The sequence below is a fragment of the Hippocampus guttulatus genome, chromosome 7 (assembly GCF_054856545.1).
Source record: "Hippocampus guttulatus isolate MCC_2025c chromosome 7, RoL_Hgut_1.0, whole genome shotgun sequence".
Taxonomy (NCBI): domain Eukaryota; kingdom Metazoa; phylum Chordata; class Actinopteri; order Syngnathiformes; family Syngnathidae; genus Hippocampus; species Hippocampus guttulatus.
In genome coordinates, this window is record NC_141267.1 from 17151056 (window position 1) to 17282091 (window position 131036).

Genomic DNA, 131036 nt, shown 5'->3' on the forward strand with positions numbered 1-131036 from the left:
TTAACATTAGAAAAGATTTTTAAAAACGAATGTAACATTATTACCGGTCCCCGATTTCAAAAGTAGTCTTTCCTTAGATTTGTTGTTGTTGTTGTGTTGTTGTTTGTAATCTGAGACAACCATACGTATATTTGGCTTCACACTGTGAACTTCAGTCACAATTGGCCCTCCGAAGGAAACCCTAACCGCGATGTGGCCAACGACAAAAATGAGTTTGACACCCCTGCTCTAAAGGTCTCATATTGAGCGTCCAGCCGACGCCCGGATTCTTGTCAAATGACTTATTTTCATTCTTGTTTGCTGCACTCAATTCTCTCTTGGTCCGTCACTGTATCTGTAATGGAAGTTCCATAATCTTTTTTGGTATTTTCGATTTGCCCTTTCAGTTGAAAAAGTTGAGCTGTTCTTTGCAAGTGCATTTCAATGCCTTTTGACATGTGCACCTGAAGAGCCTCCCCAAGGCCACCGGGCTCAACACAAAAGCGCAGAGCCGCACGTCTTCAAGGGAGTCATGACAATGGAGTCGAATAATGTCTCATCCTGCACAAACACGCGTGAGTTTTGAGTTGCAGGCGCTCCCCAAACAGCGCGGCTTAGAGGAAGGGGGTGGGGGGGGGGTACGCTATCATCTGCCTTGCCTCCCAACGCACTTGCGTTGCAAGCATTGGACAGCGTCTCCTGTTGGGCTGCCTTGTGTTATCCCAAAGATCAGTGCCGCCGGGGCACGTTTGAAAGGCTCTGAACAGCGTCTTTTGGATCGATGGGGGCTCACCTTGACTTCGGCGACTTTTTTTAGGGGGGCGGGGGGCCGGATCGATCAACCTTGCCGATCGAGAAAGCACGGCCACGCTCGTGCTACCTTTCACTATTGTGAAGCCAACCTTTTTTTTTTTCCTGCAAAGAATAGCATTGTGTTGAGGTCATTATTGTACGATAATCGCCTGCTTTGTCACTGTTCACTATTAGCTAGTAATTAGCGTCTAGATAACAGGTTGAAGTAATGCAATTCAACCGAGAGACTAAAATATTTGCCTGAGAAGCTAAGTTTAGCCTGGGTTGTTAGTGGAAGTTATGTCCAGTTGAATGCTTTTGGTCTCTTTATTCAGCCTTTGTCATCTTTGGGTTACTTATTAGGTAAGGTAGTCTGCTTAAATGAGCTTGATAAGATGTCAATCATACGTCGTTTAAAATTCCCATTGACGGCAGTGAAACACCTCAAATTGAGTGCCGTTCAAAAAAAGGTTCAAAAAGTGCAAGCCTAACATATGTGACCCAAACTACAATAGATGTAATATTGTTTATCGTATTACAGATTAATGTATTTCTTATGTGTGATACATTGGATGAGGACCTTGAAAAATGATTGCGTATTAAATCGCATGACTCAGATTAATTTTTCAAATCGTTTAACCCACAACGAGTAGCAGTTCACCAAATAGTCACCAAGTCCACCAAAAAAAAAAAACAAGTTTCAGCTTTTTATTGGCAGTCACGGTAATCTTTCTGCCAAACAAAGAGAATTACGTATTGTTTATTCACAACAGCAGCAGCTTCCCTTCATGCTAGCAAACAGTGCTAACACGGCCTTGGCGTGACAAAAGTTGTGGTTTTCGAAGCAACGGATAGAAAGACCTGTTGACAGCTGATATAGCAATATTCTTTGTCCTCTGCAAAGAACCACTCATGTCACTGCATCTTACGGAGTTCCTTAACCGCTTTCATGCACCCTGTAACCTGATAACATGATAAGATGTCCACTGCAGTAACCGCTGTCCCTGAAAAGGTTAAAGTATTTTCATTGGAAAAAAAAAATCAGACTATATTGCACGTATGTACACCGATTTGGCAAACTGAGACTTTGACGAGAGGTACGAATAATCCTTCAGTCGGGTGCAAAGATTGACTCGGTTGAGCAGAGGTGCTTTGGAACAACTTCCTCGCCCTGCTCTTGTTGAAATCAATGGCTCTGCGGCTCCTTCCAAATAAGCCTTCACCTTGGACCCTGCAAAGCCCCCAAGCCCCCACCCCCACCCCGCCCCACAGCTTCCCAGATGTAACCGATGAGGGAGGTGTGAGGAGAAACCAGGGGCCTGCCACATTATATGCTTTAACATGACTGGCAAATCCAGCACGGTTAAACAAACTTAACCTTCATTTGTGAAACGCTGCAAATCAAAGGGCGACAAACGACTTGTGCAAGTAATTACCAGCAGGGAGGGCGGATGAAGAAGAAGACGGGACTTGGTTGGCGGGGAGGGGGGGGTGAGAGGGTTGGTTTCTCGAACAGGTTGAATGGAAGGAAATGAGAATCATTTAAGGGTGAGGGGCATTTTTAATGAGTTTGCCCAGAAATTGATTTTTCCACTGTAATCTTTTATTTATATGCGGCAGGCGGCGCGTCCCCAGCAGAGTGAGGGTCAAAGCTCGAGAGCAGCCTGTCAAGGCCTCCAGCCGCTCAAACAACAGCTCCAAAGCTCAGGGAAAATGGTATTGTAGCGAAGGCAAATATTGTCCCGTCTCGGCTTATGGGGCGGAAAGGCTGTTTGTTCGGGGAGGGGGAAAAAAAAAAAGGAAAAGAAAAAAAATCTTCAGGCTTGCTCTTACTCCACCGCTCAATGTGCAGATTAATTCAATTATTTTCCCCTCTCTGCTTACTCCCGCCGCCAGATGAACATGAAGGAGGTAGTTCCAGTCAAATGGAAACGACGTCATTTGAGGCTGTTGAATTCCTGGAGGTCACAATAATATCCAGATTCATGATTTACACTTTGTTTCTATTTTGTCTTATCATTTCATAATATACTGTTATATTATTACTATTATTAAACTAACCGAATTGTCATGCCATTAGAAAAGCAAAAGCGGTTTCATCTCATTCTAAAAGCAGTCATGAGCTTCTGGTATGACAAGCGCCTCAAGGAAGGTTCTTTGTTTTTTCATCATCTTTTGACAATTAACCATTTTGAACAGGAATGAGGAATTTCAAAGTGAACTTTTTTTTTAATGGGGGGTGGGGGGAGGGGGTTAAATCTAAGAAGTCAAAAATGAAGTCAAACTTTTTCCACTTAGGAATGTAAATAACTACAATTTGAGATCTTAATAAAAAAAAATGACAACATACTTTAATGTCACTGGTCAACAATTTTTGGCTAAATTCTTTAACCAGAGATAATACTAAACTTTCTTGATATATATTTTTTGCACTGATTAATCTGCTCCCACTTTTTTCATAATAACAATAATATGTAATATATTTATGAATGGATGGTTAAGTTTACAAATGGCTGAAATAATTTTCTGGAACTCCACACAGCTGTAAATTACATTGCAGGGTGTAATACTTATTGGCACGCTTTCATAGGTCAAACTTAAAATACAAGAAAACCCCCCGAAAATATCTCATCGGACTGATATGGCAGAAAAAAAAAAAGTAAAGACATTTTTAAAATCAGCGCCAAGAATAGGTTTCGAGACACAGAAAGCCATCTCTTGCTGTTGACCATGCAGTGTTTTGGGTCTTTTGTCCTCAAGCAGTGCATTTAAAAATATCTGAATAAAAATTGCATTAAAAACATCACTTTTAGCTTTAGATTTCTTAACATTATATATACTCTGTATATTTATTTCAAACTGATTCGGCCCATTTGTCCCCAAACGACATATAACATACAAATTCTTCAGAATCTGCATGTGAATGCTAAAACGGTATTGTTGCTAGGCAGATTTCATGATTGCCCCCATAATCCTACTCTTTCGTTAATTCGTTCAAAATGACCATAAATATTATCCCTTATAGTTTACATTTTGTCAGACTCACAGTTGGACACAAACTCAACTAACATTTAAGAGCAGCCACGATTTTATGAGCTCCTTCAAATGAAAAGATAATTATGCTGTGATTGAGGCTTAGAATTGTGGTTCCAATGGCATAATATCTTTAACTTTTTTCTAATGTCAGTGTTATTTCATTACACAGGAGGGGTGAAAATATTTGACCGAATGCAACCGCAAAAATAAATATGGAGCTGTATTCTCTTTTCACTAGCTAAATGATTGATGTAACAATGTAAACACAGCTCAAAGAAATACTGTACAATTCAGGAAAACTTGCATTTCACCTTCAACAAAATATTGGCAAGCATGAAAAACACATTCTATAACACCATGTTATGATATTATAATAAAAAATGTTATGTGTGCCCAGTCCAACATCTGCAAATCTTATTTTAAAATAAACATATTAAAAAAAAATACATATATTTTATTAATAATGGCGCATCGCCAACGGTTTGCTGGTCAAAGTGTGTCGAATTTGCGTAAAAATATTATTACCTTACTGGACAGAACCACAACCGGGGTGGGTGGGGGGGGGGGGGGGTCCTCGTTTTACGACGGAGCGCCGTTATTGAGACGTAAACTTAACCCGTTCGTAAGCGCGAACTGTGCTGTTGTCAATCGACGCTCCGTGTTTGGCTGTTTTCCGTCTCCAAAAGGAGCTGAAATTGTCGTGTGGCAATGGCGCCCCTCAGTGTCGAAAATACAAAGTGCAGCCTCTGAACCGATTCAAACTCGCGCCAGGCCTCGATTTCAAACGGGGAAATGTCAAATATGTGTTTTAATTTGCTTTGAATACATTTTTGTTGTTGTTTTTAGACACTTTTGATTGTAGGTATTGGTGACATCAATTAGCGATTCTTTGTTTTATTTCCAATCCAAACAGCAACTTGCTATATTTGCATTTTTGTCTGTGAGCCAGCAAACGGCAGTCTGGGCTTCTGCAAAAGCCGAAAATATTTCTTAAAACTACTGAAATTTACGATGCTGATGCTCAGTTTTGATGAGCGATGGCTGAAAAGCATTCATGTAGTGCCGTATTTACTATTGTCACATCTGCCTCAGAGTGCTGAAGTTTGGCATCCAAATCGTGTTTTGCATGTACTCTTCTATGCTTGTGTGGGTTTTCTTTTACTCCACATGTATCAAACTCAAGGCGCGGAGGACGGATATGGCCCGTCACATCATCTCAAGTGGCCCTCAAAAGCAAATCAAAGATGACAACTTCCATGATGCCTGCTAAAATCTGTACCAAAATTTCAAATTTTCATATGTGATCAATCAGTGGCATATTGTAAGCATTTTCTTGTTACGAAACCCCCCATAAAAATTACTAAAACAATATATGAATACAACTTTATTCTTGACTCCTCCATACAGTTTCAGTCATCACGGCCCTCCAAGGGAAACAGTCATTGTAATTGACATCCCTGTTTTACTCCAACTTGCATTTCAAAACATGCACCTTAAGCGTCATGACAGGATTTTTTCCCCTTATATTAAAATCAAACCATAGCTATATAAATTGCTTTTCAACTCTTTATTTGACCTTTAAGGAAATGTTTAACTGCAATTGTGACCCACTCACTCATTCAACATTTCAGTAGCAATGCACAAAACGCTTCTTGGCACGGGCAGTCAAAGGTGAGAAATTTGCTGCAAGCCTTAAATGCGTGGAAGCAGCGCCATCTGGCGAACACTTGAAATTGAACGTTCGCAGTCCAAATTGTAATTGAGAAGTTAACTTTATTTTTGTATGGCACTCCGGCCGCTGTAACATAGCATTTTAGAGAACATTCGTGGATTATCGCATTTCAGATATATGTATGTGACCTATATTTATTCACCATAGTCAAAAAGACTGAATAGCACAAAATGTCTAGGATGTCTCAAGGATGAACTTTTTTCAACTTAAATTGTTACTCGGAGAATATATAAACACTACAATTTTTATTTTTATTTTTTTGCACATCCCAGCAATTATGTAAGACATTTTGTACACCACAAAGTACACCACCAAAATCAACTGGTCTCCAACAACATAAGGATGAAAAGCAAAAGAAAACTCCGGTCACATGATCAGCTTTCATGAATACTTTATTTCCTATGTAGTTTATTTTTTTAAAAAGCAAGAAAATATACTCTTTTTATTTCAGCAATAATAAATATACAATATTTATTTATGGACAAAATGCACAATTTACACAAGTCTTGAGCGCCTCCCCACCGCGGCGCTTTTTGACCGTTTCATCTCACAGAGTTGTTAGGATCTATTCTCGAGATCCATATTAGTCCATGATGATGATTCAGCATTTTTAAATGTAGTTCTCCACCGTTTTTGTCTCCATTTTTTTTTAACAAGGGAGACATTTTCCTACAGGCCACCTCATAATTCTAACATCCGTTAAACGTAACTACCACACGCACTCTTAAATGGCACAGAAATGAAAGGTGGCTATTATTTTTGAGAAAAATACAATGTAATATAAATTCATATTTTTGGGGATAAAAAGCTTTTAATCTTACATGCAACACATATTGTTCCAAGATAGTCATAATGTCACAGTAAAATCAACGTTTTAAAAGGGACCAAAGTCATATCCTTAATAAAAAAATAAACGAAACTTTTTTGTTTCAGTTCAGTGGACATTGTGCTGCTCCTTCTAGATGCGCCATGGCCATCTGGGGGCCAAATAATGCCGATATACCAACATAGTGTTCATGCAGAAATCTCAGCTTCTCAATAAACTGCGCTTATACTATGGTCATCATTCTTTGCAGATGATAAACAAAACATGTATGAGCATTGTTACCTTATTTGTCTAATTGTTGCTGCCCATTTTGTGTTTAAATATTTGTTATTTAAGAGGTAATAAGTCAGACATAACCTATTAATTGGCTTGCTTGTTTTTTTTTTTGTTTGTTTTTTTTGCCAAAATGAACTATTTTAAAATTGGCCCCAAAAAAATCCTTGTCGTTCAGGCCGTAGCAACATTGGGTGACTGATGCTTTTCATTACATTGTTTGCATCAAGCTAGCAGGCTTAAAGACACATTTGTGTGGTTGTTGTAATATACAAGGTGCACTTCTCTGTTTGATGTTAACTTTGACTGTAAACTTCAACCAGGTGTGGCAGTCACCACCTTAAAGCTCTTTTTTTCTTCTTTTTACGATCTGGAACTCAAGTTAGGTCACTCGTATCTCTTTCGTTTTATGTGCTAATACGGCACAATCATATCAGTACGTTTATCTGTCCCGAAACTGAAGTAGGCAGGAGTACCCGGTTTATGTTTTATTGGCACCGGTCCCCCTTAGGCACTTTGTTTAAAATAATAAAACACAATTGATATCAAATCATTTTGCGGACCCCCAAACTGTGGCTCCCGGATCCTAGTTTGAGATCCACTGATGTAATGGTCACCACATGCGACCGCACCAACTGCAAATAGGCGAGTTCTCCGGTGAGTTTTCTTCCCTGTGGTGTGAAGGCCTTTGGACCCTTGCAGTCCACTCACTGTGTGACCCCCACATGTGCAACCCACATGCCTGGCAGCTTTTTGAGGGGCTTGGCAGCATCACCCAGACCATTCCTGCCTCTCTGTTGAGCGCGTTGCGGTAGTCTTTTTTTTTATTATTTTTTTTACAATGGCAGATTACACCCCTGCTCATCTCCGCTCCCGGCGGTCAGGAGCTGAGCAGCACGTACGACAGCAGCCAGGCGAACGCGCACGTCAGTGACGGTGTGTTGTGGATCCACGAGGGCGGCTGCGCCGAGGTGGGGCCGGACGGCGTGGAGGAAGGCGGAGCCGTGACGCGGTCCTCCGGGCGGGTCAGCAGGGGCGCTACTGTCACATAACCATTGATGATCCTCACGTTAGGGGGCAAGGCGGTGCTGCAAGACAGGAAACGCAAAGGCTTAGTAGATTTTGGGTTTATTTTACAGTGGATACGTGGCAATTTGTGGTTTGCTGTTGACAAATTAATTCAAGGTTGTGTTTTGTGTTTTTAAGTTATTTTCTGAGCTTTCTGTAATACCCACAAATCCTTGGCTAAAAAGCAAGTTTAACTGTACCTTCTGCGATCTTGGGGCAGAGCAGTTATTTGTTCTTTTTGTCAATGTACAATGCAAGCATGCATTGCATTCTGTAGGCGTAAAATGCAGGATTTGATTTGCAACAAAAATTAGGTTGTGCTGAAAAACAGGACTTCTCAAGCTAAATACGTGTTTCACCATCTAGTGGTTCAAAGTGAAATTGCACCCGATAAAAATGAGAGTTAGACCAACAAAAGAGTTGATTGACCTTCGTGAGGATAAGCGGCTCGAATAATCAGCAAAAGAGCGGAACCGCGAACCTTTAGGCCACAATAGGGTTTACTGCACACTTTTTCAAACTAAAACAAATTTAAAATTCAAACCAGTCAGGTGGAACTGGATAAATTCCCACGGCACACTTATTAGCTATCACTGACTGTGCAAGTGCAATCCTCACCCGTCCCCAAAGCGAACCCAGAGGTCACTGAAGAGGCGGGGCCTCCCATGGCCTCGGTGAACTTTTCGACCACGCTTGTGCCGTCCGAACTCCTCCAGCTGGCTCAGGCTGTCCGGCTGCAGGATGTGAGTCAGCTCCTCTTCCTCCTCCTCCTCCTCGCCAATGCCAGGCATGCTACTCGGCTCGTCTAGTGCCGCCTCGCCCGAACTGGTCGGCAGACTGGTGGGAGGAGCCATGCTCGTGCCCCCGGTTGGCTCGCTGTCTGGTTGACTGTTGAATAGACACCTAACTTTGTTTATTGAACTCAATTATTTCCATTATTTGTTCTGGGAAAATGGTGAACAATCGACCAGCATCCCGAAACAGGTGATGTTCAAACTGTGAGTTTCCTCTGAATCGCAGGAATGATTTTTGCAATCCGAACTGAATATCTCGACTTCCAGCCATTACTTGTATTTATTTTCTTTCCTCTTCTTTCCAATACGCATTGCACATGAAGCTCCTCAAAACACACAACCTTTGATTCATTTAACAGCAGACCGAGAAGGTCAAGATAATGCAGTAACACATGCAAAATAATCCGCGCTCCTTCTATTGTGTCTGAAAAGCCACTCGAGTTTACGTGATGCTCATCTTGGGATTTCCTGCAGCCCTTCCCGCCCGTGTCATAAAGTTGAAATGTCTTCAACAAGCTGTTTTTCTACTTTTACGGCCTCTAAAAAGCTTCCATGCGGCATTTTTGATGGCTTGGTCGGTCGGGGTGATGATAGCTCCAGGTTTGTGGCCTGGCTTCCCCGCAAGCCTGTAAGCCAGCGCGGCGATGCTGGCCCTGTCCGTCACAGCATCCCTCACCATTGAGGAGAGCGACACTCGTAAACAGCTCTCCTGCGTCGTGTCTTGTTGCCTCGTCGCGGCACCTTGCATTGTGCCTTTTTCGCCGGCTATGCGGTTGTGTGAGCGCGTGACCACGGTCAACAGTACACTTGTCAGCCCACATCTGTACACAGCAGATGGTAGGAGTTCTGTTTCTGGTTGGAATTTGCAATGGAGTTCAGAATCGCCTAAATCAGGGGTGGGCAAACTACGGCCCGCGGGCCGGATCCGGTCCGTTGGTCTTTTTAATCCGGCCCGCCGAAGATTGGTGCACAATTAAGGTTTGATTGCATTAATTTCGTTTGGACTTGTAATGACAGGTATTTCAACACCAGGTGGCGCAGTTACTTCAAGTTGCAGAGCACAGGGAGGGAGGGGAAGACGAAGAAAGAGGGAGAGAGTAATGACCATGGAAGGGAAGGTGATATGTATCTGATTAAACAAAGCGGGTAACAAAGTACGAAACATTCAGGAGACGCCTGGAGTCGGAAAGACTCAAATCTACGAGACTTTGAAAAACAAGAAAGCGATTCTTACTCAGTCCGATTCTGGCAATTTCCATGCTCAGAGTGAATTGCTTGTGGCTCGAGTAAATGAACATTTCCTAGAATGGTTTGATTGTTATCATGTTAAAAACTTTCCGCAAACTGGACCGCTAATAAGAGTCTGAGAGCAGTCAAATGTATAGAGCGTGAACAACAGGGGGCTCAGTACACATCCTCGAGGAGAACCGGTGCTGAGTGTGATGGTGGAGGAGAATGTTACATTATTACTGGCATACAAAGACATTGTGCTATCTTCTTTATTTTCTATTTCTATTTCTAACTTTTGGCCCGGCCCTCCACAATATTTTCTGCTTCTCATTTGGCCCCCCCGGGAAAATAATTGCCCACCCCTGGCCTAAATGGATGGATCCATGTGGAGGACTGACACTATTTTTGAGTTAAATTTGACCCCTTTTTATTTTAACAGTAATAGAAATAGATACTCACAGTCCGGTACACGAAGCTTCATGTGTATACTGTGTATGTACAATATGATGGCCAGGGGGCGTGTGTGTCTGTGTGTTTGTATATATATCATCGTGAAAACATAGACTGAACAAGCACTGGGACTCTGCGTTGCTTTTTGGCGCCCCTCCGCCGTGTTCACTTTCATACACGCGTATGCACGGGACTGTTTGTATCACGGTACCAGTGGCTGCCGAGCACAGCCATGCGAGGCTGGCAGCACGCCACCGAGGAGACGGGAGGGAAGGGAGGGAGTGACTCGCTGAAGTATCAAAGGATTCCCGAGCGTTGTTTAGTTTTGAAACCTCCATTTGGACATTGTTTGCACTGCACTTCAATACATTTTACTGTTAACGTTGAGAGACACCAGGCACATTCCGCTTTATTTTTTTTCCCCGGGTTTCAATTACCATTGCTAAGTCTTTTTGCAGAACCAAATGGGTCATTTTTTTCCCTCTTCAACTGCATACTCACAATGTCACAGGCTGCTGGTCATCAGGCGTCACGTGATCGATCACGTAGCCGTCTTTTCGGAGGATGTCCAGCACGCTGTGGTTCCCCAGGAAATGACCTGAATGAAAATGGGCCGAGCCAGGACAGAGTCAGGACTAGACCAAGTATAAGAAAGGCATTTTTAGTCGTTTGTTTACAGTGAGGCTCATACAAAACTTACCACTACCACACATAAATCAATCTAAAAGAAGAATACTTTTTAAAATTAGCATTATTATTTCTTATTTTTAATTGATGAAATTTTTTCTGGTATAAAAATATTTTATACTCATTAGAACTTTGTCCCGTGATATATTTTGTTCCCCCCGAAAGATTGGATGTTATTTATTTATGTATTTATTTGTTGTTTTATTTATTTTAATATGCAGCCCCCTCCCCTCAAATATTTACGAATTCATTTTTGTAAGATTACACTAGTTTCCACAAATATGCCATTATTTTCATCTTGGGGAAAAAAAAAGTGATTCTTGTTTTTATCCCCCTCAAAAATAGAGTCCCCCTATGAAAAATTCCACTTATAGTAAAATACCACTTTTAAAAAAATAATTTCTTACTTTTTCTTACTAATTTTCTTACTATTTCCTACTTTTTAAACAATTTTCTAATCTTGACTTTTTCCCTTAAACGTGACTTTTTCCTGAAGCAAACCCCCCGCCCCAAAATACCACAATTTTCTCAACATCCCCCCCCCCAAATGTCCCACTTTTCTTGACTGAAGTATGATTTTTTTTTTTAAATTCAAAGTAGCTTGGCCTTGATAGTATTTTCTTTTTTTTTTTTAGATTTGTGCTTCTTTGTCCAGATTAATACTGGCTCATGTACTCATGCTCCCTTTCGGAACATAGCAAAGCCAGATCAAGTGCAAACCTGCTTCCAAACAATGCTAGTTGTTGACACTCGACCTGTTGTCTCTCCTGCCATCAGCCCCCGCCACCCCATGCTCCCCTGCCCCCTCATATGATTCCATCACCCGCACATCCAATATGTCGGCCTCCGCCCCCAAGCGGATCAAAAGCGTCTTATCAATCAGATCATCTGTGTGACCTCACTTCGCCAAACAACACACCTCTTGTTTGTTCAACCCCACACTCAATCACCTTTAAAAAAAAAAAAAATCAGAGCTTCACCCTGGCATTTTAGTCAACACCTCCTCCCCTGCGCCATAGTCATCAGTCCGCTGTTCCTGACCAAGTCAAAGAAAAAGACGTTGCGTGTTGCTCTTGGCAGGATAAAAATTAGAAAGTGCTTGGTAGGGAGAGGAGGCGAGATCTGATAAGATCTTTCTCATGGGGATTTCGTTTGTGACCCCAGCCCTAAGTGACATTCACAAGAAGAGGCCAGAAACTGAAAATTGGGATCATGTTGAAGTTGGATCTAACATGTCATAGTCCGTCGAGTCATTGTGGATATCCGATGTGAATGTGAGATTCTACCGATGAGTTAAGCAAAAAGTGAACCTCAGCATATTCACGGTTCAGCAGTTGCTAAGTTGCAGATTTGCTGAAAATCTTGTTTACTCACTTTTTTTTTTGTGTGGGTGTGTCAGCGCAAAGCAATAAAGTATGACATTGGTACCATTGAATGGAGTCTTGTTGTTTGGTTGAATTCATTGAAAGTGGGTTTTTTTCTGCGTATGAAACGGACGTCCTGTTTTGTTGGCTGTTCTTCAATGCGCTTCTTGTGCAGTCATAGATGAAAGTGTTTCCGCTCGTCTCCCGATTCAGCTACCAATAGCCCGAGGAGTCGACTTTCCTGTTCGAATTTTACGAGCAAAAATTGTTGTGTGTAGTTGCCAAAACGTGAGTTTTATGTCTTAATACTGTTTATCTAAAGTGCTAGTTAAGTTGTGCTAGCTTAATTGTCAGGCTAGTACGCTAGCTTATAATATGGATGAGCCTCGCGTGAAGGTGGTTTGTTAAAGATGAATCATCATGAAGCGACCGAATGACGTCCATGTAACGGGTTCATGATTGTGTACATGTGAGATGCTTGGTGCTGATGGTTTATGATCGTCTCCATTTTAAATGCTTTGTGGTCCACAATTACAGTAAAGTGGATGGAACAATGAATTGAAAGATCCCATCACCAGTGAATGACTTTTAATCAAATATGTAATCGAACATGACAGCTATCAATTTATTTAATCCATGAGTATTTTGTGCCATCGTTGGGTGGCACTGTGTAGGATATGGAAAAATAACACCACTTTTTAATGTTGTCTGCGAGAATGAATACAACTCTGGCAGTGTCAATCACAACTTCACGTCTCATTTTGAAATCCAACTCATGATCTTGTGGAGGTGTGACGTTGTGGTCAGCGTGCGTTGACGTATGTATGTCGGCTTATTTTTCAGAGACTCCCCGAAGCTCCCCACATATCCCCGGAGGCATGTTTTTCATCACGCAGCAGAACACAATGATCCCAGAAGCCTCTCAGATTGTTTCAATTCATCTGCAACGTGCGGTGAGTGAAAAAACAGTCGCTGACCTCAAATGGAAGCGTCTGCATGGGTTTCTCCTTCCACGCGGTCATTTTTTTCCCCGCCCTCACCGTCTCGCCCCGGTGATGTACGCGTACTCTTTTGCCTGTGCCTCAAAGATTTCAACCTGGCCATCGTGGGCGCACCTTGCTGTGAATCTAGCGCTACCCTTTGACCACCTTTTATAAATCACTTTTCGCTCGATGGAGCGGTGCCAGACTACCCGCGGTGCTTCAGATTAAAATGGTAAATTCCACCTTTCAGTCCTGCTAGGAGAATCTGGATCACTTCTCCTCAGGACCCCCCCCACCCCCCGCGCTCATTCCTCATCTCCATAATGACTTCACTTCCTATGAATGCAGCACATCGTCCGTCTGACTGTCTCTGTTGCACCGATGCTAAGGGACTCGTGAGTGACGGCTGCTCACATTCGGTTTCTGTTTTATGTTCCGGCCACTTGCGAGGCCCTGAAAGATTATATGAGAGGCCGGCCTGGTTCAACGGGATTTAAAGCGGACATCAAACTGTGGGGGGAATTCAAATTAAAATCACAACTTTTAATTTTGCTTGAGTTAGCCAACACTCTAAAATCATTTAGCAACATTTGTAGTTGGTTAATCGTGTGAAAAATAGCAGATGACAAGGGGATAGACCAAGAATATTTGAAAACAGAAGGAAATTGACCATATTTGGACACGCATGGTTTCCCAGCTCAACATCAACAAAAGACTTGAATGCCTGCCCGCGCATCAAGTGCGAATTTAGACAACCAAGTTAGCCACCTGCTGGGCGACCCATTTCTAAAAATGCGTGTGAACGAGCCGTTTGGAACATTCAGAAAAAGTTAGAAGAGCCAGAGAGTGAGCACAGATTTGCATCTTCTGCATAAAAAATGCTTGGCTAAATTGTCATAGTGTGGGGTGGGGGGGGGGGGGGGTGGATGTGTTCATGGATCTGCCTCACAAAATAAAAGTTTCCTTCTGCAGTTTGGTGACAAAGTGGAAAAGTCACTAAGTGGGCAACGCTTGAGTAGCTTTTGCGTTGCCGTAGCTCCGCCCTCAATCGTGGCGGTGCCGAAAGCCATACTGCGCATTTGCCTGAAATCAAAATGTGCTTCGATTCTTTATCCTTTGTGTGTTTTCGCAGACGAAAGTCAAACTTTTTATTCAGACACTTGGGGAGCAATTTTAGCTTGTAAAAAAATAAAAATAAAATCCACATGTCTCCTTGAAATACTCCATTTTGTTGCTGCTGCAGAATGTAATCATCTCCCACGAGAGGAAAGCCGATAACGTTTAGCGCCATGATTGAAGAAAAACAAAACACGCCCCCGTTGTTTGCTTTTTTTTTCTTTTCTATTTTATTTTTCCTCTCAGCCGCAGTATTTCCCTGTTGGGACGAAAAGAGTATGAGGAACAGCTGTTTGACTCTTTGACGAACACACGCACGCACACACACACGCACACACTGCCGCACTTGCTAATGAAAGTTGCAGTTTATTAGTCATGGAAGTTCCAAATGATTCTCTTATTTCCCTTAATGAAAGCCTCGCCGGCAGTTTATTTCTGTTTTGTTTTTGTTTTTTTCCCCTCAACAGCAGTTTTGTATTGCTGCGTGTGTGTGTGTGTGTGTGTCTGTGTTTGTCGCAAGGCTACCAAGCATGAGATAAAAGCATGCAGGTATGTAAGCGTGCGGTTGTGTACCGTGGCCACGAACGTTGATTTCATGTCTGTATTTTCGTAATCATTTTCTTCTGTTTGAATCGAGGCCAAGAATCTTGAAGCAGGCAAGGCATGGAGCATTTCTTTGCGGGACCCGAGCGAACACATGATGCACTTTTAGTGCTAATCGCTTGCACATGTGAGCGCGCGAAGGAGCTGCATTGATTTGATTTAATAACAATAAATTTGGGATTAGCAACTGCCCTTCACCCATTGAACATTAAAAAGCCGAGCTGCAAAATTCAGTTGTGAGCCAAAACCGCAGCACCTGCATGGCATGCAAACAGTCCCTGAGATGAATTTGAATGCCGAGTCTCCCGTCTAGTGTCAAAGCTGACTTCTACACACACAGGTTGCAGTCGGCGCTATAACGTGCAATTAAAAATAAAAAACGAGCCATTGAAATGAATTCACACCCTGAATGAAGACGTTCAAACTCCCGATGGCAACATTTGAGAGATCATTTGAAAACAACACACTTGTCTGCTTACAGCGATAAAATCGATGACAAGATGAAACCACAAATTACCCTTGTTGGTTTTGAACGGTGGCCAAAGGGAGGGGAACGCTTGAAAGGAGAAAAGTGGCTTCGAATCGTGACGCCACTCGCATGAACGCACAATTACCGCGTGAAAAAGCAAAACATGATCTTGCTCGGGGAAGAGAATGAGAAGAAGAACCTCACCAATAACAGCATTCCTTCTGTTAGGTACGCTTACAAGGTGTGTCCGTGATTACATAACGTTTTTGGAAAGTTTCAGACAAGTCGGTGATGTTATCGGTTTCGTAAAAGTCAACATGGCGACACTCATGTCATGTCCGCACACGAGTTCTGTCATTGACAAGTAATAATAATCATAATATTACATTTTATTTATAAGTACCTTTGAAGTGGCGATACAAAAAAAAAAAGGAATATTTATACTACACTTCTGAAAACGTTCCCAGAATTCTCTTTTTGCATGTAGCCTGTAACCTGATAACATGAGAAGCCGTCCACTGTCGTAACCGCCGTCCCCGGAAGGGTTAAGGTCAGGTTGTATGGCGCCACCTGCTGCTACATGCTCTTGGGAGCCTGCAAACGTATTCTAATGTAAGCAGAGTTTAGGATGTAGGCAGAGATTTATCTCCCCCCAACCCCCCGCCAAGTGTAGACTTTCTATTTGATTTGATTTGATCATCTCTTTAGCCGCTGAAAGCAGCGAGACGCGGAAGTGAGGAATGAAAGATGAACTCGGAGCGGAGAAAGAAAGGCAAACAGACGTGGAGAGAGGCTGAGAAAAGCAAACGCGCTCGCACTAAAGCATGACAAAGACGAGTGGCATGCGTGCCCGCATGAGAGCGTGTTCCCATGATGATTTTGTACGTAAAGTGATGCGAAAAGGGATATTTTGATGTCAAGACAAACATTAAAAATATATATATTATTGACATGTGCGCCTCAATGAATTGCGATATGGTAAAAAAAATGTGTTTCAGTAGTTGAAGTCAAAAAGTGAACATTGATTGGTGGGAAAAAAATATGACACTGATCAAATCTGAACATGGGTTTTTGACACAACGCTAGCTTTATTTAACCTTTCTTAAAAATGCTTCGTTTGGGATTTTTGTTAGCTGTATAATATAATTATGGACATTTTTGGAAATGGAATCCAGATTTTTTTTTCTTCACTGTGTGTGTAGTGAATTTTGATTTTTTTTTTTGATTCAACTGCTGAAATCAACGTTTTCCATGATATTCAAACTTATTGTGGTGCTCCTGGAGTATCAATATGTATTAATAGTCCATCCATCCATTCATTTTCCGATCCGCTTTATCCTCACAAGGGTCGCGGGGCATGCTGGAGCCTATCCCAGCCGTCTTCGGGCAGTAGGCGGGGGACACCCTGAACCGGTTGCCAGCCAGTCGCAGGGCACTCAGAGACGAACAACCATCCACACTGACACTCACACCAAGGGACGAGTGTTCCATTAACCTGCCATGCATGTTTTTGGAATGTGGGAAGAAACCGCAGTACCCAGAGAAAACCCACGCAGGCAAGCTTGCAAACAACTTTAGTGATGCACACCCGCCAGTAGATGGAAGCAACGCCCCACACACATGAGATCAGCACATTTTTAAAAACCGTCTTGGTTCTACAGCTGATTATAAAAGCACAGAAAAAGGCAGAAGAGTGAAATAGAGGATTGTTTATTTTGGTAGATTCAGTGTCAGTGTAATCATTGAACACAAAATGCTCTGAAATGGCCGTCAGTGGTTTTTAACCCTTTCATGCACCCTGTAACCTGATCACATGATAAGCTGTCCACTGTAGTAACTGCTGTCCCAGAAAGGGTTTAAGAAAAAAAAATTTAATGAATTAGTAAAAAAACAAAAACAAAACATATCTGCGTATTAATCTATTCACGGGCGAACGGGACCGGGCCAGCTCATGATGAATTAGCAAATCCATTGCTAATTGACGTCCTTTATAAGCACCCTCATGATGGTCCCCCTGCAAGTCAGCATGGCAGAGCTTTGACTCCAAAAATCAGCTCTTAGGAAGGGAAATGAAAGTGGCTCAAACAAACAAACCTACATGTGTATTTTGGAGAGCGCCAACTCTTCCTGGCAATGCGCGCGCATCACATGACCGGCCTCGCCGGCATACACGTACGGCGACTGTGCGGAGCGGCGTCTCGGCTTGCGGCCGCGTCAGGAAATTCCACGGGATGTTTTCAATAAGGCGGCAGCCTGAGAGCTGGCAAACGAGGTCCTGCTGCACGCCACAAAGAACAAGACGCTGCTTATCCAAACGCAATTTTGTGCTAGTGCATGAGAGACAACGTAAGGAAGAAGGCAGGAAGTGAAAGTGGAAAGTGTGCTTCTTTCCTGTTTGGCCCTGGTGGTGTGAGAGGACATTCACACGTCTTTCCATGCCTTTCGTTGGTCACCATTAAATAATGATGACAGTGGAAATAGCGCATAGACAAGGAGAAGCCAGCAATCAAATCCTTCTTTTCCACTGCGCGGTTCTTACTTGGCTACTCGCTATGGAGGATTATTATTATTATTTTTTCCATTGGCAGAAACAACAAAGTAACATGCTAAATTGCTAGCACATCCATTTTGCATTGTTTGTTGCCAAACAAAACAGACTTTCCAGAGGCAATGTGTGGTTGTTTTAAATCGACAAATTGTAATTCTCTTTGTTTTATGTTTAGTTTGACATGAAACTGACACAAGCAGTTGTATAAACCGGCTTGAAGCTGATTTTTTGGGCGGGGGACAAATTGTTTTCTTTCAACTAAATGGCTGATGATTTTGTGTGAGCTGCCAAATAGTACTAAAAAAAAATCGCTCATACCATAAGGCAGGGGTGTCAAACTCATTTCTGTCGCGGGCCACTTTGGAATTACGTCTTCCATCGGAGGGCCGTTATGACATCATCTCATCGTGTTATTACTTGTAACACAATAAATTGATGGATTACTAGTTTTGAAAGCAGTCAACTACAATAGTTTGTTCAATTATCGCTCAAGTGAGTGCAAACGGTCACAAAATTATTGTATAAAATAAATACAGTATATATTATTTTTTTTTAATATATATTATATAAAATCTCAATATTATTTATTTATATGTGACAATTTGACATTTTATACAGATTTTAGCAAGGATTATGGAAGTTGACACACATGATTTGCTTTGGCGGACCACATAAAATGACATAGCGGGCCGGATCTGGGCTTTGGGCCTTGATTTTGACACTTGTGCCATAAGGCATCGCAGGATTATTGTTTTTTTTCCCTGTGCTTGCTTTTTTAAAATTAATTTTAAAAATAATTTAACAGTGCAAGCAACCCCCGTTCCCTGCATTATTTGTGTTTTGCCTGATCCGTTCAATACGTTCTCAGATTCGTCTGTTATTGAGGTGAGCCAGCACGTAATGATAAAGTGTAAATTAAGCACTGTAAAGAAGTACCATCTGAATGTTGTTGACGACACGAAGTGACAAGTCTTTCCAATATTATGGCCGACTAACTTGCAAAACATAAGAATCTGTAAAAAAATAAATAAAATAAAATTACAGCTACACAAATCATGTCTGAGGGCTTGGCAGGAAACTAAAATTGGTGCCGCCCGAGCTGAGTAACCACCGCCTACGCATGTTTTTAAAATGTTTTTTTTTTTCCAGAACAATAACTGCAAGGGGAGAACAACATCCTGTAGTACCAGCGACAGCCTCAAGAGACGAGCGACGCTTGGCAGCTGCACAATTGAGTGCGATGGACACTGTCAGAAAGGTATTCCTTTAAAAATACGATCGCGGCCAGTTCAAATCAGTCTGCAGTTAGCTCTCTTCCCGTAGGCTCATATGTTGCTCATCAAGTTGTGTGTGTATGGAACGTAGATAAGCATTAAATGTTGATGAGCGCTGTCATATTTACATACACAGCCAGCCCTGCATGTGTATTTTGCGGTCAAACTCTTAGAACGCGTGATGATTCAATGTGACAAAGGCGGTATTTAGTGCCAAAACGAAATATGAATTGAAATTCATCAAATTATGATTGTCTGTAAATTGTCATTTATTCTGAAACAATTCTAGCAACTTTCTTTCTTATTAAGTCACATTAGATATATTTTTTAATATGTCCCCCACTAGTCTAAACACAGTATGATTCATATCCTGTTTGTGGAATGACAATTAAGCCCAAAAAAAAAAAATCGCTTTTTTTTGTGTGTGTGTGTCTTGTATTGCCACCTGCTGCTCGACTGAAACTGACCTAACAGTGCCCACGGCCTCAGATTGCAGACCAATCCCCGACCCTCCCCCAAAAAAACAGGTGAGAATCCGATTAAGCATCCGGTTGGTAAAGCATGTACAATATGCGGAGGTATCCGGTCGAGAAACAGCCTTCTCAAGCTTGCACTTTGCACACAAAGGCACTTCCAGTCAGGAAGGTGTAGGTGTGCAGACCCAGGCAGGGTAAAGATGGATATCCAATCCGAGCCACTTTATGCACGCGTCGTCACATGGTGCAAAAACTCCCGGATGGAACTTTCGACTGCTGTAAATGGAGGCGGTTGTTACCCGAGTGCTGCCTTGATTCTTTCCAGTCAATTTTACTTTGCCGGACCGGTTTCACACCGAAACGGCAATGAGGCCTAAGTATTGGTACTGTCCATGTGCAGCGGGGCACAGTCATGCTGGAACAGTAAAGGGCCTTCCCCAAAACTATTTCCACATTGTTGGAACCGACACTGTACCCAAGGTGACTATAAAAATGAAGAAACCTTAGTGCACCCTGGCTGTTTTATATTCTTGAGCATGTCTGGTTAAGCCCTCAATTCTTACGACACTTCTTTTAATTCCCCCTTCAAAACCGCCAAAGTTGTCTTGCGGTTCATGCAATAAAGTCACTTAAGTACCAACAGACGGGATTTCACTACTTCTAATGTCGTTTGTCAATGGGTGCTTTCATGGTATCAAATGGATGATAAAACTTCATTGCTAGTTAGAAACACAAACGGCGGGGACTTGTGCTGGACCGTAAAGAGATGAGCCAATGAATACGAGACAGGAAGTATTCTGATTTGGGCCTGAGAAAGACACATTTAAAAACATTTATTGGGTCCTATTTCTTATCACTGGAGCAGGGGTACGGGGAGGGGTCATCAACGTGCTGCCCGCGGACGCCACGTAGCCGGAACAACATGGGCGAGTCTGTTTGAAAAGTCGCTGACCCGTGATGGGACATTGTGATTTTCTGGGAATGTTGTCAAAGGGATCATTTGAATATGTAAACACTGGCCGGAGATTAACCATTTGAGTGACAGTTTATCATGTGATCAGGTTACCGGGTGCATGAAAGGGTTAATAGTGTCATATATGCGCAACTGGCCATTTCCGTCGTTAGTAAATCAAAAAATGGCAGATTTCCTCATTGCGCCTTTGTCCATGTCTCTGAACGTGTTCAACAAAGAGTGGCGCGTTGGAAAGAATAATTGGCCTTCCTGTGTGGAGTTTGCATGTTATCTCCGTGCCTGCGTGGCTTTTCTCCGGGTACTCCGGTTTCCTCCCACACTCCCAAAACAAACATGGCATGTTAATCGAACACTCAAAATTGGCCCTTGGTGTCAGCGCGGATGGTTTTTCGTCTCTGTGTGCCCTGCGTTTGGCTGGCGACCAGTTCAGGTGGTTCCCCGCCAAATACCCGAACACAGCTGGGATAGGCTCCAGCACCCCCCTCCCACCCCCCGCGACCCTTGTGAGGATAAAGCGGATCAGAAAATGGATGGATGGATGATGTTTGTGTCTGAACGCCCATATGTTGTCATCACTTGACCATTATTTAACATCTAGTAGCACCAAAATGCCCACTTTTTAGTAGTTTTGCTTTACCTGTAGCATCTAGCTGTTCTCCTGGTATGCCAAAGGTGCCCTACTGCTGCACAGAACTGTCACAAAATAATGCTTGAAGTGCTCGTAGTTGTTCTGCTCATGCGCTGAATTGCCATACAAGTGAGAGACATTAGCTGGATATCAAATAAATGCTCAAACGGTTTTCCATACAGCGCCGTCAAAAGCATTTCACCACCTGCTTGTGGAAACACAAATGTTTATGAAACGCACACACACACACACACACACACGCACGTGCGCGTACGCGCATTCCCCAGGACAAACACAACTCGGGGAATGTTAGCAGCATTAGCTAGGAATGCTAATTGAAACAAACAGCAGTTTCTTCAGTCCTGAGGTTGGAATTGGCTGCAATTTAGACGTCTGACTGTACGCGTGTGTACCAGAAGTCTGGGAGCCATTGTCTGCTATTACCATCATCCTTTTTTTTTTCTCGTTCTGGTTTTAAACACTGTTCAACATCAACACACATTAGGACAGAGAGATTCTGTTTAAAAGGAAAGGAAACCAAAGCGCCTTTCTGGGGTTGGTTGATTATTTCTCCATGCCGATCATCTCACCTGCGCCGAAGGCGAAAAAGTAGGTCTGGTTGGGGTTCCTCTGCAGCAGGGCGGATACGCGGCGAGCCATGCGCTCGTTCCGCTTGTAGATGAGCTCCTGGCGGAAGTAGCTGTCGATCTGCTGCGCCGTGGTGCGCTCGTAAGCTGGCAGAGAGCTGTTGATGAAGTGGGGCAGCTGGTTGAGAAGAAAAAGGAAGGAAAGGGAAAAGGGTATCTCATGGGTGAGGCATTCAAAGTGGGCATTTTGAAAAGGCACTTAAAGGACATGCACGAATTTTCTCAGTCCATTCACCAAATTGTAAATGTTGGTGCCTTTCAGTTTTTTTTTTTCCTGAATCACTAACGTGCCACAACATGCTGCCAAAATCAAATTGGGAAGTAGCACAATAATGTGGCGCCAAAATATATATATTTTTAAGTTTTATTATTATTATTTTTTAATTTAAACGAAATTCACACATGAGAAACACAGTGGTGCTTTTTATTCACCAACCTAATCCATATTGTGCGTTTACGCAGCCGCTGAGGCTGCGCGCCTTCAGATAATGCGTAGCGATGACAGCGACATCGTCTGGGACAACAAAAATTGCTTTCGACACAAAAGGGGAGTGGCCGATGAGTCTGGGATTTTCAACTTGACACGGCGCTCGCGGTCTACGCTCACAACATGACACTTTATGATGTTGTTTAAGAGCAGTGAATCACCCAGGCGAGCGCAGTGTAGAGTTCCCACAATGCCTGAGGAAGACAAATGAAATGCGAAAGAGTTGCCGGTGAGAGACGGACAACATTTGGCGCGAGTGCAGATGTGTTTCATGTATTTGGGTTTGACACTGTTAGCGATTTACTGAACCACGCGTGAGCACGTTCCTGCTCGCTCGCGTCCATCTTTGAGCCGACATCTTCCTGACTTCACGCCGACAGTATATTAACCACCTCCGAACAGAGGAGAGGCTCACACCTTCCTCGACACAAAAAGCCGTTGTTTCGTCATGTATGTTCGACACACTAATGCCGGGAAGGCGCGCGCATCTGTTAAACTGCTTTTGCTCACTGACACCTCCGCTGTTTCACACAAGTCGTTGTAAACTGCTGCCGCTTTCGATTTCAACCCCATATCGGGTTGGTGGATTCAGAAAAGCAGAAAATGCCGCCAGGTTCTTTTTTTTTTTTTTCCCACAAATCGCGTCTGTTTTGTCAAAAATGGATCACACGGTGCTAAAGGAACTGGTCAGCCATGAAGGTAAATTTGTTTGTAGGTTCATTGTGATTGCACTGCCTTAGTGAGTTGCTTGTAACATTTTGGTAAAAGAGTTTGGGTAGATGATGTAACCACAGTTGTTTGCCTTTTTGTCTGGCCTGAAGAGAGCTGGGATAGGCTCCAGCACCCCCCGCGACCCTTGTGAGGATAAGCGGATCGGAAAATGGATGGATGGATCTATAAAATATACACACATACCGTATTGGCCCAAATATAAGACGGCCCTGATAACAATATATTTGAGAGAAAGACCATGTTATTTTGCCTCATTCTATTCTAAAGTGCAATCACATTCGTAAATGAATGGCTTCTGGTTTTTGAAATGTAAATTACATCATAACTTCTCTTCAGCTGCCGGTTAACCTGGCCGATCTTCGCCCCACTTTTCTCCAGATTGTCACTACGTTTCTCCAATTTCTGTTATCTCTTCTATTATTTTGTTCTCTTTTCCTTCTTACCGCTATTTTTTATTTTTCTTCTTCGTGGTACCTCTATTTTTATTTTTATTCTTCGTGGCAGGGGTTTACTTTGGCCTGGGGAGTCAAGTTCAGCATTCGCTTCAATGATATCTGGCGCCATCTAGCGTCGTGAATGGTTATAATGTCTAGACCTCGAATATAAGACGACCCCCACTTTTTCAGTCTTATTTCAATGCAAAAAACACCGTCTTATATTTGGGCCAATACGGTACATACAGCACTTTAAAAAATGTGTCCAATTGCAGCTATCACCTTTCAGTGTACCAGTACATAAAATTTGTGCGGGCAAAGCGTGTGCAATACGAGCTGACCTGTTTTTAACACGAGCGGCTATGTTGGAGGTCTCCAATTTGGATCCAATCAGTCGCACACCTGCAGTTCTTCACGTGAACTCTCTCTCTCTCTCTCTCTCTCTCTCTCTCTCTCTCTCTCTCTCTCTCTCTCTCACACTCACACACACACACACACACACACACACACACACACACACACACACACACACACACACACACACACACACACATAAACACACACGTGCTTAGAGCTCCAGGCGTCTGATAGCTCTAACATGTGCTGCAAAACTCCAGTACATGTCATTTCATTATGGCCCAATTGCTCTGATTTAAAGGGCAGGAGGCCGCCGGTGGGCCACTCAAGTAAAAGGAGCGCTGCAACAAGCTCCTGGGGGCCGACTGAGTTAGTAAGACGAATGGACGCAGACTACAAAAGTGACACGAGGGGGGCCAGAGAGATTTTATTTTTTTTCTTTCTCGGACTTTCACACTTTCCTGCGGGTCTCCGGCGAGAATAAATTGTAAAGCTAAGGTTACATATTGTGTGTTGGGTTTAATGTGTCTAGTAAAACCTGACTTATGGTGAGTTTGGGAGTGTTTTCGAGATCTGTTGACAACATTTTGTGTGTGTTGTGTGCTTGCATATTTTCAAAGCTGTAAGTTACAATCGTGTCTTGTAAAATGCTGTCAGCTACTTTGTTCACTGTCAACAATTTCTTGGCAAAGGGCTTCCTTATTCATGTCCCTTGAGTCTTTTATTAATAGCTTATATGTCAGTGTTACGGTCGTACAAGTTTAGCATCCCCCACTAAAGAAAGCAAAGTTTATTTTGACATTAAGATGCTTCACAGATGGACATGACATTTGCATTCATTTTGAATTAGAGATGCGTGGTGAGCGAACATAGATCCTGGTTGCCTTGGAAGGGGGAAAAAAATACTCACGTTGTTTTTCTGTGTGGTGAGCTTCTGCTTGTGTTTAAAATAAGCAAAAAAAAAAAAAATACATTTTCAGCAGACTGTGTGTGTGGGTGTCCAGGCACCAGCACAGCCATTATCCGGCTTTGTTCTGACACGGAGGTCAACATGATTGTTTTGCAGTTATTTTTGTTTTTGCATTGAAAAGAAACATGAGGACATGATTTATCCATTTCACATCAGAGCTAGTTAACTAAAACAACAATCTTACGCAAAAATCAGCTCCAGCTCTAACTTGGCACATGCTAACAATATGATGACAGTGAACAAAAAAAATATATAAAAGTGACACATCATCACAGTGTTTGTCGAACAAAAACAACTTTTTCCCCACTTTTATGACAACAGTAAAAGTACTTATTTGTCTGTCAGAACATTAGTATGATAGCTGCTACTTTGCTCTTCAAACTGACGATGCTAGCTAGTTATCCGCCTCAGTAGCCGGTCTACAGTATGTCTTTCACCAAATGTAGACAATCTAAGTCTTATTTTGTTGTGAAACTTCAATTTAAGCCATCGGTGTTTAGACAGCGCTGTATAAAAAATTGTTTTGATTTTACGGCTCCAACACGGCCTTGTCGTGTAAACAAACCCGCCATAGCTACAGTTTGTATCCATTGCCAGATACAAAGTGGCCCCACAGAACATGGGTGAGAATGAGTCGAGCATGCAGACCTGCGAGTTGTCATGGTTGAAGATGATGGAGCTGAGGTCCCCGCAGTTGTAATGTGTGATGAGGTCCTCGGTGGTGTAGGCGCCCTGCAGACTGCCCGCTCGGACACCCTCGTGTTGCAGCAGCGTTTGGTTCAAGGCGAATAGCACCTGTGGGGAGGTAGCATGCAAAAAGATGAAGAACATTTTTTTTTTTTTTCAACCGCTGAAATCTGAAGCATTGTTATTATTGAGTTCTTGACGCTAACATTAGCTAGCTTAACATTAAAAATAACTGAAACTAGAAAAATAAAAGATTATAAACTTAAACTACATATAGTACGTTACTCAATAAAAGGAATGAAATGAAATTTTTGCATGAACTCGTTCAAGTCAATTATTTATAGCAAAAATTTCATATATGAGGTTTCGGAGTTGATTTTAAATGTATTTATGTCAGCTCGGCCGGTGTTACAACAGCTGTACTTTATGGCCATGTGGGATATTTGGTTGCGTTTTTTTTTTCTTCAATTATCTTTTGTTGAGTGTTTATTGCACAACACCTTTTTTAATCTTGGGGGAGAAAGAGAGAGCAAGAGAGAGAGAGATCTATTCATCACTGAGGCAAAACACAAAATGGCTCATTGGAAAGAAGTTTTTGAGTTTTTTTTTAAATTAATACACTTTGTCAAGAGGAAACTTTGGGTTAATTTGTCCAAAATTACTATTTGGCCTTAGCTGTGTTCTCTGTCATACATAAAGGCGAACCAATTGTGGATCGCGCACCAACGTTGCTGTGCAAAAGAGGCTAATGCCATTAGCAATTTGTAATGTCATTTCTTTTGATGTCGACTGCAGGTAAAGTCCATCGCAAAATGCACACCAATGTTTGTTTGTTTGTTTGTTTATTGAACATAAAACATATATACAGTAATAATTTGACAGAAAATAAGGTAGATAAAAAAAGAAAGAAATCAATCTTCATACAACAGTTATTATGTTCAAGGGAGTAGGAAGAAGTAAAAAACTTATCTAGTCCTACCCCGTTATGTGATTGTATCTAATAAATCATTTTTATATCAATCAGAAAAGAAAAAAGTAAGAAGAAAGAAGTCTCCATTAAGGCTCATACTTTACCCTTAACCGTGATATTTTTACAACTTTTGGTTTGTATCGGGATTACCGTATATAAATCCACACCCTGGCACTCTTGTGTCAATTTTCTCTTGTATTCATAATGGATATTTCAATACCTTTCTCTATTTATCAACTTAGTTCTGATTTATCATTATATTTAATGTTTTGAATTTATCATTTTAACTCTGATTGATGTAGGTTGTTTGTACTATTTCTTTGAATTTGTTTTTGAACTCGGCAAGCGATTTACTCATTTTCAGGTCCGTTTCGAGATTATTCCACAGATTAACACCTTTGATAGATACACTTCTTTGCTTGATGTTTGTTCTTGTTTTGAGTTTTTTGAATAAGTTGGTACCTCTTAAATCATAGCTGCTTTCTCGAATTTCGAAAAACTTCTGAATGTTTTGGCAGAGCGGGTTATTGTGTGCTTTGTACATTAATTGGGCGATTTTAAAGTCAACCAGGTCATAACATTTCATCGTATTTAATTTGATAAATAGTGGATTTGTGGGTTCCGTATATTTTGATCTATTAATAATTCGAATTGCTTTTTTTTGTAGGTTGAGAATAGGGAGTGTGTTTGTTTTGCAGGCATTTCCCCATATTTCCACACAGTAGGTCATATATGGTAATAATAATGAAGTGTATAATGTGTACAAAGATCTCTTACTTAGCACTTCCTTGGTTTTGTAGAGGATCCCTACGGTTTTGGCTATTTTTCTTTTTACGTTATCGATATGTGGCTTCCAACATAGTTTTGAGTCTATTACTAATCCGAGAAACTTGGTTTCATACGCTCTTTCTATCTCAATTGAGTTTACCATAATTTTAGCTTGGTGTTTGATTGGTCTTGTGCCAGTGCTTTTCTAGTGTAGGGTGGAGAAAGTTTGGAGAGAGGTCTTTGAAAGGGTTCTCACTGTCATCGGGGGTGTAGTAAATCTACAACCGCCATTAATAGCAAAAGTAAACCCTCTTTAAAGAGAATTTATTGCATGCAGCCGGCGTTTAGGCGCGGAGACTCTGCATGATGGGTCAAATCGAAGACCCCCTCCCCCCACACACACACACACACCCTCCACCCCCACCACCTCTCACCGACTCCCGCAGCGCCATGCCACATGCAATCGGTCTGACATGTGGGTCAAAGCGGGTTGAGGGCCGCTGAGCTCGCCCCTCCAGGAACCGGAGGCCCACGTTGAAGCCCTTTCACACACATCTACATTGCACCAAAACTGACTTGATGACGCCAAAATGACTCATCTCGTCATAACTTCAAATCTCAGTTGGCTGCGGAAGGCCAAGAGCCGTCCAAGAAAGTCAACGTTGAGAATGTAGATGATTCGAATCGCATCGCAGCTACACGGTCTGATACAGCTGCTCAACGGATTTAGCCCGAAGCCGCAATTTACACAATTACATGTTGCTTTCACAACCGTACTGAATACCCACCGGACACATCATTAGGTACAGCTGCACAGTTGTAATGAGAGCCAGTACAAAAGCATTAGCAAATATTGTGCCTCTCACCGAAACTGATACGGTAAATCCAGAGTCAGTCTGCGAGGATGGTTTTGGAGCCCTACCATGAGTTGCCGAAAGGGGAAAAAAAAGCTACATGTGTTTTTGGTTTTTTTTTTGAATCGCTCCTGTTTATATTTTATTTGGTCAACAAAAATGTTTGATCTATTTGTTTGTTAAGTCATTGGTTTTTATGATCTATCCTAACCTTGATCTTTAGATTTTCTGTCGTAGTGCGGACCAAACCAGCAATTGAATCATAATTCATTTACATTTTTACATTTTTCGCTTTTAAGGAGAGAAGGAAATTACATTTCTTTATCTCATTCATCGATGAATTGACAAAATAATTGACACATGAATGAATTATTTGAATAATGGACTTCATCGGCAAGGGTAGTAGTTTGTATGTGGGTGTGTGTGCGCATGTGCTCAGTCTGTGTTTCTGGTGTTGTGAAATGGGTCATATCGATGATATAGCATCTTTTTTTCCAGCCTGGCTTTCATCAAACCGGCTTCTTGCAAAAATGTTTTCCTCATCAAATAAAAGCTTTAAAGGAAGTAATCGAGACAGTCGAGTGCACACTAATGATTTCAATTCTTCTTCTTCTTCTTTTTTTTTTTTAGTCTAGTAGTACAACCAATCATGAGTGGAGCCCCGGTTCGTAAATACTTAAGAATCAATTAAATGAAGTGTACATGCATTCCCAAGTATTGACCTTGAAGATACAAAATATTTGGCAACGGGCTCGGGATCAAGTTAGCCAATTTACACGAGGATGTGGCAAACTCCACCGGGCCACAAATTAAGTCAAAGTTTGAAAAAAAAAAAAAAAGGAACGTTTATCTCTGCATTTACACGTACACATAAGTCTGCTCCCCCTTGATGCTTTCCTTGAAACTTCAAGAAAGGGCATTTAAAATGAGTAAAAGAGACAGTAAAATGTGACCGAATTGTACAATATGATGAAAGGCTTGTTTTTGAAGAGCGGAGCATATGCTGCGCAGATGGAAGTGATGATCTTGCAGGATTACCGAGTGGCCGAGAGTTTGGGTTGCTGGTTTTTGCACGCATGCTGGCTGTTATATAAATCAGGTGCAAGAAAACAAACAGAGGCCTTGCGCTTATTTATTTCACTTTTCTTGCTTTCGCGTTGGATGTTGGAGCCTCCGTTTGCTGAACGTCGTGTGTCTGATGCTCATCAAAATATATTTTTGGTCCACATTTTGGACAAATTCACACATTTGGATAGGTACCATATTTTCCGCACTATAAGGCGCACCTAAAAGCATTCAATTTTCCCAAAAGGTGCGCCCTGTAATCCGATGTGCCTTATATATGGTGTTACAGTCTCGTTATACTGTATTCCCTATTGAGTTGTTTCCCTGTTCGTGTTCCGCTGCCATCTAGTGGTGATTACTAGCAGGAACCAATTGAAACCGAAAAGGGTTCTGCCCGACGCTAATTGACATGTGCATTCGCCAACCCACACTCCAACAGACAACTACTTTGTGAGCTCTGCGCAGCCATTATGAAACGAAGACAATACCAAAAAGCATAGTTAACGACTGACTAAAGGAAGGAAGAAGGAGACAAGCAAGACTTCTAAGGAAATTTGTGGATGCGAGCCCACGAGGTTTCTGTGCCTTTTTGTTGAAACAATAAAAGAGGCCATTCATTGAAGGTGCGCCTTATAATCCGAAGAAAATACGGTACTTGAGCAACAGCGCAGATTCTTTTACTTATTGTCGATGATGTTCTTAAAAGTAGAAACGGATCACAGACGATCTTCCCTCTTTGTTTTTGTATCAAAGCGACAACGCGACAGCGGAATGTGTTCTCAATTTCAAGCAGGAGGCCCCAAATCACATGGATGCAGTCGCTTATTGTTATCATCATCACGGATATATTCAGACTCCTTTGGTGACACCACCGTGGGACCCTCCGAGCTCAATGAGAATCTTTTCTCTTCATTTTTTTTATCTCGCCGTCATTTAATCAGGCGCCGATAAAGAAAACCAGGGAGGCGCGTTCCCCTTGGCCGCTCTCACCTCCCCAGAGAGCCCGCTTGTGTTTCACGGCTTGAAAAGGCTTCGCCGGACCCCTGACCCTAAAGACGTGCTGCGTCCGTCTGTGGGTGGAAGGCAAGGGGGGTTTTGGTTTGCCCCCACCCTGCAGGGCCAGAGTGAGGGTAAGGAGTTGAAATAGCATCCAGGGCAGCCCTGGGAATAGGAGATATCGATGCCGGGTTCCCAGCGGCTCCAAAACGTCTTGTGTGAAAATATTGTACATTCCCATCATGACCACAGCGCAGAGGCATCAACTAAACAAACCGTTCAAGGCACATTCACACTCAACCAGTAATTTTCCAACCACGTTGAGATGATTCGGTGTGCGCGGGAGGTACAAATAATGCATCTTTGTTCAGATGACTGAAAAACTGTCAATGAGATAAATATATTTTCATTAATTTTTTTATTAGGAGGCAGCACGGTGAACGACTGGTTCGCACAACTGCCTCACAGTCCAGAGGTCCAGGGTTCGATTCTAGGCTCTGGTCTCCCTGTGTGGAGTTTGCATGTTCTCCCCGGTCCTACGTGGGTTTTATCCGGGTGCTCCGGTTTCCTCCGACATTCCAAAAACATGCATGGTAGGTTGATTGTACGCTCTAAATTGTCCCTAAATGTGATTCTGAGTGTGGTTGTGTGCCCTCGTGAGGATGGATGGACAAGGGTCACGGGGTATACTGGAACGTATCCCAGCTGTCTTCGGGCAGAGTGGAGGGAACACCCTGAACCGGTTGCCAGCCAACCGCAGGGCACAAAGAGACGAACAACCGTCTGCGCTCACACTCACACCTTGGGACAATTTGGAGTGTTCAATCCGCCTGCCATGCATGATTTTGGAATGTGGGCGGAAACCGGAGTACCCGGAGAAAACCCACGCAGGCCGGCCGGGGGAGAACAAGGAAACTCCACACAAGAAGGCCGGAGTCGGGATCGAACCCACGACATCTGCACTGTGAGGTTGACGCGCTAACCACTGGCCCGCCGGGCCGATCTATAATCTATACAATTATTTATTTCTTTATTTATATGGATTGTTTCAGGGTTTTTCTGCTGCTGATCGGCCGATACCGATTCAGATCACATGGATTAGCCGCCCACTAATACATTATTTTTAGAATCAATTTAACTGGCAGGTGTTTTGGGTTTTTTCAGTGAGTAATTGATTCATCTGATGTTTCTCTTCATAAATTATTTCAAATGGACGGTGTAGAAACTGTACACACACATTATAGTCAGTTACTGGAATGGGCAAGGGAACACTCCACTGCTCACAGTATATTCTCGAGCTGTCTGCAGGCTGTCAAGGACAAGCTGCAGGTGATTGTTTATTGGGGTTTTTTTTGTAATCAGAAATGAAAGGCATTGATCGACCTACGACGATCACTTATTCATCCACACCGATCGCGATCTCTTGAGAACCCTTCCCTTTCATTCAAACTAACCCTGATATCTCACCTGTCACACGGAAAACAAATCACTTTTTATGTTGAGTCAAATACTGCACGCCTTGCAAGCCCAAAATCCTCAAATTTGCCACGTAAATCTGACTGCAGTGAAGTCAGGTTCCCAGAGTCCCACGTCTTTCCAAGCATACCATACCGATTTCCTACTATGCGGATGCCCTAAAAGGCGCCTGTAGCCAATCCCATCAAACCTGGAGTATCTCACATGACTTCACGTACAATTCACAGTGGCATGGGGGGCTTTAAACACCTGCTGTTGTCTGATCTTTTACTCCGGAGGGAGAAGCACCTTGAATACATTAAGCAGAGGAAGTGCTGGTGTCACCCAAGAGCCCATCAAAGTCATCCGAACAGTCTGGCCCCGAGAGCTCCGCCGTTGTCTCATCCGCTTTTATCGGCGGCTCCTCACGACGATCTTGGGTTTTCGACTCTCCGGGAGATCCGTGTCAGCTGTCAGGGGCTTTTCAAGGCAACCTTTAAACGTCTCCGTGCGTCGGAACCTCGCCAGAAACTTTTTACGGCCTCTTGGCGCCTCGCAGCATGTGGACTTGACTCGCTTGTTTGAAGGTAAGCAGCACTTTCAACTCATCCCATCTGGCGCGGGCCGAGCGTTGAGTCATCAGCCCCTTCCATGTTCTATACAGCCCCCTCTTTCATGCCAACGCCGTCGCAAACACAACCCGGCGTAAATACAAGTTCTCCTTTTTTTTGGGCTTCTTTCTACCGCTGTGCCTACTCAACCTTCTGTCTTGGAGGAGGAAATCCAGGGATTACCACGGGGACAATCCCGGTGGCAGAGGCCTGCTGCTGGCAGCTTCCACAGAAAAGACGCGTTTTATTCCGCTTCCGTCTTCCTTCAACCCTTCCGAGGCAGGGGGTGAGCGTCTAATCATGGCAAATATCCCCCGATTGGGCCTCGGCTCTCATCCTTCCCGTCTCTCCGCATGCACCTTGCAATTGTTTGCCCCCCCCCCCCCCCATTGGCACTCTTTGCCCCAGTGCTCTTCGGCCTCCCGTTTCGCCACTTAATAAGAGCAGTGAGTGGGGGGGGGGATGAGGAGGGGGGGAATTTTCTGGGTGTTGCCCCAGCTCTCTGCAAACTTGTCGACAAATAAACCCTGCTGTTTGACTTGGCAGGGCCTCCGCCGCGCCAGTCATCCCGGCTTTCCTGCCCCCCCCCCCCAGAAAACAGAACGTAATAAAGTATCACTCGATCCCCACAGAAACGGCTCACAGCTGCTCCATCTCATGAAAGTCCAGCGTCCGTCCGTTGGAACAAGGAGTGAAAATGACAAAGCAAAATCCCGCAATCTGTTCTTTTTCGATACCAAGTCCGACATCTGGTGAGGTGGCACACATCTAACTTGAAATGCATCCATTTAAGCAGGCGCAGATGCGTCTTATTAACACGAAGCCGTGGAATTTCAAGCCAGTTGGGTGGCCCGCCCCCGAAAAGCAAATGACTCTGAGTCGACTCGATCGAACACACATTCCCGGCCTTCTCGAGCTCGCCATCGTGTATCCCTGGAAGGAGTCGGTGCAGCTTCATCGTCACAGCATTCTAAATGTCGTCCGAGTCTTCTAAATGGGTCCCCATTGGTTGAATCTCTGGCCAAGTCGTGAGATCTGGCAGTGGACCAGTCACCCACACATCGAAGAAACCGTTCAACATCACTTTGACTTTGGATGACCAAAGTCTTGCTCTCTTCGACCACGAGAACTTCGGACTTTTCGGCTTAAGTCTTTGCCTTTTGGTCTCCTGGTCCAATAAGATCCATGACTCATCACCAGTGATGATTCTGCCTATCGGGAGTCTGGTGTCATTGGTTTCATCATCACTCACTCAGCTCACTGTTTGGTGACCAGACACAGGAAAAATGTACGTCTATTAAGAATCGGCAGGCGGAAATATCACATCTCCGAAAAGAATTACTTTTCAGGAAACAACCTCCCCCACCCCTCCAAAAAAACAACACTGGTAAATAAAAGTTGAGCATGTTTGTTGAGCCATTAGCATTACTTCATCAAAGAAAAAAAGCATTTTCCCCACTCTATATTGGTCAAAAATCTGTAAAATTAATATATTGAAGTTGCCAAAAAGTAAGCTTTTTAATTAAACTTTTTCCCCTTTTTTTTCACTTTCAATTACATTCCAGAGCAGTGAAAACCCTCAAATATCCTTTCCCCTATTACGCATTACTATTTAATTGTATTTATTTTTTAAAACTAAATTGATGTTGTTTAAAGGATACTCCTTTATACATTGGGTTGACCATGTCTTACACTTAATTACCTTTAAATGTAAAATTGTTGCAAACGTTATTGAAAATGGTCTGCACGGGATATTTCTGCTTCCATTATTTCTTACGGGACCGATTATCTCATTTCATTGGCCTGAGAGGTTCCATCCATCCTCTTACATGTGAGTCCGGCTGACTCCAACCATCCAAGTACTACGTGAAGGCATCTGCTCAAAACTCAGCCAAGTAGCAAATCAAACTCTTGAAGAGCATTCATTCGCCTTATTATAGGGGATAATAATAAGCCAATGGCCTTTTATTTTTCTTACCATTTGTATTTACAACTTGTTGCAGTGCCACAACTGGCCGAAGGAGCCAGCAAATGCAAAGCTGCTACACTCGCTGACGTTTTTATAACGTGTCGAAATTGAAGCCCGCTCTTAAATCGCTGGTGTGTATAAAATGATTTCTGTTCAGCCTCTTCGGAATGGCTGCCAAGGGAATCAAACAGATCTTTCGAGTGTTTATGAGGCGTTACAAGAGTAAAGTAGCCCCTCGATGAGGAGGTATTTTCAAACCCACCATTTTAGGTTAATGTGTGCAAATGCAAGCAACTTGTTTGGCTACTTTCAATATGATTGTTGGAACGATCAATGTTTTATGTTGTTGTAATACATACTGGGAAACACCACGAGTCTATCTTTGTGGTTTTCTTCATTGCAAAAAAAGGGAGAGATTTTACAAACCAGATGCATGGAATGCGATATACTAACCCTTGAAGCAACAGATATTTGAACACAACTGGCGGAGCAACACATGTGGACCAACAGTCTAATATAATAACAATACTCAGAGGCATATATTATTTCTTTAAAAATTAATGACTACTTTTATGGCATATTACTGAGAAATTGCGACCGGCTTCTAAAGTTCTATCAATATATCTGTATTATACTGCCCCCAGGTGGCCAAGGCGTGCACATCAGACAGCACAAACAAACCAAAAAAACCATGGCAACCACTGTTTAATTATTTACATTCTATTTAGTTATGTCATGTTTTATAAAGCATAGTATTATAGAGTGCCATTTTTCTTATTAAAACTTATTTGCTGTGGGCTGGAATAGATTAATGGCATTTCCACTCATTCATTTCAATGGGAAATATACAGGTTTTGACTTAGAGGCATCATGATGGAACACATTTAACAGTTTTTCAAAGCACCAATAGATTGGAACATGCGAGAAACATTGAACAACCCCACTGAACCCCATGTTGCTTCACCAAAGCCTCATGACACTATCCGATCATGTTTTGAGAAATTTCCTTCACAAAACCCGATTTATGAAGTTAGTTTAGCTGAAGAAAATAATTAATCATCTTCCATTATCATAAATCATCAAATGGCTTCTTTATTACGGGCATCTCAGTGAGCTCATGGTTAGCATGGAGAGCTAGTGGTTAGCATAGCGAGCTAGTGGTTAGCATGTCCGCCTCACTGTTGCCAGGTTTGGGGTTAGAAATGGCATTTACATTTTCTCTATGTGCTCGCATGGCTTTTGCTTGCAAGCTGGGTCAAAAGTAACCCAAACTGAGTGAAATAGCTAACCCGGTGCTGGGTTATTTGTGGTCAATGCTTTGGTTTAAGGATTTGAAGGATTCCTTTTTTTTTTATTATCAACGTTTTGTAAGAAAACAACATTGAATGTACTTCAACTTCAGTACAAAACAAAACTGTCCAAAACGGCCGCCAGCTTTAGCTCTTCAGCCGGCCCAGATCCAATCTGGGGTAGACGCCAGTTCACCCAAGACTCTCATGAGCACAAGCGCTAGAGAAAAATGGATGAATGGCATTCCCATTACCTTGTTCATCTCAAGACAATAACTAAATTTGAACATATGACATGCTGAATGAGCCTAAAAACCTTCTGCCCCCGGACCTCACGTTGGGATTTATGCAGCCTTCCTAGTTTAGTTCGCTCTAACCTTATCTTAAAGCTTGTAGTCCATCACGAACATCGCGGCCTCCACTAATCTCAACACATTTCACACACCACTTTTTTTTCCCTGTAAGAGAAAAAAAATCGCATTGAATCCAACAATGTGCGTGATAGTATCCAAACCAGATGAGAAATGTCGGCACATGTTTAAACATTCCAACGTCGCCCTCTCTTATCTCCCTCAGCTTTGGCTGGGCTTACGACTTTGGACGCAATCACTCCCCAAAGAATGATTTGTCCCCTTATAAAGTCGACATTGGAGGTGTGGCTGAAATGTGAGAACGCCACATAATCACCTGCAAAAGGTCCAGGTGACTGAAGTCATGGCGGTGGCCAACGTCCCTGCATCTCGTAACGTCATTCTAGCGTTATGCACGCCACTTCATGCAAGTCGCGTCCGATGGATTCCAGTTGAATCCCTTTTTGGGGGGAGAAAAATGTTCGACACCCACCATGAATACATCAACATTCAATTAACATTTCATGAATGTTTGGTGGGTATACATTCAGCATTCTCTGGAGAATGTTGACTTGTTCATAAATATTTATCAAGGGGCTAAACCTAAATATTTGCTTTTATCTCATTGAATGGTGCATTTTTTGTTGTTGTTGTTGTTAAATCATGTAATAAGAAGCTTGGAAAAATATGCAACGCGCTTGTTGTTCACATGGGGATGTGCTTGTGTTTTGGCCATCCCAAGGGAGATTGCGATAGTCAGAGCGGATCACCTAATGTAAAAGTACAGTTTTCCCGTCTGCTTTGGCCTTTGTATGTTCTGCTTTTGGTTCTCGCAATGGCTGGCTTCTCACAACTATTCCTCCATTTCCCACTGAAAAAAGATTCCCCATCCCCTCCCCCCAATTTTTTGGGGCCATATTTTTAAAACATGGAAATGGTCATCTACGTACTTTGCATGCATCAAATTCAAAGGAAATGAGAGGAGCCATTTCCATTGGCTGTGGCAAGATGCCTGTGTTCACTCCCACAACGGCGCACTCCACTAATGTCCTCAATTAGACTGCACTTTGCGCTAAACTCACGCAAGGCATGAATATAAGGGGCCGCTAAAGTCCGCTCTGGTGCATACCAACAGATACACCTTGCAAAATACAGCTGCCGAAGTCCATTTGATAAAAGCAGGTACTGCCCGGTACGACTTTATGACTTCAAGGATTGACCAAGGCTGCCTCCTTGGAAAGAGATGAAACAGATTTCGGCAGACAGCGAGCAATAAGTTTTAAATTTGAACGTTGCCTTTTTCCAGCTCCTTTGTACATTCCTTCTTCCCTCCTCAAAAAAACACACGTGTGCAACCACCCATAGATGGCAGCTCTGTAGCCTTCCAGGAAAGTGCACGCTCCGAAGAAATACAAGACGATTACAACGCCGTGATTGCTGTCTTTAATCGTTTTAGCGGCCAAGACCTCTTCTTCGGCAAATATTGGGTCTGAACCGCAGCTAAATGCGGGGTCGACCAGTGGCAGTGAGCGTGTTGAAAATGTGTGTGTGCGCGCTGTTTAAAAACACAAGGGCACTCGCACATCTGTTTGTGTACACGTATGCTTGTATGTGTGCCAGTGCGTTCAGCCCACAGGGCCTCAAAGGACAGACTTGGACCATTCATTTGGACCATTGTTTTGCGGTCCCTCCGTCAGCGCATCACAGCGGCGTGGCCCTCAAACGGGCCACAAATCATCAGAGACCACACCGATGCTGAGGAATGCCAGAGGCACGGACGATGGCTTTTGTGGAAGAACGCTACAAGTTATGTGCAAATTGGGCAATACAAACCAACTACTACAGACATCGTCATTGCGACACTCAAGCTTCCGAACACTTTTAACTGGATTACGCTACAAAAAGTGGGGTTTAAAACTAAAAAACAAAAACATTAACTCTTTCATTCCACAAGACGTACGTCTTTTTAAAATTAGGCCCCGCCTACCAAGGACGTACTTGTACGTCTAAGACTTTATTTTGCGTCATAGAGAGGAGGAGGGTCTGATGCAATCTGTGAATGAGAATAAGCCGATTGCATTGTAAATCATGTAAAAAAGCGACCAGTAGGTGGCAGTGGTGCCTCACGTGCTTGAAATGCATGCTTTTACAAAAAGCTCAGTTTTCTCCGTTTTTTGCCAAGGAATCGCCATTTTCATGAAACTTAGCCATTTTGTAATGCCGATTGCGGAAGAATGGAAAAAGATGGAACTTTTTTTTTTCTGCTGAAAGAAGAGAGTCCAAACTTTATTTTGATAGGCTCCGTGTTTATATAGCATTAGATCCAAATATTCTGTGGGCCTTGGAAGATCAGTCAGAATCCAGTAAAACGCTGGGATTGAGGGAGTTGCTCCAGTGAAAATGGCTGGCATTGAATGAGTTAAATGCGCAGCATATTTCTGTATTTAAGCAAAATTATCGGGCAATAGAATATGAAAGTTTGACGTGACAAGAGTTCTTAAAACAAGTTAGGACAGATCCACAGGTCTCTTCATATATATTTCCTAAACCTATAGGATTATGGAAATTTAACCTAAACTTTCTCATAACCAGTCATCTAAGTGCGTTTTAATGCCTTTTAAAGATTGTTTTTGTTGCAAAACAAAAAACAAAAAAGCTAATGGTAAAAACACCTGGAAAGCAGAAATATCAGAATAAAAGAAGACCTTGAAAAAAATAATCACACATTAAATCCCAATCATAATATTGAGTAAAAAAAACCCTAAACATTGTAATTAGATTATTTTTGAAAATCATCCCACCCTAGTTTACAGTACAAATTATGGCAACATCTTATAAATGAAGACGTGACGCATGACATAATAATTCCATTCAACAGGCTCTTCCCGGAGGATTCCAATGAAGCCTAAAAAATCTTAAATGCTTTTAAATCATATTCCATAATCACAATCAAAATAGTAAACCCACTTCATTTCACAATTTTGGAATGTATTATACACTTTATTTATGGTACTACCATGGCATACACGCACACCTATGATAACATCGCGGAGGGTTGTTGTAAACTGTCAAAGTCAACTGAATCCGAAATGAAGCCACATTAAAAAGCACCAGCGTTGGAAGTGTTGATGTGCTCTCAGATGGGTTCCGGGTGAGCAGCCGTGGTTTCACGGGCCGTGTGTGCATGCGCATACACACTGACAGATGTCTTGCACACTTCGGGGATTATTGCAAAAGAATGTAAAGGGGGATGATTGTGCTGTGACTGTGACTCACACGCTCTGGCGCGCTGCGTAGATCACAAAGGAGACACACGCAAACACATGCGAGGCCCAAAATTGAATATGTTTGCACTGTGCAACTAAGAAAGTCAAGGACATGCCCGATGAGAATGTTGACTCTGCCGAAACAAAGCGCTCCCGCCCGCCGGCTCGCTCAACTCTGTTTCTCCTGGTCATGTCTTTTCTTTCAATGCAGCATCGCTTTATCCTCCACATCACCCCCCCCCCCCCCCCTACCTGGTTCATGATACCAAAGTGTCCATGGCAACCCTCCAAAATGGTGGATGAGTCAACACTGAGCTCCTTGCTTCCCATCCTCTCTGTCAGGGTGGAGTGAGAGGGAGTGGACAAACAGCAACTAAATACCGTCACATCAATGTTTGACCCCTCCCCCCCGGCCCCCCCATAGAAATCAAATAAAGTATTATTACGGAGACTGAAAACAAGAAAAGACATTCATCTGTCGGGAAGGTGGAGTAAATACACTACCGGTAGTTTCAATACATCGGTGGCCTTTTTTTGAGCCTAGCTCAGATGACTTTTTTCAAGAAATTTTGCCGAGTCAAATTTTGATTTTTGTTGTTTTTGAACCCTAGTTTTTAGTTGACTCCAGTTTACTTTGTTTATCACTACACATTCAAAATCGTATCACAAATTGTTCACACAGTTATCATTGGTCGCTACGACAGCACAAACAGCACCCTTACAATATTTGTTTGTCATAGTTTCTTGTTACTGCAATACTAGGGTAGCTCATACTACCAGAGACAAATTCCTTGTGTGTTTTTACATACAGTACTTGGTCAATAAAGATAAATCTGACTCAAAAACCAAAACGTTCAGCCAAACCATGTCGGCTAAGGAAAATCTACTAACTTAATGCTATCATATAATATGAACCACTATAGACGGGCTAAAGGAAATTGGCATGGATGTTACAGTACTTAAAAACCGCGAAACATCTACTTCTTTAAAACAAACGCAGAGATGGGTTGACTCTGTATTCATTCCGCAATTCACAAGAGAAAATCATATAAATGGCTGCTAGCGTAAAAAGACAAGCTAACGTAAATTAACAGAAACCTTTTTAAAACAAACAGAAGGATATGTAGATAGGCAATTGCTTCATCACTAAAGGGAAGTCACAAGTAGGGAAATTTGCAATAAAAAGTTAGCTAGCTTAATGCTACCATGTGATGTTAAACAATATAGGTGGACTAAAGGAAATAAGCATGGATGTTACAGTAATTATCAATCCCTAAGCATCTACTTCTTTAAAACCAATGTCGTGATTGGTCTATTCTTTAATCATTCCACAGGGTAAATTCAAAACAACCGAACGCCACATGCTGATTAAAAAATAAATAGCTTAAAACTGTAATGTAGCAGCTATGCGAATTATGAACCATCGTAGTGGGGGAACTCTCACTTTCTGACAATCGAAAGTGCCAGGACAACTGATACAAGCTCAACGGCTACTGTGTAATGAAACGCAGAAGTGGCGCGTTGCTATCTGGACCCATGTTTGTGCTCGTGATGGTTTGCATCACCGATCACTCACGGTTCTAGATTCGCCCCTTTGCTATTGCCAAAACAGCCAACAAGATGTCAGCGTGCATCATCACATGCGTGTCAGTATGCAGCAGATAGCCGCACATAAATTGCCATTGTCATTTCTCGGCAGCTGCGTGTTCGCTTACGTCCTGCCTGACCCCCTCGCTTTGCCTTTATCTGCTCACTCCTTTGACTTATGTCCATTTTATTCCTCTTCCTGTCCCCGTTCATTTCTGACTTTCACTCGCCTGCCACCCATCTGTTTCTCATCTCACAGCAGAGAGGCTGACGGTTGTAGCCATGAAGGAGCTGGATGAGATAGAGGAGGAGGCAGTCAGTTATCCTTTCCTATCAAATTCTGACCGTATGAACAACCTAAGACTATTTTTTTTCCAAGTATGGAAGCATTCCTACATGTGGAAAACCAGCAAATAAACCCTCCAAAAAAGAGAAGTGAGTTAATGAGCTCCTCCAGGGAAGTTTGTTTTTTTCATAACCAACGCAAACAGATATTTGGCCCACTGGTTTCGGCCCTTAAAGACGCACATAAGTGCCTTTCAGTGCGATGAGCTGTCAGACCCTGTTAGCCTTGGCGTTCCTGCTCCTGTGGTTTGGAACTCCTTTCTGAGGAGGACCTTTTCCCCGCATCAGGAACTTCCAGGGAGCGGCGGGAGCCAACGTGGGGAGGAAAGAGGACAGACAGGAAGGGAGCGCCGAGGGCTTCTCGTTATTGTAGTCATTTGCTGAAATAACTCGCATGATTTGTGAGTCACATTAGGGAGTTTGAGCCAGACTCGATGCCACTTGGAACAAACGCGTCTTCATCGGAGCCTACTCAATTGTCCTCGAGTGTATCGAAATTGCAGAGAACGCGTTTGCGTATGAATAATATTAGGATACCTTCAGTTTCAATTACATTCCTTCCAGATGAGCCCCTGAAGAGCTCATGGTTGATTAAAGCGAATTTATTTTTGTTTCTCCGTGAGGGGAAAAAGTGGAATAGATTTGTTTTTTAAGGAAAAGAGCCACATTGGCGGCTCGTCCTCCTGGGTGGGCAGAGAGGCCGCAGAGGAGCCGAACCCGAACCGACATCCATCATAATGATTTCATCCACAGTCAGTGATGCGTTCACAATAGCCAAAGACCATTTGAGACTAGCGTCGCTTTTATTATTATTTTTTTATGCTTTTAAGAAAACTTTGGTTTGTTACTTTGGCGTCTGCATCTTTAAAACAAACACAATATTTCTTCAACAAAATCAAAATCTCATCCCAGTCTCCCCTTACCATTACTTTATCATACGACTGTTTACTTTCATAGCTGTATAGCTATGAAGCAAGATAGATAGACAGATGGATTATATCGCTAGCTAGCTAGGAAGCTAACTAGTTATCGAACTAGAACAGGGATCGGCTCTTTCATCCTGATGTTGTGGCTTTGCGTGTCCGTTGGGAGTGTATTATTTGTCTCACGAACATGTATCACCTCTGTTATGTTCCCTGACTGTACACTAGGTGGCAGCGTTGCTATAAAAACGCTATTGAGATGAAAAAGGGAGGAGAGGTAATGGCGACTTTCGTGAGTTGTACGAACAAGTGTTGTGCTGTTCATAGCCTGAGAAGAAAATACAGTGCTTGGCTACACTTTGGCCTTGTTATTTTGCCTTCCGACCTTGTGCGATTTCCTTGATCAGCATTCGCATTCGCCGCCTTCTGAGACGTTTGCCAGCACGTGACGTGTCAGCAGGCAGATTTAACAGGCATCTTGTGCGGAATATGCGCCCAGTGACAACAAAACTGCACAATATCTGAACAAAGTATTTTATATCTGTTTCTTTATTTATAGCTGTAAATTGTACGATTATTGTGATTTCAAAATATTAAAATAATTTTTAAAATATATTGTATTATATTATATTATTGGCACGTGAGCACAACGAGAGAGTCCCCAGCGGAAGCGCTTTCCAGCAGACCCTCTTGCAAGCACCGGAGTCTCTGAATTGATAAGTTAGATATTTATATACACCGAATTCCCTCCCTTTGTGCATTAATTTTCTCACACAAAATCCTGCTGATATGAGAACATGACAGCTAATCAGCGCTAGACGAGAGGAGTGCGATAGTGGATTTCCAGCCCATATGTTGAGCTGTCTTCAGTCCCTCCATAGAGTTAAGTTCATATCATGCTGCTAACAGGCTGATGTCATTGAAGTCATAAACGTCTCGGCTCTGGGGTTTTTTCTCATTTTTTTTCACTAGCCAATGTGATATTTTCTTCCAGCTTTCCTCCCCCTCATTCCTTTCCCTTCTAATCATCTTTTTTTTTGTCTCTTGTCTCGGTTTCCAGGGGCAACGCTTAAAATTTGTTTAGGTCAGAGCAGGTCATTTGGAAGCAAACAGCAGCCAGGCTCAAGGTAAGATTACTTTTGCTCTAATGCGTGTTGTCTGTCTTCACGGCTCAACTGATTTTTGTTCAGGGAAAATACTCCCAACTCTTCGGAATTTTTTTTTCGCCCCGGTAGTTATTGCTATTAATCTGACACAACTTGCTGCCTCGGCAACAGAGCATAAATATAATCGGCGAGGTGCAGCGTGGGTGTCGCAACACTCCCAAATACTCACACGCACAAATACAAGCATGCTGCTAAATCTATTATTAGCCCGCGTACAGTCGCTTGTGTAAAGGCAGCATCATTAGCAGTTGCCCATCATTTGCCAAGTGTGAGGACATGGCTCGAAACGTAAAAAAATGGAAGACGTGATATATCTCTTGCCAGATGTCAAAGATGTCGGAAAATGGAAAGCATCTCACTGTGGGGACCATCAAACTTTTGAAGTGTCAGTCCAACACTAGCAATAACAAACCAAGAGTGCAAATGTGTCAGATAGTTGTCATTGATCTTATACTTAACTTCAAACTTTGGTTGGACTTCATTTCTCAACAGCCTATAAATCTACACTTGTATGTGTGTTGAGAGAGCAATGAAGGCAATTACCGCTGAGATTACCACATAAGTGAGACGTCCTAAGTGTCAGCTTTGTGCGGGGGGGGGAAGAAGAAGGTATTGAGGGAAAAAAATGCATTTGCAGTCAAAGAAAATGTTGCGTTTCGGTCTACTGACCACTGTGCTGGTGTAGCATTTATGTTCCCTTGGGAAAAAGCGTTACCGTCAACCCAAGCTATTCACAGGTCTTCGGGATCTGCCCGTAAATAATGCCCCGCAATTTTGTCTCTATATTTTCACATTTTCAATTACAGTGGAACATGTTTAAACAGTTTTGTGTACACCTTTGAGGACTGTACTGTGGGTATTGGGACCGGGCCTATGACAAGAGCAGTGCAACCCGGGACCATATCAGCCGTTTGCTGACCTAAAGGAAAGCTTCTCCTTTCTCATGAGCACTTTGAAACAGTATTACATGCCTTCGTCACATCCCGAATGGATTACTGTAATGCACTTTACTTTGGAGTCAGCCAATCCTCCATTAAGCGTCTCCAGTTGGTCCAAAATGCTGCTCCTCGCCTCTTGACTGGAAGGCACATAACTCCTACTCTGGCATCCCTTCACTGGCCCCCTAGACATTTTAGTGTTCTTTTGAAGATCTTATTTGTTGTCAAATCTTGAACTGGATTCTCTCCACCTTACCTCTCTGAGTTCCTCCGCCCCTAGGCACCTACCCGGTGCCTCAGGTCTGCGGATCAGACACTATTAGAGGTACCAAGAACTAAGCGAAGGCTCAAAGGGGATGGCTCTTTTCCGTTACTGGTCCCTCTCTTTGGAATGATCTCCCACTAAACGTTCGGCAAGCCCCCTCGCTGCCCATTTTTAAAATTCATTTTTATTATTTGGCTTTTGACTCAGCATGAGACTTGATTTTTTCTTTAGTTTCACTGTTTTTGTGCTTTTGACTGTCTTTGTTATTAATTCATTGTTTTATTGTTTTGGTGTTGTACATATATGAATTTTGCTCCATGTACAGCACTTTGTAGACAGGGGTGATTGATTTAAAGTGCTCTATAAATACAGTTGAGTTGAGAGTTGAGTTGGGAATTCTGGAGCTAACAGACTTAAACAGCTACTTTCGAAACAGCATTTTTAGTGGACTGGACACGATTTTCTGTCTGTTGAATCTGGATTGCATCGGTTCCGGTGTCTGTTTAATTGAGGTTCCGCTGTGTAAATAAGCAATTTCGGTCGGAATAATCATGTGAGTCAAAGCATTTTTCAGCCAATAGTCTATTCCTATTAGTTTAGAACAAACTCCCTATTCCAAAGAATTGTGTGCTTGTGGTCAGGAGGCGGCTCATTGTGTGAGACAGCAGCTACCGTGTGAGCCAGAAGACTTTGTCCGCTGCATTCCATGTGTCGCTTTAATGTAACTTCTCCTCTTTTTAATTACACTCATAAAATATTGCCGCAACCTCCAATTTCAACTTCCAATTGTCCCACAGGAATGATATTTAATAATTCTTTTAAAAAAAAGTTTCGGGGGTTCAGACTGTCAACATAATTGTCAACGTACTTTATAAAAAATTCCAACAATTATAAAATTAAATTGTTAAGAATGAAACATTTTCCTATTTTATTTTATTTATTTATTTTTTTGCTTCAATTCAATGGCCGTGCATGCACAGCTGTGAACTGAAAGTCATTCCAGGTCGTCACGCATCACACACATCATAAAGCTGAAAATGCCAAGATGTGCAGCACTGTAGGCGAAAGGTGTACTATCTGTTTACATGTGATGCTCCACCGTTTGTGTTCAAATCTACATTGCTTAAAGGGTTGAAGACGGTATTTGATAGCTCATCCGTTGTGCTTTGTTTGTTAGCATTAAGCTAAACTGATTTATCGAACGCAAAGCCATGTGGGTGTTTTAAAAGTAAACCTCTATTCAATGTTTAGTTTGGCAGTAAATGTTAGCTGGGAGTGGCGATAACAACTCGAAGCATCTTTTGAGGAATACTTGGCATAACTACTGCTGCTGCTGCTGAAAAAAAAAAGGAATAAATTGGCTGAATAATGGCTTGTCTTCCGAATAAATCAAGTCATGTCCCAAGGCACCACCGTTTTAGGACACTCACCCAATTGTGTGACCTTCATTTTTTTCACTCCTTTCTACGTGTTGGCAAGTTGATGACAAACACTTGTAACATTTCCACTCCAACACTTGCTCCCCGTGCAGCCACTTTCACGAAGACTCAGCGTTTTTTGGTGGGGTTTTTTTCACCTGTCAACAGAACAGCGGCGCCCTGGACTGGGCCATGTCTCTGCGTACGTGTTGAAACCATTACCTTTGACAATCGGTTCAGGGTGGGAAAAGAATTCGATGGTCAATCTGTGATTTGTTCCAGATCCACAATAGCGCACGAGGACAAGACATTTTAGTGCCGAATCCAAGTCCTGACACTGATAAAAATCAGATGTTGACGTGACAAAATAGTGAGAAATGTATTGTTTTTCCGAACCTACACTAAAGGATGTCATGGCAAGAGTTTCCACATTGTGGATTGTACGCTGACTGTATTGTCGCGAAACTGCAACCTTAAGCTAAAAAAACTATACTGCCTGATTCTTGAAATATAATGACATTAAGCTATAAAAAATGTCATACCCCCCCCCCCCAAAAGTGGGATTTTTTTTTCCAAAACCGCAACCTTTGCGTTTTATAAATTGCATTGTACGACACTACAATATGGGTTTGAATTTCATTAATTTTTCTGGCCTAATAAATACTAAACAAAACAAACTCTCTATCCACTGCTGTGGATCCCTACAGAGAGATATATAGCCCGAAAGCCGACACCCACTGGCAATAAAATTCGCCTATACTGTATAGGGAGGAGTCAGAGGAAAAAATATGGCTTCATAATGGGATGCCGCCTCGACCGTAGCACGGGTGGTCTGGCGCTATGAGTTGACATATGCATCAAGAAGCCATGAGATTGTCTGCGCAGCCAAGTTAAACTCGCCGGACTGATGGTTAGATTGATCTGCTGCTCTTGGATTCTCAGTCTACTCAGCTGTGCACCAGGAATCCTCACAGGGCCAAATATTTCGCCCGCATTCCACAAAACTGGGAAGTCAGAAAATATTGAGAGACGGTGGAACGGAACGCTGTTGAGAGTCAAAGTCGATGCAAATCCAATATCGCTGACATGATTGGGATGCAATAATGCTGTCTTAACACAGCCATGGCAGAAATAAGCACATTACAGGTCCTCGTAATATTGTGACTTTTTTCTTTTAGCCGCGTGGACACAGCCTAAAAGACAATATTAACCTTATACAACGTACAGTGGTACCTCGACTTGCGAACGTCTCTTCATATGAAATTTTCAAGTTACGGAACGCCTTAACAGGAAAATATTGCCTCTTGTTACGAAACAAATTTCAAGATACGAAAGGTAAAAATACAGTGTGGCTACTCTCAGCTGCGAGTTTCCTGAACGCAACAAATTTATAGCTAGCTGCTCTGCCATTGGCTATTACCTGGCATCTTCCTGGCATCCTATTGGCTAAGAGGGACTTCTACCGTATCTGTCTATGTGTGTAGATAGATAAATAGATTGATACGTATCCTTGCAGCGTCCTCGTCATTCGCCCCTGGGGCCATGAGGCATTCCGATAGTTTTACATCAATGTGAATCACCGAGAAAAAGTGTTCACGAGTCGGCGATCGCTCACTATGCTGATGTTTGCCTTGGACATTTTCGAAGGATTGTTAAAAGGCAACAAAAGCAAATGTCCTTGGATTGGTTCTTTCCAAAACGCCAGGCAAAAACCACTTCTGAGAGAGAACAAGCACTAAATCAGGAAAAAAAACGATGAGGACGCAGTTAAAAGTTATCCTTTATAATATGGAAACTAGTACCAAGCTTGATTTAATTGCATTAGTCTGAACAGACCCAAGTGCAAGTGTAGACACAACCCACAACGTCAATTCTAATCATCTGGGTTTAGATCTTGCCATTTAACACAGTAAGTATTTTTGCACGGAAATTTGTGGGGAGATATATTGCGATATCATCTCGCTGTTAAGTTATTAGGCCCATTGCGTGTAAAGCGGATTAATTGCGACTCTTTACAACCACCGTTGACAGCCAAATGATCTATTCATGCATTCGTCGGCCAGTTTGTTGAGTGGAACGTTTTCCCAGCCGTCTCAAATGCAGCATCTGTCTCGGCCGAACCTTGCTGAGAAACAGTTTGGGGACTTGATTAGTCGACATCATTTCATATTTTTATAGCGGCAGTATAGTCTGAAGTGACCTGAGCAAATTCCACTCCATGTGTACGACAGACCGACAGCCAGCCACCCACTCGGCCGTCGCTAATGAACATCAAGTAGAATTATTACCACTTCTGGCAGCGTCAACAAACGTCGCTCCGTAAAATAAGAGGAATTCGGGGCCCCTTCGTTGCCGATCGGCATCACGTTACATTGTAGGGATACCGGACCAAGTGGCCGCTGAGTGTCATTTCCACAGCACACAAGGGCGGTTTTTTAAAGGTTCAGTCGGGGGCCTTTTTTTGCACATAACTTGAACTCTGTGATTTCTTGCCTGTCTGAAGACCGCAAACCGCAAGACGCTGTGGAATATGATCAACACGTGATTTACTCCCCTCTATTAAAATCTGGGTATTAATAGACTCGTCTTTATTCAAAGACGACACACGCTCTAAAATCCACCCCTCCACCTGCTCGTCATCCCTTTTGCCTTCCGCCCCATCAGGAACGCACAATGGCACGTGTGTGAGTGGCACAGCGCACGTATTCATCTGGCGGGGCCTCCGCACGCTGACATATTTCCCCGCTAATCTGTTTGCACAACTTTGCCGCGAACTGCGGGCCAATCGCGAACTCGCTCACGTGGTGCGGTGGTTTTTCGAACCCTGGTCTGCGGACCGCAGTGCGGCATTCAAATGAAGTGAGGGGAAAAAATTGGAGTACCGTATTTTCCGCACTATCAGGTGCACCTAAAAGCATTCCATTTTCTCAAAAGCTGACAGTGCGCCCTATAATCGAATGCGCTTTATATATGGTGTCACTGTCTCTTTATATTCCCCATTGAGTTGTTTCCCTGTTAGTGTTCCGCTGCCATCTAGTGGTGATTATTAGCAGTAAAAAATTGTAACCTAAAAGTGTTCTGCCCGACGTGTGCATTCGCCAACACACCCTCAGACAACTACTTTGTGAGCTCTGCGCAGCCAGAATGAAACGAAGATAATACCAAAAGCATCGTTAACTACTGACTAAGCGAAGGAAGGAGACAAGCAAGACTTCTAAGGATATTTGTGGATGTGAGCCCACGAGGTTTGTGGGCCATTTTGTTGAATCAATTGTCTTCATAACTTTTGTCTTTCATTTATTGTTTTGTAACGCCATTTGTATTTATATGTTTCATGTTCATGTTTGGGAACAGTTCTGATTGCTTTGTTACAACTGCGGCGGTTGTGAAGGCTCTGTATAAATAAAGCTGTATTGTATTCAATCGTATTCCCTTTAGCGTAGCTCCATCTAGTGGATGCATAGTGCAACTGCAGCCACGATTGTAGCTTCTATTCTATGCGCCTTATAATGCAGTGCGCCCAAGATCTGAAAGCAGTTTTAAAATAGGCCATTCATCGAAGGTGCGCCTTATAACCCAAAGCGCCTTATAGTGCAGAAAATACTTTAAGATACTCGAATGCTCTCATGCATGGGCAAGGAAAACAGTCGCCTATGCACTTGATGGGACAAACAGTCAAACACAAATACAAAATGATACAAAAGATTTGCTGGCCAAGTCAACTACAAATTTGATGTCACTCAGTAGGCCCTAAAAGGCGCACATCCAACAACGCGATTACTGCAGTATGTGTAGTAATTCACGGAACAAATTAAGCCTGGGAGCCAAGGTACATGAAATGGTATCCCTTTATTGCCAAGAGTTGATTCCTTGCATTACATGTCATGCGTTACGTGTTTCTCTTGGCTCCACCGCTTCCAGTTCATCGATGTGGATTTTTCATCCAGTTCGATTTCAACCCGAATAATCTGCCCTGTCAATCTAATCAACCCACGGCCTTCAGAATCACTAGTGCTGGTTGATGAACAATGAACAACGAATAGATTTTTGTCTCTGCACATGCACAAGCGTACAGAGCAAGAAAATTGGCTTAACAGGCCCAACCCGTCCAAGAAACGTGAGCAATAGAAGCAGACAAAAGGTAAAAGCCTGTCAATTCAATTTTCAGTACCTCGAGTTCTTAGATGTCGAAAGGAAAAAACATACTCGATATTAGCAATGGTAGTGCTTCTTTTAAGGACTCAGATTTCATATTAGCCTCACGGGGTCAGTTAGCTAAGCCGCCCACCAAACTGTCCGCATTTTGTTTCCTTTGATTGGTTATTAAGAGCAAGCGACGTTCGACTGGCAAAACAAGTCTGTAGTTTTTTGTCTCCATAAATTTTAATCATCAACTTCTCTGATGAGCAGAGGTGTCAAATCCAAGTCCAAAAAGTAAAAACAACCTGTCGCAGTTTAGCTTCTAAACTGCCAAAGGCGCTTCTACTCAACTGGCAGGCAAACGAGAAGCACCTGTGGCTAATGCCAAACATTGACAAGCTTTCTTTTTTACATTGTGGACCTGGATTTGATATCTCTGCTGCTGAGTATGATGTATTTTATTTCAATGTTTTGTCTTTCTCTCAAGTTAGCAGATAAGTACTGATCCATAGAACGCAGTTTAAAAAAATGTTGGTATTTGCGACACTCCAGATCCATTTACTAAATTCACATCCAACCACTGGCAGAGCAGTGCTGAGCTGTGGATAATTTGGTACAAGGCCACAAAAGAAAACAACCATCTTTGAACTAGTTTGTGAAGAAATAACTCCATGCGAAAGCCGTCCATGGGACGAAAAAAGCTTGAGGGCCACTGACGTAGTCCGCCGGGAAGATGAGAGATGAGCCACCCACTAAGAATCTCATGGTCCACCGTCTCCTCTTTCTCATCTTCTTCCTCTCGCCGTCCTCCGCCGGAAAACGGAGACGACTTACTAAGTGCATTTGATTCCTCGTCTCATTTGCGCTCTACCTAACTCCGCCATGTGTGCGATATTACGTCTAAACTGTTCCAGTGCTGGAAAGGCCGCCCCGCCAACTGACAGGTGAAATTGAGCGTGATATAAGCCGCGCCGGAAAAGGGGGAAGAGGGCCTTAAATAAAACAGGGGGGGGGGGGGGGGGGATGAGAACGCCCTGAGGCCTCGCTGTGATTTTTCTTTGGCGGAATATACATTACACGGGGTCCTCGTTTATGACTCTGTTTAAGAAAAGTGGACAATGAACTCGTTTGTGCAGCGCCGTTAGAATACAGTACGTGATCACGCGTCACGAGACCCTTTTTTTTTTTTTGATTGTTTTATAGTCAAAAAGTGACTTAGCTACTGCGTTAGCATAGGTTATAATCATAATAATAATAATAATACATTTTATTTATAAGTTTAGCACTAACTACGATTTTTGACTGACAGCACATCGACATTTCTGTTACAGTACGTCGCCTCCGTCATAAAACAAATCCGTATTCCCTTACAACATCTGTGTCAAACTCAAGGCCCGGGGGCCAGATCTGGCCTGCCAGGTCAATTTATGTGGCCCGCGAAAGCAAATCACATGTGTCGACCAGCTAAGATCTGTACCAAAATGTCAAATTGTCATGTGGAATAAATCACGTTGAGAAACTAGTTATCTATTAATTTGTGGTATACAAGTAATAACAAGTAATAATCCTCCCGTGGTAAGGATTGACCAGGTCGCATGTCAAACGCAAGCTAACCCAAGTTTCTTTGCATTATCGAATCAGAAATGTGAGCTGGAGAGGAATTCAACAACGTTCAGTCAATCAGTCAACTTCTCGTTCATGATCCTGATCCGGTTATCCCTTTTTGTCAAATATCTCACTCAAGATATGTCCTCCCAGCTGCTTATCCTATTAAACGTCATCTGCACAGATTAATTGGCTCAGGTTGGTGTCGTTGCATGTTGAGCTGCTTGGGAGGGTGAGTTAAGGGGGCTACTGTGGGTTTAGCCAAAGGCAGAGGGGGGGACTGGGGGGGGGGGGGGGTCATTGGGAGGCCAATGATCAAGGAAACCGCCCCCCTTCAGTCAATCAGGCTCAGAAAAAGTCCCTGGGAATTTCAAAGGCCGAAGCGGCATTCGAAGCGTTCTCACCCGCCTTCTCTCGGAGCGGCCACTTGGCAAAGCGCCGTAAAACACGTTCGTTAACCGGCGGGGTCAGACGGATTTTAATGAAGGTTGATGTAAATGTGAGGCCGCACGTCCCGCACAGGCAGCCGACTTCTGGTTTGGATCATTATTTTTTTTCCCATTAATCTCACTGACCCACAGTGTTTTAAGAAGCCCCCCCACCCCCACCCCCACCCCGGACGCTGTTGGTTGCTCACTCTCAGGTGTCATCTGCCCCCTTGTGAAACCCAGTAGGTACATCAACTGAGGTGTAACGGTACCTGATGTTTCTGCAAAACTGCTTCTTCCTCATCTTCTTCGGGGCACAGATGGACAAACAAGCATTCAAGCTCACGGCCAGTTTAGAGACTTGTGATTTATCTGAGAAGTCAGGCAAGTGGTGGTCCAAGCTTGAATGGCGCCCAGTGCGATACGCCCCCTTCAATGTCGCGATGCGAATAGAAAAACAGCTACACATGTGACACATACCAGAAAACAGTCTCTGACTCTGGTTTCCTCCGTTCCATAAACAGACATGCTGATTTAATTCTGAGTCTAAATAATGACAATAAATGTCTGGACAATGGAATGCCCCCCCCCTTTTTTGGGGGGAGGGGGTTTAAGACAATATGCTGGCTGTCACTCTTGCATTAGGGGAAAGACTGAAGGAAATTGAGCATTTATGGATAAATTTTTCCAGAATGAGCTTTTATGAGCCAAGCACAAAATACGGGAGTAAATTTTCGTCAGTACAGCCGAACAAGCATTTAATAAGCATAACGGTTGAGGCGAAGTCAACGTGACTCCAAAATGCCCTTTCAATAATATATATATATATATATATGCAGTATATATATTTTTTTTTTCCCCCCAAATTCAAAGCAAATTTTGGTCTGAAGGCGATCCGAGAAAAAAAGATCCAGTTCATTTCTTTAGCATGTTTGCATTCATTAAATTTCTGACTGTAATTTTGTGATGCATAAACTCTCAGTGATGACAATTCGGTCTGCTTGGTTCAAGTGATCCTATCTTTATGAAAATTGTACCACTGAAGCGTGTCCACCGATCGATTGATAAGTTTTGAAGCCGTCGCCCTTTCAAATCACTTCCTGATAGTTCCAACTAATGAAAAAGCCCATTTTTTCATTCCCAAATCCAACTAAATTCCGAAAATACAGGTTCTAATTCCTGAGCTATTTCTCCAAGTCGCTAAAAATAATGCAAGGAGCGAGTGCAAATGACGTGGAGAGGCGAGCAAGGCGACGCTGAAGCGCTCCGCTGGCTTGTGTATCATGCGGACGGGGTGAAATGGGGCACAGGAGATGTGTGGGTCACATTAGAAGTGGGTTCAGTGAGAGGGCTCCGCTAATTCCACTTAATCCTCGACAAGCCTGCCTCACATGCGTGCGCTCACACACACACACACACACACACACACACACACACACACACACACACACACACACACACTTGCTCTCTTGTGGCACCGACAGTATTTATGACTGCTGGTCAGTGTGTGAGTGAGTGAGCGAGAGAGGCTGAGTTCATGTGAGACCAACAAGTGTCCGACATGGAAAGTTGCATACCCAGGCTTACTGGAAATCTTTTATGTTCCGCCTGGTTCGTATGCACCCTTACTTGGGAGCGGTGCAGGCCGCTGTCCAATTTTAAACGCCCAAGATAAATGCGAAATAGCACGCCAAACTCACAATTTAACGTTTAATGTTTTGTTAGGAGTTCTCATTCCTTTTCCCCATGCCCAAGCTAATTGTCATGCTAGTTGACAGGAACAGATTTTTTTGGCATATTTGAGACTTGCAATAGAAATGTACCAGAACCTTCATCAGATAATTGCCCCCCACCCCTCCGTAAAAATATTTATAATTGCCTTCAATTGTACACAGACCCCAAACTAAAACCCCAACACACTTTTATCATTTTAAATTCATCTTAAAACAGTACCCTTAATAAATGGCACACAAATGATTGAATATAGAAGAAGAATACCGAAGTAAGACAGTTGAGGCGGGCTCAATGTTCGGTCAGAATGACCTCATACTGTACTCCATGCATCTTCGCTGTACAACCTCTCCCGTCCTTTTAGGAATCAAGCAAAAAACACATCTTGCCATGAGACTATTTTAGCTTTATTTCCAGTCAGTTCAACCACCAAATTGTTCATGCACCGAGGATCTGCTGTATCGTATGTCGCATTGTAAGAAAAAAACTCAAAACAATACCCACATTTAACTGGTGAATATGCGGCTGCTCATCGCAACTACACGCGCACATCAAAGGTGCTATCCCTGCTTAAACTAAACGTGAACCACTAAAGTTATAAAACACTGGCATCCCAGAAGACAACAACATTCCAAAGGGGCCAAGTGGGTCTCGGAGGAAATCAGTCACAACACATTCCAGTCTGTGATCAATCAGCCCGTGGCCCAGACAACCTGAGATTAACCTCATTCAGCCCTTCTGGAAAACTACCTGGCCTCCCATCCCTAAACAACCTCTCATCACCGGTGTGTCACCGTGATGGGAAAAGCAGAAATACAGTGTACAATGATGGATCGTTATTTATTAATCCCAAGGGAAATTCAAGGCCTTTGCAGCAACAAAAAAGAGCCGCTCCGCTCCCACTAGAATTCAGGACAGGATTTTCTATTTTTTCTTTTATGAAGGGAAATGAAATTGGGAAAAATGAAAAACATATTTTGTAGGATAGGCTCTGTTGACACAACGTTCCCGGTGGCCATGGCATGCTTTTTTTTCACGTCACCTCTGACGGAACTGGATGGATGTGAGATAAACGTGACAGGCCGTGGTTGGTGTTGGATGCCTGTCGAGATTTTTAAACTGTGAGGAAATTTGCCGAGGATGAGAAACCCCGTCGGAGTGAAACGAGGTGAAGTTGAATCGTAGTAAAATGGGGTGAACATGAAAGAAAAAAACTGAGAGGGAGGCAGAGGGAGATGCGTAGTATGGATGTGAATTACGGCCTCTTTGTGTGCTGTGTTTTTGGTACAAGAAATTGTTTCATGAATTTGCTGTTGACAGGAAACTAATATGAAACATTTATTGTGCTTTTAGTATGTACTCACTGATGCCAATTCTGGAGCTAATTTGACTGTGCCGGAGCCGCCAATATGTTACACAGCTGCCCGGCAAAAAAGCCTTGACGCAATGCAAGAAACGTGACAGACCAACAGAACGTGACGGGCACGGTTGGTAAAAAGGTGAAAACCGGATGTGTGAAACTTATTTCGACATGCTCACATTTGTTTAAAGCACTCCTAGTCCGCGACTGTGTAGCCTCTCGCCCTCCCACGCCCCTTGACATTATGCTTTTTGGCCTGTTTTCCTGCCACTTCTCTCAGATATGAGATGCTAACGGAACAACAGACATAATTTTTGCCATAATTGCTCTATTGAGCTCTTTCAACGTTTGATGAATGACTTGTTTTTCCCCTATCACTGAAAACTGTAAATGGACTATTTCTTGAAGGCGCACAGATTTTTTTCCTGTCCGCCTTCACTGTTTTTTCTTCTTTAATCTCATATTTTTCCTGCAATTGATGTAAAGACATGGTGATTTATCCCCGCTGTCTAGCATGCACCCTTTGTTTTCTCTGCATCTCTATCTCACAGCCAGCCAGGCCAGCATGTAATTGTCTAAGTGCTTCTGGATGGCAGCGGGCTATTTGGTCATTAAGGGGGCCTATTAAGTCATTTGTGCAACAGTGGGACTGCCGTCTGTCTGCCGATGCGAGCAGATGATCGGGGTTGATACGTGCTGCCTTGCAGTTTTTCCACATATTTGCGCAGGTAATTACAGCTTGGATGCGAAACACCCTCAGACGTCCCTCCTAAAGAGAGGATACACGTCAACCCGCACCCTGTAAATCGAATCTCCTCCTCTGTCATCCCTCACTTTGCGCGTGCACACGAGCAGTGGGTAAGCAGCGGGACAACGGCAGCCTCAGGACATGTCGGAGAGATTGATGGAGCGAGGAGACGAAGCAGCAAAAGTTCAGACACGGAATCCCTTTTTTTTTCTCCTCTGTGGGCCTGATTCATCTGATGCTTCATTAGGTACAAACAATCTGATGACAGGTCCGTCGGCTCCGGCTTCCTTCCGCAGTACGAAGACATCAAAATTATATTTATCGAAATTGCCCATGGGAGAAAAGAAATCATTCATAACCACAATTGATTAATTTTCGCGGACCCCAAGTAACAGATGTCTGAACCCCCAGGAGACCGACTCCTCAGTTTGAGAACCACTGTTTTAAATGGATCCGGTTCACTGACGGAAGTGGACGCTCCGCTGAAGCTATAAAAGCTCCACCTTAGCAGCAGGACGACACCTCCTGCTGTCCCCTCCTTCACGGTAATGGCAAACCAGGAAAAAAAGAATTAGCCACACCTTTCAAGTCCCAACTGGTGTTAAAACTTGCTCAAAGGTTGGCCGCCGTGCTCCGCTGCCCAGACTGACCCCGGCAGACTGCCAGTCTCCTTAGCGCTCCGCTGCCCCTCCGACTCCCATACTGCCTCCCACGTGACCCCTGAACCCCTACCCAGGAGTCAGGCTCCACAGATATGATGCTTTTTTTTTTCTTCGACACGGCTCGGTTGGCTCAGCTTGCAACGTGAACCAAGGAAAATAATAAATAAGGGTGTTTATTTGCTAGTAGGCCCACAGGCTGGCGCCACCCTGGAGATACCTGAGCTGTTTTGTTGCATATCTGTGTGCCTTTTAAAAATAGGAGAAAAACATTTCTGAGAATGCTGGTACCTTGTGCTGCATAAGGTTGCGTCCAATGCGGTGCAATTACTACTGGGGTACGCGTTGAAAATCAGCAGAAAAATGAGCAAGTTACAACTTAAATTCATGTCCATACATTGCCTTTGACGGGAAGTTGCCCCCGCCAACATGGCCGCCACGTTGGAACAGTGGTCGCTATTCGAATGAACAGCAATAGACCAATCTGAGGCCGATGGACAGTTTGTTGCCATGCTAGAGTTGGAAAAATCTCTCTCTCTGGTCTCTTTCTTTTTTCTGGATCGGAAATGGAACAGACCTCATTGGGCTTTTATATACCACTTTTGTTATTTTAAGGGGGTTTTATGTCCTACTAAAGAGTCTACTAATGACCAAGGATACGTTTCTCTGCAGACCGCCCAATGTCGTTGTGGAGAATCTTGGTCTATCCTTTTTTTTTTTCTTGATGCCGTTTCTTGTGACCGGAAAAACACCCTCAAAGCCTGAGGTTCGACAGTCGGGATACATCGTTGTGGCCAAACAATTCAAAGTTGGTGTCATGGGAGTCCCAATGAGCATTTGCAAAGTCCAAGTAGGCCTTTGTGTCCTCCTTGGTCTGTCTGCATCCGTGGAACCCAACAATGTGCAGTGGCCTTTGGAATGTCTGCTTTGAGATGTCGCCACCAGAAAAGCCTAAAATTCACCAAGATGATCTTGGTGGTGATTCTTTTTCCATCTCTCTATAACTATCCAGCGGCCCGGTGGTCCAGTGGTTAGCGCATCGACCTCACAGTGCAGAGGTGCAGAGTTTGATTCCGGCTTTGGGCTTCCTGTGTGGAGTTTACATGTTCTCCCCCGGCCTGCGTGGGTTTTCTCTGGGTATTCCGGTTTCCTCCCATATTCCAAAAACATGCGTGGGAGGTTAACAGAACACTCTTAATTGTCCCGAGGTGTGATTGTGAGCATGGATGGTTGTTCGTCTATGTGTGCACTGCGATTGTCTGGCAACCAGTTCAGGGTGTACCCCGCCTACTGCCCTGCCCCAAAACAGCTGGGATAGGCTCCAGCACGCCTCTGCAGACTGTCCACGAAACCAACTTCCGAGAGCTGCTGTTTTTCACCTTTTGAGTTGCTTCAAACAGCTCTTGCCAATCAATCAAGGTAATTAAGATTTAGGACGAATGCGCAAGGGTGCACTGATTTTCCTTTTGACTTGTATGGCTTCCACGTGGCTCGACGCTGGTGGATCTCCTTGGTGCGCATTCCGCTCTGTCGCGTATGTAATGGAGCCGACCGCGTTAGGTACTTCAAAGATGAAATTTTGCGGTTGTGCAGTTTGCACCCTTTAACAAGCCGAGACCCGAGTGCCGCGCATATTAAGCATCCGGCTTCACAGCTGACCGCAGAACCCGACTGTCAAGCTACATCTGCGTCAAGGCAACTACACAAGAAGCATGCGCCGTGACCGGGGCCATTGTTTCCACATTCTATGAAGTCGCTCCTGCGTGATGAGACAGCCACACCTCACTGTGATCTCCGCTGCCCGTGGAGACGTCCCGTGCAAAACCGCAGCTGTCATTAGAGCGCACTGACCGCTTTGATGCACCGATGACTCGCTGCTATTAGCGCTAGCGCCACGACCAACAAGGCTGCAGAGGAGAAACGACTTCCTCTGAGCTCACCGGTCCTTCAGCGGTCTCTGCAGTGTCAGAACCGAGGCCGGGTGCTTCCCAATGATGAATGACCACCTCTCTTGTTTGTAAAGAGCCTCTCGCAAAAGTCAGCGACAGGATATTGTAAGCTGCCTTTATTGGGAACAAATAGCTTGTTGGCCGGCAGGGTTTGGAAGCCTTCCCAACACGGATTTCCCTTTTTAACATGGCTCATGTTTCAGATTAGCTGAGGCAGTTGACCACACAAGCCCAGTCGCTCTCCATCTCACTTGACTTCTCTCGGGTTCCCACCCACCGCCTTCACATCCATCGTCTACGTATCCCTCTGACCTCGCCGCTCCTACAGTCAAGCGTACATGGAGCCAATCAACCATAGCGTTCAGATTAAATCACAAATTGTTATAATTGACAATAATAGTTTCCATGTCAGCTGGGCTGGTTCATACATATTTGGAAGCAAGATTGGAGGCTAAGGGAAACATCAACAAAATGTTCCCTGGCACTGAAACATTTGGCAGAGATTGAGAGTCCCACTTTCCAGGCACAAAAAGGTACCAAACGGGATACAGAACAGCTACGTTACCATCGATTCAATCCCTACATGCACATGTCTACCCTGTTCGGGTGTGACTCCAACCTTGCCTCGAATGTCTTTAAAATAGTGTTGTTTTGAAGATGTAATTAGCAAAGCCTGTCAACCGGTGACATATGACTCAGTGTATAGACAGGTGTTATGAGATGTGCCCCTCAATGTGTTATTTCAAAAGAAAATCAGGGTTTGGCTCCTCTGAAATCTTAATCCTTCCAGAGATTTTGGACAATTCTATGCTTCCGAATTGGGGGTCATTTTCATGGAGTGGAACTTGGAAGGCTCTCTCTGGTTAGACAGGTAAATTCCCACCAACTCAAAAGTCTTCCCATTAGTTTTGAAACTCTTACTGCAGTGTATTTTCCTTCCATCAATTTTCTACACCACTGGCTGTTGGCGACAGGTGGGGTTGTACACCCTGGACTGGTCCCCAGACAAACAACTGTGAGTGAACGCGGCCAGATGCACGCCATTATTCGCGCCTCCCAATCAAGGTAACGGTCAATCAACTTTCAAACGGTTTCAAGCTTTTTTTTTAATGAAAAACAAATTATTTTGTACTGTATTGGGTGTTTAAAGGGGTAGGAAAAAAACTACTTTGATGAATTGGCTATAACGAACAAGCCCTTCCTCCGATTAGTCAGATACGTTGAAGTTCCGCTGTATACGGATGGATGGGTTAGTACAATTCTAAATTTAGGGAGTGCATCTTTAAACCATACGAATTGCAAAGCCCTCCCGACAACTTCTTTTTCCACGCCGACGAGGACGACTCGGCTTATTTAGGGAGCCGCAGAGCTTCCCCGCACGTCGGGGGTGCATATATATATATATAGCGCCTCTGTGACAGCGTCGTTAGGAGCTTCTAATGAAAGCGTAAATGCTCGGAGCGCGTTTGTTTCCAGAATTAGCTCCCGGGCCCCCTTTGACCTATCACGTGGAGGCTAAGGCCTCCTACATATTCAGTTGTGCATGAAATGGAGATTTGCTTGTGTGTGTGTGTGTGTGTGTGTGTGTGTGTGTGTGTGTGTGTGTGTGTGTGTGTGTGTGTGTGTGTGTGTGTGTGTGTGTGTGTGTGTGTGTGTGTGTGTGTGGACATGGCGCGCATGCACAACACATGTCGGGCTGGCAGTCTCGCACGACTGAGATATTTCTTCTCCGTCGACATCAAAGAGCAAAGGAGAGCATAAATTTCAGCGCAGCGTCTTCCTCATCTTGTCAAGGCTCATTGCTGATTTTTATGGGGACCTCCCACGAGAGGAATACTTTAGGATTAGCGTTGCTCCCTATTTAATTCGATGCACCTTTCCTAAATTTGTTCATCCCAAAACAATTCATTAAAGACTCGTGTTATGTTCATGGCGTTTTGAGTTTGTTCCAGTCATCTTTGGAGTTGTTCATCACAAGTCCCCGCGAGGCAAAAGCCAGAGAGTGTGTCTGCTTTAATGGAAACGAGAGCATTGCGTTCGCTCTTCTCACCTCGTCCGATCTGTCCCGTGCTGACATTGATCACCCTGTGCGCATTGGCTTTGTGGACACACACACACAGGGGAGATCCATCGCCGTAAAACTGTCACCTACACAAATGTTTTAATCACGTTTTCCCCTTTGAATGTTTTCTTCTCCCACGTTTCTTCGGGAAAGGCATCCAGGTGCTGAATTTCTGGTGGCGCTCGTGTTGCTTGGCTTGTGTGTACCTTGTCATGCCCCCTAAAGGCCCAGCATGATATTGCAAAGTTGACCTCCTACCAGCGATGAGGACAAAAGGTTTGGTGCCATCCGCCGACGACACGCAATGACATTCATTCAAATTTTTCACGATTAATTTTGCCCAGCTTGTGTAGTTAATGTTCAGATTGGAAAAAATTGTCTTTGAAGGACTTCTGGAAAGTGCCAAAATGACGTTGACCGTTGAAGCATATGTTCTTGAGACTTTTTTTTTTGTGGATCTACTTAAAATAATCCAGCATACCAAATTTCAGATATTTTAGTGCAACTGGCTTTGTGGACTAAATTTTCAAAGATTTCTCGGATGTGATTTTTCAGGGTCATGTGGTTTATATGTTAAATGTTCATCAGGATGAACAGACCTCCAAAATTACTGTTTTGTTTTGTTTTTGGTGGATGGGAAAGCCCTCAAAATGGCCTAAGATAAAATGACATTTCTAGAGGCTGACAAACGACAACCCAATCTGAGAGAGATACAGTATATGTCTCGGATGATGTTCAATGGAATTTGCCATGTTACATTGCTGCCAGATGTGCAGACTGTCTATGTCTTCTATTTGCCAAGATATTTGCAAGCAAAAAAAAACCCAAATCATCCTTGACGGGGAAACAAAAAGAAAAAAAAGAAAAAAGTCAAAGCTCTTCTCCTTACCTGAGAAAAATTGAGGCCATTGAGAGGGTGACACTGCTCCTCCACCCGCTCCACCGCCCCTGTCGTTTTTCCCATCCTCTCGGCCTCCTGCGCCAAAAACAAGTCCAGCACCGGCGTGCCCCTGGACCTCACATCCCACTCGGTCAGCGAGTTAACCATCAGCATCACCCACACAGGCCTCTTCCTCTCCCAGTTCCCCGCGATGGCGTTGAACAGGTAATCGGCATAGAGCCCGCGCCCGCGTTGGTCCGCCGTCATCCAGTACGGCATCATGTGCTTGATGTAGTCCAGGTGGCGTTTGAGGCGGCGGTACAAGTCTCGAGGTAGCAGCGTTTGGAGGTTCTCCCCGTGGGGGAGTAGCTGGCAGCTGGTCAGCTTGGAGACGGTGAGCGGGTCGGTTAAGTCAAGCTCAAAGAAAACGTTGTGGCTGTTGCGGAAAGCCCGCTTGGAGATGTTCGGGATGAAGTCCCACACTCGCGTGTAAGGCACGTGGATGGTACCGTACAGGTAGGAAGGGGGCAGGGGGGGCGCGCGCTTCACTGTCCACAGGAAGGAGTTCATGTCGCTTTGCTGTGGAAGAAGCAGGAAAAGAAGCGGTGTGGTTAAAAATACGACAATGCTGCGGTTTCATCTTTTTCATCATGGTCGTAGCCAGTCTGGCATTTGTGTGTGGACAAACGTGTTTCCATTGCGTGGACATGAAAGGGCATCATGATTAAATGCGCCCATATACCGCCCTTGCACGGTATATTCATACAAACAGGAAAAGTAAAAATCAACACGTCGATTGCTTAGGCAAAGTACTTCTCAATTATTTTTTGTTACTCAGAAGAAAAAAAAAGGTCGCCCCCACAAATTCACCACCGTCACTATAAATGGTATCATTTGTCAATAAAATTGTGGTAAGTGCGCTAATACTCCTTCCGTACTATCTGACAATGAGCGCCACTGCCACCTACTGCAGTGGATGTGCAATTACCGACCCACTTTTTTCTAGTACAGGAACATTTGAAAAATGCATGCGTCTTATTAGGTTTATTTTTTTGGCTTTGTTTTTTTGTTTGTTTTTTTAATACATTGTTTTAGTTTCTTTTTCATTCGTTTTAGCTTTTGGGGGAAATATACAGTATGTCGACGGCAAGATTAAATAAAACAAAAGCCTTTTTGTTTTGTTCACAAAAATGTTTATTTCGTTTTTATTTCATAAATTTTCGCGAACTATAATAACCTCGATGCTGGCAGCGTATCCACGTTTCCTCAGTGTAATTCAACAGTGTGGAAACGGCAGTAAGGTGGAACAAATTATCCGCATCACAGAATTCTTCCCTTAGATGTGGGGGTGGCCAGTGGGGTTGCTGACGAGTGGCCACCATGTAGCTCCGCCCCTGCCAACAACGAATCACTCAGTACTGGTTTGAGAAATGAGACGGTTCCTTACTGGGAACACAGTGAGAGATTTTGGTTTGTGACATTTCTGACACCATGGGGGGGTGGGGGGGGGGCTCTACTGCCGACAAGACGGCATTGTTTGTGACTTGCACCTCTTATGTTACAGCATATGAAATCAGCATATCAGGCCAGATTGCGTTTTCAATATGGTTCTTGTTATGTGCTGTGCAGAAGCGCATGTGCTGCGACTTTGCTATTGGCACGATCGCCACTTTTGGCTTTTATAAACAATCATCTGGCTTAGGAGACACGGTGTAATCAGGCATTTCAGGGATCAAGCCCATTGCCGGGATTTCAAGTTATTCTTTGAAATTGTTGACTTATAAAAAATAATAAAAAATCTGACCAAGGCTTCGTTCGGTTCCAATTTGAACACGCTGCCAATGCCACATCCAGTCGTCAGGGGGAAGCGGCCGCCAGAGAGTCAAATCGTCTTGCGGGGACGAGCTTTTTATCATCGAAATTAAGTGCGATGAACATACTGCAATATCTGGCAAGGTTTCCGCCCAGACGAAATAAATCCAGGCTGCTTTATTTAATCCAGAGAGTCATCGTGCCTTGTGGCAGGAATTGAACTTTAATTGAATTTTCAGTTTCAGACAAAGTGGAAGACATTTTCACTTTCTTCTTTTTTTCTGTCTGAGTATGTGCGTGTGTGTGCGTGTGTGTATGCGCAGCATCCCGTGCCATTAGTCATCATGTCATGCAGTGAGAAGATCATGCACACTCAAGTGAAGACTTTAAGACATGGAAAAGTGGTGAGCTTATGCGCTGGACTTCTCCGCGGAGCCTTGACGCGCTGGGCTTCTTTTTTTTTTTTAATGTCGGTAATTACTCTTAACACAAACCAGAGTGCGGCGCGCTGCGCTCGAAGTCATGTGAAGTTATGGAGCACCATCGCCTGAAGATCATAATCTTGGATGAATTCTGCCCACTTGTCGAAACGTCTCGTCTTTTTATCATAGCTGCGCTTGAATGAACTAAAGGCACTGCCTGCATACACATTTGCTACTCTTTTGTTTTTTTCAACTTGGAACCTATAAAAAATGAGCCTAAATATGGCGATTGTTTTTCTTTTACAGAAGCCGTGCAAAGCTGGAATGTGCCCACTTTGCTGGAAGCGCAGCCAACGTGTTCCAAATGAAGGCAAGTTCCCCACTTGCACTTGTCACCTAAACAGCTTTTAAAACTGGCAAGAGGTTGTCACTTCTCCTGGGCATCAACTTTGAGTTGCTCAAGATTCTTATTGTAATCATTTATTTCACGGAGACAAACAAAAACTAAACAAAACATCCATGCAATTATTAGTAGTAGTATGAGGAGCAAAACAATATAGCACTTTTTTTTAAAGTCCTATTACAAATTAGGTTAAAAAGAATTTTCATGAATAAAGTTATCATATTTGTATGGGTGTGTGTGGTGGGCGGGGGGGGGTTGTAATAGGCCAATAGTGCTTTGTTGTATTTTCTTTTCGATAAGAAAAAAAGTTGCGATATAACACATGATCATGAAAATAATCAAACTTGCAAAATAAAATTTGCTCACTTTAACGTTAAAAATTTTGGATTTTTGACCTGGCACAATCAAAAGCATAAGACTTCATTCTTGTATGTTGAAAAGAAATCGAAAAGCAGTGAAGCTTTATTCTACGTATTTCTTACTTTATTTAAAAAAAAATTTGTATTGTATAAAATTGTAACTTTATTCTTGTAATGTCACCCTTAAATCTGCTCGGTCAAAAATAACCCAATTTTGGTCAAAAATAAGGCTGACCCTGTATTCAGGACAATTTGACCCAATTTTGGGTTGTTTTGTAGAATGGAGAAAGATTCTCCAAGCATTTACAAAAATGACCTTTACAAAACAACCCATGCAGAAAGTTGGGTCAAATTGACCCAAAACCGTCAGTCAGTCCGCTGTGTGATCAAAAATTGGGTTATTTTTGACCCAGCAGTTTATCATGACTTTAATTTGCTAACATTTAGATATTTATTTTTTGGTTCACTTTTCTCACGGTAGTTCAACTTTATTTTTTCATCCTGGCAAAATTCAAATGATGTTGCTATCAAAGCTTTTTTAATTTTTTTTTTTTTAATTGTACAAATGTTCATTCATTTTAGAAGCATCCGTCATTGTCAGCATTGTAAATAGTTATACCAAACCCTCACAACGCATTTAAAATATCACAGCTATGTACTTGAATTGCGTTGAAATAAACTGCAAGTGCTTTTTGCTTTCCAAAAGCCAAAGCACCACTCACCGACTTGGGCGCGTCGCACTGCCTCGGTCTGGCGTCCGGCCGCGCGCCCCAGGGCACCACCGGCTGCAGGAGCGCGCTCAAGAGCACCCAGCCGAGTCCCCGCACGCACACCATGCTGTCGAGGTGACGGCACCACCCGCGGCTTTGTCGCGGAATTCCTTCTCTCCCTCTTTCGCGTGTTTCGCCGCTCCTGCCCGCCTCGCTTTCAAAAGCGTCACGTTTTGAGAGCCCGCCTCACATGAGCCGCGCGGCGGGAGGACCATCGCGCCTCCTCGCCATCCCCACACCGCGTTGCCTCACACAAAGTTCGTCTTCTCCTCTCTTGGTCTTGTCGGTGCGGAACGAGTCGCTGTTTAAAAGTCCTTTGGGAAGTTTCCGCGGCGCGCTCCACAAGTTTGGAGCGTCTGTGCGCTGGAGTGAGTGGGAGGTGGCGTGCTGCCCCCCCCCCCACCTCCCTCCTCCTTAGAACGAGGGGGAGAGTGGGGTGGGCGCAGGTTAAGAGCGGGATGACAGGTTTGCTGTAAACCAGGGGTGTCAAACTCATTTCACATTGTGGGCCACATATGGCCTCGGTAAATGTAAAGTGGGCCGGACCATTAAAATTATATATACCATACTCTGCTATAAATAACCAAAATAATGTATGTCTTTGTTTTGGTCTAAAGAAGCACAAGAACATTAGGACAATGTTGAAATGTAATCAACAGATCTAGCGGATACTCCATGAATTGCACCTTATTAAAAATATTCATTCGGTGTCTTTTATGCATTTTTTTCACTTTTAAATTATTCTGCGGGCCTGATCGAACCTCCTTGCGGGCCGGTTCCGGCCCGCGGGCCGTATGTTTGACACCCCTGCTGCAAACTCTGAATGCATATTTCAAGTACTTTGAGGCTCGCGCAAAGCTTCCTGCAAATATCCTGTCAATGTGACAGGATATTTGACACCTACAGCTCGATTTCTAATCAATTCTGCTCCCATGGCGATATTTGTGAAAAAGATGAAAGTTATTATGTCCATGAAATTAATCATTACTTTGGGAATTAATTTGTCAAAATGTCAAAGAATTAATTAAACCTTTTTCTTTTTCTTCTTCTTTTTTTTAAAAATCATTTGTGCTGTGACTTCATTAGAAGTGGACATAAATAAGGCACAAAAATGTACACTTTTTTTAAAACCGAATTTTATTTTATTGTTCACAAAAATCGGTTTCTGAATAATTGTTCACACTTTTTTTTTTTTAATTATTGGGCACTTACAAATACTCCTCACTGGTGTGGCATATCATGATGCTGATAAAACGGGATAATTATGGCACAGATGTGCCTTTGGATGCCCACAATAGAAGGCCATAGTAGAAAATGTGTGGTTTTACTGTAAGTATTGGTGATTTGGTGGGGTGTTGGGGTGGGTGTTTGCTCGGGAGTCTGTATCTGGTAAGACCACCATTGGCTGTGTGCAGGCCAAGACATTTATTGCACAGGTCTGCCCTAGGCTGCCCACAATTAAAGGCCAGACTGAAATGGGCATTTTGGCTGAATACTGCTGTTTGTTTGTAAGACCCCCTCAAAAAAACTTGGTACCGTTTTTTCATTCCCCTTCACCCCCTTACAGCAGCATTGAGGCCCTTTGTCGCAATTTCCAGTCCTATCCAGCAGATGGAGTGGATTGGAAAAAGCGAGCCCTTGCTTGTTCCACTCCACTCCTGCTCAGAAGCAAAAAACAAACAAACAAACAAACAAAAAATACGACAGGAAAAGCCTTCTTGAGCAGCTGAACTTTAATTGGGGTCATTCAGGTGTACTTTACATGACGCTAGGTGTTTGCTGGCGTTTGACGGTTAATTCCAAAGACAACCACAACCCAGTTTAGACACACCTGTGTCATTTTTACTTCCCTAACTCAATTTTTTTAACCGTTTTTTTAAAGTTATATGGTGGCATTAGAAACGTTTTGGAATGTAACTCTACCTTTGCGTGTCGACTTTTTTTATGTCCATGAGTTTGCTGTGATAATTTGCTTCAGGGCGAATGCATTTGATTGCGAGGCGGCTCGCGCGTGGCCCTTTTTTTTTCCCGATGCGTTTCCCCAAATGCGAATGCACCATCCATCATGCGCCGTCCCGTGCTTCCTCCTCGGCAACCTTGCATTCATCTCTGTTTGTTTTGTTTTCTTTTGACCGGCCCGCGACGGCGGCGGCGGCTCGCGCCGGGGGTCTTTACGGGGATGACGAATGCTCAACAAATAAACAAGCTTGACTAAAGACAACAGCGAGAAGTGTTTTGTTTACGTTCCAGTCCGGCGACTCCTGATGTGGAACAGACCCGTTTGAAATAAACACAGAGAGGAGAAAGTGGCCCCCTTTGCTCCGCTTTGACCCTCGCCATTGTCCCCAGCCGGGGGCCCGGTGACAGAGTCAAGTAGCGGGGACATTTATCACAGAGAGGCCTCACACTGTCGGCCCCCAGGACCCCCCCCCCCCCTCCCACTGGACTGAAATTCGACGGACGTGTTACAAGCACTTCTTTGTCGCGGGCCGTGTTCTCCTCGTGTCTTCTCCGACCCTTCCAGCAGCCCCTCCGCGACACTCAGGGCGCGTTTCTTTGACCGGCTTGTCTTTTAAGGCAGTCTCACGCTACCCCTCCCCCCCCCCCCAAAAAAAAAGTCTGACCTCTGACTCTTGAGTTTTTTTCTACACGGGCACCATTTATGAAGACATTTCTGAAAATCTTACCGCATTCTTCTGCGGCTTTAAGTCTCCTTTGTCCCCTTGCGGTTGCTCTCGTTCCGGCACGGGTGTGAGATTTCAGTTAGCGGATTGCGGCGGCTCTTAACGCGGGCACCTGTGAGGTCGGCTGTACCTGCTCAAAACCGCACTTCACTCCTTTGAAGGAGCTCTCGCACATTCCTGGCCCGTTCGAAAGTGGGCTTCTCAGCTGCCGGCTGCGGGAGATTCCTGGACCGTCTCCAGGAACTTACGGCATGCTGCACAAAACAGACAGCAACCAAAGTGCGCTTTCAACCGAAATGCTGAGGGGAAGAGATGGGACACGCTGTTTTGGTTGCGCAGATCCTCTCGTTGATTTGAGTGTATCGCTTTTTGGCATCTTGATGCAATGTCGGCAACCTAGGTGAAGCGACCTTGAAATGACGGCGTTCCCTGACAAATTTGACGGTGTGCGTGTTCTCCGTGAGAATTAAAGCATCTTTTGTCTTTCCGCACTCTGGAAGCTGTACTAAAAATTCTTGGAAGGTCATGTTGACGGTGGAAGATGGCTGTCAATAGACATCTCGGCTGAGCCGTACAAATGGATAAATTGCTTTAATTGGATTTATTTAGAAGGGAATGCGAAAACACACGCTCCTTCTAAGTGGCAGGTTAAATTTTACATTTGTAGCGTGACATCCCTTACTCACAGTAAAAATAAAAACATTTAAAAGCACGCATTTGACAGTGAAATTGATTCTTAAAATAATGAATTAGTGTGCGGCTAATCCATGTGATCTGAATCGGTATCGGCCGATCGCACTCAAAGATGAGTGTCGGGATTTGGCCGCATAAAACCCCGAAACACCCCAAATAAATAAATAAATAATATCGCATCCCGTTGGTCAAGTGGTTTGCGCGTTGACCTCACAGTGCAGAGGTTGTGGGTTCAATTCCAACTTTGGTCTTCCTGTGTGGAGTTTGCATGTTCTCCCCGGACCTACGTGGGTTTTCTCTGGGTACTCCGGTTTCCTCCATCCATCCATCCATTTTCCGAACCGCTTGATCCTCACTAGGGTCGCGGGGGGTGCTGGAGCCTATCCCAGCCGTCTTCGGGCAGTAGGCGGGGGACACCCTGAATCAGTTGCCAGCCAATCGCAGGGCACACAGAGACGAACAACCATCCACGCCCACACTCCCACCTAGGGACAATTTAGAGCGTCCAATCAGCCTGCCATGCATGTTTTTGGAATGTGGGAGGAAACCGGAGCACCCGGAGAAAACCCACGCAGGCCCGGGGAGAACCTCCCACGTTCCAAAATCATGCATGGCAGGCTGATTGAACGCTCAGAATTGTCCCGAGGTGTGAATGTGAGCGCGGAGGGTTGCTCGTCTCTGTGTGCCCTGAGATTGGCTGGCAACCGGTTCAGGGTGTCCCCCGCCTACTGACCGAAGATGGCTGGGACAGGCTCCAGAACCCCACCCGCGATCTTTGTGAGGATAAAGCGGATCGGAAAATGAATGGATGGATGGATGGATGGTAGTCGTGCGCTACGACGGACTGGTGGAGAAATTGTAGGTTCGAGATCCACCGCTGGCCGAACACCTCACATCTCATTTGGACGTCGGGTGAGGCCTTGCATTGCCTTTACTGTCACTTCTAGTGAGGGTTAATATGTGGAGTTCAAGAGTGTCAGCTGGAGATATTACTACTGGCCAACACTTGAAGGCCGGTAGTGGCTGTTGAAGGGATCGCAGGCCAAATATTTCCAAAGCAAAAGATGAAGTGTCAGACTAATTTTAAAAAAAGAACAAGATTGCTGGAGAGTTTGCACTTTCGAGACCTTGAGAGGAACAAGGGAGTGTAAACTGAATGTTCCTAAGGGTAGTAATTACCTCCGCCAAGAGAGATTATGCTTTCATGGCCCTTTTGTAAGTGAGCCCTATTATGCAACAACCATGTCATAATTTTCGGAAAAGTCTCCAGATAAAGGCTGGGTACTGAATTTTAATTCCCAGTCTTGTTATCACTGCTTGGCAGGAACTTTTTTTTTAACAACTTTCCGCCCAATTCTTCAGTCAATAATGCATACATGTTAATCTCAGCATTTAGGCAAGGTCAATTTATTTCGTTATCACCACAAGGCAAATCGACAGTGTTGCTTCTTCACTTTGTTTGGTTCTGGTTCTGCTTCTGGTTACACTCACTCAGCCAGCGACGGATTTCCCCGAGGGATCTGGAAGTATCATTTCGAAAATTTCTTGAAATACATTTCCGTCATTTCAAAATCATTCGGAGCTTTTTGGACCAACAGTTGTATTTTAAAATCTTTTTTTTTTTTTTGACTCACAAGAAGTCAGTGCCCGAGATTTTAGCTCCAGATTCCTGGTACTCGTAAGAAGTTGACCAACTGCAGCTTTCAGATTGACTTTTTCTTTCGAAAGTCACAGTCCCAATACCCCTGTCGACTGAAAACAAATAAACCGGAGGCTCTTTTATATAAACGGACTCAACGAGTACGCAACGTGGCCCCAGCGGTGAAGATCCGATGTCTGCTTGTCCTTGCAGCTCAGCGGCTGCGCGTCTTGCCTCATACCAAGCAGGAATCTTTCCTCCCAAAAAAAATGCGGTTGTAACTCACCCCCCCCCCCCCCCCGCCCCCTGTCTCAGAAATCATAACTTGTCGATGAGCGTGGAATGAAAGAGGTGCTTCTTCTGTTACCCTCGAAAACCGCGCCACATGAGGCGCACGCTCACTGGGTTGTGAGGCCCCCTAGTGGACAGCAGAGGATCTTATACGTTGCAGATCGAGGATGATGTGTGGTTGACCCCGCTTCAAAGAAAACGCTCGGGGATGATGGATCCCAAGGTGGGGCTCATACCTTCGGGCAGCCATACTTGAGAGGGGGGAAACTAAGACGGATCGGAACGGCCAAACTGAACAGCCGCTCTGTCTTCTTTCATTTGGAAAGCACACCTACACACACGCATATAGAGGAGACAAAGATTCACTCCCACTCCCCCCCCCCCCCCCACCACTCCCCTCCTTTTCTATCTCCACCCGTCTCCAGCTCTGGGCTCCAATATCCTCTGTCCCGCTTTGAAGATGTCAAAGAATAATATTGACGGAGTCTCCGGTGAAATGTTTTTATGCGGTTTCCCTTTCCAGATAGCTTGGGAAAATGAGGGAATTAGGATGTGGCAGAGGAAGAGAAGGAGAAGGGGGGAGGACAATGTCGGGATGGGAGTGAATTTGTCCACCGGCTGCTGACAAGTAGGCAAGTCTTGGAAAATAATGTGCAGAGTTAGACTGCACTTTGTGCTAGACATGCGCCGGACAGCAAAACAGGACCTGAAAAGTTTTGCAAGGCCCCAAAAATGATTGACACTTCATAAGTCGAGCCTCCTGACTATGATTGGTTGTTATTCCTCGGATGCGGTGGTTTCTTGTATGTCAAATAAGAGGCACAAAATGGGGCCAGAGATGGGGTTTTTTTTTTTTTTTAGTCGCGAGCCAATTTGGAGTTACGTCTTCCCTCTCGGGGCCGTTATGACTGAAACCACAAAATTATTAAATGTACACAACAAATTAATCGATTGCTAGTTTTCAAATCAGTCAAGTCAATTATAATAGTTTGTTCAATTATTGTTCAAGTGAGTGTAAACAGGCTAATAAAATTATTGCAAAATCTCAACGTTATTTTTTACACATCACAATTTGACGTTTCGGTACGGATTTTAGCAAGTTGACACACATGATCTGCTTTCGCGGGCCACATGAAATGACCTGGCGGGCCGGATCTGGCCCCGAGGCCTTTAGTTTGACTCCTGCATTTTAACCCGTTCTACAGAGCCCCAGATTTAATCATGGCCAGAATATGATGTAAAACACCCTCCATTCATCCAATTTCTGATCCGCTTATCCTCCTGCGAGGCGTGCTGGAGCCTATCCCAGGTGTCTTCGGGCAGTTGGCGGGGGACACCCTGAACCGGTTGCCAGCCAATCGCAGGGCACACAGAGACAAACAACCATGCGCGCTCACACTCACACCTCGGGACAATTTAGAGTTTTCTATTAACCCGCCACGCATGTTTTTTGGAATGTGGGTGGAAACCGGAGTACCCGTAGAAAACCCACGGAGGCACGGGGAGAACATGCAAACTCCACACATTAAGGCCGGATCTGGAATCGAACCCACAACCTCTGTACTACGAGGTCGATGCACTAACCACTTGACCAATATGCTAATTTGTGGCCGTGAATTAGTATTTTGTGCGGATTTTATATTTTAATATTGTAGCCATGGTTATTTATTTTTCATTTCCCCCATCCTGTGCGTGGGGCACTGTACCATTGAGAGATAGAGAAATTGTTTTTATTTTTTATGTGGGACATAAACATACCATTACAAGCACTACCCCAATGGCCTGACCAGACCTCAGTCATCAGCTATTATGATTATCGTGTGTTTTTTTTCCCCCTGCCCCCCCCCCCCCCCCCCGTGATCACACACTTCTGTGGCTTCTCTCCATGCAGGAGTGCATCACATCAAAGCTGGCCCGGCGAAGGCGCCCCATGATGCATCCTCTCTCCCCGCTGATCACGGGCCATTGTGAGTAATTGTATGACGCCATAACCATCGAGGCTCTCTCGGCCTTATTGAAGAGAAGCAAAGTGGAGATGGCTGAAGGCCGGTGAATCAGGCTCATCCTGCTGTTAAGCAAATCTATCTTTTGGCTTGTTAAGAAGAAGACATGGAGGAATAATCACATGCTCGCCTCTTGTCATTGCAACAAGTCTTGGCAGCGGATAATAGAGGTCATTTTGTTTATAATCATATGGAAATTAGGACGCGTATATGCGGTGAAAAGCTCATTTCGGTCACACATCGGTGCCAAATTGAGCCTTTTGCCTTTTTTTTCGGGTGGGGTAACATAGCATGAACAACACACGTTGCATGAATGGCACACGTGACTTTCACCTGAACTCCTCTGTGAGACACACAAGTCAGGATTTGGACTTCTTTTGAAGACGGGCATCGTGCTCCTTTTGAAGATTATCTGATTGAAAAGGGCTTTTACGGCGCATGTTATGCCGACTGCGTGGCATCAAAGCTCACACACGTATGAAGACATGAGAGGCGGACTGATAGGAAGCAGCTGGTAATCCGCTGTCTGGTAATATTGGGTGTCGACAGGAGAACGTAAAGAGACTCGTGCGGAGGTTTTCATGTAAAGATACGGATCATGTTCAAGATTTTTCACAATGAGTCAACAAGGTAGAAAATAGATACATGTCACAGAGGCAGCGCTTTATTTGAATGAGTCTGTATACATTTTGAAAGGATTATTTCGGCGGCATTCTGAGGAAATCACAGTGGCCAATCACCACTGAGCTGTTCAGGATTTACAAAGGTAACAAAACAAAATAAATCAATAAAACTAAACCTGCTGCAAAACTTTTATAAATAAATAAAACACTGCCCCCCCCCCAAAAAAAAAAATATATATATATATATGTCAACTATACCACAACCAGCAAAATGACTCTAAAAAAATATATTATCGATTATTGGATTCAGAAAAAATACTCATGCTGCAAAGACTCTCCCACAACAACCCAGGCCAAACTAAGTTTGTCTCTCAATCAATCAATATGACTTCTACATACTTTCTTGGACCACTTACTGTACTACTTTCCTGTTTAGAAAGTGCTTTGGTGCCATCTTGTGGCACCAAAGCCATTTTAGGGTGACTCATAAAACCACACCCCTCATCCATCCATTGTCCAAATCTCTTACAAAACTGCGATTATTTTTTTTTTCCTTGAGAGAAAATCTTTTTTTTTTCTGTGGGGAAAAAAAAGCACATTGACATGGCTCTCACACACACACGCACACACACACATTCACACAACATTCCCTCCAATATGAGCATCCTTCATATCTACTCTCCACCAACACATAAAGCTGTTCTGATGCTTGACAGGAAGCAGAAGGGGCTGTCAACAGGCCCTCAACCTGTGAGGAAACAGTCGGGCTCTATCATGCTTTTACACACGCGCACGCAGTGACATGAACACAGATCCACAGATGAAACACGTCAACAGTCAGCAGCGATCTTCTATGGCACCGTAAAAACAAACGCACGGAGAGGTTCGGAGACGAAAAATATATAAATAAAAAATATGAAACAGCACGCCTTGTATGACTGGAGGGCTCTCCAATAAAGAACACACACACACACACACACACACACACGCACACGCACACGCACACGCACGCACACAAAGCGTTCATAAGAAAGATTGAGTGAGGTCATTTTCTGCTTCTTCAGCTGATCCGGAACACGTGTTGGGCTGCGATTTATACGTTAAGACACTGACAAAAGAAAATAGACCAACTTCATGTCCATTTATTTGGGCTTTAGCCTCGAGCTCTGTTTAGGCCTTGTGTGCTGTTCCACCTTTTCCGTCGTGTTGGCGTCATCACCTACTTGGCTTAGTTTAGACTCTCTGAAATTTCCCAAACATGTCCGGACCTATTCGATAACCGCCACCTAGCTCAGTAGAAATTAATAGAAGGACTAGAAAAAGTCCATAGAAGAAGAAGTTGACAAGATATTTACGTTGATGGCACCTCTTTCCACCTATTAACCCTTTGAGGGACAGCGGTTATGACAGTGGACGGCAGCTTATCATGCATGGCACGCTTGTTCACCCACTAGCACATTTCTGTTCATTTTCTGGTTCAGGTCTCCCGATAACCACCATCTTCCACAATAGCATATACGTTGGCCAAAGTATCTTTTTAGCAATGCAAGTAAAACCGATAGTAAAGTACCTGTTTTATTTTTCCCCAGGTGCCAAAATAAATGAATAAATAGACTGGATCCCCCACTGAAGTGGTCCCATCAATAACAAGAATGACACGGACATTCTGCAGGCTCCACGCAGACCTCGTAGAAGCGATGAATTATGACGCGGTTCGGTTGCGGCGCCGACGCTCGGGCCGCTTTTATTTGCCGCCGGGGATGTCATTAATGCGCCGAGAGCCGCAAACATACGTACGCAAACTGCAACGGCGCACACGTGATTGAGTGCACGCCGGATGCGCAAGTAGGCTACTGAGCATCTGCGTGACATCCATTTAGTTGTGCAGGTGCTGTGTTTGCCTTTGGTTAGAGGATATTCTTTTATTGGGCATTGCAACTGTGAATGTGTCACGCACAAATTACTTTTCAAGAGCATGTGGATCAGATTATATTTATGAAACTTAGACAGACTGCAAAAGATAGCAAAGAGTCTTCTTTAGCTTTTTCGCCGTGAGCAACTTTTTAATGTGCATTACTGCCACCTACAGGACTTGAGTGGAACATGCATGTATATATCCTATTTAATGGTGTTTCGCTTGCTTTTTTTATTGTTTTTTTTTAAATTATGATTATCAGGATTTGTATCAACAGCAAAACAAGTTTACCAAGCACCGTATTTTGTATAAATTATTTCCTTCCTTCTTTAACGTACAGTATGATCATAACCGGTCGCAAGGCCTTAATCGATCAAGATCTCAATTGATTTTAACTCTTTATGTTTGCCTCTTTTTGCCTTCTTTTTTTTTTGCGTCCAAATCCACAGAAGTTGGAAAATGCGACAATGTTATTTGTGCACGCGCATGTGCGTGTTTGTTTTGGACATGTATAAAAAGAACAAACTGTTATTATGAGTACACTTGGGAAGGGGAGGAAAAAAAAAAGAAAAACATACAAACAAAAGGAAAGCATCAACGAAAGCAACAAAAGACAATGTAATGTGGTCTGTCATTAAATTCAGGTGGCAATTGATAGATGTTTGGCAGTTAGGTGTAGAAAGTGGAAAAAAAATCGACCTAAGTATAGTCAGGAAGTATTTGTCCCCACCACTGAGAGAGTCGTACTTTATATTACACTCTAGGGAGCTCAAAACTCTTCAGCCGGCACAGCAAGACAGTCGACTGATTTATGAGCCCGACGCTGAGTCCGGTTTTCTGTATTTTGGGTACAGGGCGCACCGCTGTGAGTCCGAGTCCCTTTCGGACCCCCTCACTCATCACGCTGCACACACCTGCGGGTGACTGGATTCTGTTTTGATATTGCACGCCGTCCACCAAAGTTGGCATGGTAACATTTACCAAGTAATCTGAGCATACAGGATACAGACTCTACTGTTCTTACGGGGAGAGGGTTTGGATTTGGTCCCGCGTTAAGTCTCCCCTGAGACTCGGATAACCGCAGATCCGTTTCGCCACTGAACCCACACATTCATTCATTATACTTTTTTTTTTCACAAATTAAAGCAGCTCCCAGGTGTATGTCGCGCGTTCAAGTCAGAAAATCCCAAGGATTATGAATTGCAGTGGGTGCTTTGCGATACGACTTTCATATGTTCTGTGACTATGCTTGTAACTCAAATACAAATATCTCAAAGATCCCCAAGCATGTCTTTCCTCATGTGTGATATTGTTTCATTATCTGCCGACGTGGGACGCAGTACCGTTTGCGTTTAAATATCTGTCGCTGAAAGGGCAACCAAACGACAACGCTCGTATTTGTTTGTTTGTCAGCATTTAAGATAGCAAACATGTGCCAGACAAAGTTAGTTAGTTTGGTTAAATACACAACATGTAATTCTCATTGTTTTATGTTTTGTTTGACAGTAAACCTGGTGGCAATAAACGGCTTGAAGCCTCTTCTTTGAAAAAATTGTCCACCGTCTGCGAAATTGCTGCTTGTTGTGAAGTGGGTTGAGTTAGCCCGCTGTTACCATCCAGCACTCGCATCCCAAATCTTTGCTTGTAAGGCAAAAGCCAAGTCTGCCATCCCGCTCTGCCGTGAATCTATGAAGGTGAAGAACTAGATGTCACTCTGTCATTCTTGTTGTGCGTTGGCGCATATAGCTAATTTATGGCTTTGGTGGCTAAGGTAGCAACAGCTAGCATGTAACAGTGTTCATGCTAATCTCTGGAACCACCAACATCGCAGCTCTAGTTAGCTTTTGGCTTTGTCTTTCTCCATCCATGCAATTTTTATAGCGTTTTTCCTCACTAGAGTCCTGAGATTTCAATCCCGAATTTGTGAGGCGCTAAAATATTATCTTTCCACCTTTTTTTTTTTTTTTAAATACAGAAGACAACACAGTATCAACGTTCGATGTTCCCATGCTTGGTTTGGTCATTCAGGAAAATCCACATCTCAGTTTTCTCCTCCTCTGTTGTCCTTCACATTTTTTTATATGTTATAATATCAAACATCATCAAAATAAAAACCTCAGACCATCAATGCTGGGAAGAATTTTCTATTTTGAAATGTGTTTCGCATTTCATGTTATTATCGTATCACTGAACGTGTAGCTTGGATTGGAAGCATAAATGAGCCACAGAGTTAGTCATTGGAGTTGTAATCCTTTAATGGAGACTTGAATGTGTAATATTTCCATAGACGAACATGATGGCGGAAAAGTGAAGGAGATTAAAAAAAAAGAATGTTTCTTTGGCGTTATTGGCTACCGAAAAGATACCGATACATGCAGTTAAGCTCAAAATGATTCATTTACTGAAAGTGATTTTTTTTTCATCTGTTGATTGTGTATCTTTTGGACATGACACAATAATGTGGCCAAAGACGGGAAGAATATTTCGAAGACAATTATTTGGAAAATTGCACATTTCCCCAAAAGGCCACCCAAAAATGAAAATGTGTTGGTTTTGTGGGTCTCTTTGGTTTGTACTTTTTTTTTTAAATCTCTAATCGGCTCCGAGTATGAATTTGTATTTTTTTTTAAACACAATTACAAAGTGGACATATGCAGATTCAGCACTCTTTTTTGAATGGCCAACTCGCATCTCTAATATATCCATCCATCCATTTTCTGATCCACTTTATCCCCATTTATGCTACCTTTTTTTAACAGAAAATTCAATGTAGTTTCCCTGACCGTAGTCCATGTTTGTCTCTGTGTGCCCTGCGATTTGGCTGTCCAGGTTGTACCTTGAGGTCAGCTGGGCTAGGCTCCTGCACATCTATGACCCCAAAGAGGATACTCGGGATAGAAAATGAATGGATGGGTGGATGGTACGGCTTGGCGGTGGTTGGCTCGAGGTTGCATTTTTGGATAACTTTTTTTTTTTTTTTTTTGGCGGCCCGGTGGTCGACTGGTTACCACGTTGGCCTCACAGTACAGAGGTTTGATTCCGGCTCCGGCCTTCCTATGTGGAGTTTGCATGTTCTCCCTGGCCTGCGTGGGTTTTCTTTCCTTCTGGGTTTTTCATTCTAAAAACATGCATGGCAGGTTAACGGAACACTCAAAATTGTCCCTAGGTGTGAGTGTGAGCGCGGATTGTTGTTCGTCTCTGTGGCCCCTGCTGGCAACCGGCTCAGGGTGTCCCCCGCCGACTGCCCCAAGACAGCTGGGATAGGCTCCAGCACTTGCAGCGACCCTTGTGAGGATAAAGTGGATCAGAAAATGGATGGATGGATATATTAGAGATGCGAGTTGGCCATTCAAAAAGGAGTGCTGAATCTGAATTTCTGGATTCAAGTCAGAATGAGTCATAGCATTGTCAATCCCATTGTCACCGAGTAATATTGAAATGGCCCCCCCGCACATTTCAGTATTTGTGACGGATGCGGGAGGGAGAAATGGGTCATGTGAAAAGGCCACTCACTCACTTGGAGATGGACAGAGACCAGATCTCACTTACAGCAGAAATTATTTGTGTTGTGTGAATGAATTTAATCTGACAGACTATTTTTCATTGGCTGTTACACGTGCAATGTTGCAATGGCGATTCAAATTTTGAAGCAGGCATCACTCGACTTCGATGTCTATTGTGAAAGGGGCAAAAGACTTCAAGTTTGTTCACTTGGCTTACAGCTTGTAGGGTTGTCCAGCATGCTTTACATCTTGGCCTTCATCCTCCTGCGCTCCACTATGTCAGCTGAGTTCTGGCAAGGGAGCAACCCAGGGCAGAGCTGACCTTCTTTTTGGAATTCAAATAGACTCAACACCTCTTCCTGAGCTCTGCCTCTTTGCTTTTCTGACTCGCTCTGATGTGACTGTAACCTATCCAACCGTTAGCTGCGCCTTCTCCTTCCCAGCCTTGAGCAAACCACAATATGGTTTAAGCCTCAAGAGGCAGATCAGTTCTGTTGGGGGTTATGACAGGCAACCATTACTGCTTCGCGAAAATCTCCAAAATGATCTTTCGACTGGCGGCCACACAGGCAGTGGATTTGGATAAGCAGCGTATCTGCAACTGGCCTTGTCCCAGCCTTTAAACTGTTCTGGTCATTGTATGACACCCGCGTAACCTTACCTCAACCTTGACACCTGACCTGCTTCAGAGGCTTCTACCATACACTTGTCTACTGAATCAATAAATGCACATGGTGGCGCTGGAGACAACTTTGATCCGATGCCTATTATTCAACTCCCACCGCCACTCAAAATCATCTCCAACCTTCCCAATTGGCGTTTCATTCGACCAGCGCCGCAGATCCCCCAGGCTTTCCTGGACCTTGTGCTCCCTGGCACGCCATACTGTACACCCCCACAGTGACGCAGCGTAATGAAGCCATCCATCATCCTGACAGAATGTAAGAACCAGCTCGCTGTGTCTTCCTTTCCAGTGAAACCCAAACCAGTTTGCTTTGTGGGCAACGTCCCGAGCCAATACCATGTGGGCGAACCACTGTAAAATTTGAGGATGCACTACTACAAATGACAAAAAAATAAAACGTTAGCTTGTTACTCGCTGTCTGTGTCTTAGCTCTGGAGGATAAGTGTTAGAAGTCAGCATCTTTACTTGGCTCCAGTGGTCAGGTGGGTGATGACGGGCATTCACCTGATCGGGACGTTGTTGTATTTTTCTTTTTCTCCGGACTATGAGCAAATGGCCTGCGGACCAGGCATTGGGGACCACTGATTCTAACCGTAACTGTACCCAGAGATGGGCAAATCTGTCCCTGGGATGGAACGGTCCATCCTTCAGCCCTGGACGGATGCCCATTTTTGGGACGGAGGATGAGAGTTTTCTTTTTAAAAAGGACAGATGTAGCAAGGACGGAGGTGGGATTTTGTCCCTCCCTTTAATCATCCCTAACCGGGTTAAGTATGTGATGTCGGCAAGCAAAATAACAAGACCAGAGTGTAGCCAAAAACTGTATTTTTTTAACAGGCTATTTCACTCAACAGTGTTTTTTTAATAGGAACACTAGCAAGTAGTGTCCAGTCAGACAACATAACAAAGTGCCTACAGACACCCGATCCATGCTTGATGATGCATCTCCAAGGAGGAAGCATCGTTACGATTTGTTTCACTTTACCGCATTCAAAATGGCTGCGGCATCGACGTACTGAATAAGGTGCCTTAAGAGGACAAGGACGGAGGGACGATAACGGAAGGGTACGTTGGTCATGGGCGGAGGACAGACCGGTAAAATATGGTCAAGTGCCCATCTCTGACTGTACCACAAATTATGATTCTGAAACAGTTTCAAATAACAGTAATTTGCATGAGACGTGCCCCTGTTTGCCCAACAAAGGGTTTCCATTTGATGCACCTCACCAAATTCACCGCTGTTTGAAATTTTTGAGAGATTTAAAAACAAAAAAACGTGGTACCTGTCGACATATAATAATGATGTCATCATTTTTTAATTAATTCCCGGAGAACTTAAATTCGAGAGCATTGAACACCAAACACGCATCCAAAAAAAAGCCATGTTACTAAAAATGGGCCCTTGTCTCTCGAGGGGATGTATCACTTCATCATAATTTCTTGACACCAATGTACTACTTTCCTATTAGACAGGGCTATGGCGCCATTATATGACATCTTAGCGTGTTTCCGAAAGCACGCCAAAACATCGCGTAGGTTTATTTTTTTCAGCGAACAACTGGGGACACAGTTCTCCGAAACACAAATACCACCCGAACAGGCCAGCCTCTTAAAGGCAACACGTCTTTACACGGACACGACAAAGTCGCCACCTTTTTGTGTTAAAATCCATTTCCGGTGTGTTTGAGAAGCATGTTTTAATAAGTTTCAAGAATGTGGGAGGGGTCGATAAATAAAAATTGATACAAAGAACTGCCCATTTTGACATCGTCTTTTTGTTATGTTTTATTTCGACTTGAAAGCAGTCGGAGCAAAAGCAGTGATCCCGGTGGAGCGGAGAAGGCGAGAGGAAAACGAATTGAATTAACATAATCAACAACAGCTCGAGCCAGACACGCTTGCCAGTTGCAACAGCACCGCTGCCAGCGTCAGCCGAGGCGATCGCAGTCGAGACCGGAGAGAAGAGTTGCGAGGGTGCCACTTTTCATCACACAGAGGTGAGTGATGGACGGTAAAAGAAATGATTTACTTCGTCGATTTAAAAAAAAAATCTTCACTGCCAATGTTTTTTAAATAAAAAAAAAATATATATATATATACAGTATATATATTTTATTTTTATTTTTTTTATGTTTTTAGTACCTTGCTGCTAGTAATTTATTTCTTTTAAAAAGGAGTACGGAGCGCATTTTTTTTTCCTAAGTGGTTGATGTCTTACCACTTGTCTGACACAAAACCGCCACTGTATGTTTAGCGCGGAGGTCCATCATTGGCAGGGGCTGTTGGCAAGATGAGATTGCTGTCATTTTTTTTTTTTTTTTGTCATTTTCCAAAGAACCTCACATCGTGTTGGCCACTTGGGAGCCGACTCCATTCAACCCATAAAAAGCAAAAAAAAAACAGTTTTAAGAATCCGTGAGTGTACAGAGGAGGCGATAGGTGTGTGTGTGTGATGTTTCAGTTGCTTAGCAGTAAGGCCAAGAACAGCGCGATGTTTCTTTTGGACAGAGGAAGCAGTCATGGTATCAGGTGTGATACCTGCAGTGACACCAGAGAAAACACGGCTAAAGTGGGAGCAGCTCACCCTGGCTGGAAGTTATTACCGAAGTGTTGAAGTTGGAGGGGGGGGGGGGGGGGGGGGGGGTCTGTTTGTGGTTAAACAGAAAACACTTGTGGTCACCTGAAGGTTTTGCCCAGCTGTACTGATGCCAATAATTTGTCTCCACTTCATCATGTCATTGACTTTTCAATGTCTGCTTCATGTTGATGCTCTCTTGGAGAAAGGTATGTGAAAGTTACACTCCCAAGTTCCAGTAGTTGTTTTTGTTCAGATCTATCCAAATAAGGCCTGCAAGTTGGATTAAAGTGACAACGGCATTTTTCCATCCTCTGATTGATTGAGCTAACTATGTGCATCAAAGTTGGACTTATGAGAAGCGTGAATGTGGGAAATGAATTCAAATTTATTTTCCAGACGGACTTTTCTCGAAAAACTCGACATTGGGCGAGAGTAGGGTGACCAACAACGTCATTGGATGGCTTGAAAGAATTTATTCAGCACTTTGAAAGCAACTTTTATAGACCAGGTAGTAAATAGAGCAACATGTGATGTAAAAATCAGGTTCATATTGATTTACATTTTAGTGAAGGAAAAATAATAATAATAATAATCCTGGCTCATGGGTTTGTTTCCGGTTTGGTTTATTGATGGATGGATGGATCCCTTTGACAATTACAGGCTGAATATTGATAAGCTGGCGGCCTGGTGGGCCAGTGGTGAGCGCGTCAACCTCACAGTGCAGAGGTACCGGGTTCGATTCCAGCTCCGGGCTCACTTTGTGGAGTTTGCATTTTCTCTCCGGGCCTGCGTGGCTTTTCTCCGGGTACTCCGCTTTCCTCCCACGTTCTAAAAACATGCATGGCAGGTGGATTGAACGCTCAGAATTGTCCCTAGGTGTGAGTGTTAGCGCGGATGGTTGTTCGTCTCTGTGTGCCCTGCGATTGGCTGGCAACCGGTTCAGGGTGTCCCCCACCGACTGCCCGAAGACGGCTGGGATAGGCTCCAGCACGCCGCGCAACCCTTGTGAGGATAAAGCGGTTCAGATAATGGATGGATAGATATTGATAAGCTGTCGTTTTCCAGGATAGGGCAGGGCCAGCTGGATGTAACCCATCGAGGTTTTGGTTTTTTAGTTTATTTTGCCGTGTCAGGCTGCCGTCGCCATCCCGGTGTTGGCGAGAGGACACAAACTTTGTCCAAGCGTCTGTCGAGGTAAGCGGATTGGATTTCAGCGGTTCAAGCAAAGGTTGCGGCTGCACCTCCTTGCCCTCTGTGTCCCACAGTGTCCATTATGCCCCTCACATAAACCCCATCTAAGCATCTCACGGTCTGATGCACTCCTGCCCCCCCTTCCCCAAATCAGTTCCTCCTCCGGTTCACCATTGTAAATGTCACCTGAGTTCCATTCTCTCCTCTCCGCACACATGGCCCCTTTATTCAGCACCCTTTTAAAAAGGACCCACGCTCACATTTCATGTTTGCTCCCTTTAACTACGTGTAAGCGAGTCCACCGTAAAACAGCAGTCGTATGTTTAAATTCTTTTTTTGAGGGGGCATTTTTTCGACATGACGTTTAGTCCCGCATATCATATTTCAGTTGCATACGCTATCACGGTGTTTTGCGCGAAACTGGACCTTTTTATTTAATGTGGAGATGGGGAAAAAAATATTCACATATGGAGGTTTTTTGTGCAAAAAAAAATAAAAAATCTAATAATAAAAGAAATCAATCATTTATTTAATAAGTGGAAGTCGTGAAACAGGTACGTAGTTAATTCAATACAATTATACTGAGTCATGACAAAATCAGTTAGGTAAATGTTATTCAATCATTAAAAAGGTTGTGAAATATAGAAATGGGTGCTGAAATGATGAACCGGTACAATTCAATTAATGGAATAAATATTTCAGTTTCATTAACTAATGGGCAATTCATATATTTCACCGTTAATTAATTCACAGTTTCTTCCTCTATTTAACTTTATTTTATTTATTTTTTGACTGATGGTTGTAATATCGAGAGCTCAATTATTTTACATTTACATTTTCTATTTAGTCTCTTCTTCAGTTATTTTACATTTAAGTTCATTCGTTTCAAATTAATTTTTCATTTCCAAAAATGAATACATTCAAATGTGAAATAATTGTATTCATCATCAAATCTATAGGCCTATTATTTAAGACTATTACTTTATTTTACAAAATTATATTGTCTCTTTTCCTGTACTTTTGCTCTTGACAGCATCATGCGCGCAAAATTTAAAACATGATTTGGCGATTTGAAGTAGGCCGGTCGGATCGCTGGACTTCACTTAACGCCGTATTGACACTTCTTCCATGATGCAAAGGCTCAAGTGGTACTCACAGACTACAAAAGGAGAGCGATGACAGCATGATTAATGCTCACCTCTGCAGGCGCTCACAAAACGAGTCTGAGCGAGTGGTCCAGAGAAAAACTAGAAGAAAAAAAAAAAGCATCTCAAAGAGCCAACAAAAACGAAGCACGAAAGCAGCTAAAGATGCGGCGCTGCACAGCCTCCACTGCAATTGGGCGAGTCAACTTCAAGGCGCAGTTAGGTCACGTTATAAGGTTGTTCTAAAGTGACGTTACGCCAATAAAAGCTCTTCAAACAAACAAAATTGATCATGAATAATTACATTTCTTAAAGGTCATGTGAACAAAAAAAAATGGTGCATGTAAATATATCTCGATATAAATACTACTTCATATGTATCTGTGGCTAGAAAGCCAAGCGCGGAGAGTCTCTGTCATCGAAATGAATTTGGTGAATCGTGCTGTCGTTGCCAACAGCCTCTCGAATGCGCACACTCTCTCCTTTATCATCACCCATTCCCTGCCTGTGCCGCACTTGACTTCTTCCTTGACAATCGCACCATGTTTTCATGGTTCACTGAAAGATATTACAGTCCAGTATAATTTGCCAACTATAACTTTTTTTTTCACGATCGCCCACTGTAGCTGAGTCGCTTGTGTGTATGAATGCATATCATGTTGGCAATCAAGTTACAATCAGTGTACGGACTTTATTTAAAACTGCATTTCAATCAATATTTAAGAGTTTTCAATGCTGTCTAGTATGGCTCAGCGGAAAAGTGGTCATCTCCCGACTCAGCGGTTGTGGGTTGGGAGGAGTCAGTGTTGCACATTGAGTGCCTTGTAGGTGGAAAAGAGCTGTGAAAAGAATATTGATTTCCCACGTTTAAAAGAATCTGCTAAAAAAATGGAGCGGATGAAGTTGAACCACAATATATCAGGGGGAACACTATATTTTAATCAGCAATAACATACGATAACATATATGGTCTATTCTGAATTGCCGAACTGCAACACGGTGTAATTTTTCATTGTAACAAATGAATCATATCAATGTGCAAAGTACATTGGTGCTACAATTTTCCTCCCCACCCCCCCCCCCCCCCAAAAAAAAACACGAAAGCACTTAGTGGCTGATCCATCTCTCGTCACCGGGAATGAGTTGTTTGAGCACCGCAGTGATGTTTGGACGCTCCATCCAACAGTAAAAACGAGTTTGTTGACTTGAGCCCCTTCATCAATCTTCCACATGCGGCTACAAAGGAGTCTGTGTGGCGAATGAAGAGGCTGTCTGCGGGGTGAGGTGCGTGCGTCGAGACCCAGTTGGTCAGTCAGGAAACTCCGGTTAGCGCGCCGGCAGCTAGCAAGGAATAAAATTCCCACCGCCCATTTAAAACATTTTTCTGAATGTAGCTAGTGTGTCACCAAAAATGATGACATGTACATCGTTATTTGGATTTCAAACAACGGCACAGTTTAGCCTTTAAGTCCACTAGCTTCATGCTAATGCTAACACAACGGGAAACTCTGTCGTCGCTCTAACCAGTATGTAGCATCTACGTGGCGGTGTTATAACCCTTTAAGCAACGGCTATTTGTACACAATCGATTAAGTAACAAATGTAGACAGATGAGTACGACGATACTCACGTGCATATATTCTTTGTTCTCTGCAAAGAATGAGGTCATATTACAGCTGAGTTGTGACATCTCCTCTGTCCCCATGTACAGTATATCTGTATTTCTGTATTTTCCTACCGCCAAGGTGTACGTACCACAAGGAGTAGCACAATGTACATTTAATTGAAGCAAAAAGTATTCAATTCTTTAAGGATAAGCAATTCGGATCTTGGATGGATACATGGAAATTATATTGATTTATGCCATTACTCTGCTTTTATTAAGTAATTGTATACAGCGCCAGTCGTATCATTAAAGGAGACACATCATGGTTTGCTGGAGGGAGGTTGAAAATAATTAAATGCATTTCCATTCTTTTCAAAAGGGAAATATTTAAAACACAAGTGTTTTGAGTGATAGCGTGGTCATGGAACAAATGAAACTTGGATCTCTGTCGCTTTTCACAAGTGTGCAAACACAATATTCTGCGCTAAATATAACTCGTCCATCAGACCGCCAGATATTGTGTCGTTTCACTTTGCTTCATCGCTCCCCAAACGAAGTTTCCACTTGTCCAATGTTGAACTCTCCACTGGAAGACATACCAATAAACAGCCAAATTGGCAATAGGAGACCGGAGCACAGAAATGAGTGACACTTTTACTTAGTGAGCAAAACTCTGCATTTGCCGTATCGTTTGAGTGACTAACTGCACGTTTCGAATGTTAAGCCCGCAAAAGCTGCGTTGCCCTTTTTTTAATGCCTTTCCACATCACACAAAGAGTTTGTTAAAGCACATGGAGCAGTACGGTCTGCCTTTGTGCTCCTGAAAGATTCCCTGGCTGAGCTGCCGCAGACAGAAGGCGCACACAAAGTGCTCCGGATGAAACTTGCTGCCCAGAGCTGAGATGCAGCGGCCCACGATCGGTTGACGGCAACTGCCGCACAAAGTGCCCTGACGTGTGTAGAAGTGCGTCTGGCACAGCGGGCGGCCATCCAGCTCCATGAAGCGGCCGTCAGAGAAGGGCTTCAGACAGTCCTGAAAAGGCAGAGCTGGCAACAGTGAGTACGTAGAATTATCGATACACGTGTAAAGAGACTCCAGTCAGAGTAGAGATTGTGATGACCGTATTTTCTGCACTATAAGGCGCACCTAAAAGCACTCAATTTTCTCAAAACAGTGCGCCTTAAATTCCAATGTGCCTTATATACGGATCAATATTCCGATTTTTTTGGACATAGTATTTCAAATATTCTGTAAAGTGCTTTGTTACAGCTGCAGCGGTTGTGAATGCTCGATATAAATAAAGCCAAATTGTATTGTATTCCCCTTTAGCGTAGCTCCATCTAGTGGATGCATAACACAACCGCAGCCACTATCGTAGCTTCTATTCCGTGCGCCTTGTAATGCGGTGAAAACAGTTTTAAAATAGGCCGTTCATTGAAGGTGCGCCTTATATTCCGAATTGCCATATAGTGCGGAAAATACGGTATCTCTTTCACTGTTTTCGAAGCAGAGTTCCTCAAATCGCCAAACGTTTTAGAGCAGCGGTGTCAAACTCATTTTTGTCACGTGCCACTTTGTGGTTACTGTTTCCCTTGGAGGGCCCTTATGAATTTTGGGAAACCATATAAATGTTTAATCCCCTCCACATATTACATACACAGCGCACAAAAAAAAATCTGAAGTCAAGAATAATGAGTGTTATTGTGGATTACATGACAATTAGAAATTTTGGTTCGGATTTAAGCAAGCATCATGGAATTTGACATGCTTGATTTGCTCTCGCGGGCCACAAAATGATATGGCGGGCCAGATCTGGCCCCCGAGCCTTGACTTTTACACCTGTGTTTTTGAGCTTTTTTTTACTGGTCCTTCAAGACCCGCACTCCATCACTCAAGATCGCAACAGCGGGTTGACTTTACTTCTCTCTATTTAACTCTCATTTTTTTTCTACATCGCGCTATCTGCTGAGGTTGAAAAAAAAAGTAAGGAGTCAAAAGAAAATAATTTACTTCAGTGTAGTAACAAAGTATTTGTACTGTCCCAACACTGTGGATGGAAGACTGCAGAGTGGATTTTAGAGAGATGATGGCGAGGTAACTATGTATGCGTGAGGATGAGGAGCTCACCGCACAGACGAAGCATTCCGGATGCCACGTGCCGTTGGCTGCCGTCAGGTACTTCTCCGTCACTGACCCCCCACAGCCTGCGCACTTGGGGGCAAAGAGGCGGTAGAAGTCACCGGAACAATAAGGCTTCCCATCCTTCTCCATGAAACCTTTGAACACACGTTCCCTAGTGATGTCATTTGCTCCTTTTTTTCAGAAGGCCCCTTGAGCGGATTTCATCATAGTACCGTCATCTCCAAAGAAATTTCCACAGTGTGCACAGAAAAAGTGATCTGGATGCCAGGTCTGGTCCAGAGCTGTCAGGATGTTCTGCAACAGCAAATATCAACATATTACTTATTGTACTCCCATGACCAATTATACCGTATTATCAAACCCTGGACATGTTACATTCATCCCCGCTGATTGACTTTTGGTATGCGGTACAAGTCAAATGAAATGTGAGGAGTACAGTATATCATGTGATTTAAAACTACACGAGGCTCTAAATCTTTCTCAGGTGTGAATGGGAGCGTGAATGGTTGTTTGTCCACATGTGCCCTAAGATTGGCCGGCAACAATTTTCGAACGTCTGAAGCAGAGGTGAGCAAACAACGGCCCGCGGGTCGAATCCGGCCCGTTGGTCCTTTTAATCCGGCCCGCCGAAGGTCGGTCCACAATTAAGGTTCGATGTGAATGATTGCATTCATTTCAATTGGACTTGTAATGACAGGCATTTCACCGCCAGGTGGTGCATTGACTTGAAGTTGCAGAACACAGGGAGGGGGGGGCGGGATCTTTTCGACCACCTAGGACCTCTGTATCGCTCTACTTCTACTGGTCTCATCACAACCCATCTGCAGAAATGCACAGGCTAAAATAGGTCATCAACAACACTGTCGTCATTTTAAAAAAGTATATTAATACAGTACTTTCATGCTTTTGTTCTGTTGATGTTTGATATGGACTGTCAACAAATGCAGTTTATTTTTTTTAATGTACCATAGCTCGTGCTGACCTGGCCCTTCTGTCAAATTTTAAAAGTCAATGCGGCCCCCGAGCCAAAATGTTTGCCCACCCCTGGTCTAAAGGGATCTTTGAGATCATTTCACACTTGATAAAAGAAGCTAATGTGCAATTTGCCGACTGAAAAAAGCACAACTGGCTTAAGTAACACTACATCATTAGCTAATATATTATAGCGCATAGCACGAGCTAGAACGAATTGTAATCTGTCCACAGGAGCCGCAGCTGCACTTTCGACCGCTTTATTGAACAAATGTGACAAAAGAAACATACATATTCACGCGCGACTTGCCGTTTTCCACAATTGACCCCAACCAGCCACTCAAGGCGTACAATGGCTAACGGTTAGCTAGTTAAAAGCACTTTACTCTCTGATTTCCTGAGTCTCACATCACTCGACAGGGCAGGCTCAAAATTGAAAATCACACGCATTCAGTCACCGATAGAGGAGGCCTCACACATGCATGTTATGTTGATCGAAGCTCAAAAATGCCCGTAGGCGTGAGTGTGAGTTTTGTGTTTGTCTGCTAATACGGACTAATGGATAACCGGATGGAACTGAACTGAATTTGTATTTAGAAAACCGAGTGGGAAAATATGCAGAACTGAATCATCGATTAGGATCAAATACAGTTTCAAAGAACATCAAACGCATTCTATAAGTTTAAATACAGTTTCAAGTTTGATGGACTTTAGTTCCAAACGGATTCATTCAAATTCATTTTTCAATGCAATGATTCAAGTTGAATTATTCAATTTCAAAATCAGCTTCTGCTGGTGCATAAAGTATTTCAGCCGATCCCTGCCGACTGTTGCTGTAATATCGTCGGCTGTCATTGAACGAATGACCTCTGACCTGCACAATGGGCCCTTTGCAGTAAGCGCAGCGTGGAGCGAAGAGCTGCTCGTAGTCTTCCTTGCAGTACGGGCGTCCGTCCCTCTCAAAGTAGCCCGTGGTGCTCAGTTCCGTCTTGCACACAGCACACACAAAGTGCTGCGGGTGCCACATTTCACCCAATGCTGCCACCAGCTACACAAGACAGCAAAGAAGCAGTTTGTCATATGTAAGAAGGGCCCTGAACCGGTTGCCAGCCAATCACAGGGCACACAGAGACGAACAACCATCTGCGCTCACACTCACACCGAGGGACAATTTGGAGTGTTCAATCAGCCTGCCATGCATGTTTTTGGAATGTGGGAGGAAACCGGAGTACCCGGAGAAAAGCCACACACCACGAACATGCAAACTCCACACAGAGCCGGGATCGAATCCACGACTTCTGCACTGTGAGGTCGACGCGCTAACCACTGGACCACCGGGCCTCCGCTCTCACAACCTCCTGAAACATTTTAGACACACAAATGGGACGCTCTCACACTCAAGTTTTTTTTTCACTCGCGCACACTAATTCAAATCCCTCACACACACACGGCCGTAACTCTCTCATTCACACTACTGAGAGCATTTTCGCTCAGCGCTCTTATACTCCTGTTATGTTTTTACTCACACGTTCTCACACACTACGGCATCTTTTTTGTGTCCGCAAATGTTTCTGAAATGCTCTCCCGCACACTCGACAGCAACATGTATTTTCAAGCCTTCCAGTACCTTGCCCACAATCACTTTATTACAGGCAGCGCAGCGACCCTTGGCTGCTGTGTGGACTCCAATTTTTTCCAAGTCAGTGCTCAGTCCTCCGAGAAGATCATCGATACTGTCCGTATCTCTGCTCCCGGCTGAAGCCTTTGCATCGAAATCCCGTTGACCGTCTTTTGGTTTCTTCTCAACAGACTGCTCTGGTAAAAGCTGTGACGATGCCGCGTTCTAAATGGAGAGAGGAGGCCAGACATGAGTCGCTTGCTCAAAAGTCAGCTGAGTGATGATGACATCAGTGTCCATGTTGGAACAACGCTGCCCCCTCTTGGTGAGAGCGGTTAAGCTACCCATTCGGTTTTTTTTCATTCATTCATTCGTCTTCCGAACCGCTTCATCCTCATTAGGGTCGCGGGGGGTGTTGGAGCCTATCCCAGCTGTCTTCGGGCAGTAGGCGGGGGACACCCCGAATTGGTTGCCAGCCAATCGCCGGGCACACAGAGACAAACAACCATGCACGCCCGCACTCACACCTAAGGACAATTTAGAGTGTTCAATCAGCCTGCCATGCATGTTTTTGGAATGTGGGAGGAAACCGGAGCACCCGGAGAAAACCCACGCAGGCCCGGGGGGAACATGCAAACTCCACACAGGGAGGCCGGAGCTGGAATCGAACCCGGTACCCATTTGTTTTCTTCTGCTTATTCTTTGCACGCTAACAAGTATGCTGGAATCTGTCCGGATGACTTTCGGGGCGTGACGTGGGGTACACCCCAGATTAGTTGCCATGTCAATCACAGGGTACACATAGACACACCTTTGTTGGAGGAAGTTGGTGAAAACACAAAAGGCAACATTGGGAGAACTCCACACACAGAAAGGCCAAATCGGAGACTCAGACTTTAGTTGTGTGAAAGACGCTAAGTAATGCAACACTCACCTCTGATCCCAGGCTCATCAGCTCTTGCAAAATGGAGTCCAGTTCTATGGTGGGTGAGTCCTGGGAAGCTGCCTCAGGAAGAGGCGGCTCACTAAAACTCCACAAGAGGGCGAGACATTCAGATTCAGAAAACTTTATTTATACCCGTGGGGCAATTAGAGTTGAGATAAGATCAGACCAAAACTAAACTGTAGACTAAAGTATGTACTGCACACCGTATAGAACTACATGGGATCGTCTTGTTTTGCTTCAATGATGGACTATAGTCTTCTTTGTCCGAGAGCAAAATTTTTGTTGTTTTAGTTTTTTTTCATGTTTTTTTTTGTTTTCTACCCTTATGCGAAGTATATTATCCATCCATCTATTTTCTGATCCGCTTTAACCTACATTACTTGAAAAAATATCTGTAGGCAAATAAATGTTTTATGATGGCAGAAGTTGAACGCTGGAAGAAAAAAAAAAGACCTCAATGCGCAAAAGAAAGAAGAAAAACATTTGAGCAAGTAGAGCCGACATCAACAAAAGGGATTGTGTTCCAACTGTGGAGGTTTCATTTGTTCAATATTTGGACGTTACTCAGAGAGTCAACACCTGTAAAGTCTTAGGTTAGATCCCTTTTTAGGTCCAGTGTTGACTGCAGCTGACACCTGCGAGAAAAAAATAAAAGTAGACGAACAAAATAGTCAGCTTTTCTTATAAATGATCATATTTCATTATTCAAACGTTTAAGTGAAGTGGTTGAGAGTTAATGTTAAAAAAAAAAGTTCTTTATCAGGGGTGAGCTCCACTCTCAGATGCAGACACATATCTCGTCACCAATATAAAGTATATCCGCTTACACCTCCGGCTGCTGGAATATATCCTAACATTGTGGGAGTTTTCCACACTTTGACAACGAGGCACTCAAGCGGCCTTGTCAATGCGAAGCCGATGTGCACGTCGTGGCCGACACCAACCGAGCTGCTTAACCTCACATCGGGCTTTAATTATTTATTTTTCCACCTCACTTTTCGGCCTCGTCCATGACATGCGCACACTCACAGCTGACCACGAGGCACTCTTCTAGCGGCCATGCTAGCAGACCATCCAAGGAGAAGCTGCATTTTTTCTTTTTTTGTATCGCTAGCTAACTAGCTAACAACACATCACACTTGGGCCAGGTCACAGCTGATGCTAACAAAGGCTTTACGTCCCTCTACCTCTTTCAGGGTTGCATTGCTGCCTTCTGAAGCAGTCGGATTGAGGGCTAGTTCCTCCAAAAGCAAGTCTGGAACACAAAAAACACGTTCAAACTCTTCACTGAAATTCAGGCATACGCGATCAACTATTCAACCAATGATTTTCCATTTTTGGTATTGAAGGTTGAGCCGGAGGGTATGATTGCGTTTCCTTTGTAAAGCTTGTCTCGGAGGGCAGAGATGTTTGCGTGATCTCGTTGAAGTTAATTTATGCCAACAGGTTTCCTCAGGAAGATGATGTCATCACCTTTTACAGAAGTAAAACTTGCTGAAAGAATCTCGTGGAAACTACGCAACTGTGTTGAGCTCAAGCTTGGCGCATCTGCACTGATATTAATGAGAATAATTTAATCTAACAATTTTTTTTTTTTAATTCTGGAATAACCTCCTCTAAATATTTTGCCCTTCTCATATTGCTAAATCATGTTAAATTAATACACCCCTGAAATTGTATTTAACTTAACACAACCTTTGGGACTGAATCTGATTCGATTGTGAATGTGCAACATTAAGTTTAGCATTAGATAACTGCAAGATATTATAAGTGCGACAGCAACATGGATGTTAGTGAGAGCAGTAAAGGACTTATTTTATATACCATAATGTACACTTTGTCTGTACTTTAAAGTTCTGTTTGAAATCATGATCACGTAAGATCACTTTGCCTCAGAATCAAAGACAAGTGATTTATTTGGAAATCGCTGAAAATCAGTCAGAAAAGAATTTGTCTTACCAAGCTCGTCCATGTTTCTCACAGAATGAAGATGTGTGTGTTGTTGTTTTCCCCCTCACTGCAGCCGCTATTGCTGAAGTAACCAACCGCAAGTCATGTCTTCACTTCCTCTGATGATATTTCTGTTCTGTTTCTGAAATCACAGGGTTTTTTTTCTAATCAAAATCACCCATTATAATTTGCACATATTGTGAACGCTGTCACAAAAAATAAAAAGGGACATTGACCGACTTTTCTATTTTGTTTTCCAAACAGCAGATCTATCAAAGTCAGTTTTAATCACAGTATCACTCTAGAAAATAACAAAGTGCTTGAGGATTTTTTTTTTTTCTGTCTGTGCAGATTCTTTGTCAACCTCGTCATTGTATACCAGAAACGTTGAATGGAGGCAACTGGACTCTCGCGTTTCTGTAGTGGTTTTTTTTAATGGATTTTGTGTCATCTACATCCAAAGATTTTTTTTCCCCCAGCGTAACACTCAACATACATAATTAGACACAGCTCGCCTGTTTTTCTGGCTTTAGTCACGTGACGATCATAACACAGCCCGTGGGCATTTTGATGTTGTTAAAAGTCAACAGCAGGGAGCAGTGTCGCATAAGATTCTTGGATCAAGACTTGGACAGCAAAATGGGGTGGGTTATTCTGCTTAATTCTCATTCCACGAGCACAGTATTACTCAAAATACTGTATTTAAACTTGTAATGGCACAAAGAACACATGATTGCAAAGAAAAGTTTGGACTTCCACTTCAAACCTCTTGAAGCACAAAAGCACAAGCAATTTGAAAAGCGTCCCACGCACGTAAATTGAAAATGTTTTTTTAATTTTTAAAAACGAATAAGTTTAATAACAACTGAAATTAAAAAAAAAATCTTGGCCACCATATGGCAGCGATTGCGTCACAACTCGCACCACTGGAGACGAGACCATCAACACTGAAAATAGGCAGAGGTTCATATTTCCTCCCGATTTATTTTATCACCTAAAATCACTCAATAAATGTTTTTGTTTACAGTAATTATTATTATAGAAATAGCTGTATTAATAGGTCCAAAACCAGACATGTGAGAAAGATTTCTAAACGTGCACGTATCACCCCCGTGTGTGATGGTTTCATCTATACCGGAAATGTCCGTGTTTACAACGCGTTAGCAATATCGGAATGAACGCCATTCAGTTTCTTTCGTTATTGTAAACAACAACCACTGACTATTGATACAACTCGCGTGAATTAATAAGACTCGTAAAGCGACGTATGGTGGTTTGGACGTGACCCGGGCTACGGCGAGTCGTAGCAATGGCCAGCTGGTAAGGCAACTAGCGAGGCTGGCTACAAACGTCCTCGCCGCCAGTGGAGTCTTAACAGGTAAACGACGGTTGCAAAGTGTTCCATGTGCTGCTCTGACAGCCGCAATGGTGGCTAAGTCATGGGCTCTTTGCGCGTCGTCTCCCACGTTGCGGAAATACGGCTCGCTCTTATTTGGGGGGCAAAAAAAAACCGCATTCTGTTCGACGTGTTTGTAGGACTTGCCCAAAGTAATCTCATAATTGCATGAATATGAAGGAACAGAATTCACCTATAGGTTATAAATATGAGAATAAACAATCCCGGTTCATTGTAGAAATATGTGCGTAATATTGCATGAATATTACTTGAGTTACTCTAACCGAAAGTGTCTAGTAGTGCGTATCTACCTTTATTATTATTATTATTATAACACATTCGTGTCTTTGGCATTATTAGTGTCAAATAAAGACAGAGATATTAGGGAAGAGTTCAGAATCTTTCAGATCAGGTCACTGTAGATATGGGGGACTGCTTTACATTATTGGCATCTTTTCCCATTTTCTCCTTGCACAAGCGAATGTCATCAAATCAGTCGAAAGTGTGAGTTAAACATCACTGGGAAATCAGTGGTTTCTTATAACGCACTGTTGAATTTTATTGCCGTTGTGCCCTTTGAAAGCCAACAATGTTCATGGAATTGTTTGTTTCTTATGGAATAAAAAAAACTTTTTATTAGGCTAGTATGCTTTTGTTTACTCGAGACGAGGGCTGAATAATTTTGAAAAATAATGACTTTGCACATGCCCTCCCTCAGGTGCGGTGCGGTGGAAGGTGAGCGGCCATGGGCGCCGAGAGCAGCGCCGTGCGGAGCTGCACGCCGGAAGAGCCGCTCCTGAGCCTGCCCTTTGGTCTCACCATGTTCTCGGCGGTGCTCCAGGACGGAAGGGCCGCTTCTGTGTTTGTTCACAAGCGCGGCAATGAAGATAAGGTCAATAAAGCGGCGAAGGTATGTTCATTTCGAAAAAGAAAAAAAATGTTCACCAAGCGTGTTTAGGATGAAGATCTGTTCCTACGGTGTCGAGCTAACCAGAATTTGGACGCATGTCTGAGCGCACCGCTGTCTTATCGATAATCCAAACATGTATCTGTGTTATATACAGTATAAGTGAAAAGATTATTATAAGGACAGAAAACAGACACTTAAAAACCTCCTGAAATGAAAGCTAATCGTCTGTGTTTTGAACGCAATGAAACTGGCATCCTGCCGCAGCACCTGAAGACCCTGAGGCACCCGTGCCTGCTGCGCTTCCTGTCCTGCTCGGTTCAGGATGGCAGCGTCCACCTGGTGACGGAGCGCGTCAAACCGCTGGAACAGCAGTTGGACGGGCTCTCCCCTGAAGAGATCTGCGCCGGAATCTACGACCTCCTGCAAGCCATTGTCTTTCTGCACGAGAGAGTGAGCGAGCTTCAAATTGCAAAAAAAACCCCCAAAAAAAAAAACAATTTGTTTGCTAACCCCTTGTCCTGAACCACCAGGGCAAATCGAGCCACAACAACGTGTGCATCTCGTCTGTATTTGTCAGTGAAGATGGACATTGGAAACTGGGAGGGATGGAGACAGTCTGCAAGTTCTCGGAAGCGACTCCGGAGGTAGGATGACGCAAACCTTCAAGGACACAGAAGCAAATGAAATTGACCGTGCAGTGGCTCGTCGCACTCATCATAAGTTTTTACTTCCCCTCTCAAAAAGTTTTTTGAAAAGATTTTTTTTTTTTTTTTTTTACACACGTTGGCCTGCATGACATTTGATGTGCGCTTGTTTTGCAGTTTCTTGTTAGTATTCAGAGCGTGAGAGACGCCAGCTGTGTTCCACCAGAGGAGCAGGTCAGCATATCAAACATCCCCGCCCCTCCATTGCAATGACAAGGCGACTTTTTGGGCTCCTAAAGAAAGATGTTGTTGTTTTCAGGCGGAGGGCTTTAAAATGCTTCCAGATAAACACGCCCACTCTCGGGACTGTTACGCTTTTGGCTCCGTACTTGAGACCCTCCTGCCTCTCTTGAACAGTTACGGTGAGTAAAGTGACCTCACGCATTTTATTTAACCCTTTCCGGGGCAGCCGTTACTACAGTGGACGGTTGATCATGTGATCTGGTTACAAGGTGCGTGAAAGGGTTAATAAAGGTCAAATATGTGTCCCACGTGAAGGCGTTTGTTCATCTTTCCATCCAGTGTCGCAGGAGCTGTCCGACAGTCTGCAGAAGACCCTGCAGGCGGGCCCGCTGAACTCTGACCCCTCCTGTCGGCCGGCCCTCAGCTCCCTGCTGACTCATGTTTTTTTCAGGTGGGCGCTCGCTGGTTGCGTGGCCGCCGTTCTCGCCCAGCCGGTTTGATAAGCCGTTTAAACGCCGCCGCGCTTGTTCTGGTGCGCAGGAACGACTTTCTGGAAGTGACGAACTTTCTGAGCAGCCTCACGCTGAAGACGGAGGAAGAAAAAAACGAGTTCTTCAAGTGAGGAGTGAAAGTCGAGTTTGAATGGTTGCATTCCAATTTCGGATGGATGGATTCGTAGTTTTGAAATCGGGCAACTGTTGTTTGTTCAATTGTTGTCCAAGTGAGTGTAAACAGGGTTAAAAAAAAAAAGTTATTTTAATACATGGGACAATTTGACATTTCGGTCCAGATTTGAGTAAGGGTCATGGAAGTTGGCACACACATAATTTGCTTTTCGCGGGCCACATAAAATGACGTGGCGGGCCGGATCTGGGCCCCGGGCCTTGAGTTTGACACCTGTGATTTAGACACTCAAGGGCCCTGTAGTAATTTTTAGGCGTTCATGAAATGTTATCTGCCCTTTTCCTGATATCTGTGTTCTTTGCATCCAAAAGTTTCAGTTCATCAAACCAATTTTAATATCACACAGAGAGTACACAAGGACATATCAAATGCAGTTTCTAAGTGATGATATCATTTACCAAGGGGGTCTGTCTCTATGTGAAAAAGCGATTGCTTTACTTCGGTTAACATGGATCGGCTCTGTTCTTTCGTTTGCGCAGGTTTCTTCTTGACAGAGTCCAGAGCCTCCCCGAGGAGCTGACCGCTGCACGCCTCGTCCCCAAGCTCCTCAACTCCCTGGTCTTTGCCGAGCCGATGGCGGTCAAAAGCTTTCTGCCGTATCTCCTCAAGCCAAAGAAAGGTACGGTGACAAAAAAAAAAAAGAAAAAGCACGGCCGGCGTGACGCTCCGAGAGATTCGGGTCCCTACAAGTTTCTCGTGTCCCGGAACAGATTGCAATAGTGGGGAAGAATGCCTGCTGTCTGCTGCCCTTTACCGCAAACACGTCATCCCGCAGCTCCTCAAACTCTTCAAAGTCAACGAGGAACACGTGCGGATGGTGTTGTTGGCGAACATCCACATCTACGCTCAGTTCTTCTCCCACGAGGAGCTGAAGATTCAGATCCTACCTCAGGTATCTTGTGACTTTCCTTCAGGTTTGACTCCGCCCACTCATATATTCATGAAGATGCACTGTGTACAAGTGATGTTGATCGACCAACGTGTTTGTAGGTTTTGCTTGGGATGAGAGACACCAACGACGCTCTGGTCGCCATGACGCTGCAGAGTCTGGCGGTGTTGGTGCCTTTGCTCGGGGCTCAGGTGGTGGTCGGGGGGGAGAGAACTAAAGTCTTTAAACGCTCGTCTCCCAAGTTCAGCAGGTCGGCCGAGGCCACGCCGGAAAGTAAGTCAAGACAAGACAATCCAAAGAGTTGAAGACGACAATTTGGCGGCCGAATGTTGATTTCTTGCGATTGCAGCGTCGCCCATCCACATCATAGGAGGCTCCTCCCCTCAGATGGAGCAGCCTTGCAAGGTTTTGAATTTGTTCCCCCAACCGCCTCAAGACCTGGCTAAGGGCAACACGGGGCGATTTACGGGGAGGAGGGAGATTTCAAGAAACTACACGCTGGAACCGACATCAGGTAGGACAATTTAGGAGGGTGCAAATTCCTTTTGCGGGCTTTTTTTTTTTTCTTCTTCAAAATTCATTTTGTTTTTCAGTTCTTGTAGTTGTCATCTCAGGCTACGTCTACCGATAGTATTTGTAATGGCTTTGCGAGTGGTTTCTTCCACGCATAAGCTGTCAGGGCACTTTGAACCCTTTATTGAACAAATGGTAGCCAAAGAAAGAAACACTGAATTTATTTATACACCATCTGCTATTGCCACAACTGGCGCTCGACGTGCAGTTCGGCTAAGCTAACAGCCGTCTATACCCTCTCATTCGTTGTCTCTCACCAGGCCAGGCCCCACTTTTGTGCAATCACAGATACTACAGTGGACAAATAATAGTATGCTGGATTGGCATTGTTGTGTCATAGTGCAAAGTTAGCAGAATAATTCAATCTCAAGATATTTGCTAGCTTCAGCCTTGTAGTTTTTAAAACAGGAAGAAAAATAACAATCATGCGGACAACCATAAAAGTGGCTGTAAAGATCCACTTTTATAAAACCGTTTTGCAACAGTCAGGTGTGTCTGTGTTGCAGATGTCAGTAAACCGACGTTCCTCCCCTTAAATGGCTTCGGTCAGCCCGGCGACACCGACTCTTCCAGCCCGGAGGAGGCGGCGCACTCAGCCAAAGGCCGCGGGGAGGACTGGCCTGACTGGAGCGATCCAGATGAGAGCGAGGACCGAAAGAGCCAGCCGGTCCGCATCCTCATCGAGGCCTCTAATGCGGCCGGACCACAACAGACTGCCGAAGCTGAAGAAGAACCTTGGGATGACTTTGAGGACACCGAAGCCACCTTCGAGTCCTCTCCTGCAGCTCCTGTCGTATTGACGACACCACCGGTCGGACAAACCACTGAGCCACGAAGACCGGGAGCTTCCAAACCTCTCAAACTAAGCTCAACAACACGACCGGCCAATCAATCCCCGATGGAACCCAAGCACGCGGGTCCGAAGTACCGCAAGGGCGCCGGAGGTCTCGGGGAGGAGTTCACCATCAAGGTGAAGAAGCAGCAGCAAATAGACCCGGAGCTGGATTTGTTTGCGGACATGGTGCCGGACATCAAGCTGTCCTCTTCGCCTCTGCTCGTACTCGGCGCGAGCGGCGATGCCGCCGCGCCGTCGTCGTACAACGCGGCTGCGGACGCGACGGCAGCGATGCTACCTGACAAGTTTGCTGCCGCCAGTGTGACTGAGGTGAGTGGACAACGGGGTGTCGCCGGGTAATTCCGTCTTTCTCCCACGTTGAAATGCACTTTAGGCTCATGCGCCTGTACCGATCCAGAATGTACTTGACTCGCCTCTTGCACTAAGTAAGCAGTGTACAAAATGGGAGGATAGATAAAGCACACACGGGAAATGTCATATTGCTTCGAATCACCGGTGGCTAATGAAAACGTGTCTTTCTGTATCGCAGGCGGAAGCAGACGGTTGGGGCGACGGGGATGAACTCAACTGGGAGGATGAAAATGGTTGGGGATGACATTTACCAACTCTGGAGCACTCCCCCAAAAAGGAGAAAGAAAAGAAAACGCTTAAGATGTACCAACTCTGATTTTCGATGCAAGAATAGCGACGTGTTCAACGGGAACGAATCAAAGCTGATCAGACAGGTGGGGTGGGGCGGGGGTGTAAATGAAGCCATTTCTTAATTGTTTGCCAACTGACACAGATGCTGCCAACAGAACTTATGGTGAAAAAGAAAAAAAAGTGACAGCTTCGCGAAGGGCACGTGAGGATCCGGATCGATCAATCCCGTGTCAGGTTTGATGCCAAGACAACTTGTTGCACTTTGAATGAATGTGAAGTGTGCGTTAGTTTAATTTATTAGTGGCTTTTTTGGGGAAGGGGGCCGGGGTTGCTGGTGAAATAATAAAGCTGTCCAGAAACCTGCTTCTATTTCTCTTTTCAGGCCTATTAAAATGTTGAGATTTCACTGAGTGACTCCCGGATTTTGTCGTGCATTCTAATGTGGACAGAAACTGCGCAGTTAGTCAATATTGTACGTTTGGCTCATGTCAAGAGTAGAACCAATATAAAAACTCCAATTTCTATCTCTTTAAATTTGGCTGTGGTAGTAAAGTTCATTTATTTCAGGATTTCAAAGAAAACGACCATGTATAGTAAGGCGTTTTTTGCCGGAAAAAACGACCATGTATAGTAAAGCTTTTTTAGCCAAAAAAGAACGACCATGTATAGTAAGGCATTTTTGGCCCAAAAATATGACCATGTATAGTAAGGTGTTTTTAACCCAAAAAAACGACCATGTATAGTAAGGCGTTTTGGGCCGAAGAAAACGGCCATGGTATAGTAAGGCGTTTTTAGCCGAAAAAAACGACCATGGTATATTATAGTAAGGCGTTTATAGCCGAAAAAAATGGCCAGGTATACGAAGACGTTTTTAGCCGAAAAAAACGACCACGTACTGTTAGTAAGGCGTTTTTAACCGAAAAAAATGACCATGTATATATATAGTAAGGCGTTTTTAGCCGAAAAAAACGACCATGTATCGTCGAGTGTTTTTAGCCGAAAAAAATGAGCATGAATAGGAAGACGTTTTTAGCCGAAAAAAATGACCATGTATAGTAAGGCGTTTTTAACAAAGCGTTTTTAGCTGAAAAAAACGACCATGTATAGTAAGGCGTTTTTAGCCCAAAAAAACGACCATGTATAGTAAGGTGTTTTTAACCGAAAAAAACGACCATGTATAGTAAGGCGTTTTGGGCCGAAGAAAACGACCATGTATAGTAAGGCGTTTTTAGCCCAAAAAAACGACCATGTATAGTAAGGTGTTTTTAACCGAAAAAAACGACCATGTATCGTAAGGCGTTTTGGGCCGAAGAAAACGGCCATGTATAGTTAGAAGTTTTTTGCCGAAAAAAACGACCATGTCGTAAGGTGTTTTTAGCCTAAAAAAAACGACCATGTATAGTAAGGCGTTTTTAGCCGAAAAAAATGGCCATGTATACGAAGACGTTTTTAGCCGAAAAAAACGATCATGTACTGTATAGTAAGGCGTTTTTAGCCGAAAAAAACGACTATGTATAGTAAGGCGTTTTTAGACGAAAAAAACGACCATGTATAGTAAGGCGTTTTTAGCCGAAAAAAATGACCATGTATAGTCAGGCGTTTTTAGACGAAAAAATCGACCATGTATAGTAAGGCGTTTTTAGCCGGGAAAAAAACGACCATGTATAGTAAGTAATTTTTGGCCAAAAAAAACCCACCATGGCTTTTTTTCATAAGGCATTTTTAGCCCAAAAAAAACGACCACGTACAGTAAGGTGTTTTTAGCCGAAAAAAATGACCATGTATAGTAAGGCGTTTTTTACCGAAAAAAATGACGCCTTACCATACATGGTCGTTTTTTTCATCTAAAAACGTCTTACTATACATGGTCGTTTTTTTCGGCTAAAAACGCCTTCCTATACATGGTCGTTTTTTTTTTCGCTAAAAACGCCTTACTATACATGGTCGGTTTTTTTTTTTGGGGCTAAAAACGCCTGACTATACATGGTCGTTTTTTTCGGCTAAAAACGCCTTACTATACTTGGTCGTTTTTTTCGGCTAAAAACGCTTTGCTAAAACGCCTTACTATACATGGTCATTTTTTTAGTCTAAAAACGCCTTACTATACATGGTCGTTTTTTTCGTCTAAAAACGCCTTACTATACATGGTCGTTTTTTTCGGCTAAAAACGCCTTACTATACATGGTCGTTTTTTTTCGGATAAAAACGCCTTCCTATACATGGTCATCTTTTTTTGGCTAAAAACGCTTGACTATACATGGTCGTTTTTTTCGGCTAAAAACGCCTTACTATACAGTACGTGGTCGATTTTTTCAGCTAAAAACGTCTTAGTATACAGTACATGGCCATTTTTTTCGGCTAAAAACGCCTTACTATACATGGTCGTTTTTTTCGGCTAAAAACGCCTTATTACACATGGTCGTTTTTTTCGGCTAAAAACGCCTTACTATACATGGTCGTTTTTTTCGGCAAAAAACACCTAACGATACATGGCCGTTTTCTTCGGCCCAAAACGCCTTACTTTACATGGGTGTTTTTTTTCGGCCCAAAACACCTTACTGTACATGGTCGTTTTTTTCGGCTAAAAATGCTTTGCTAAAAATGCCTTACTATACATGGTCGTTTTTTGGGCTAAAAATGCCTTACTATACATGGTGGTTTTTTTCGTCTAAAAACGCCTTACGGTACATGGTCGTTTTTTTCGGCTATAAACGCTTTGCTAAAAACGCTTTACTATACATGGTCGTTTTTTTCGGCTAAAAACGCCTTACTACACATGGTCGTTTTTTTCGGCTAAAAACGCTTCACTATACATGGTCGTTTTTTCCGGCAAAAAACGCCTAACTATACATGGCCGTTTTCTTCGGCCCAAAACGCCTTATTATAATACATGGTCGTTTTGTCGGCCCAAAACACCTTACTGTACATGGTCTTTTTTTTTTTTACTAAAAACACCTTACTATAGTCAGGCGTTTTGGGCCGAAGAAAACAACCATGCATAGTTAGGCGTTTTTTGCCGAAAAAAAACAACCATGTATATAGTAAGGTGTTTTGGGCCAAAGAAAACGACCATGTATAGTAAGGCGTTTTTTGCCGGAAAAAACGACCATGTATACTAAGGCGTTTTTAGCCCCAAAAAAACGACCATGTACTGTATGTAGTAAGGCGTTTTGGCTCAGAAAAATGACTATGTATCGTGAGGCGTTTTTAGCCCAAAAAAACGACCATGTATAGTAAGGGGTTTTTGGCCGGAAAAAACGACTATGTATTCGTAAAGTTATGTGAAACATAGCGTTTCTTTGTCGCTTTTGTTTCGAACACTCGAACCTATTGTATCATTTCCTGAATCAGTCATGTGGTACACCCCCTTCGCGGGGCTTCAAACGTCACCACTGACGTCATCAACACGCGCTTCGACTCCCCATTCATGAACCACTCCACTTATCTTGATAACTCGGCACACACTTGAGGGATTCAAACCATGGAGCACATCACTAGTTTTTAAGTTTTCACTCACGTATTACGTCAGACCTCAGAGTAAATAAAAACAAACTAAGACTTTCTATTCAAATATTTAATCATCAGTCAAGACTGATACATTTTAAAAAAACAGACAAGCGCCCTCAGTCGACAGATTACATGTTCGTATACAATAAAAAGATCACGTGGGCGAGTTCGTGGATGTGGCTGAGCTTAGATCATTTAGAAGCGCATGCAGCGCTTGTACTCGGGATGCCAGCCACGAAGGAGGAGGCGGCGGTGGTTCCTGTGTGCCCGTTTGACCTGTAGCGAGCGCATGGAGCGCCCTCAACGCGGTTTCAGCTGCCCGCATGCCGCGGCTGTACTCCTCGTCCGCAGCACTTTCCTGCCGGGCTCGTTTGGCTTGCGGCTGAGTGATGAATGGGGGCAACAAAACATTTAGACAGAATACATATTGACCAAAACACTGACCTTTCCATATCAAAAATTACAGTACCGCCTGATGTATCAGATTTTTTTTCCTCTTCACAAAACATTTCACTATTTCTTATCATCATTGTAAAATTACACATCATTGGGTTCCACAGCCAAAATGGTTTAAATACCGCATTTTCCGCACTAAAAGGCGCACCTAAAAGCCTTCCATTTTCTTCAAAGCTCACAGCGCGCCTTAAAACCCGATGCGCCTTGTGTATGGTCATTACGGTAATATTTCGACCCCAAAATGCCTCCTTGCTCGAGACATGCTGACAACGCAGCGTTCAAACTTAAGGCGATCGGTTACGCAGTTCAACACGGAAATAGAGCAGCGGCAAGAGAGTTCAACGTCAACGAGTCAATGTTATAACTTGCTGTTGGTTAAGTCAACTGTGTCGCTGCTTTATTCAATAAATTTTACTGACATCTCATTGTCCTGTTGTTGTTTCCTTGAGCATCGCTCCATCTAGTGGATGCATTGTAGATTGCGTCTTATAATGCGGTGCGTCCAATAAATGAAAAAATAATTATAAAATAGGCCATTCATTGAAGGTGCGCCTCATCGTCCAGTCCGCCTTTTAGTGTGGAAAATACGGTAGCTCTTCAGGGTTAACGTATTTCTTCCAAAACATGAAACTAATACAATTCTAAATCTAACCCCACCCAGCATGTTACTAACCTCTGAATGAGTCACAGATGGAGCGGAAAGTTCCGTGGGAATCTGTTTTGGGGTGTCCAGCCTCTGGTTATGTTGCTCTAAAACTGTTTTCTCCACCTGGATTCTCGCTAGCTGCGCTTCCTTGACTTCTTCCGGTGTAGTAACAGTCTACAACAAAACACGGTCATGTTTACGTCCGGCCTTCTTCCAGACGTTGACTGACAAATGTAGACTTTTCTTACCTTGCTAAGAAAATTCACCACTTTGCTTTTGGTTTCTTCCACACATAAACTGTAGGAAATAACCTCTTCGTGGTTTGTCACCTGAAACATCAACAGGTGATGGTTGATAAAATAAAGTTGTAGCATGAGTACTGCAAGATGAACGAAGCTCCCTTGCTGTACCTCCGCAAAATGAGCAAAAGCCTCCAAAGCGTGCTGATGGAGCAACCAGGAGGAACGTTGCGCTAACAGTGCTCCAAACAGGCTGCTCAATTTGGGAAAAATTTCACTCTGGAGGCAGGCAGAAAAGTATACATGTCGATAAGACCTAATACAATTATGTGGAAATACCAGTGTCAAATCCAGTGCCGTGATTGGCCGGAGTCAGTGGAGTCAGTACCTGGTTTTCAGGAGGGATAAAGATTTTCCCGAGTGACGAAAGGAACTCCAGTGCGGCCAGGAGCAGCTCATCCGCACACTTCTGATACACGACGGCGTCTACGCACACCAGAGCCTAGAACACACCAAAAACACAATTTCCACTCGGTTCTCAATGTCAATCTTAAGATTTAAATCGACACATACGTGAATGATGACGGGCGCTTCCACGTTGTTCACTAAAACTGCCGTGATGGACAAAAGGAGCTGCAGAGTGATGCGCAGCACATGATGGGTCTGCACCTGCACGTTACGGAAACAAGTGTTGTCACTACACATGCATACAGCGCACGCAAATGATAAAAAATGCGCCAATACTTTGCTGTGAGGTTACATTTCGGGATGAACCTAAAAAAAAAAAATGCAACAACGTTTGAAGCAGAGCTTACAGCGCATTTCAAATTATTCCTGGGATTGTAGCCCAAAGATGAAACTTTTTCTGTCAGTCCGATGTGTCTCACCTGATGTGGTGCGATTCTCTGCCACAGTTGTGTGACGATCCTTGATGCAGATGACACGCGGCGTTCCTCAACAGGTGACTTTGCTTGAACCACCACTAGGAGGCAGTGTAGCACCGCATTCTGGAAACGACAACAGTAGCATATTCAAAAAGCCCTTTCTGTGGGCTATTCACCCACCAGGATCGGACCTTCATTATAATACTATTACTGTCCTCACCACTTTGCCCAGTTGGCCCAGTTTGTAGCCTCCACTCTGCCATTCGGTCAAAGCTTTTTGAGCTAAGGCGACGACATCTGCTTCCACGCGTTGACGGGCATCAGTTGAAAGAGCTCTGAGGAGGACGTGACGCCATAATGGGAGATTTTCAGCCTCGGATGAAGGGAAGCGTGCCAGAAATTCCATCTAGGTTAAAAAAAAATACACACACACACATATGTATACTGTATATTAAAAAGAGGAATGTCACATATAAAGATGTAGTGAATCACCGTCTAATTGTGGTTCTTTTTTTTTTTTTTTTGGACATAATGTTGTAAAATAAGTTTGAAATTATTTTCAAGTGTTCTGGGAGTGGTACATTTACAGTTCAAGTGATTAAGATGGGCAATTATAAACAGTTTGAAACTGGAAGCGCAATTTACTGTTACAGTTTTTTCACGATTCACGACTCTCCCCCCAAATATTGGGGACTACTGCATGCAGATCCTGCTAACCTGGTGGCTGGGCGTCATGAGAAAAAGCATGCGTCTGAGCAGCAAGCCCAGATGGGACTGCTGATGGCATTCGGCCGAGGAGGTTTTCACCTGAGGAGGCAGAAGCAAAAAGAAGCGATGCTCATCGGTAGTGTGAAGAATCAGAGGGGGTTCTGGTTGCAAATGTGTGAGATGGGCCTGAATTGAAGGGATTATGGAAAAGGTGTTTATTCCAACGACATCAACCGTCACCTCAGTCGGGGTACCGCTGGGGACCCCCTACAGAGAGATTATGGGATTTTGTTATTTTTGCATCCATACGGCACTGCACCACACTGGGAGGTGCTTCTACTGCTTGCTTCTCTCAGGTAGACAAATAAGGATACTCAAATAAAATCTTGGATTGCGTGATACTTTTCAATATTTGCTTGTTCTGCTTCCTTAATGGGCCCCTGAACAATACCCAAACTCCATAAATTGGGGCAGGGGGGGTCCTACAGAATACTCACCAGTTGAGCAATGAGGAGCACATGATGGAGACAAAGTTCTGCTGTTCCATACCTACAAAATCACAAATATACATATAGAAAGTTTTAACAGGAAGTACGCCAAAAACTCCAATATCATTTCAAAATTCAAACTAATTTTACATTACCCTAAAAAATGAATACGGTTTAAATAATCAAAATAAAACAACAAAAGTGCTCATGTCCAACAGGCACATGGAGTGAAAACTTCTACTTCCAGGCCAAGTTAAATTGAGTTCCTCCCCAAAATACAAAGCTTGTCTCCGGATTGAGATGCATCACTTCATGGCCATTGAGACAGGCCACTGGCGCCATCTTGTGGCATCTTGGAGCATTTCAGAAGAAAATACGAAGAAGTGAGTCGCTCAAGTCATAATTGACCTTTTTCGGAAAAGAAGGGGGAAAAAAAACATTGCTAGCAAGCAAATTGGCATGAATAATGTCACAGTTTAAGCTATCAAGCTAATCAGATGAAGAACATAAAAGAATGTATTTTCTGTCTGTATGTTATGTTCTAACCACTGTGTGACATCTTAAAAGAGGAACACCACAAATTCTTCCTCACCGCGCGGTGAAGCACCACACATCGGTGGCCAGCAGGGCAGTGTGGGTATCGGCCTGCAGCGTGGCCTCCACCAAGCACCGCTCCTGCAACATAAAAAAAAAAAAAAATAGGGCTGCACTGTAAACAGAGTGAGAAAATGTTATCGTGAAATGAAGTGAAAGCAGAGGGGGACAAAAAATGAAAGTACAAGAGTTGTTTGTCTTGAATAGGAGGAAATCCCTAGGCAGAAGCCAAAATGAGATTGGAGTGAGGATTTCACACGAAACTCTTAAAGTGAAATTTAGGGTGTATTTCACACAGGCCATTTGAAACGTGCTGGCATTTTTATGATTTTTTTTTTTTTTTTTTTTTAATGAGCCAATGTGCTGTTTACAATGCAGTGTCATCTTTGTGCAGAACTCACCAGAATAGGGAGGTAAAGCGGAGACAGAACAGCAACGCTGGCGCAGAGGTGCACACACACGTGACAGTGCAAAGACACCCGACATTGGGCCTGGCCTTTCGTCATCACCCCCGGCAACAACACCGGCAGCTTCCGCTCAGCATAGCAACGTTGGAAACTACAGAAGACCGCCTGGTAGAGAGGAAGCCTGCAAACACAGGTCCTTCTAAAAGTTTAATGATTTATTTTCGGTCTCTCTCACTCGCTCTGGTGGCGTCCTTCCCACTGTTCCCACACAAAAGAAAAAAAATGTTGCATGAAGCAACTTGACCTTGGTGTTTCCTCTGAATGCTGACTGCCGGAGTGCCAAAGCTGCAGCACCTCCTCAGGCTGGGAGGCCAACAGATCCAGCACGTTCGCCAGCAGAAGACACTGAGGGAGTTCGTGCTGCAGACTTAACCCTGCGTAGGAAAAGCCAAGCGCTCATAAGCATTTTCCGCAAAACGAAAAAATAGAAAGACAATAAATCAATGACATTTGAAAAATTAAATTCAGACTTGTAAACCACAATAATAGTTTTGTTTTGTTTTCTGCAACTCACGCGGGCTTTCGGAACCCATCATGTCTATTGCTCAATCATAAAAAGAATCAATAATGCAACAGATTGATTTTTGTGTGTTTCGACAAACTCACGCGGGTCTTCCTGCAAGACGACTTCGGCAAAAGGCCGGAGAGGTAAGAGCTGAAGTAGAAGCGCGTCCATTGGAACAACGGCCGCCGCGTTGAGCTCCTCGGAAAGAGACGGGGGCAACGCCGCAGCACACAAGCTGGGAGGGAATTTACTGGAAGATGGCGAGACACATTTCCACCTTGCTCAAAGGCGCCAAGTCAAATAAACATCTTGCGTAAAGCAGATCACATGTACCTGATAATCTGGAGGTACAATTGATGAAAGCGTCCGCAAGACCTCGTTAAGAAGGCGTTGAATTCCTTGAGAGGGTGCGAATGTTGAACTTTATTTTAAAGTAAGTTGAAGATGATTATGTGACAATATGTTGTTGGGGTTTTTTTACCTTTACGTAATGAACTAAAGTGTTGGCAAAAAATCTGCACAACTTTGCAGTTTTCAGGAACAGCTTGTGTTCTGCGCATTGCGTTGCCTCCTAGCAAAACAGACAAAAGTGCACGAGGGTAAAATAGCAGACGAGGCCGAACTGGAGACCTTCGACTTGAAAATATGTTATGCAATACAAACTAGATCACGCGAGGGCTTGAACACAGGATGGGGCGGTCATCATTCTATAAGTGGGAGACAGTTGTGCTGATTGGCGAGCGTGCGGCCGCAAACCTGCAGAGCGGCATGCTTTATCTGCTCCGCCAGATCCGCGGCGTTGTGGAGAGAGGCCAACAGGTTGTCGCACAGGCTGGCGCTGATGTCGCCGTGATGCAGATGCTCCTCCACCATCGACTGGTACTTGAGACTCTGCCTGAGCATGGCAAGGATGCTTTTAAAGGGAGGAACTCCACAGAGTTTTTTTTGGGGGGGGGGCGGTCTAATCTTTTGTTCCGTCAATATTATGAGTTTATTTTATTTTTCAAAGGTGGAAGGGCGTGCTGGAGCCTATCCCAGCCGTCTTCGGGCAGTAGGCGGGGGACACCCTGAACCGGTTACCAGCCAATCGCAGCGCACACATAACCGAATGATCATTCACACTCAGAATCACATCTCGGGACAATTTAGAGCACAGGTGTCAAAGTCAAGGCCCAGGGGGTCAGATCTGGCCCGCCACATCATTTTATGTGGTCCGCGAAAGCAAATCAAGCATGTCAACCTCCATGATGCTTGCTAAAGTCTGAATCAAAATTTCTAATTGTCATATCTAATCCATAACAACAATATTTGAACACGCCATAATTCTTCTGATTTCAAAACAAGTTCTCCTTCAATTTGTTGGAGGTGGTTAAACATTCGGTTTGACAAAAATTCAGTCTCGTAACGGCCCTCCGAGGAAAACAGAAACGACAATGTGGCCCGCGACAAAAATGAGTTTGACACCCCAGATTTCGAGCGTTCCATTAACCTGCCACGCATGTTTTTTGGAATGTGGGAGGAAACCGGAGTACCCAGAGAAAACCCACAGGCAAGGGGAGAACATTCAAACTCCACACAAGAAGGCCAGAATCGAACTCTGCACCGTGAGGCCGACGCGCTAACCAGTCAACCACCGGGCCGCCCGCAGTTGAATGAAGTTTGTCTTATTTTGACCGTTTTGTTGTAAATAATACACTTTTTCAGAGTGTTTCACGTATGAAAATAGACCCGTTCGTTGATATTGCTCCTTCTAATCCCGGTGCATTTTATAGTCTGAAAAACATGATCTGTATTTCTAAATTTGAGTCAACATCATGAGTGTTTGTAGCACTGACCTGATGAGGAACTTCCACGTGTTGGCATGCAGCGCCATGTCCAGGTTCGAGATGACCGAGCAAATGTCCAGGAGGCTGTGAATTACTGAGGAACATGACCAAGACACAACGTTGCGTTCGTAGCATGCAAAGAAGCTCGACCGCGAAAATGGTGCAGAGGAAACAGGAGGAAGTCATCTCCTCAACTGGTACAACCTACGACGATGTCTGACGCCACCTCTTCAGAGGAGCTGCTATCAAGCGAGAGCCCGTCCAGCAGCTCCAAGAGGGCCTTGTGGAGGGCGCAGGCCTCCTTGAAGAGACTCTGCAGAAGGTCAGCCACCACGGAGAGATGGCCGCAGTAGACCGCCTCGCTCTCCTGTCGACGATACGCCAAGAAATGTCATTTCTCGTCAGGGATCATTCCCTTCAGGCGGCACACTGACGTACTGCTTTCATCCATCCATAAGATAAGATAAGATAAGAAAACCTTTAATAGTCTCGCAATGGAGAAATTCCCAATTCCATCCATCCATTCAATTTCTGATCCGCTTTATCCTCACAAGGCTCGCGAGGGGGTGCTGGAGCCTATCCCAGCCGTCTTTGGGCAGTAGCTGGGGGACAACCTGAACCGGTTGCCAGCCAATCGCAGGGCACACAGAGAAGAACAACCATTTGCGCTCACACTCACACCGAGGGACAATTTAGAGTCTTCCGTTAAGCTGCCACGCATGTTTTTGGAATGTGGCAGGAAACAGGAGTACCCGGAGAAAACCCACTACTGGTTTCATACGAGTGGAAAAACTGCACACCCCCATGCGCCTCTTACTGCAAGTTGATTCAAGAGTACAGCTTTGTGTTACCGTGACAACGACTGAAAGGCCTTGATACAAGAACACGTTACTAAATGGTGAGTTGTTAACTTTAAATCATCACGTTTTTAGGTCTGTGCTCAAGAGTCAACATGTTTACAAATCCTTTTTTCATGAAAAGTTGGAAGTGGGAGAATTTAGTAAAGTTGTTGTGAATGCTTAAAGGACCACAAGTCAATGTGTTTAGGCCTTTAACAACTCGATTTGAAGTCCAAAACTGGCTTTCATTTTAATTCGTGGTTAATTTTCTTTTATTCGAGCGTGAGCCTAACTTGTAAAACCCAAATATTTGTGCTTTATTGCTTGTTTGTTCAAAAAATACACGGAAAGAGGACCTTGGAAAAAAATATTGTAATCACATATGAACCCTTTCATGCAGCCTGTAACCTGATAACATGATAAGCTGTCCACAGTAGTAACCGCCGTCCCCGGAAGGGCTTGTCTTGTCCAGGGAAGCCAAGACAATAAGCATTCTAAAAAATTATGCGATTTGAACCGTTCACAGATCTGTCAATGTCATTTTATCTTGTTGGGAGGTGGTGAAGGTCCGCGCAATCAGCATTTTGAGCAGCTACACAGAGTGCAGACTAGTGCACGAGCAGGCAACTTTGCTTATCCGCAAAATAACTGGTCAGCATTCAAAAGTACGAACAGTTACTTACATTTTTTTGCCCGCTTAGATGTCAAATTCCCATCACAGGTTAAATCGCAACAGCAATATAGAGAAGAAGAGAAGGTCAAAGGACACTTTGATTCTCTCCTCTTTCGTCTCAAACTGCTTCAAACAACAAAGCGTGTGACGGAAAAGTGGTTAGGACTGCACGCCTGTCCGTGTTTTATGTTATGTGTTGTGTTTATTATTTTACTTTATGTTAACTGTTTTGTTAAGCGCTTTGTTACAGCTGCCGCTGTTGTGAAAGCGCTGTAGAAATCAGCAAGTATTGTATTGTATTGTAAGGAAAAAAAATGTGAATTTGATTATTTTTCAAAATCATTCAGCCGTTGTCCGGATGCAATTTACTAATATGGATTTTGGTTTTGCAGCATCCAAACTATTCAAAGCCATTGTAGAACGTAAGCGACTCACCTTACAGTGCTGAAAAGTGTCTCGCAGAACCTTCAGGACGCATGAGAGTAAGGTGCGGATAGACATAACGTCCGGGACCTCATCATACGTGCAGACGTGACGCATGCATGCAGACATTGCATCAATGATCTGCATCAGAGACTGAAAAGAAGATAGAGAACCAAAGCAGAAAGATTATTATTACCGGTACTTTTTTTTTTGTGAAAATTCAAGTTTGAGGTAATCCACCATCAGAATGTTCCTCAGTGAGGAGCACACTTCAGTGTTTTGACTGGACAAACTTCCAACTTGGATTGAAAGTTCTTTCATTATGCTGTCAAACATGGTCACCGCCTGGAGATATGAAAAAGAATGATCAAAAATACGCAACCAGAATGATACGGTGATAACAGGTAAAGGTGTGCCATTCACCTTTGGTAAAATTTTGGAGAAGCATTCATTTTCCAGATCTAACAGAGCAATGTGAGGGAGGAACAAGTCCGTTATTATCTTCAGTACACCTAATAAGGAATTGGGGGTAAAAAAAAAAAAAAAAAGCCACAATGATAAAATTAATCAAACAGAATTATTTTTTAAAAAATAACAAAATGTAACTTACGTATATGATCATCCCAGCCCTCAGACTTGTGATGTAAAGTGTGTGAACAGTTAAAGAAAATCACAGCAGAGAAACATGAAAATCTGTTAGCTTGAACAATGGTTTCCTGTAGCAATGAATTAGTTCGTGAGCAGTGAATATGGATTATTTTAAACCTTTCCCTCCTCCAAATTTTTTTACATTTATTATAGCAGTACTACTGTACTGTACAAATATCAATGAAGTCGTCAGCGACTAATGGACATCAAATTGACTTTCATCACACTGGAATCTTTTTGAAAAGCTAGCCTGTAGATCCTGTATAGCGAAGGCTCTCCGTAACTTCCCCTTACAACCCAGGTTAAACTGAGCTCCTCCCCAACATTCAAATACTGTATGTTGTGTATTCATGCTCGCCTGTTTTCTGAGTCTTTGTTTTCCCCAAATCCATACTAAGCTCCTACGGGAGCTTAGTCAATTGCTATTTTTTCCCTCCCCCTTCCTTATGTTTTATCTTTGTGAAAACGGGTCACTGTAAAAAGCATAAAACGCATAAGTACCGTCGGTGAGATTTTCAGCAAATAGCTGAGGATATATTCCACGTTAACAAATGAAATAGATGGTGGTTTCTGTACTTTCAAAACATGCAGAAAGCCATAAAGCTACATATTTACTCATTTTAATGTCAGTTTTATGTGCAATTCCGTGACAAGGCAGGACTGGGGAGGATATGGTAAGTTTGGGTAGGACAGCCTTGAGCTGCTGGCGGCAGGTTTCCTGGTTCCACTGCACCACCTCGTCCAGGAGAGTGTTGGTCTGAGACATGATGTCGCCGCCGGTCTACCAGAAGAGATCGGACACACTGTCCGAACGACACAAGATCAACAACAATAAGTGACTCACTCGAGACATGAGTCAGCTTTGTAAAGTCTGCCCAACGACATGTGTACTTTCACTCAAGACTTCAAAGGGGGGAATTTACGTGGCTAGGCTAATTTGACGTAGCGCCTTAGCATAGCATCGTCGTTATCATTGTACTTACAGACTTAACGGCAAACTGCTTTCGGCATCCTCGTGTTTCGCATCGGTTATTTCACGGACGCAGTCCAATGCTTTCAGCTCACGTTGACAACTCCATATTTATTCCTTTCAATCGCAAAAGTTGGCGTTAGACGCTTCAATGTTTCGCGCGTCAGAGCTGTAACCGGATGTGACGCCACGCAGACAGATTTCCAGCTGGAGTTTAGGGCAATTTTTTTGCTCGTTTTTTGCATTTACTATACTTCAGTGACACACATTTTTTTCAACGATAACAATACTATTTTTCATAATGTTTCTGTAGTCTGTGCTGACTAATTCTTCAATTATAACACTAGATAAGCGTTTTTTTTAAATCAGAGATGGCCTCATGTGTCCCTCAACGGAGTTTTAATGCTGATTTAAAAAGCGGCTTTACTTTTTTCAGCACATCAAGTTTCTGATATATTTTATTTATTAACTTATTTATTATAAGTTCGATCAAGAGATAAACTTGACACGCAATATGGATTTTACCATGTGTTATAAATTATAGCTATGACGTTTCAGTAAAAAAAATCACCTATTGTTCAAATTAACCCTTAATTTTAAAAAAACTGAATATATTACTATATTACATATATTATTACATCTACCTATCAATTTCCTATTCCGGATTTGCAGGGGAGAAAAACTTTCAATTTAAAGACACACACACACACACAAAGCATCATACGAAATACAACAAAGTGAATGAAATACTTATTGATTTATCTGCTTACGCTGCAATAGTCATTAAGCAATAACAGTGCATTGAGGAATTTCAAAGTTTTATCTGGAGTCTCTTGTGGGGGAGCTGATGGCCTGAGTATGTGGGAAAGCTATTGTTTCTCTAATGGTGTGTTGAAATGCGGCGTAAACAATCACACTTTCAATGCAGTGTGTTTCCCGGCAGCGTGCCGCAGGTGTCTGTAGCCGTCGGCCGAGGAAAGTGACCGTGACTTGTTTTTTCATGATTTTAAATTGGCAGGTTTATGAATAACACTCTTCTCTGTGGTGTGTCAATTTAAAAGACATTTATTTTCATTCGACAGTGACTTAAAATAAATAATTGCACTATTTTCTTATTTTGCTGTCAGTGTGTTTGACAACAAGCCTGCTAGTATCGGGTCCCATGAGGATTTCCGAATCCTAATGTACGTGTCACTGCGGTGACTCCAGAGGTTTCCAACTGTGTCATTGATATGTACCGTATCAGCAATCTCTTGTGGCCCTCTACTTGCCACACGGTCGCAAATGCTGCAGCACGTAAAGCAGTGCCATTGTTTTGTCAGTGACACGGGGTAAATGTGTCTCAGGACCCCCTTCAGGTGCCCTAAATTATCTTGTGTAAAGCAGCAAGCCAAAAATTAAAGACATTTCAGATTCCAATCAAAAGATGAATGTGAGACAAAATTTCAAAAGTCCAGCTTCATTTTTATGCTATTTACATCTAGATGTGTTTAACAACTCAGGACACAGCATCTTTTGTTTGAATCCATCCACTTTTCAACTGAGCAAAAGTATTGGAATGGACATTAATAAATTCAGTTAAATCACACTCATAGGTTTCCATTGAAAAGAAACTGATAACTCGCTAGCCTTGAAATTTCTCTCATGGGCTTTTCTGTATGAAAACACTTCCACCCTCACGACAATGGAGCAGATAAGTTTTCCGAGAAGAGGGCCGAGTTTCACTGTTGAACACTTTTCCTCGCTGCCGCCTGTTTGAGGGTAACGGAAAGTTTCGTGGTTCACAGGAAACTGGCTCCAGTTTTGAGGATGCAACCTGGAAGGAAGACAGCCTTTTGTTTTTCTCCTTTCAAGGTCACAGCGTAATTAGCAGTGTTACCAGAATGCTTTGTTGGTCCTCCGTCCAAGGTGAGAAGGCCCCCGATTCCATTTCAAGGTAGATTCATGACCAAACAATGAAGGTGATGATAAAAATGGCCACAGTGATGAAGCGTGGTATGAACTACAAATATTCATACCCCTTTGGGAACTCAAGTCAACTCAATGCACAAAAACTCCAGGAAGGGGATGTAGTGGTGATTATCTACTCAAGAAAAGAAAAAAATCCTTTTCATGGATGACACTTACTGGCCGCTCCATTATAGTAACAGGTTCAAACTGACCCCATCATAAAGTGTTTAGGCAATACAATGCCATACACCTTGATTTATAAAACACTTTCACAACAGCTGCAGTTGTAACAAAGCGCTTTGCAAAGCTTTTTTTTTTTTTGTTATTCTAGCGGCAGCCTTAAGTTTTTGGACTACAACGGACTATTTTGAACTGTTCATAATTCTCTCCACCTTGCTGAAGTTTTTGTACCAAAACGGACTATTTTGCACTGTTCATAATTCTTTCCACCTTGTCTAAAGGGCCCATCTCACGGGTAAAGACGGCAACCACTCATCAAAAAAAAACATTTTGACAATTGTCGTAATTATCTGTAAAGTTTGTATTCATGTACTCTTTCCCATCATTCTGGAACGCAGATGTGATATATAAAAGAAATGACCTGGAATAATAATATGAATACGAATACCCACAAGCATAAATCAAAAGGTCAGTGTTTTGTTTTTTTCGCAGTGCTCCAAATTTCCTGACTTCCATTTTTGGGGGTTTTTCTAGCAAGAGCTTTCACAGTTCATTTATCTCACACAGTTCACAAATGTAAACATTCAACTGCGATAAGAAGCAAAGACGTGTCTTTCCCTTTTGGGATTTGAATAAAAAATGAAACGCTTCCTCTAAGTCGCAGGATATGTCTGTGATTCTGAATGGCTCACTCCTTCCTGTATGGACTTTACGCTTGGCACTCAGCCTCTGATTGTGATTACAGTCAATTAAAAGTAAAAGTACGGGCGAGTCACTGCCTTTCTGAGTAATGCTTGCTCATCTCTCAAATCCTTAACAAAAAAAAATAATAATAAAACCTGCCATGAAATTTATTGTATAAGTATTTATTACATAAAAACAAATACAGAGTTTGCCTTCTGGATTTCAAATATGAAGAAATGTGAAATTATTTTTTGTCGTCACTCCAAGTGATCTCATAGTCGCTGAAGACGCTCTTCAACTTTTCGACTGAAATGGAGTGGTCCGCTTTACCAAAACCCTGAAAACACAAAAGGAGATGTGACATGACAGTCTGTATATTCACAGGTCACAATATTAGGTCGAGCTTTTTAGGTACAGCTAATGTGATCAAATACAAGAGCTGCATATGCAATATGATTTTGCATTAATAATAATACTGTAGCACTTGCGTTAGCTCTTATTAGATGCAAATGTATTTCAGAAAGACCTAAAGATCATATAAATATGGCTTTTAATGCATGATATTGATATTCTGGTGTTATTTGTAATGAAAAATGGCTTACAGTAGACTCTCCGAACACCCTTATTTTTTTCTCGTGACTCTTGTGCTCTATCTTCCCTCCACCAAGGCATTGACACTCCATGCCCAAGGCCTCCACAGCTGGCTTGACTTTCTCAAAAATATGATCTACAAATAATTCATAGCACACCATGATTATTTCAAAAAATAAAAATAAAAAAAAATCGCCCATTCTTGATGCTAGTCCCACCACTAAGCAAACTTCATTTTCACGCTAAAAGATAAACCAGGACGAGCGCACAGGTGTCACATTCCAGATATGAATGATCAATGTCATTTTATGAGGCCTTTGAAAGAGTGCCAGAATTTTGATGTCGCTCTTCAAATGGAGCCCAAGCAATATCAAATGTCATTATTTGTAATTCTGTAGCATAAACTGTTAAAACGGTCGCACTTCACTGTTTCCTGTTTTGTTCAACCTGTCACTGTTTACACCAAAGATCAATTCGTTTTGCACTTACTGTACTCAACGTGAAATGAATTGAACCGTGAACTTTAAAATCCAAGGTGCAGCACAAATTTGACAGATGAGCTAGTCAGTGCAAAGCATGTGACATTTTCTATAACTTACTGTGGTACTCGGCACTCTTGGTACCGCGAACAATGTTTTTGCTGACATCGCCGGTTTTCACTTTCACTAAAATGTACTTGAAAGTTCCCTCTGGATCAATCTCCACATCGGGGACTGCTGCCAGGGATTCCGACATTATTACCGGTACTTTTTGTTGAGACGACAGACTAGATGGCTCAGGAAATACAAACGCCTTATAAGGTCCTCGGGTCGTATTTCCGGTCTTAAAGAGACAGGCCCTTTTATGGCTTCAAAAAACAGGTTGACGCTTGCAATTGCGCCCTCACCTGGCTAAAAGTGGAAGTAAAGGTAGATAGAGAGATATGATTGATATGAAGTGCACTTAAACGAGTCACAAAGACAACAGAACAAAGCTTAAAATCATCGGTTGCGGAAGTTCCAACAAAGCCAAACAAACAAAAAAAGTGAAATCCTCCCTGGGGCCAATAAAACACCATAGTATGTTGTTTTTTTTCAGGGGAAAGGGTGGAGGTGAAGAGGTGTCAACAACAGGCAAACTTTGGAGTCAGCCAGGAAGGAAATGCACTGTCACTTCGGGAAAGGCAAGCGGCCAGCCAGCAGGCGCCTTGGCTCTCATGCTTCACATTTCCGCCATCCCGAGACACTTGTTAAAATACCAGTAAAGCCTTTGTAGTGGCAGCCATTGCATTGTGTGGCCTTTCCTTTCTTGTCACTTTGTGTGTGTGTGTGTGCGCGCGTGCGTGCGTGTGCGCGCGTGCGTGCGTGTGTGTGCGTGCGTGCATGTGTTTAAGTGCTGTGTGCTGGTCTGTGCATTTCCCCCGACATTTGAATTACTTCTATCCTTCCGTGCATCTTACAGGAATAAATCAGGCTGAAAAATATTTACGTCCTACGTGTTCTATACACTCATGTTTTGTATTGCTTTCAACAAAAACACAGCAATGACTGAGAAATTTCAAGTTAAGTAATCAGCGATTAGGTAAAAACAATAAAAAATAGCACCATTTGCTGAAAATCTCACTACATCATCAATTTGCAAGTGGGTCGATTTCAGGTTTTCTCGGGTTTCTTTTTTTTAATGTATTTTGAATGTTTTTCATATATGAAACATATAACACTTATAACACTATATTCAAAATGGTTGTGAACCGTTAAAAGTACTATGTCCTTTTTTTAAAAAAAATCGAAATTTTAAAATGAAAACAGTAAATAAAAAGGTCAAACATTTCTAATAATTATAAGAAAAATAATATTATCAACATCTGCTTCCACCGAAGACAATGGGGACTCCCCGCACCCCCTTTGGAATTTTTGTAAGGAGATGTTTTGGATTGGGCATAATTGGCTTGAAGGGGGTGGGAATTTCCACCGAAAGGCTGACGACAGCTTCCCGGAAAACTGGACCGCGTGGACGAGGGGCTATAAGAGCCGGCGCAGCAGCACATTTCAGCCAAAATCATCTTGCTCACTCACTGAGACATAAGCACTTAAGACTGAGCTACTCCTGCAAATACATCGCTTAAAATGGTAAGTGTGGACTTTACAGCGAGAATCCAATAGAATGTTGGAAATTGACTGACTAATCTTTATTTATTATTATTGTTGTTGTTTTTTTTCTCTGTTAGGAACTTTTCTGTGGATTACTTCAGAGCAGAGCATCCAAGATATCCAGCTCGTGGATCAGCTTGGCTTTTATTTTCTCAAGTAGGTGCAAACTCCACAGCCTATTTTGGATTCACCCGACTCCACTTTATCTATATAGCGCTTTAGAAAGTACGTCTAATGTGGATCTACCTGTTGCTATTATCTTGACATTTTCTTTTGCTAGTTAGCCGTGAGAGTTAATTCCGATGTCAAATATGTGCCTTTGCTCCGTGAAAGTCGGCAAACGTTGTTCAAATATATTGTTGTGTATCTCCATCCTCAGTGCTTTCCATGCAAGTTGAGTGTTGGTCTTACTTCTACTCCAACACCACCATGGACTGGGAGCAAGCCCGAGCGTGGTGCCAGGAGCACTACACCGATATGGTGGCCATCCAAAACCAGGAGGAGATCGGCCATCTCAACACGTGGCTGCCCAAAAAGGCCACCTACTACTGGATCGGGATCCGTAAAATCAACGGCACCTGGACGTGGGTTGGCACCAACAAGTCTCTCACGACTGAGGCCACCAACTGGGCGAAGGGGGAGCCCAACAACGGCATGAACGGCAAGATCCTCGGCGACAGTGAGGATTGCGTGGAGATGTACATCAAAAGGAGCTCGCAGCCCGGGAAATGGAACGACGAGAGGTGCAAGAAGAAGAAGACGGCTCTGTGCTACACAGGTGAGTGGAGAGAACGGCGATCTATTAAAAAAAAAAAAATCGTACAGAGTTTGTGAATGTTCAACCTTATAATCTCTTTCTTCTTGTTCCAGCTGCTTGCCAAAAAGACTCATGCGTCTACGGAGAATGCGTGGAAACCATAAACAGCCACAGGTGCCAATGCTTCGAAGGCTTCTATGGAGACAAGTGTCAGCATGGTAAGAATCCATTTAGCTATTGGGAGGAGAGAAAAAAAAGAAAGAATCATAAACAGGTCTAATGGTGAAGCGCAAATATGCAATGGATGACTAATTGTGTTGATGTGCTTCGTTTCAGTGGTTCAGTGCAACAAAAGCGAGCTGACCCTCCCTCCCAAAGGCAGCGTTGTCTGCACTGACAAGTATGGCAACTTCACCTTTGATTCATTGTGCCAGTACTCTTGCGAAGAAGGATACCAGCTCAGTAAACCGGAACCCTTAAGGTGCACTGCCACCAAAAACTGGTCACATCCACCACCTACATGTGAAGGTTCGTGGAAAGTTCTCCCAAAAAAAAAAAAAAAAAAATCGAACTTTACTTCCTGCATTCGAGTGCTAATTTCCTGTTGTTCTTTTTCTCTTGCTCTGCAGCCGTCCAGTGCCCCGCTCTTCTCCACTTAACCAACGGCACAGTCAGCTGTGGAGACGATCCGGACACGAAATTCAGCTACGGGAATAGCTGCACCTTCAGTTGCGACCTCGGCTATCGGATGGAGGGGCCGAAAAGTGTAACGTGCACGTCGGCCGCACGGTGGGGCGAGATGCCACGTTGTGAAGGTAAGAGGATATCGTAAATAGACTTAAAACTGCTTCTGAATCTATACAAACAACAGAGAATGTGTTTTCATCTATATTTATGAATTTATATTTGTACATGTAACTGTTTTAAAAATCTTTTTTTTTTCTAATATACCACCTTCGCTTCACTTCCTGTAGCAATCACATGCCCCGCCCCGGAAGCTCCCAAAAGAGGCCACATGAACTGCACCCCATCCCTAATCCCGTCCCGCAGCCCCTTTCCTCACGATACAATCTGCACATTCAGCTGCCAGGAAGGCTTCGAGCTCCAAGGTGCGGTCAGCATGGCGTGCACGCACTTCGGCGAGTGGAACGTCGCACCACCAACATGCAAAGGTGTGAAAAAAGTGGACCAGATGGAGCGAAACGATTCAAAGAGTTTTTTTTTAATTTGGTGGTCGGTCGTTAACTTTCAATTTGAACCTGTTCTGCAGAGTCCACGTCTGAGGTGGGTGCCATTGCGGCCGGCGCGACAATAGGTGGCGCTGTTTCCTTGTCTGCTCTGTCTCTGGTGATGTGGATCATGCGACGCATGAGGAGGAAAGCAAACAACTTTGAGCTGAGCAGGTAAGACTGCCGATAAAGTTCATAGTCACGTACTGTTTTGAAAAGGATAAATAGAGCGAATTTTGTGGAGCTCATGTGTTGTCTCTCGTCTTCTCTCGCAGCAACTCCGACATTGAAGACCCTCCTCAGGTGTACAAAAACAGCATTGACAGCCTCATCTAGGATCGTGACGTCACCTTCGATCCATAAACGACAGTGACCATGAGATCATTCCAAAAGATGAATGAAAAAAAAATGTCCTTCTGTCATGTCGCTGACACGTATTTCCTCCCAAAGGGAGTTTTGGTATTGAGCACATTGTTCGGCGCCTTTAGGAACACGCGAGAAGTGTGATGTTATGATGCCATGTCCTTAATAAGCTGTGAGTAATTTAGTATATTTATGTAATATGTGACTTTATTTATTGTAGCATTTGAAATGTTGCTTACACAGATGATGTGTGTTTATTGTCAAAATGTTGTCTATTACTGCCATTTTTACTTTTTTTTTTTCTCCCCATATCATGGCACTAAATTGTATGTCTGTATTTAGTAAGTGCATTGAGTAATAAAAGATAAACATGAACAAAACAAACAGAGTGGGCATTTTGTCATTATATTTAGTCGGTACTGTAACATGTGGGAAAAAAAATTGGATCTCTGTTCACACACACACACGCGCGTGCTGCTTTTGCAGACCTTGTGTTTTTCTCGTGACTATGACATGTCGGCAGCAGCAGAGGAAGCAGTTTTCAGATAAGGTATTCCATTATTATTAGCCCTGCTGTGGGGGAAATTTCATATTTCCATGTCATCATTTTTTTTTCCATTTGCACTTTTGCAGGGAAAATATATGAGATCACTCTGAGGGTGACACTGGAAATAATCAGCCAACTTATGTAACCACAAACCATCATCGACCTTTACGGGCTATATTTGAAGCAGGATTTTACATCTATACATACAAGTATGGAAAGAAGGTAAATTCTATAAAACGTATAAAAATATTACAACACGCTACGTTTGATGACAAGTGACATATCTGGCGTAATATCCAAACTTTTTTTTGTGAAGCACTTTAAAAGCAAGCACCAAAGTGACGGTCAAAGCAATTAAAAAAAAAAAGCAACCAAGACATTTTTGGGGGGTATAAGCATGTGAGTGCTCCTATTCAGGAAAAAAAAAAAATTTGGGTGTGACGCATACCCACTCTCTTATCAGAGTGGATCATAATTGAGTTGCCGTCAATCCTCACTTGGATTCACTCTGTGTGGAAACATCCAGGTATTGTGCTGAGATCCCATAAGTGCTTGACATGGACCGCAGCTCCATTCAGTCGACTACCGCCGTCTCGTTTTCATTGGAATGACAGCAACTTGAACATTTGGAAAATCTTTTCTTCTCATATACATGCTTCCATCGCCGCAGGTGGGTGAACGCTATTTCAGTATGAGCGACGATAAGTTGCGATTGTTGTTGATATTTCTGCTTTGCAGGTTGTCTGAAAATGAAGTGGATGCTGATACTGCTCCTTGGTGGGTATCCAAATCTCACTCACTGGACATTTTATGAAGTAATGTTGCCACAACCTAACCCAGCCTCGAAACCCTTTATGAAACCTGAACTTGAAACTTTAAATCTAGCTAAAATGTTCATTTCAAAGCCTAAATTGGAACCTTAATTTGAAATGATAACCCTGGCTGGAAACTCTCATTTGAAACCCTATTCATGTCTTCAAACAGTAACTCCGAATTGAAACTATCACCCTTGCTTGAAACTCAATTTTGAAACACCAAACCTGGTCTGAAGACCTCACCCAGGCTTGAAACCCTAACCCACAGGTGTCAAACTCAAGGCCCTAGGCCCAGATCTGGCCCGCTACATCATTTTATGTGGTCCGCGAAAGCAAATGAAACATGTCAACTTCTACGATGATTGCTAAAATCTGTACCAAAATTTCCATACGTAGTAAATAAGCGAGATATTGTCAACATTTTCTTGATCCCAAAACTCTCATCACACTAACTTAAACAATCATTGAATGAACCATTATTCTCGACTTCTTACTATGTTTTCACAGTCATAACGGCCCTCCAAGGGAAATGGTCACTACAATGTGGCCCGCGACAAAAATAAGTTTGACACCCCTGCCCTAACCCATCTTTGAAACCTAAATTTGAATCACTATCTTTCAACTTTGACCTGTCTGAAATGATAATTCAACACACTAGTTCAAAACGCTGACCTGAAATGTTGCGACTATAATCTTACTCATCATCATTGAAAAATGAAAAAAAAAAAAAAGAGATTATTATTTTCCCATCAAAATAATTTAGGCGCCGGCGTGGCGTGTGAATTTTTGCCCGGTATTTTGCCTTTTGTTCCAAGCAATGACTTAAGCTAGGTGAGTCCGCTACCTTCATGCTAATGCTAAACGCTACAAGCTAATGAAACTAGCATTGATGTCCTGGTCGTTATAAGCTTTTAAACGGCAGATGATTGAACACAAGCGGTGCGTTCACCTCATATGGAAATGACTGTGACCGTCTGTTATTTCTTTTTAAAACCCAAGTTTGAGATGATCATAACTGTTTTGCTGTTTCATTCATATTAGGGGGATCCCTAATAGGGGTCAACTTGTGCTGGACGTATCACTATTCCAACACCACCATGACATGGACGCAGGCCCGAGAGTGGTGCCAAACGTACTACACTGACATGGTGGTCATCCAGAGCCAGGACGAGAACGCCGCCCTGGTTTCCTTCTTGCCGAACAAGAACCACAGTCCGTACTACTGGTTGGGGATCACCAGAATGCACAAGAACGGAAATTGGATCTGGATGGGGAATAACAGCACGTGGGTCGGCAAGGAGTCGTGGGCGGAGAACGAGCCCAACAACAACCAGAGCTGGCCCGTTTGCGTGGAGCTCTACGTTAACGCCGGAGCCAACCGAGGGAAATGGAATGACGAGAAGTGTAGATATAGGAAATATGCAGTCTGCTATCGAGGTCATTTAAGTTTCTTGACAATATTGTCACATATCAAAGTTGGGCAGGGTACTCAAAAATTGTACTCAAATAAGAGTACCGGTACTGTTACTTTAAAATGATGAGACTCGGGTCAAGGTAAAAAATAGTCTCTCAAACTATTTCTTGAGGAAGTAAACAAACAAAAATACTCAAATTATTCTTATTATTATTTTATTTAATTAATGGACAAATGTAAACTAAGAAAAGTTCAACTTTTCATGTTTCCTAAAACAAAGATATGCAAACGTGGACTGCATTCTTATGCACTGAATTTATCAAGAAATTACATCAATGAATAAATAGAATATATAAAGTATATATATATATATACTTTTTTTATATTGCATATATTTTTGAAAAAGTCTCTTTTTTTTAAATTGCAGCCTCAATAGCGATTTGAAAATTGCATTCTTCCACATTGTGCATGATGCCAATTTGAATCTGATTCATTGCTATCGTGCTGTTTCCGTGACAGCTCAATGCAACGCGACGATATGTGGAAGAGGAAATTGCCAGGAGGCTGTCAACAACGTCACCTGTCTGTTTGAGCCTGGCTCTGAAGGAGACACATGTCAAACAGGTCAGGATCCGAGACTACAACACGATAGGTCACTTCGTTAGGCTTGAAGGTCACTTGGAGTCACTAGCTATGACTTGATATTGTTGGAAAAAAAAAAGAATATCAGCAAACTGAGCTTTTTTTTTTTTTTTTTACCGAATTGTGTCCCTGTGAAGCCTCCGTGCCCCCAGATGTGCAATGCCCCCCTCCGTTTCACCCCAACGGATACCTTCGCTGTGCAGAAGGAAACCACACGGCCAACTCCACATGTCAGTTCAGATGTCACCCCGGCTTCCTGAGGATCGGCTCGGGGCAGGTCACCTGCGGGTCGTCGGGTTTTTGGCACGGCCCTCGGCCCGTCTGTGCAAGTGAGCCAATCATTGTTATAATATTTTCCAACTATTATCGTTGGCATAACAATCACTATCATTATTTCCTCAGGCTATAAATTCCTGTTGGTTGTAGCGGGCTGCGGAGCCCTTACATTTTGCTGCAGCTGCTGCATGTGTGTTAGCTGGTTGAAAAAAAGGAAAAGTAAGTGTTTGCATGCATGAACAGAAGCAAAGCGAGGCTTTGACCACAGACCATAATAACGTTTGTGTTCTGGCAGGAAAGAAGCCAGGTCAAGTGAGGTAAGTAATTATTGAGTAAAACTTTTGATTGTCATCACTGTCGGGCAGAAGACTCGTCTGACCAAATATGGTCAATTTCATGTTTTTTTTTCTCACAAATTCATATTTGTCAGTACTCACATGGTTAAATAGATTACGAGCAAATCACTTCACTCCGTTGGACACTTCAACTATCTGAGAAATCCAGTGGAATTGATTTTTGGGAGGTATTGCGTTCAAGTTAGTGTGCAACAGTATGTCATAGCAATATAAGGTATAATTCAAATTTTCCAATGTGGTTTGGTGACGCAACACAATGGTATTTTTTAAATGTACATTTGGTTTGTTTGTTTTTTGCTTCACAGGTTGACCGAAAAAGCGGCAAGACTTTCCAGTCAATTAGAGGAATAAACATCAACCTGTGTTCAGATCCCGCAGTCAAGCATCGACAGTATTAGGCACCTGCATTATATGACTTCATTTATGTTGCAGTCATTCTACTATTCCCTTGTTTAATCCAGCACAGGCAGAAAATTGTAATCCCTGTAGGATTCCTAATATTTTGTTAAATTTTGTTCAAAACCATTTTGGTGGATATTCATTTTCCGCGGCACAGGCGCTTGAGTTGTTAACAATGCTCACTCGTCTGAAAGTTTCAAAGTTGAGGCGTTCGAATCCGGGCTTCTTGTGTGGAGTGTCTGCACGTTGTTCCGAAGTTTGCAATGTTTTTCTCCCAGTACTCCAGCGTCCTCCTACACTCCAAAAACATCCATACTAGGTTTAGTGAAGACTCAAAATTGTGTTTAGAATGCTACCTTGAGGAATATGGAGGTGATACATCTCAACTAAGAGACAAGTTTGGTATGTTAGGGAGTCTTTGCCGGGCATGCGCATGTACATATGCACTTTGGTTGCATTTTTTAAAATCGAATCATCTCTAACCTATTTCCTTTAATGGTCATGTTAGAAGACGAGATTGAAATGATATTTAAATGTTTTGGGATCATACTTTGTGGCATATTTACATTTTAAATGATTAAAAGTGACAGTTCAAAACCGTTCTCCGGGGTTTTCATTTACTTGTGATTTTTGTCGATTTGCGGTCAAGAATTACTGTCCTAGCTTTCAATTACATTATTACAGTATTATTATATTTTCCACCAGATGGCGCTATTTTCAATTTTAAAGTGTGCACCCAAATTAGAAACATTTGACGATTTTCTGCAAGGTGCCTCGCTTCTGAAATGCGATCGTGAATCATATTGTGATCTCTGTTATGTCGACACTGCATCATAAATTATTTCAAGATAAGTTTAAAATCTTCAAAATTAGGATACTATTTGATTTGTACATTTGGAACTGAAGTAGTTTAAAAATATGAAATATGAAAAAATGTAAACATCTGCAGCATTTATTTGAACTGTTGTTTTCCACCAGAATGGGTTTAATGAAGTCATCTGGTATTGGGTGACCACTGTTATCCTATTCGAGATCCTGTTCAGCATGCAGTCACATCCCGTCCACACTGCCCTGTATCTCGCGATTGCACACTTGGTATCACATTTCTCCAGACACCCTTTTTTTTAAACTGCGCTGAACAAACAATCCTTTGACTCGTTCCCGTTTCTGTTTGAGTGTGCAAGTTCCACGATTAAAATCAACACCTCAAGCGCTGTACACACACCGGCTTAGTGCGTGATGGTGGAATCAATCCAAAGCGATTTCAAGCAATATGTTACGGAATGGGCAGTTGTTCAGAAAGACTTTGTCCGAGGACGGCTATTGGGTTTCTGGGACTTTCCCCATTGTTACGAGTATTGATGCTCAACATTTGGTCTGAAATAGTCAAAATCCTGGTCGTGCAATGCAACTGGCATTCAATGGCCAGACCGGGTGGCTCAGAGGGGTGCCACCGAGTGTAAAGAATTTGATCTGATTGGCACAAATGAAACTAATTGTTCTGCTGGAGTCATGCACTTCCTGTCTGCCAGGAAATGCACATTAATGAGTGTTGAAGAGCACTCAAAGTTCAGCCATTACTCGTGACTAACAGTTTCAGGTCAAAGGAGAAACAACGTGTATCAGTGACAATGTGAGGGGAAGCATGATTATTATTATTATTATTATTACTTTATTTATTTTTTGGGGAATAGGGACTATGCAAACATTTTTTAATATTGCCTCCATTAATACCTTAAACTGAAAATATACCTCAAACTAACAGTTTAATATAAATTCTAACTCATTTTACCACTGTACCTTAAAAATACATTTTGCTAAGCGATTTTATTTCATTTTGGGGGGAAAAATTACCCGCAGTGTGCATGTAATGAACATGCGCATATGGCAAAGACTCTCAGTAATCTTACCTCCTCCCCAACATACACACAATTAAATTCTGGGTTTGAATCTCGGCTCCGGGCTGCCTGTGCGCTCGTGTGATGTGTAGTGATGTTCGTGGCTGGTGAGTCACTGACCTTAGAGTCACATGACCACGTTTCTGAGCAACAGTAAACTGTTGTATTTGATTGAAAGCACACATCTGCCCCCTAGCGGCGGACATTTAAAATATTTCATCTCTGATAATATTCGACACTGACTATGACTTTCGGCCCGCTGCTTTTCCCAACTAGCTGATGGGACTGTAGAATTCGAATAGGTGTTTTGGAAATCTGGGTAAAAACAATCAAAAAATGTTGTCCTGTGTGTAAAAAGAAAGAAAGAAAGAAAGAAACTGCATAGGATGAAAATCATAATGAAGCAATGACTCCACGTTAGCAGTGGGTCAATTAAAGGCTTTGCTATCATCATGACACTTAAACAAGATTTGCCAACATTTTTTTAGAACAAAAGGTATATTATTACAGAAATGAATTCAAGAAGTTGTAATTGGAAGATATACGGTAGTTTCTCCAAGAACATAGGTGGATATATTAATTTCAACTTTATCTAGGAAAATGACTGTATTCATCTTGGATTGTCGTATAAGGCTTTGCTCTTGTTAAGATTAGAAGTATTTTTCTTGGTTTAGAAAAAACGTTTACCTTGCGATTTTTTTTTTAGTCTAAAAATAAAAATGCTCTCATCACAAAAAAAACCTTTTTAAACTCCTATGGCATTAAGATGACACCTGTAACGAGTCCCTGGATGCTAAACCTAAAAAAAATAAAAAACATAAACATTAAAAAAAAAAAAACATCTGATCAGCAAGTGCAAACTTGAATAGATGTGACGTCAGGACAAAGCATGTCCGCACAGTTCAAGGAGAGATGCATATGCCAAAAGGAAAGTATAGGAAACAATTAGGTTCACTTTCAACTGCACTGAATTATTGATTACTCCGAATAAAAGGACGCACAATCATGAACTGGGCCTACCACTGTAACACCGACGCAAAAAAAAAATCTCCTTTGACTAATCGATGCCCAATAAACTCAAACGAGGTGAGTTTTTCCATCCACGCAGCAGCTGATGATAGGTTCCACAGAGAGTAATAAATTGGTAAAAAGCAAACCCCAAATAGATGGGGGTTCACTGGATCCTACCTGTAATTCACCATGAAAATACCATGAAGTGCTGCAAATGGCGAGTGACGGCGGATCTTCAGCACAGCGTATTCATTTGACTTGGCGCTGCAACAGCATGAAGCCAATTATAGCACTTTAAAGGGAAAACGTGTGTGTGTGTCCGTGTGTGTGTGCGCGCGTGTGGCCTGCTTCTTGGCACAGACGCTGCAATAAATAACCGGATCGCTGACAGGAAACTGTCAGCTATACCTTGAGCATAATGACGAGGTTATCGCCACCAGCTGTGACCGTATGATCACAGCTCGAGTGTTGTTCCCAAAGCCCTTTACTATCACTTGGGTTTGGCTCCTATCCTGTCATCAAGTTCAAGCTTCCCCTCCCCTCTCTCCGCGCTTCCCCCCGGCATTCATAAATTCATCTATTCACCGATTTGGTGGAACCTATCCTCGATTTACCAGAAAAACTCACATGTTCAATGTTTTTGTGCTCAGATCAAAGCCATATTCAAAGGCCCGGTATCGGTCGACAGCCCCGTTGGTGTATTTTTTTCTTTGTAGCGTCTGCACCATAGCCAACTTTGTAATGACTACGGCATTTATAGTAGAGGTACAGTATATATAGTAGTAAGTTTTAATCGCCATTTGTACTACAAGGTGGTCCCTGGATAAATGTCTACCCTGTAAGGGGTCCCCAGACCAAAAGGTTCCAGAACCCCTGATCAAGTTAAAAAGATAAAGAGGCATCATGATACTTGAGTTCCAGACACCGGGAGCGCATGCAGACACAAAAGAGGGGCCCCACTGCACACTCTGCTGCACACTTGCTTGGCTTTCTTGGCAGTAGCACAGCGCGCTGACAGACATTTAGATTGTTCCTGACCATTGACTTGCGCTCGCCGCTCGGCGAGGTCTCGTTTCATAGCAGGGGGAAACACGAAACGGGTTCCAGGAGAGGGGTCACTGCAAGGGCAAGGAAGTGAGGGGTCTTCGTATCTCCTGGGTCATGCACACCCTCAAACACCTCTCATCAGGACCAGTGCATTCCAGTGGTATGAGTATAGCAGATCATATATTGTACTCAGCAAATATGCCCCAACAGTCATGACAGTGATGCCCTAATAGTCGCAACAGTGGAAAGTATCCATTATAAGATGCTGCTTAACCTTCATATTTTTTTTTTTGCATTGGTAACATTTGTTACACTGTCATTTTTTCACACCTGTCCTGTTCGGCAGCTTAGGGATGCAGTATGATTAATCTATATGTTGAAACGTCAGAGGTGGCTAAAAACCCTCTGTTGTTATTTGTTTTGTCAATATAGACATTCATCTAAAATGCTTTTGGACTGGATGAGGTTTGAGAAGGGACAGAGAAAATGAAAGAACAGGACAGGGCGAAGTAGGATGGGAAAGGATAGGTCAAGGTGGGATAAGTTTGGACAAGCAAAATAGGGCACGATAGATCGAGATGAAACAGAATAGGATAGGGAGGGGCGGTATGTTTTGGTACAGGACAGGAACTGGCCGTGTGAAAAAGGGGACAGGGTAGGACAGAACTAGGTGGG

At 43.3% G+C, this 131036-nt stretch overlaps 7 protein-coding genes across 10 annotated transcripts; 3 read left to right on the forward strand and 4 right to left on the reverse strand.

Moving 5' to 3' along the window:
* Positions 1-5915: 5915 nt before the first annotated feature.
* Positions 5916-65519, reverse strand: trabd2b (TraB domain containing 2B). The gene is made up of 7 exons (XM_086116383.1): positions 65131-65519; positions 61422-61991; positions 25577-25723; positions 21892-22066; positions 10682-10778; positions 8325-8594; positions 5916-7726 (listed from the first exon to the last, which is right to left on the reverse strand). Exons 1-7 carry the CDS (start codon positions 65242-65244, stop codon positions 7519-7521), a joined length of 1581 nt encoding a protein of 526 aa, XP_085972509.1. The 5' UTR covers positions 65245-65519; the 3' UTR covers positions 5916-7518.
* Positions 65520-85985: 20466 nt separating this feature from the next.
* Positions 85986-93443, reverse strand: lpxn (leupaxin). 2 transcript variants are annotated; one of them, XM_086115656.1, is made up of 9 exons: positions 93373-93443; positions 92601-92668; positions 91993-92048; positions 91402-91492; positions 90477-90692; positions 89724-89897; positions 88090-88171; positions 87863-87939; positions 85986-86767 (listed from the first exon to the last, which is right to left on the reverse strand). In XM_086115656.1, exons 1-9 carry the CDS (start codon positions 93383-93385, stop codon positions 86501-86503), a joined length of 1044 nt encoding a protein of 347 aa, XP_085971782.1. In that variant the 5' UTR covers positions 93386-93443; the 3' UTR covers positions 85986-86500. The 2 variants fall into 2 exon arrangements, with proteins under 2 accessions (XP_085971782.1, XP_085971781.1); XM_086115655.1 differs by having other exon boundaries at positions 87863-88011.
* On the forward strand, positions 86656-100606 carry scyl3 (SCY1-like, kinase-like 3). 3 transcript variants are annotated; one of them, XM_086115654.1, is made up of 15 exons: positions 86656-86790; positions 90659-90792; positions 95478-95669; positions 95934-96119; positions 96200-96313; positions 96491-96547; positions 96633-96735; positions 96896-97007; positions 97097-97174; positions 97720-97859; positions 97951-98132; positions 98231-98402; positions 98479-98643; positions 99209-99867; positions 100088-100606. In XM_086115654.1, the coding sequence occupies exons 3-15, from the start codon at positions 95505-95507 to the stop codon at positions 100151-100153; spliced, it is 2199 nt and encodes a 732-aa protein (XP_085971780.1). In that variant the 5' UTR covers positions 86656-86790; positions 90659-90792; positions 95478-95504; the 3' UTR covers positions 100154-100606. The 3 variants fall into 3 exon arrangements, 2 of the variants coding, with proteins under 2 accessions (XP_085971780.1, XP_085971779.1); XR_015101380.1 differs by lacking the exons at positions 86656-86790; positions 90659-90792 and adding an exon at positions 94506-94741 and having other exon boundaries at positions 100088-100283; positions 100356-100606; XM_086115653.1 differs by lacking the exons at positions 86656-86790; positions 90659-90792 and adding an exon at positions 94506-94741.
* A 3153-nt stretch (positions 100607-103759) lies between these two features.
* Positions 103760-114247, reverse strand: firrm (fignl1 interacting regulator of recombination and mitosis). The gene is made up of 25 exons (XM_086116586.1): positions 114087-114247; positions 113776-113906; positions 113066-113104; positions 112879-112967; positions 112696-112800; positions 112468-112608; positions 110725-110887; positions 110530-110614; positions 109451-109589; positions 109176-109265; positions 109028-109092; positions 108796-108944; positions 108434-108563; positions 108124-108310; positions 107721-107803; positions 107138-107189; positions 106650-106739; positions 106153-106338; positions 105936-106055; positions 105622-105717; positions 105437-105550; positions 105220-105327; positions 105058-105138; positions 104837-104983; positions 103760-104089 (listed from the first exon to the last, which is right to left on the reverse strand). Exons 2-25 carry the CDS (start codon positions 113867-113869, stop codon positions 103862-103864), a joined length of 2781 nt encoding a protein of 926 aa, XP_085972712.1. The 5' UTR covers positions 113870-113906; positions 114087-114247; the 3' UTR covers positions 103760-103861.
* A 2806-nt stretch (positions 114248-117053) lies between these two features.
* On the reverse strand, positions 117054-118292 carry LOC147202683 (14 kDa phosphohistidine phosphatase). Its single transcript, XM_086115734.1, has 3 exons — positions 118078-118292; positions 117490-117614; positions 117054-117224 (listed from the first exon to the last, which is right to left on the reverse strand). The coding sequence occupies exons 1-3, from the start codon at positions 118211-118213 to the stop codon at positions 117132-117134; spliced, it is 354 nt and encodes a 117-aa protein (XP_085971860.1). The 5' UTR covers positions 118214-118292; the 3' UTR covers positions 117054-117131.
* A 1225-nt stretch (positions 118293-119517) lies between these two features.
* Positions 119518-122329, forward strand: sele (selectin E). Its single transcript, XM_086116714.1, has 9 exons — positions 119518-119586; positions 119685-119763; positions 119987-120385; positions 120478-120582; positions 120701-120892; positions 120994-121179; positions 121339-121536; positions 121635-121767; positions 121869-122329. The coding sequence occupies exons 1-9, from the start codon at positions 119584-119586 to the stop codon at positions 121927-121929; spliced, it is 1356 nt and encodes a 451-aa protein (XP_085972840.1). The 5' UTR covers positions 119518-119583; the 3' UTR covers positions 121930-122329.
* Positions 122330-123101: 772 nt separating this feature from the next.
* LOC147202685 (L-selectin-like) lies at positions 123102-126983 on the forward strand. The gene is made up of 8 exons (XM_086115851.1): positions 123102-123173; positions 123242-123280; positions 124360-124755; positions 125252-125356; positions 125512-125703; positions 125777-125869; positions 125946-125967; positions 126312-126983. Exons 2-8 carry the CDS (start codon positions 123253-123255, stop codon positions 126355-126357), a joined length of 882 nt encoding a protein of 293 aa, XP_085971977.1. The 5' UTR covers positions 123102-123173; positions 123242-123252; the 3' UTR covers positions 126358-126983.
* Positions 126984-131036: the final 4053 nt, after the last annotated feature.

Excerpts from the sequence above, each read along its gene's own strand:
- sele (XM_086116714.1), top strand. Across the intron at positions 120,386-120,477 it reads GACGGCTCTGTGCTACACAG|CTGCTTGCCAAAAAGACTCA; the intron begins GTGAGTGGAGAG and ends TTCTTGTTCCAG. Across the intron at positions 120,583-120,700 it reads TGGAGACAAGTGTCAGCATG|TGGTTCAGTGCAACAAAAGC; the intron begins GTAAGAATCCAT and ends GCTTCGTTTCAG.
- lpxn (XM_086115655.1), bottom strand. Across the intron at positions 92,049-92,600 it reads GCAATGCAACCCTGAAAGAG|GTGTCAGCTGCAGTCAACAC; the intron begins GTAGAGGGACGT and ends TTTTTCTCGCAG. Across the intron at positions 86,768-87,862 it reads CGGAATGCTTCGTCTGTGCG|GACTGTCTGAAGCCCTTCTC; the intron begins GTGAGCTCCTCA and ends CTGCCTTTTCAG.
- LOC147202683 (XM_086115734.1), bottom strand. The coding sequence starts at position 118,213 with ATGTCGGAATCCCTGGCAGCAGTCCCCGATGTGGAGATTGATCCAGAG. Across the intron at positions 117,615-118,077 it reads CAAGAGTGCCGAGTACCACA|ATCATATTTTTGAGAAAGTC; the intron begins GTAAGTTATAGA and ends AATTATTTGTAG. Across the intron at positions 117,225-117,489 it reads GGGTGTTCGGAGAGTCTACT|GGTTTTGGTAAAGCGGACCA; the intron begins GTAAGCCATTTT and ends TTGTGTTTTCAG.
- scyl3 (XM_086115654.1), top strand. The coding sequence starts at position 95,505 with ATGGGCGCCGAGAGCAGCGCCGTGCGGAGCTGCACGCCGGAAGAGCCG. Across the intron at positions 96,314-96,490 it reads TCTCGGAAGCGACTCCGGAG|TTTCTTGTTAGTATTCAGAG; the intron begins GTAGGATGACGC and ends CTTGTTTTGCAG. Across the intron at positions 99,868-100,087 it reads CTGCCGCCAGTGTGACTGAG|GCGGAAGCAGACGGTTGGGG; the intron begins GTGAGTGGACAA and ends TCTGTATCGCAG.
- trabd2b (XM_086116383.1), bottom strand. The coding sequence starts at position 65,244 with ATGGTGTGCGTGCGGGGACTCGGCTGGGTGCTCTTGAGCGCGCTCCTG. Across the intron at positions 25,724-61,421 it reads ATGGCCTCAATTTTTCTCAG|GTGCTATTCGCCTTGAACCA; the intron begins GTAAGGAGAAGA and ends ACCTCCCCACAG. Across the intron at positions 8,595-10,681 it reads GACCAGCAGCCTGTGACATT|TCAACCAGACAGCGAGCCAA; the intron begins GTGAGTATGCAG and ends TCTATTCAACAG.
- LOC147202685 (XM_086115851.1), top strand. The coding sequence starts at position 123,253 with ATGAAGTGGATGCTGATACTGCTCCTTG. Across the intron at positions 125,357-125,511 it reads AGGAGACACATGTCAAACAG|CCTCCGTGCCCCCAGATGTG; the intron begins GTCAGGATCCGA and ends GTCCCTGTGAAG. Across the intron at positions 125,968-126,311 it reads AAGAAGCCAGGTCAAGTGAG|GTTGACCGAAAAAGCGGCAA; the intron begins GTAAGTAATTAT and ends TTTGCTTCACAG.
- firrm (XM_086116586.1), bottom strand. The coding sequence starts at position 113,869 with ATGTCTCAGACCAACACTCTCCTGGACGAGGTGGTGCAGTGGAACCAG. Across the intron at positions 110,615-110,724 it reads GGCGTCAGACATCGTCGTAG|TAATTCACAGCCTCCTGGAC; the intron begins GTTGTACCAGTT and ends CATGTTCCTCAG. Across the intron at positions 104,984-105,057 it reads TGGTGAATTTTCTTAGCAAG|ACTGTTACTACACCGGAAGA; the intron begins GTAAGAAAAGTC and ends GTTTTGTTGTAG.